Here is a 143,378-nt window from a genome sequence, read left to right as displayed (position 1 = left end):
TCTTTGTATCTTTGTGTAATGTCTAAATAAAGTACCTATTTAAAATTGTAGGGCAGGGATTAGCTCAGTGGTTCCAGTGCCTGCCTCGAAAGCGCAAGGTCCTGAGTTCAATCCCCGGTACCAAAAAAAAAATTATAGTCACTTTCCGCTGCATATCCTTCCCACTCCCTCAGGACTGCTTTGTTGTTTTCTCTTCCAGTTATCACTCATTAGCTATATACTATATGTTTGCTGTTATGCATGTGCTCATTGACTCCTCTTTCTGGGAGCAATATTTTTTTTTTCTTTTGGTACCGGGGATGGAACTTGGGTCCTTGTGCTTGTGAGGCAGGCGGCAGAACCACTGAGCTAAATCCCTGGCCCAATACATTTTTTTTTTTGACTGTTACACTTTTCACTACCCAGAGAAGTTCCTGGCACAAAACAGATGGTTAGTAAGTATTTATTGAGTGAATAAAATAAATGACATAAATGAGGGGAAAGAATCATGCAGTGGAAGTTGAAACCTGCACAGGCAAGGACTTGAGTAGTAAATATATGTTTTCTTGACACAAGCTTAAATATCACATGGTTTCTTGGAGATAAAGAATGAGAGTGAGAGAGGAAAATAGAAGACAGAAACAGGAAGTAGGGAGAAGTTCAAGTAATTCCCCAAACTATCTATTCCATTGTTTCAAAACTATTTTAATATATATGCTAATTTCTTTCATTTATACTCCTAGCTTCTCTTAGCTCATTGAAAAGAAATGTTTGTGCTGTAATCTGTTTGTTTCTTTTTTGTAAGAGAGTCTTTTTTGTCTATGACTTGTACTCTAAGTAATATTTTGCCCATTCTTTTGAGATTATGGTACACTATTGTTATTCTCTAATTATTTTATTATGAAATTTTGTTTTTTTAATAGAAGATGTGTGCTTTTTAAATATTTTCTTTATTAATACTATCTACTTGTATTACATTAAAATTAAAAATAAAATTATCAAACTTAAAAAAATTTTTTTAAGCTTTATTTAACAAGGAAAAGCTAAAGTGAACTAATGCCCAAATCATTCATTGAACATAATGAAATGCTCCTTAAAATCATATGTGGATTTGGGTATACACTGACATATAGTACTTTATGATCCCGTGTACAACTGTCTAACCAAGCTTTCTACCTTGGCTGGGCTTGAACTTGTAATCTTCCTGCCATAGCCTCCCAGAGTGCTGGCATTACATGTGTGTAACATCATGCCCAGTACAGTAAATGCTAATTTAAAAAATTTGTTTAATTGTATTCTTTTTGACAAAATTAATTTTTTTATTCATTAAGTTCATTGTTACATTGACAAAATTAATTCTTATGAGGTAAGGATCTTATTTTTGTCTCTTGTTCCTATTGTATAATAATGTCAAGTACATAATTATTTGGTTATTAAGTAATAAATCAGATTTCCAGTCTTACAAGTTTCGAATCTTTCACTTTCTTCCACAGCCAGGATAATTTTACCCTTGTATAGTGTCAGAAAAGGCCTAGGCTGTGGTTGAACCTAAATATTTTTGCTGTTTCAGGTGACATTTAGTGACGTGGCTATAAACTTCTCTCACGAAGAGTGGGGATGGCTAGATTCTGCTCAGAGGGATTTATACAAGGATGTGATGGTCCAGAATTACAAGAACCTAGCCTCTCTAGGTAAGGATATCTTCCCCTCCTCTGCAGTAGAAAAGATCTTTCTTTTGCACTCTGAATTGCTGGACAGTCTCCTAAGTAAATGGCTGAATTACTGTCCCATGTTCCCTAAAGCTCATCATCTCATTTCAGTGAACATCCTTCAACTCTTTCTGTGATCCCTTTTGTAATGGCCTCTCATCCTTGAGGACCACAGCTTAAACAAGTTCTGTGTTTTTTCTGTAAGCAGGTCTTTCCATAACTAAGCCACACGTGATCTCTTTACTGGAAAATGGAAAAGAACCCTGGATGGTGGAGAAAAAACTATCAAAAGGTATGCTTTGGGGTGAGTCATGTAATCAGGCAAGGTGCTTGTTGGGAGTGTGGAGGTATTTTAGGGATATTGTCTGCAGAGATCCCATATATAAATGAAACTGAGGGATCCTTAGTTTAGATTTACAAATTATTATTCCTCCATCCCAGATCATTATATGTCTCTTACTGATGTTATTTGATCAAAGGTGAAGGGTTATGCCATTGTTCTAATTCAAATTGTTTTATTTGAAACCAAAATTTTTTTCTTATATCCATTTAAGAAAATGGACTTACTGATGATTTTAAGGTAAGAAAAGTTATCAATTAAGTGAAAAATTACTATTTTCTTAAGTTTGAGTTTCATAGATCATATTAAGTGTTCAGAGGAATTAAGGCATGTATTAAAATATAAAATTTCTAGGAATGATATTTTCCAGTGTCCAGGAAATCGTCATTATTTCACACAGATACTACATAAACCCAGAAAGCCTAAATCTTTATAACCCCTAAGGAATAATATTTTGTTGTCATTGTAACTGTTCGATATAATAGTATAAATTCTGTATTTTAAGCATATTAATCTGGCAGCAAATTATGATTAATTGAAAGTGAAGGCTGTGATCATATAAAATGTGATCTTTCATACAAATATAGGCACAAAATGATGGCTTGGAATCCAGACTGCCTTTTACATTTTTTTCAGATTTTTCCCCATATACTGTTTATGTATATTTTATCCACTTCCCTTATCATACTGTATTCCTGCTTCTGGGAGCTGTCTGAATTCTCTGTTCCACCTGAGCATTGTTTAGAAATCATGGAAATATTTGAGTTGTCAACGCTTTGCTTGCTTTTTGAGATGGGGTCTCCCTGTGTTGCCTAGCCTGGCCTGGAGCTCATGATCCTTCCGCCTCATGTTCTTGAATTGCTTACAGATGAGATTACGGATGTGTGCCACCAGGCCTGGCAGAGCCATGTTTTCTAGGAGTTTTATTTCGTATTTAATTCTCCTATTTCCACCATAGAAGGTACTCTTCATGAACTATAGAAAAAGCAGTGGTTTGCTTTCTTGATATATTTCAGATTGGGAATCAAAATGGAAAAACAAGGAGTTATCAACAAATGATATTTATGATGAAGATTCATCCCAAGCTGTAATAATAGAAAAAAACTTTAAAAAAGGTTGTGAACTTTCAAATTTTAACAAGGACTCGCAATATATTGAGAAGATGGAGGGAAAACATGGACATCAGGTAGAACATTTCAGACCAGTGACCTTTACCTTTAGAGAAAGCCCAAGTGGGGAAAGTGTTTACACATATAGTACATTTAAAAGCATCTTCCATTTAAAGGCTGCTCTTTCTGAACCACAGATAATTTCTGCTGAAGAGAAACCACATAAACATGATATATTGAAGAAAAGTATACCCAAAAAGTCAGTTATAAAACATGAGAAAAGCAATGACAGAAATAAAGTTTTGAATTCTAGTGAAAGTGTGGCAGCTTTTAGCCAGAGCAAATCTCTTACCCTTCACCAGACTTGTAGTAGAGAGAGGATCTATACATGCAGTGAATGTGGGAAAGGCTTTGGCAAACAATCAATCCTTAATCGCCACTGGAGAATTCATACAGGAGAGAAACCCTATGAATGTCGTGAGTGTGGGAAAGCTTTTAGCCATGGTTCATCCCTCACTCGGCATCAGATAAGCCACAGTGGGGAGAAACCTTACAAATGTATTGAGTGTGGGAAGGCCTTCAGTCATGTCTCTTCACTTACTAATCATCAAAGCACTCACACTGGAGAGAAACCATATGAATGTATGAACTGCAGAAAGTCTTTCAGTCGTGTTTCACATCTCATTGAGCACCTGAGAATTCATACTCAAGAAAAACTTTATGAGTGTCAAATGTGTGCAAAGGCCTTCATTCATAGGTCATCTCTTATTCACCATCAGAAAATTCATACTGGAGAGAAACCTTATGAATGTAGCAAATGTGGGAAAGGTTTTTGCTGTAGTTCACACCTTACTCGACATCAAAGAATTCACACTATAGAGAAACAATATGAATGTGACAGATGTCTGAAAGTCTTTAGTAGTCTCTCATTTCTTACTCAACATCAGAGTATTCATACTGAAGAAAAACCCTTCGAATGTCAGAAATGTAGGAAATCCTTCAGCCAGCCTGAATCACTGAATATGCATTTGAGAAATCACATTAGATTGAAACCTTATGAATGCAGTATATGTGGAAAAGCCTTCAGTCACAGGTCATCCTTGCTTCAGCATCACAGAATTCATACTGGAGAGAAACCTTATGAATGTATTAAATGTGGGAAGACCTTCAGTTGTAGTTCAAACCTTACAGTACATCAGCGAATTCATACTGGAGAAAAGCCATATAAATGTAATGAATGTGGGAAAGCTTTTAGCAAAGGCTCAAATCTTACTGCCCATCAAAGAACACATATTGGAGAAAAACTCAATAGTGCAATGAACATGGAAAAATGTTTAGGCCTAATAAATCACTATACATGTCAGAAGTCATATGAGAGTAAAACTGTATAAAACAGTATTTGTTGTAATGAGCTTTAGCCACAGATAATTCAATATCAGAAAAAAATTTTTTGTCATCAGAAAATTTTTATTGAAAAGTATGGGAAGACCTTTAGTAATGATACAACCATTTTGTCTATAAGAGTTCCTACTGTAGAGAAACTATATGGTGACAGTGAATGTGGGAAAGCCTTTGTCAGTTTCAATTCCTTAATTGACACAAGTAAATCCACACTAGAAAAAAAAAAACTATACATATGAGAAAGACCATAGGAAATAGGAATTTCTTAAAAACTTGCGCAGTAGACAAGTTGTAGGAACATAGAAAATTAATAATGTGTGGGAAATCCTCCAGTTGAAGTACTCCCTCACACTGGAGAGAAATCTGACATAAGCAGAGTGTTCACTGGTGTTTATCTTGCTAGACGTCAGAGTTCTACAACAACATAAAGGATATAAGAATTATGTGTAAATCTTTGCAGTGGTACTATTTGTAAACAAAATTCTACAGGGAGCAGACAAATCTTACAGCAGTAGCTTGCAATTTGAGTCCTACATAGAAATTATTTTTAGCTAATGGTCATGTGAAGATACTTAGTAATCCACTGGATACAATACATGTTATAATGTTAAAAATGAAAGCTGCGAAAGAAGAATGTTATTAAATTTTTGGTTTCTAATAAAATTTTGTACATAAGGAGCTTTCACAGTGACTATTTCTTGCAAAAATTTTCACTACTTAAATAACTAATTTTAGCCATAATTTTAGCTGGTTAGTGGAAGATGACAACCTAGAGAAAAATGGCCTGTAGTAAGAATATCATTATTTTGGTGAGGATAATTTCCAGTCCACTTTGAGTCAGCTTGATTCACTACCTGAAGAATATTTGTTGAGCATCACTCATATGTATTATACAGTACTGTGGGTTAGGATATAATAATGCTGTTGCTTACTGAACTTAGTGATATTTCAGAGTCAACAGGAAAGCTTGTTAAACATTGATTGCTAAGCTCCAACCCCACAGTTTCTGTTTCAGTTGGTTAGAGGTGAAGGCAAGAATTTGCATTTTTCACAAATTCTCAGGTGACACTAAAGCTGTTTGTCCAGAAAGCACGTTTGATGACAGATTTATCCTTTTCTCATGGATGACAGCTGACAAAGGGTAAATAGCAAATAAATTTCAAACAACTTTTTCAAGTATTGTGAGATGATTAAGAGATTCAAGCAGACTGACCTGTCGGTGTGTGGATGAGCACTCAACACATGTAATGAGTATTGATTAATTAGGCAGCTATGTGCATCTATGTATGTGCACCTCTGTGTATGCACATGCATGTGCATGTGCTCGTGTGTGTGTGTGTGTGTGTGTGTGTGTTTTGGGTGGTATTCTGTGTAAAGCAGACTGGCAAGTTCTGTTACACTCACTGAGGCCGGACCTATGTCCCAGTATCTAGTTTCAAGTCCTGTGGCTTTGAAGTTTTACTTCTGGCAGAAGCATTGGTAACAGCAACAGTAATTTCTCCATCCCTGGGTCATATTTATGCAGGTTTACCTTGAAATCTATAATCCAAAAGTTGACTCCATTCCTTTTCCAGCTGGTTTACCAATTTTGAAGGCATTAACTTCCTGCAGTGTATGTCTTCTTGAAATACCTAAGGGAGTTTTTGTTTTCTGCCCTGAACTTTGACCAATAATTATGGTTTTGTAAGGAGAATGGCTTCGTGTATTCTAATTTCTAGATAAAAAATGGAATAGTCTCAGTGTCCCAGTGGCTTCCTAGTTGGTGACTAGAAAGATAGTACAGATTAATGTGATGGGTGCATGGACGCTGAAGAGGAAATGACAATTATATAGGGTGTTTCTCAGGGTTTGTTCTTTATGGCATTTGAGAGTTTATCTCTAAATGACAGGGTTCTACCTGACACAATTATATGTCAGTGGTATTCTTTAACTCAATTGAGGAACAGTAGTATCCACGTCTCAGTCATGTCTGGGGAATGCTTACCATAGGCACAGCTCTGGTTTTCACCAAGACAGGTTTGTAAAGAAGTTAGATGGCTATAAGCAACACTAACTTAGACCTCAACACTAATCAGTCCCAGACAGAGAGCTGCATTTCCCTCACAATTCCAGCAGGTCCTCGGTGCTGCTCACTGACTTCGCTTAGGGAACATGGCCATCCCTGAAGCAATTGTTACATGTGCAGTTTGAGTGCTGTGAATGCCAGGCTTGAGGCATATGTTTAAGAAATACTTGAAGAGTGAATATTGAATAAATGGACTGATGAATGGATATACTCCTTCCTTCACTGTTGGCCACAAAGTCCTTTTCGGACCTTTCTCCATATCTACTAGGAAATTGACCTCTACAGATCTGCTTAGTCCTTTTAAGGATACATGACCAGACATCAGAGGTATATTTGTAAATTTCAGTCAAGACAAGGAGACAAAGATGGATCCTTTTGGTCACATCTACAACGTGAAACGTCATAGATTATGAATCACCTTGAAGAGTCTGATGAAGTTACCTAGTTGAGAAAATTCAAAAGTTTCAACATTGTTCTTGTGGGTAATATGGAAAATGTGAGTATTCATAACTACCCTCCCATTTGTTGAGAAAATACTGACACTGCCTGGCTGCCATATTGACTAAACAGATCACATGCCACAGTTAGAAAAGTACCTTGTTTCTCTAGGAACCTTTAAGAAAAATTCCCCTTCTAGCACTAGTCCCCTTGAACCTTTTTCTGTATGTGGCTGGGTCCCTAATACAAAATACATTTGTGAGCCAGGCATGGTAGTGTACATCTGTAATCCCAGTACCTGGGAGGCTGAGGTACGGTGAGCCTAGGCTACAAAGGGAGTTCAAGGCCAGCCTGAATGACAGCAAGACTCTGTCTAAACAAAAAAACAAAAAACAAGAAAATTGTTGAGTTTTGAAACTCACAGATAGAGCTATATTCAGCCAACTTTCAAGGTAGCAGAGAGAATTCAGCCTGTAGTCCAGCCATAGAAGTGGGAAGATGATGTTAATTTCAATAAAAGAATTTAGGAGACTTGATGGAGGAGATTCCAGGTAAGGTATTCAGGGGGAAACATGGAGAACGGTGTGCTCTGTTGGTTGAGAAAATAGGCAAATGTGTGTTAACACTGATGAGGGGAGAAGCAGAACCTCAGTGCAGCCTACAATAAAGGTTAAGAGAGCCTGTCTAGCTAAAGTCAGGTTCAGTATTGTGATGTGAATGAGCCCATATGTTGGATAGGTCAAATAGTCAAAGCCCATGAGTTCCTTTTTTGAAAATATCTCCCAAGCCTAGACTCTCAGAGGTGACCAAAGACCAAGGAAATGGAAAGAGTAAAAGTACTCTTCAAATATGTAATAAGGGCTATTTACAAGGGCTAAATGTGGCTGCTCGCATAGAGTACTGTACAGAGATTTGAGTTCTGATGACTTGTTTCCCATCTTTATATGCTTAAGGATGTGAGCCCCTGATGGCTTTTGTGGACTTCAACTCTTGATTCCAAGCAGAACATCCATCCATATAGTTTGAAGTCAGGAATCGCACGCAGTAAAAGAGAACCTGAGACTAGGTGTACCAATACAACTCAAGGTAATAGAAATATATTAGACCTGTAGGATAAATTACTGGTTATAAACCTATGGGAAATTCTCTCCTTAGAGATACAAACAGGAATATTTTCCCACCACATGGCCTATAATAGCTGAGGATTCTTGCTTTCTTCTCAATAAGCCTTTTTAGGAGGAGTTCTATTCTTATTTGGAGATCAGAACTCTTGATGAGGGAAATAGCTCCAGCCAATATATAGGTTCTGCTGATTCAGCTGCGTCTTAAGGTTTTCATTTTAAAATTAATTTCCTATACTTACAAAGTCAAAAGGTACAACCTTAGCTTCTGATCGAAGTGGAGTATGATTTACTCCTTTGGTTCAAAAAGTATAAATCCACACATAAAGGGTGAAAAATGGTTCTCAAGACATTGCACACTAAGCAAGGGATATTGATTTCTGAGATAGGGAGAATAAAATAAGCCTTAGAGATGCTTCATTGTTCTTTTGGAGAAAGTTTCAGTGGATATGCAATCAAGATGGAATCTGGAAGTCCCCTTAAGGCATGAGGATACAATCACAAATACGGGGAAAGCCAAGGTATGTGTCATTCACAGGGCAGGATGCTGATGGGGCTATACATAGCATCTCAGAGATCTGTAAACAGCCCCCCTTCTATATTTATCAGTACCAATGAGTATGTGAGGAAGTTATTATAGAACAGGAAAAGGGACACCAGAAAGATAAGTGAAACTAGTGCACACCTGAATTCCCAGCACTCTGGAAGGCTGAAAGAGAGTTCTAAGTTCAAGATCACTGTCGGTAACTTAGCAAAATCCTGTCTCAAAACAACAGAAACTGGAGATGTAGATCAGTGTAAAGGCTTTGGGTTCAACCCTCTGAACCAAAAAACAAAGCAAAACAAAATACTTCCCAGATATCACAGTTGTCTCCAAATATATCTGTTCTACTAGTCAAAGCAGAGAAACATAATTCCTAGATATCAGTAACATTCTCCCAAGATTTTAACATAGCAGTATTAACCCTAGATGAAAATTCTCTAGTCTTCCCTAAATGCAGGCCCAAGGAGCTTAAATGCAAGTCTAAGAAGGATTAAACTTTCCTAGTCAATTAACTGTAGCTTGTAAAAAAGCTTAAGGAATATTTACAAGAGCTCAGTGTGGTGGCACATGCCTGTAATCCCAGCATTTGGGAGGCTGAGGCAAGAAGATCACCAGGAGTTGGAGGCCAGCCTGAACTATATAGCAAGACCCTGTCTCACAAAACCAGAATGAAAAAAATTTGTTTTTACAAGACCACAAAAATATTTCCAAGCTACAATGTCTGACATTCAATACAAAATAAGTAGGAATAAACAGAAGCAGGCAAAGTAAGAAGAAAAATCAGTCACTGGAAACAGGCTCAGAATGACAGACACTAAAAGTAGAAGGCATTCAAATGGAAAAATTATTCTTCCATATATCCAAGAAGCTAGAAGAAAGACCGAACATGTTAAGTAGACATACTAAAAACATAAAAGATCTAATCTGCGAGCTTTAAAAGCAATAAATTATGAGGGCCAGGGATGTACCTCGGTGGCACCATGCCTGCCTGATAAGTGCAAGGTCCTGAGTTTGATCCCCAGTACCAGGGGAAAAAAATAAATAAAAGCAATAAATTACAAATATACTGGATGTGACTAAGAGTAGAATAGACACTGCAGAGGAAAAGATTAGGAAATCGGAAGCTGTAGCAGTAGAAACTTAAAATGAAACTGGGTGGCCTTATAAAAATAAATGAGTTGTATCATTTCTGTAATTGTATAATGTATTTCTTTGTGGTTTTAAGTGCTAAAGACATTAAGTTAACAAACATAAGAAATGTATGCACTGTTTGAAATGTAAATTATTTTTAGAACACTTTCAGTGGGAGTTGCATTGCCCTTTTAGTGCCTTAATTTAAGAGAATTATTTTACTGCCACAGGTAAGTATAGAAATTGAAAAAAAAGTATGGCGGGGGGGTTTTCAAAAAATTATGTGTGTCAGTGGGTGTTTTCATTGATAATTGGTTTAATTTAAAATATTTAGAGGTTTGTTAGATTTTCATAAATTGAGTACAATCTTTTCAAAAAAACTACTTGTTACAATAAAGAGTGACTTTATAAAACTATCTGCAAAAATTACACAAGGTTGCACCAATATAAAAAGAAAAGTATGTCAATACATCCATTATGTTTTCCAGTTAACATAGGAATTACCAGATAAATACTGTTAAACTTTTGTTCAGTAAGAAGAGTTTATTTATATGGGCAGTATGATTTATTGTTTATTTTTTTAACCAAATACCTCCTCAGTAATTTATAATGGCTTTGCAGTAATGTGTAGCAAATAAGCACTGGAAAACTGTCTCTAGGATGATATGCATGTTTCAAGTGGTACTGAAAGCCGCACTGATGGATATGTAATAAACATATCTGTTATTAATATGCTAATGACTCTGCTCATTTAATGAGAAATAAAAATAATTTATGGATGGATACTTTAAAAAAAATGAGTTGTGAGACAACTTTAAAAGGACTAATACAGATATAATTGAAGGTCCTGAAAAAGAGGCAGGATGTCCATTTGAAGGAACAATGGTTAAAATGCAACATGCTGTATTGAGCCCATACTCTTAAGTGAAATAAATAGGACACATGTGTAAATACCAAATAATTTCTCTGGTGTGAGAAACTGAAAGTATAAATAAGGATTAAAAATGATTAAAATGAATAATTGATAATTTGAAATAGGAAGAAAAGGTCCAGAGGGATAGGGGAGAAGAAGGGGAAAGGAAAGAAGGGAAAGGAAAAATTATAAGAAAAGGAAAAAATGGAAACAAAGTCTTTGTAAACGGGGATGAGTGGAGGGGGGGGGTGAAGGGAGGACAGGGAATAGGGAAAAAATAAGAACCAAGATACATCATGTACAGGTACAAGTACCCAATGATAAATGTAAATGTATTGTATACCTAAAATGTACCAATAAAAGAATGTAAGGGGAAAAAATGCAGCATACTGGAAAACATAAACCCACAGATCAAAGAAATGTAGTGGATATTAACCACAAGAAAATTACACCAAGTATATCATAATAAAATGACTTAATCCAGTGATAAACAGAAAAATACAATCAGAGGTGGGGGGAAAGTGTGGAAAGACATTTTACATACAGGTTAAAAAAAAAAAAAAGCAAGGGTGACAGAAGAGGTCTTGTTGGCAAACAATGCAAGCCAGAAGATAGTAGAACAATATTTTTAAAGTGTTGCCGGGGATTTAGCTCAGTGGTGCCGCTGCCTGCCTTGCAAGCGCAAGGTCCAGAGTTCGATCCCCGGTACCAAAAAAAAAAAAATCTGCTTAGAGTGTTAAAAGAAAAAAATCAAACTGGAAAATATATTTCAAAAACAGGTGAAATAAAAACAATTTTGGGTGTACAAAGGCTGAAAAAAGTTCTGCATCAGCAGACCTTTATTGTGGAATATTATCAGAAGGAAAATGATACCTGAAATGCCAAATAAAAATCAAAAGAATGAAGGGCATCAGGCACAGTAACTACTTGGGTAAAATAAGGATTTTGTTTCCTCCTATTTTTTTGTGTGTACCAGGGATCCAACTCAGGCCCTTCCACTTGCAGGCCAGGTGGCGGCACCACTGATTGCGACTATTTAAATCTCTTTAAGGGCCAGGGATTTAGCTCAGTGGTTCCGCCGCCTGCCTCGCAAGCAAGCGCAAGGTCTGGAGTTCAATCCCCGGTACCAAAAAAAAAATCTCTTTAAAAGATTACCTCTGGGTATGGTGGCACATACGTGTAATCCCAGCACTTGGGAGGCTGAAACAGGAGGATTGTCACAAGTTTGAGACCAGCTGTGGCCTACATATTGAGTTCAAGGACAGGATGAACTGTATGTTGAGACTGTTTCAAAAAAACCAAAACAAACCTATTTAATCTATAACAACCATTTATACTAGGGTTTAAGATATGAAGAGGTAAAATTTCCAACATTAATGGTACCAAGAAAGGGAGGCAAAACCCCCCCCAAAATCCCCCCAAAACCAGTACACCCAGAAGTGTACTTTGTGAAGTTCTTATGCTTTATATGAAGTAATTTAATATAACAATAAACCATAGTAAGTTAAGGGTGTTCATCAAGGTTAGCAAACTATATAACCTGGGGAGCCAGACTTTGTTCTTCATCTGTTTTTACATTATAAATTATTATAAATTAAAATATAGATTAATGGCTATGTGTCTTTTATTGTAATAAATATAAAATTTTAATTTAAAAAAAGCATTTTTTGTTCTAAAACAATGTCGCTTCTACCCTCAAGAAGTGTAGGTCCTTGTGAGAATTACAAAGGCTTGAGTTACAAAATACTTACATAGGTGCACACATACATCTTTATATTTACAGTGAATTCTTATTCCTGGCAGTTACGATGTATGAGTTTGAAACAATGAATTAGTGACTACTGAGTCATTGTTGCTAGGGAAAATAAAGGGTTAGGCTCCTATAATGTATTCGTGCTTTCTGACTATACAGGCTAATATATTGTTTATAGTAATAACCTTTTGATCCAGGTAATCGCCCTTCTCTTCTGCTCCAGCTACTCATGATAACAGGGATTTATAGGCCCATACATTTTCCTTAGATGGCATCCTATCAAAAGGTAATAACTTTTAAGAGTTTCCTGTTTTTTGTGTGTTTTTGAAGGGTAGTGAGTGCATTTAACATTGGATATCTTATACTAAGATATATATCTAAGTTTGTTACAAAGATAATGTCATCGTGATTGTCATGCTAAAGTATTATTATGTGTGGCTCCTGATTCAAAGTTTTTTCTGTTAATATTCTACAGGAAATCAACTACTAGAACAACCATGATTGATAAAAATAATCCTCTAACTATATTTTAGTTTCCAAAATGTTTGCTATCCAGGTAAAATTATAATAGTTAAGCTCACTGCTCCTATGGCACTACTAATGTCACTGATCTTCTCTTCTGGGTGTTCAACAACTAAAGTTTGGTGAGCAAAACTAGAAAGGTAACTGGGCTAAAAGGACAGCCAATATTTTGGCCATAGCCCCTCAAGGTCAACAAAGAATCCAGGAAATGAGGGAACCTTTTCTACGGGATCCTACATATTTGGTAAGTCACCCAACCTCCTGAGCAGGGAGAATACTAGACACCAGAGGACAAATGTACCATGTGCCAAAGGAGGGTCACAAAAAGGGAAAAATGTCCCATGCTTTCACTGAAAGCGACATGGTCAAGTAAGGCCTTGACCCATCCTGACGGCTGACACTGACAGAGGAGCTGAGAGGCTCTATGCATGGTTCCAAAATAATGCCTGAAGAGACCTAATTGACCTTGATAGACAGCAAGAGGTTGATTTTATTTAATATAGGTCTCACTGAAACTTGGGTCTTAAACACCCAGTAGAAAAGCATAACTAAAGATACATATTATATAGCTAGACCTAAAAAGAGGCTGTAAAACCCCCTCCTCCATACAGGGGAATTGATTAATTGTCCCTGAAAAGGGAGTTCAAACACATCAGAGACTCCAACATCTCTTTAACACCACCTTGTTAAATCTGCCAGGAAACCTAAATGAATCTTGGATGTGCCTATCGCCCCGATTTCAGCCATATGTCCTGATTTCTGTACCCCTTCCCACCCATTAAAACCTGATTCCCCCCAAAATGTCACCACAATGCTAAGTCCTTTTACATCCCAACTGGAGTCCACCAATGACAATTAGACATGTACAAATTTGTCTAAGCTTAAACAAAACATATCCACCCCTTGTGCTCAAATTGTCAACATTCCTAAGTCTTCTATAACCTAAGGGGATATTCTTCATTTGATTCTCAAGCTTTCTGCTGCGTAAACAGAACCCCTTCCTCCCTATATTACATGGGATTCCTTAGCCCTCCCCTCACCATCTATACTAAAACCGAAATGTTACAACAGGTTTCTCCCCATCATCTTAACAAGTGTGCCCCTTCCTGTACTCCTTTTCCTAATGGGAGCTGGAGTTCTGGCAGGAATAGGCACAGGGGTTGCAGGAATTTCATCAACACACTTCTACTACTCCCTATCTCAGGAGCTAAATGAGGATATGGAAAAGGTGGCAGACTCCTTGGTGACCCTACAACCACAAATCAATTCACTGGCAGCCGTGGTGCTGCAAAAGAGGTATGCTCTGGACATAATCATAGCAGGAAGAGGGGGGACCTGTCTCTTGCTGGGAGAAGAATGCTGCTACTTTGTAAATCAGTCAGGCATAATAAGCGACAAGGCTAGAGAACTGAGGGAATACACAGAAAAGTGCAGACAAGCTCTAAAAACCCAACATCCTTTGTCAGGGTATTTTAACCAATGGCTTTCTTGGCTCCTACCTTTCTTAGGACCTCTCACTATTATCTGCACGATCGTGCTTTTCAGACCCTGCCTGTTTTCAAAATTTCTTGCAGAAACACATGTGGGCCTTTACCAACCAGTCAGTGAACTCACCATGGCTGGCTACCAGCCCCTCACTTCTGATGCTGGCTCCACCTAACGAGAGACCACACTTTGGCTATCTAAAGCCCTCATCCAACAGTGCCCCTTTGACAGCAGGAAGTTGCTACAGAAAAAGAGACCTTTACCCCTATTCCATTATAACAAGAGTCTGGTGTGATGAGTTCTCTACCAGACAAAATGGCCCCAACAGTCCTACATTCTAAAATGGCTCCCGTTCCTAAAATGGTTCCCGCTTATGGAAATGAACCACTTCGGAAAAGTGAAACCTACCTCCTCTGGAGAAGCAAAACGTAACTTGTTGCTCCACCCTGCTACCCACGTGATTCTCCCCTTTCAATCACCTGTCATCCCATTGCTCAACTCTCATGATACTCTCCCTGCTGCACTGCCCTATATTGTTCTGGAAATTGCAGAAAGAAATACACGGAGACACAGAATTCAGGAAAAATAATAAAAGTTTACTTGCAAGCAGGCAGGACTGCCAGAAACTGGTCTGGTCAGTGTCCATGTCCGGCTCTTTGTTAGTCTCCTCTTTTATACCTTTGTTAGTCATCTCATCCCCAGTGGTCTTTGTTAAGTAAATAAAATTCCAATTCCTGTTTAATGGTTAGACACAGGTGGTTTCTGTTACTGATTACAGTCCTAAACACGTGACAGTTAAAGAAGATATATCACAAGTTTGCCCAAGCATTGCAACCTTGTACTTCAGAGTTAAGATGTTATCTGTAGGAAGGCTACAGATAGAGTCATATATCCATCGCTTTAAACAACCAGAGCAATGGGCTAAGGCAAGTTTTATTTTTCTCAGAAGTAGTATATTTCTTTCACAAATACTTAGGATTTCCCAGTTTTCTTCCCTCCTTTTCAATGCTGCACAGCAAGGCACAGCTGGGGAAGAAGGGTGTAGGCCCAGCATAAAGTACTGTCACCCATGCTAATGGGCCTGGCCCCACCATCTCCATCAGCTGTCACTGAGCACAGTGGTGTCACCTACCGACCCTGGTAGCACACTGGAGTGTGACACACTATGGTTGACGCCCAGGACACTGCTTTCTCTCACTCTGTCTTCTGAAAGGCCTTGATGGGAGCGACTCTGTGAGAGCAGCAGGCTGCAGTGGGGGAGAAACGCTGGGCTGGTGTTTCTGGAAAGTGAAGAACGTGGGCAAATCCTGGCCCCTACACCCTTCAGCTCAGGGTGTTGGATGAGGCAACAGGACCCTGGGTCCCATTCACAGCTGCAGTCTACAGTTGGTGGCGTCAGGGCTGTGCTGGCCCCAGGAGGTGCTCACTGTCTTGGTGGATTTTATATCCAGAAGCAGTGCTGCCCCTCAGTGTCCCAACCTTGTCCTTATGCTGTGTCCAGCTTCTTGGCTGAGTAGAGGGGGAGCTGATGAGGTGACCCCTCAGATCCCTGCAGCTGAAACCACCTCGCCCTGCCAGTGCCTCAGACTGCAGTGCTGAACGCACGAGGCCCTGGTGGAGGGGGCTGTGTCCTCACATTTGCTGTCCCACAGAGGGAACCTATGGGCACCTGCCTGTCAGCACCTCGGCCAGGGTCCCACCTGCAGCCCACCAGGTACAGAGCCCCCGGGCACCCCAAAACATCTCCCATACTTCAGGCTCTCCTCCGGGATGTAACTCAGGGGAGGGGGGAGATAAATGAGCCCTGAGAGGGAAACCATTTCCCAGGACAACATTCCTTCACTGCCTCACTGCGATCCTGATTCTGCACAACTCAGAATGTTTTTTTTTCCCCTTCTCCAGCACACTTGCTGTGGGAGAAATTCCAGCTCTTCTCGGCCAGAGAGTAGAAGGATTCTTTCTCTCCAAGTCATGAGACTTCTTGTTCGGAATTCTGGGTTGTCTCATGGTAGCAAATTATTTTCAGTAACAACAGAAACTGTTTCTGAGAGTGTTTCCTGAGGCTGGGCAGTGCTCAGCATGCTGCCAGAGTCCTGTTGGGCTGAGCCGTGGCACCCTGCTCTAAGGGCACACGCAGCGCTGGAGCAGGCAGGACATGACCCGCACACCCAGCGACTTCTCCCTGGCCACCAGCTTTTGTTTACCCATGATTTTATCATCGCTTTTTAAGAGTTTTGCATTCAAATCATTTCCTCATAGTTTAGTGGCTGCTGAGGCGCAAACTAACTAAAGCACCTAAGGCTGGCACCCCTGGAGCACCCCCAACAACCCCAACTTGTCTTTGGTGGATCTTGAGAAAAGGGGCCAAACAGTCCAAAGAGGTCCTGGCTGGGTCGCTGCTCACAGGTTTTCTAATTTAGCTGTCAGCTTGATGGAGGCCCCAGCAAACCGAGCCAGCTGTTTGATGTGCACCCTTCTTCCCGATGACGGCGCCCACAGCCTGGGTCAGGATGAAGAGATTCATGATCTCCTGTTCTGGGTATGAGTGATGATGCAGGAATGGGCCAAACTGGTGGTGCAGGTACAGGCTAGCCAAGTATCTGGAGTGTGTAGCGAAGGGGTGGTAGAGGGCAGCCCCTCGGGGCCCTGCTGGTGGAGGGAGCATGGACAGTCCTGTTGAAAAGATGTCAAGTGCGCTGAGGTTCAACCCCAGTATCAGACTGGTTTGTTGATTAATGGGCAGCATGTCATTTTCAAAGGCCTCACACAGTTTCTTCATAATCTCTACCTCAGCACTGGCACAGGCTTCCACTGTGCCCTTCACTGTGATGGTTCGCTCAGGGTTGTATATACTCAAATCCTGCAAAGATGAGATTGTTATCTTGGTCCCCGTCTCATGTTCAATTTTCTTCAAATTTCTGCCTTCTTTGCCAATCAGTCTTCCAACCAAGCTATTGTGGGCTAAGATTTTCAGAGGAATCTCTTCAGCTAGTTTGGTCTCATCGGCCTCTTTGTCCATGATTTCAAGGATCATGCAGCAGGCTTCAGATGTCCCCTCTGGGGTGGCATGGATGGTGAAGCACAGGCTTCTCTGCAGCCCCAGAGCTCTCCTTCCTGTGGATGTCTATCTGGGACTGGGTCTGGTTAGTGATGTTCTTTATGGTCAAGCCCTCCTTTCCGATGATGCCACCAACAAACTGGGTGGGGACCAGGATCTGCAGCAGGGAATCAATCTGTCTAGCCTGAGAAGAGCTCCCAGGGGCGTGGCCTTGCTCCCGGGAAGAGTGGTCCCCACACTGGGCTCCCCGAGGGGGTGAAGGGGAGCTCACCTCTTCATTGGGGATGTAGGAAATCTTGAAGTAGTTCTCAAACTGATGCTCACTTAGCTTCTCCATGGCTATTTTTGCTTCTTCTCTTGTTGCATAAGTGACATGGATGATGATGGTTTCTGTGTCTGTGTTGACTCGTTCCACATTCTCCACTGTCCCATAGTGAGCCAAAAGTCCATCCAATACCTCCCACTGTAGGTGAGGAGGGATGCTTCAAATCTGAATTTTCCTGCTCCTTAGCTTTTTAGAGACTGAATAATCAACTTCCATGATTTTCCCATGCAATTCCATTTTACCAGAGAGGGTCTCGATGGTACGGATGGCCCAGTTCTGGTCGGGGTAGTTCACGAAGGTGTAGCCAGACTTAAGCAGGACCTGTCCTGCCAGGGGCAGCTTTCTGTCCCCGAAGAGCTGCCAGAGGTTGGCAGTGACAGCAGGGCTCAGGCCCCCAACATAGAGCTTGTTCATCATCTGCGCCTTCTCCGCCCCCTCCAAGCCCCTGCCGATCCTGTGCCTGCCCCACCCCTAAGGCAAGTTTTAAAGGGATGCACTATTTTGCTTCTACAACTACTTTAATAGTTAATCTACTAAGCTGTCTCAAACTTTTTCCCTCAAAATATAAACCTCATCCCCAGTTAGTCTCACCCTCTCTTGCCATCATTCGAGGCAGCCCGGCAGCTCCTTCCCCAGTAAAGCCCTGCCTGGGGTTTAAAAAAAAAAAAAGAAATTTCACCAATATGTGTTCACTCAAGTTGACTGAGAACACTGTTGTAAAAGGCCTCCCTATAGCTTTTATTTATTTATTGGTACTGGGGACTGAACTCAGGACCTTGTGCTTACAAGGCAGGCATCAGCAACACTGAGCTAAATCCTCGGCCCCCTTATTTATTTTGAGACAGGGTCTTGCTCTATAGTACAGGCTGACATTGAACTCACTATGTAGCCCAGGCTGGCCTCAAACCTGCAGTGATCCTCTTGCCTCAGGCCCCTGAGTACTGAGATTACAGGCGTGTACCACCACACCTGGCCAGCCTTCCTATAGCTTTTAAACTCTATGAATCTTTCGATGAAGAGTGAAGGATGAACTGTGCCTAAACGTCTTTCCACATTCACTGCATGCAAAGGGTTTCTCACCAGTGTGAGTTCTCATGTGCTGAGTTAAGGCAAAGTTGTCACAAAAGGCCTTTCCACATTCTTTGCACTCAAAGGGTTTTTCTCCAGTGTGGATTCTATAATGCCGAATGAAATTTCCAGGTTGTGTAAAGGCCTTTCCACATTCTTTGCAAACATAGGGTTTCTCTCCAGTGTGACTCCTCATGTGTCGAATGAAGGAAGAGCTATAGGAAAAGGATTTTGGACATTCTTTACACTTTAAGGGTTTTACTCCAGTGTGGCTCCTATTATGTCGGATAAAGGCAAAGTGCTGTGTAAAGGCCTTTCCACATTCATTGCATTCATAGGGCTTCTCACCAGTGTGACTCCTCATATGCCGAATTAAGGAAGAACTGTCACAAAAGGCCTTCCCACACTCTTTGCACTCAAAGGGTTTCTCTCCTTTATGAGTTCTCTTATGCCTGATGAAAGTAGAGCAATGAGCAAAGGCCCTTGCACATTCACTGCATTCATAAGGCTTTTCACCAGTGTGAATCCTCATGTGCTGAGTGAAGGAGGAGTTGCGACAAAAAGCTTTCCCACATTCTTTGCATATAAAGGGTTTTTCTCCTGTGTGAGTCATGTTATGGCGGATAAATGTAGAGCGGTGAGTAAAGGCCTTTCCACAATCAGTGCACTCATATAGTTTCTTTCCAGTGTGGATTCTCATGTGTTGGGCAATAGAAGAGCTGTAGTAAAAAGCTTTTCCACATTCTTTGCACAAAAATGGTTTTTCTGTACTGTGTATATGTTGGTGCTCTGTGAGGTGAGACCTGCGTTTGAAGGCCTTCTCACACTCATTACATTCATAGGGCTTCACGCCAGTATGAATCTGTTGATGCTGAGTAAGGGCCCAATTCTTGCCAAAGGCTTTTCCACATTCTTTGCATTTATAGGGCTTGTTCTTTGGATCAATCACATGGTCTTTTCCTGGCTTTTCAGAGCCATGGTCACGGATAGCATCTTGTGCAATGACTTGCTCCTGTAAAACTCTTAAACACAGATTATCACTTGTCTTCAAATCATCATGTTTATGGCTCTGCTTTCCAGAGCATGTCTCCTTAGAGAGGTCTGTTCCTGGCCTCAAGTTGCCTTCCTGCATTTCTAATAGCCTTTCCTCATGTGTGGCTTGCCCCAACCTGGAATCCCTTGAGGATCTCTGTATCAGTTGTTCTTGATAAGAGGATTCCTTGGAAAAGACTAGCTGAGAATCAGAAGGCTCTGTTGTATCAAGTTTTGCTTTCTCACCTAAAGAAAAGTCAACATAGAAAGCCATCTATTAGTGACATAAATAAAACAAATAAAATTACCACTTTAGTAGAAAAATAAAGATGAAAATATAGTGATCTTGATGCCTATTGTGTTTGAATTTTTTTTTTTTGAGACAGAGTATTGCTATTTAGTTCAGGCTGGCCTTGAACTCACTTTGTAGGCCCGTAAACTCACTTATGTAGGCCCAGCCTTGAACTCCCTATGTAGGCCTGTGAACTCACTATGTAGGCCTGGCTGGCCTCAAACTCATGGTGATCTTCCTGTCTCAGGGTCTTGAGTGCTGGGATTACAGGTGTGTACCACCATGCCCAGCTTGCGTTTGTGCATCTCTTAAAACCAATTTTGCATTTTTTTTTCTAATATGTGGGCTTTTGACATCTTTCAAAGGAAACCCAGGAGGAAAAGCTGGGGCAAGGGAGAGAGAACCTGGAATGAAGACTATTCCTAACTCCACTGTGTGTAATTAATATGGTCTAAGAGAAGAAGTTTCATGTCAAACAACACATATGATACACCTAACTTGGTCCAGATGGGAGTCAGAAAGAGATCTATGGAGGCTACTCAGGTGCTTATATGAGCTTATTTCTAAAGAAGAGTAAGAGTTACCAGAAAGAAGAATTAGGAGGGAAACTGTGGCAAATTAAAAAAGAAATTACAAAGGTTTAGAGTCTTAAGAGATGCTGAATACTCAGCAAAGTGAAGAGGGTGAAAGAACAGTGGAGATGAGGTATGCAGGCAATAGTAAAGGAAAAATAAACTGTCAAGATTCAGACTCTGCAGGCTGGGGATTTATCTCAGTGGTTTCGCTGCCTGCTGCACAAGCGGAAGGACCTGAGTTTAATCCCTGGTACCAAAAAAAAAAAAGATTCAGACTCTGCAACAGTGGAAGAGGGTGAGAAGCAAATGGACATATATACTGAGTTTGCTATATCTGGGTAAAGACCAAGTGAACAAGCCTAAAATAGATAACATGTAGATGAAGAAAACTAAAATTTAAAACATGAAGGATCTATATGAAGAAAAAGATTAATAATAAAGTTATAATTCTTCATAAATTCAATACACATCAGGTAAAATTCCAATAGAGTTTTTCATAGATATTGACAAGCTAGTTATAGATTTTATATAGAGACTGGGTATCTCTGAAGAAGAATAAAACAGGAAAACTTGCCATTTAAAGTATTACTATCTCCCGGTACCACACACACACAAAAAAAGTATTACTATCACAATGCTTCAGGGCTGTGTAGTCAGAGATATAAGATAAATTGTCAAGGGAAAAAGTGGAATAGAGAACTAGAGATGTACAATACAATTTATTAAATGTCTTACATAAGATATAAATGCAGTAATCATAAAAGAAAAACTAGTTATTTGACTAAACCAAGATTAATAAAAATTTAAAAAGAAAAAGGTGGCTATGTTAATACTAGATAGTCAAATGAAGACCAAAGAAAACAAGAGAAATAAAGACATTACACAGTGATAAAAAGATTCAGTAAGAGGGCCGGGGATTTAGCTCAGTGGTTTTGCTGCCTGGTGCACAAGTGCAAGGACCTGACTTCGATCCCCGGTACCAAAAAAAAAAAAAAAAAAAGATTCAGTAAGAACACAAAACTATCCTAAACTTGTATGTAACAAACACCAAAATCTCAAAATACATGAACCAAAAACTGAATTGGTAAGAGAAATAATAGGAAACAGGGAATAGATCTTTTCCCAATGGGAAGAGGACCAAGACATGGAGTCAGGAGGGATAGAAGAGAATGTAAATAGAATTAAGATGTGTTATATACATGTCCCCAGAATGAACATAATCATTATGCATTACAAATGTGTACTAATGGGCCGGGGATTTAGCTGAGTAGTTCTGTCGCTTGCCTTGCAAGCGCAAGGTCCTGAGTTTGATCCCCGGTACCAAAAAAAAAAAAATTCAGTCTACAAACGTGTACTAATAAAAATAAATATTTGAGGAGCTGGGTGTGGTGGTGCACACCTATAATCCTAGTACTTGGGAGGCCAAGGTAGAAGGATCACCATTAGCTTGAGGACAGCCTAGGATACAGAGTGAGTTCAAGGTCAGCCTGAACTACATAAGCAGGACCCTGTCTCAAAAAACAAAACAAAACAAACCTACTACTAAGAAATAAAAATTTGAAATATTGGGCCAGGGATTTAGCTCAGTGGTTCTGTTGCCTACCTCATGAGCACAAGGTCCCGAGTTTGATCCCTGGTACCAAAAAAAAAAAAAAAATTGAAGTATTTTAACACTCATGTTGGCCAAGTAGTGTATGAAGACGTGCTGAAATTCTTAGTAATGAGTTGTTATGGTTTAGATCTAGATGTCCCCCCAGAGACTCACATACTCATAGGTAGGGCTTTTGGAAAGTCACTGAATTATGTGAGTGCTATAACTGACTTGCTGTTAGGCAGGATCTGGTAGAGACAGGTCACTGGGGGTGTGACCTGGAAGGACACAGCTCCTTCCCCAGCTCCTTTTACTCTCTGCTTCCTGTTCATCATGAGGTAAACAGTTTTCCTCTACCCAAGCCATTCCACCATGTTGCAGACCATGCAAGGACTGAAACTTCTGAAACATGAACCAAAATGAACCCCTCTTCCTTTAAGTTGTGGGTATTGGGTATTTGTCCCAGCAATGAGGAAAATGATTAAGATAGAAGGGGAAAACAAATTAAGATCACAATGAGATACCATTTTATAATTTCTTGATTGAAAATACTTAAGAACCTGACAATATCAAGTACTGCAGGGAATGTGAATCCATGGAATTGTTCAGACAATGCAAATAAAGTGTAAATGGGTATATAGTATTCTTTATTCATGGTTTTGGTTTGTGTTTTTATTACCCAGTCAACCATAATCTAAAAATACTACTGTAAGATTTTGAGAAAATCCACGTTCACTTAACTTCTATTACAGTATATTATTATAATTGTTCTATTTTATTATTAATTTTTCTTAATTCCTTACTGTTCCTAATTTAGAATTAAATTTACCAAAGGTATGTATATATAGGAAAATAAACAGTATATATAAGATTTGATACTATCTAGTTTCAGGCACACACAGAGGATCTTGTAATGCCCTCACCCCAATAAAGCAGGACTATTTTGTTTTTGTTTTTGTGTTTTTGAGACAGCATCTTGGTATATAGTTCAGGATGGCCCTGAACTCACTATGTAGCCTGGGCTGGACTTGAACTCTTGGTGATCCTCCTAGTTTAGCCTTGTGAGTGCTGGGATTACAGATGTGCACCACTGCGCCTGGCAAGCAGCAGTACTGTAATCATTTTAAGAAACAACAGAGTATCACCTAACAAAGTTCTCCTATTGTTTATCTTAAAATTCAAAATCCAAGTCAGATGAACATTACTTAAACTCCTACACATGTGAATCAGGATACATTTTTTTTTTGGTACTGGGGATCGAACTTGGGACCTTGCACAGGGAGCCGGCAGAACCACTGAGCTAAATCCCCAGCCCAGGACATATTTTTATGTATGTTCATAACGGCTCTGTTTATAAGAACAAAAAAACTACATATAAACAAATAAATGTCCCTGAAAATGGATAAACATAAGTGGCTTACTCATGCAACTAACTACAGTACAAAAGAGTGAGTGATCTGTAACTACATGCACAATGAATCTTAGTAACATCCTTTTGAATAAAGAGTAAAAATCTTACAATATGCACTATCATATACTTTTTGTAATGTTCCAAAAAAACAATATATGTACCCTTTTTTTTTGGTACCAGGGCTCGAACTTGGGTCCTTGCGCTTGCACAGCAGGCAGCGAAACCACTGAGCTAAATCCCAGGCTATGTACCCATATAAGTACACTGAAAAAATCTTTTTAAAAATTTTTTGAGAATGTGGATCAGTTTTTCATGGTATTATATGAATGAAATGTACAAATCATACATTTATAGTTCACCTTTTTACTATAGTAAAATACATATAACATTTACCATTTTAAGATAAAATAATCTTCAAAAGTAATGGGTAGATAAATAAAGTGAACAAATCCCTTAAATGACTCAAATTACCAAAAAGGATACAAGAAACCACAGTAACTGAACTGCCTATATCCATCTCCCCTCACACAAGGTATCTTTCTACAGAACAAGAGATCATAAATTTGTAGTGGTACCACTCCACACACTTGATAGCTCTAGCTGTCCTTAGCATTTAGGATATAAGATTGAAAAAGGCAAACATGTCACCTAGAGATTGCAAGAAGGCAGGAGGGCAAGAATCCAAAAGGACTAGGGAGTGCTTCTGAGCCAGATTCACAAACAGAGGGTTGGGTGCATGAATGTATGGACAGGACAATCAATGACTGGATAGAGAAAAGAGTATAGCTCGAGAAAGGAACAACTTCTGAATCTGGAAGTAAGTCTGAGATGTCACTATTCATTATGCCTAATAATACATTAATACTACTAATAATAGGTAACTTTTGTTAAGCCATCCTGGATCAGGCAGTGTGGTAAGCAGTTTCCTGTTACCTAATTACATTCTCAAATAACCCAATGATACAGGAACTATTCTATCTTTTTCAAACAAAGGCTAAGTTTAATAGACTAAGTAAATGCTCACCATACCATGGGCACTTTTCCTTAGACAAAAAGCAAAACCACATTTCCAACCCTGTTATTGTATGTAGCTCAAAACTCTGTTCTTGTCAATGAAATGGAAAAGAAAGTGAATGGGTGCAAGTGAATATGAGTACTGCCCTTCTCTCCTATTTCTCTTGGCCAGGGAAACTGAAAACCACATACTGACCACAGAATGCACCTAGGTTCCTAAATAATACGTGGTGTAGGGCTCTCCTGCTGACCAGCAATAGAACTATGGTATGAATGAGAAAAAAAGTTTGCTGAGCCACTAAGAGGTTGGAATTTGCCTTTTAGAGGTCATATTAACTCAGCCCAACTGGTATACCAATGGCACAGTGAGGTCATACGACTTCCTCTTAAGCCCAGAAGCTATCTTTTACCCCTGATATACCACATTCTGCCCCAAGTAAAGATAAAGAGTATATGACGGGGGAGGGAACTCGGAAACGTAATTCAAAGGGATCTATGATCACTGAAGACCAAGGAAGGCCACAAAAAGAAACTGCTCACAGAATTTCAGATACAGTGATCCCATAGTGATCTGCAGGCTGCTATGACACCACATGCCAGACTCTCAGTCCCCTACCTGTACAGGTGTGTTGTAAGAGGCCTCTCTTCACCATCCATAGTCCCTGTCCATACTCCAGTGGATACATCAGCTCTGCTTTGGGAACAGGACACCCTGGTGTGAGGAATAAATGGTGTATTGGTATACTGGTAAAGACGAATAGTCTCAAATTTACAGGAGTGCATACCTTTACCACAAAGCCAGGAAACCTTAGAAAGAGACCCCACCACTGCTCTGGAAAGTATTCCTAATCAATCTATGCAGTAGGAGTCCATCTTCCTGTGCATCAGGACAACCTAGCAATGCTGAGTTTAAAAAAAATAATGGTGACCATGACTAAGCACTGGTAGTTTTGGGTTTTTTCTTTTTCGGGGGGGGGGGGTTGGTTTTTTAAGACAGGGTCTTACTACGTAGCTCAGACAGGCCTTGAACTATTAGCCCAGGGCGGCCTTAACGTGTGGCAATCTGTCTCAACCTCCTTAGCACAGAACTGGTAGTTTTTAAAGCCACTCAGGTATAGCTGGGTGTGGTGGTGCAGGCCTATAATCCCAGGACTTGTGAGGCTGAGCGAGGATGATTGCCAGGAGGTTGAGGCCAGCCTGAGCTGCACAGAAAGTTCAAGGCCAGGCTGACCCACACAGCAAGACCCTGGTGGAAAAAAAAAAAAGGCCAGAGATGGTTGAAAAACACTGAACCAAATAGACTGAGGAATGGCATCCACTAGCAGTCAGCTGTATGAAGTAAGCAGGTGACCTAAGCCCAGTACCCATTCTGCAGAAAAAGCCTTTATTTTACTTTATTTAAACCAAATGGGGGAGCTTTTTATTGCAGTTGTTCCTGTATCATCCTATGACTCCTACAAAGGTGCTGGCCTGATGACTAGGTGCAGGACAGAAAGAGACAGTTAGAGAACAGGGATGGCATCTATCAACCTGGGGGCCAACACCACCTCTGGGGTTTTCATTAGGTGAAATAATAAATTTTTTTTTAGGATGAAACCCGTAAAATTCCTTGTGACACCCAACAGGTCAATGTCTGCTTGAGCTGAGTTGGGGGGATGGAAGACTGCTAACTCCGGGCAGCCAGTCATCTTGAAGTCGAGATGTTTTGCCAACTCAAGTAGAGATGGCCTTATAGGGAAAACAAGGAAGCTCCCTAGGGCACAATCAGATAAAAGTAATTCAGCCTAATGGTCACTATGCCTTGCTAACCTAAAACAAACCAGAACACTATGCCTCAATAAATCTGGGAGTTTGAGTCAGTTCGGGGCTTCATTTTGGTGAAGTCCCTGGACCCTCCCCAAAGATGTCCTCTGTCTCTCATTTTTCATTCGTCTATCAGGGCTTGCTGGCTCAAACTCGGCAAAACCAGTGTGAGGTGGTCTTCTGTTATATTCACCCAAATATACTTTGCCAAATGTGAGGGCTAAACGACAAAAGACTCTGGAAAGAAGCCAATGACCGAGGCAACAGGACCCATAGAAACATCAACTGGAAAATCTTATCCACTGGGCTAGAATGCAACCAGTTGTCATGTAGCACATATTCATTGATGTCTGCTGTCTGCCTGGCACTGAGCTCAGTGATGGGGCAGTGGGAAAGGAAATGAGACTTTTCTTCATCTCTGTTAAGGAACTGAGCTCCCTATCTACTCAGGGACTCTGCTCGTGTTGGTACCTCCACCTAGAATGCTGTGTGCCATGCGTCTGCTTTCAACAACTCATCAAAGCTGCCATAAAATAGAACTGTATTTAACTTACTGATGATTGGATTCCTAGAAGACAGTGTGAGGATTTAGGCTGGTAGAGCCTTGTCAGAGGTAACCATTTGGATGTCTGTGAAAAAAGAGACTTTTGGCCTCTGTTCAATTCCTATTCGGACCAATTTCTAGGTAATATGGCTATTAAAAGTTTAAGTAGGAGAACATTTTGGACTTGTTCAATATAAGAAATACACTTGTAGCACTTGCTATATTCCAGATTGTATTCTAAGCACATGACAGATATCTGTTCACTCCTTTTATAGATACTACTACAAAGTTACTATAAAAATGATAAAATCAAATTAACGTGTGAATTCTCAGCAAGCTCATGCTGCCTGCTCAAGGCTGGGAGTTTGAGGCTGTTTCTTTTTACTGAGGGGGAAATTAGGCAACAGCTGGAGGAGTGTAAGACTTGGGACTAAGCCAAGATTTAAGAAACACAAAGTAGGAGGGACAAAGGGAAAAAGAACAGCTTTCTCAGATACCCATCTATGCCATTTGATAATGTGTCTGTATATCCCCTAAAATTATCTCCTGTACCAGCAGAGAAGCAAGGCACAGGCCTTAGGAAATAAGAGTCAACTATGCAGGTAGCAGGGACCAAAAAAGCCTTTTAGCTGAGGCCAAGTTGCTTAGAAAGATCCCAGTAGCAATGAGCAGAAACACTTTCTATGGCCTTCTAAATCATCTTCTTCTTGGAGAATCCCCATTAACTGGGCTGTGAAGACATCTGACTCAACCACCCTGGGCCAATCACCTCACACTGAGGCCAGCTTGTGCTAGACATCAGGTGAAAGTGCTGAGAGGGAGACCAAAGAGAGATCAGACCTAAATATCCCCGAGGCTGCAGGGAGCAGGGAAGGTGGCCTCCTGAGGCATCCTTAACCAGTTATGCCTGGCAGGAAATAAAAAGAGGCTTTAAGTTCCTCACTCTGGAAGAGAAATGAGGCCTTACCCAGTGAGACCAGGAGCTCACAAGTCTCCAGCATCACTTCCTGGTACAGAGTCCTCTGGGTCAGGTCCAGATGCCGCCATTCCTCCCCAGTGAATGTCACAGCCACATCTTCAAACGACACCAATGCCTGGAAAGTCAAACAGAGGTGGTAAGGGTGGCTGTGAAGCTAATAAATGAGATTACAGCCTATTTCTTGGTTACTGGCAAGAGTTCGGATAAACTCAAGGCCTGAAATACTGAGCACTTCCTCAGAACCTCGCTGATGCTAAGCTCAAGATGGAGACAGAGTGCTTCTGACAGACTAGAAAGTATGGCAAAAAGACTAGGATGCCACTGAAGAATGACACAAGACAATGATAATATCACGTGGACTGGGAGGAGTAAATAGTAAGTGCTCTGGGACTTTAGAAGAATGGGAAGAAAATACAGTGGACCCTTGACTTACAAACTCAATCAGTTCCTGAGGGCTGGTTGTAACTCAAATTGGTTGCAGGTCAATTCAGCTGAGATCTGGATGTTTACCTGGGTACGCACTATAGATAACAAGAGGCAGATGAATCCATTAACCTAAGTAACCCAAGTTGTTGTTGTTGTTGTTTTTTGGTACTGGGGATTGAACCTGGGTCCTTGCACTGAGCTAAATCCCCGGCCCAACCCAAGTTGTTTGTATGTCAGGCTGGTTGTAACTTGAGGGTCCACTGTAATAATTCAAATAATGATTACAGCAGCAGCAGCAGCTGAGCCTCACTAATCTGCTGTTTGCCTGTCCGAGGCCTTTGCATGCTCTATTAAAGCAACTAAGTCTGCAGGTCTCCTGAGGTGTACGTCCAGCTTCCTGAACATAGGTCATATGTGTGACCCTGGGGATGTCTCTCAACTTTTTTTGAGCTTCAGTTTCCATATTAATACAATAATAGTTGCTACTATTCCAGGTTCTTATGAGAATTACAGAGAAAACGTTCATACAAACACTGCATTGCCTGTTACATGTCACAGAAATAATTTTTTGCATGTTTGCAAATTTTATTAATTATCCCATAGCCTGTGAGGTAAATGCCATCACCATCTCTGTTTTACAATCAGCAAATTGAGGCTCAGAGTCAACTCATTAAGAGCCATATATTTAATGAGAAGTAGGATTTGAACTCAGGTCCCTCTGGTCTAGTGTGTGAGTGTAGCCCTTTCTTCTGTAATTCTCACATTTAAAAGCATTTCAGCCACTCCTGGAAATATTTCCATAGATATGGAAGAACAAAGCCCTTATCATGCATCTGACAGAAGAGGTACCTGAGGAGATGTCAACTGCCTGGGACTGGGCAGGGCTCAAACAAGCTCTCCCTGCCCTGAAGTTGTAGCTGGGCATGAAGACTCCCTGGAAGATTCCACCAGGAGCCATCATCCTATTAATTTTTCCTTTCTGAGCCACTGTCAGCACATTTCCCTAAAGTATTATTACTTAAGTACCAGGTAACACAAGTGACTGAGGACAATGCAAGCTATGGCTCTAAGAACATAAGCAACAGCCTTTAGTATGATGAGTGTCTTGGGTAAGGATGGTCTAGTAGGATGAGGATCTGCCAGACACACAATCTCACTTCCTGAGGCACACTTCAGCAGCTTAAGAGAGCTACGGCAACCCCCCAGGCCCTCTCATGCCTCCTTGAACAAAACTTGCCTGTGTCCATGCAACTCCCTCTGTCTGAAGTTTCCTCAAAGTCCCCCTCATTCCCCGGCCCACTTGCCAGAGAAAGTCCTGTACCTTGCCTTTACAAAGTTCACTTCATGTGTCACTGAAGGGTTCCCCAAAACACTGTGGGTAGGATTTTTCCCATTTGTTCTTACAGCGCCCTGGGAAAGTTCAATGTTGCACACATCCAAGGGGCAGCCTTGCAAAGATCTGAAGACAGTGTGACAGAGGAAAGAAAGCAGCAAGCTTGGCCAAGTTCAGGCCAGCATAGCCCAAGGACAGGGCAGTGAGAGAGAACAATGGGAGGGTGGCCTGGTAGCAGAAGACTTTGTAGCTGTGGTGGAAGGTTTCATCTAAGTATGATGAGAGGCCCAGGGGGTAAATGGTACAGTCCAGCCCTGTCCTAGGAGCTCTAGGGTTGGGGACAGAGTCTCAACAATATATGAGCAAGAGAAAAAATAAATGAGCAAGATAAAGCCAGATGATTCTAAAGGCTCTGAAAGCAACAAGAGAATGAGATGACTACAAAGATTAGGGGAGATTTTAGATGAGACAACCAGGGAAGACCCAGAAATAAGGCTGGAATGAAGTGAGAGAACAGGCCCAATAAGGAAAATGAATAAATAAGACAAGTCCTGAAAGTGATTAGGGCTACCATGAAAGTAAACAGGGTGGCATGCTGGAGAGTAACCTGGAGTCTATTGTGTGTTTACACTCCAAAAGACAAAACACTCCTGTGGCTGTACTTAATGAATATTTTAATTGATTCTGTTTGGAAATACAGGTAAATACATTAGACAGAAAAATGGATTCATTGCTGCTAAGTGGCAGGCCAAATTCACTTATAATAAACAGATGGAATTTGCAAAGATAAACCCAGTGCTTCTTGTCTTCCAGCCTGCCAGGAGACTTCCTATTCCTGATAGAGAGCAGCAATTCCAAAAACTGCTCCCAACTTACCTCTGCCCTGAAGATTTTCATCCCTTCTCCCAGCTTTCAGGTAGATAGAAGCCTGAGGCAGGGAGACCTGAGGGCCAGAGTCCCTCCCCAGAAAGGCATTCAAAGCAATGCTCTCTTGGTGGTGTTGAGCACTGCAAAACATATGTCACAAGCATACCCTCTCCAGTTTCCTCAATAGCAAATATTCCCATTTCAGATCCAAGGGGATGAAGGCCAAGTGCAGTAAAGCATGAAGCTCAAGGCTGGAGCAACAAATGGGAAATTCTCAAAAGTCATATTACAATGATACATGCCTACCCATGTTTATAGTAGCACAACTTGCAACAACTACTAAGTCAACAGATGAACAGATAAAGAAAATTACACAATGGTGTACTAGTCAGCCCAAAAGAAGGATAAATTTGAGTCATTTGTACGAAAATGGATGGATCTTGAGACCATAATACTAAGTAAAATAAGTCAGGTTAGATATCACATGGTTTCTCTAACATGAGAGATCAAAATATAAATTTATAGAGCAAAATAAAAGAAAGATGGTAGAGAAAGACTGCGGAGAAGGGAAGAGGATTTGGTTAAGGAGGGAAGAGAAAGAAGGAGGAGTAAAGATGATCAAGATGCTGGCGTGATGGCTGGCACATGCCTGTAATTCCAGCAGTGGGGAGGCTGAGACAGGAGGATCATAGCAAGTTCGAGGCCAGCCTGGGCTACACAGTGAGCTCAAGGCCAGTCTGATCTACACAGAGAGACCCTGTCTCAAAAGCAAAGCAAAATGATCAAGATGCGATATGTGTAGGTATCAAATCCTCAAAATGAAACTATTATTTACTGCAAATACGCGGGGGGGGCAGGCAGAAAATTCCTCTTAAAATCCCTCTGGATTGAAGATCCTGGGTTAGAAGTTATTATCCCTGCCCTTCTCCACTCCCTCATAGGATCTCCAGATCCCAGGGAATGGAAAGGGAAAGGGTCAGACTTCCAGGATCCCCTAGGACCAAGGGTGCTGAGCCAAGAGCTTTTGGGACGGCGGAGCCCTTCACTCACCAGCGCAGGCGCCGCCATGGGATGCAGTGGGAGGAGCAAGGCTGTGATGGGGGGCGACCAAAGCCGGTAAGGAGGCCTCAGCGAACCCCTAACTCCAGTCTTGGGCAGCGTAGACCCTCAAAGTTTCAGCTGCGTAAAATACACACAAGGCTCAAGGCGCCGCCTGCAGATGTGGGATAGAGGGCTGATACCGAGGCCCCCCCAAAGCGCTCAGCGGACAACTCTGTACGGGAGGGTGCGCAGGAGGGAGTCACGGTTCACACCATAGGTGCAAGTGGGTCCTGCTGTCCTCACTGTCCTTCTCTGCTTGGTCTCAAAAAACTTGAGAAGCAGCTCCCGACCCACACTTCACGCCACCACCAAATGACGTCAAGACCGGAAGCTAGGGCCATCCAGGAACTGCCCCTCGGTGTTCCGTCACTAGCTCAGTGCCTTCCTCCGACGACCAAAGCACTGCCTTCTGGGTAACGTAGTTTCTGACCAAAGTAAGAGCGGAACCTGGAGGGGATTTCTTGTTCTTGGGAAACAGTTTCCTAAGGTTCTGAGGAGGGGGTGTGGCTTCGCTTGCTCTTAAAGGAGACCGTACGGATTTTCGAGGCCCCTTGATCCGTGCTCATGACTCAGTCCTTGACAGCATCTCTGCCCCGGCCCTTAATCTTTCTGGGCCTTGAAATGTATAATAAAAATGAAGACAATTCTTTAATACAATATTAATTTTTTTCTTATTCAGTAGTTTTCAGGCCACATTAGCATTACTTGGGCTTTGCTTCAAATAAAAGATCTCAGATCCCATCTCAGATTTGCTATAGTGGGCATTCTGCATAAATCCTTCAGGGGATTTTGCTGCTCTAACACATTTGAGAATTCCCTTAAATTCTAGTGAATAAATAAAACAAAACTACCCTTTGGTGGGAGGTAACTAAAAAGTGCTTAATACTGGGGGCTGAAGCATAATAGGTAGGATCTATTGCTGTTATTATTATTTATATTCATATTATTGACAGCATCTTCACAACAATCTTACACTGCCATGAGGAAGTCTGAGATACTTCTTTACAGACTTATTGGTGATATTTGTCAAAACATAAAAACATTGACTCAACGAGGTGTCTCATGAGTAGTGTTCAGATTTTTTACATATTAATATATTTTTCACATTTGCTTCATGTGAGTTTTTTTCCTATCTCCACTTTGCCTTATCTTTCCCAGCACATTTATATGAGTTTCCTGTGTCTGTGTTGTGTAGGGTGTCTCAGTTCTTCGACCCCCCCCCCTCAGAAGATCTTTGAGGAGGTCCACAGAAAGGAACTCAAGAGTCAGCACAATTAGCAGGTTTGACAAGCAACCTTACTGGATAGTAAGCATGCTACACACTTAAGCAAGCCAGTTGCTTTTATGGGACAGTACTCTCCCCAAAAAGGAGAACAAGCAGCTCAGTGAAAGGCAGAATGTTACAAGGACCAGGTTGAATTCTCTCATTCTTTTAGAATTTAGGAAGTGTGGGTGTTTGTGTTACAGGGTTTTTTCCAATCATTTGTGAGACTCCAGCCTCCTACTTGGGGCAGAGTGTTGAACATATAAAATCTTAGCCCAAATGAATACGTATAGTGGTCTTTTGCATCCTACTCCCCTACAAGGGGGAGGGGAGGCTGAAACCACAAACAAACACAGGTATTTCTCATTTAGCATCATAGTTCCAATGCCACGGTCAGATCTTTAAATGAACTGGTCATTAAATGAGAAACTATATAGTATGTGCATTACAATATTCAGAACAAAGAATTGGTCAAAGGAAACTCTAATTGATCACTTTGCTTTTATTTGCATAATTCTTAGATGCAGCACTATAATGTATAACAACATAAAACTGACAGGTCCCCCAGGTTGGATCCCCTGCCCAAGTAGACCTGGTACCGGCATCCACAGGAGCATAGCAAGAGCAGGGAGCCAGCAGCCGCCCCACTTATCTACCAGAAAGCTGATTCTATGAAAACCAGGAGACTTGCTGTACCTGCCGCTGCCCTGCTGCTGTCACCACTGCCCTGTTTATCAGCCAGCTCCAGGCCCATCATCCATGGGACTCTAATATTTTTTACCCTCTGGACCAGTGCCCCCTCCCCTACCTAAACTGCCCCATATCAACCCCACACACCCTCCTCTCAGTACCAAAAAACAAAACAAAACAGTGAGTTACTAGTTCATATCAGGCTGCCCTTGAATTTGTTAGGATGAGTGAGTTAGAACAATAGAGATGTGCCACACTCTGCCGGATTTGAGCCCATTTATTATAGCCAGCAGCTGAGGGGGCCTAGTGCCTGGAAAGCTCCCTCGGCAGTGGGAAGTGGCTTGATTTCTCCTTTTAAATCACACTTTCAGCTGGGGAGGGCTCAGGGGAGAGCAAGCAGAACCATGCCAGGTTAGTGGGGGCACAGGAAGTTTCACACACACTCGGTGAGCTACAAAACATCCTGCAACTGCAGCAAGTTTACTGCCAGACAGGATGTGGGGGTTTGTTCAAGTGCAAGCTCTTTGTTCAAGCACAGGTACAAAATGGCATTGAGGCACAAGATAGAGTCAGGTTGGTTATCACAAATTCACTGCATACCCCAGGCTGGCTTCAAACTCATGGCAATCCTCCTGCTTCAGCCTCCTGAGAGCTGGGAAATACTGCACATAAATGAACACTGTAAGGTCCTGCATTCATGTGGTTTCGTTGTAAAAGAATAATGTTGAGAGAAGGAAAAATATTGTAGGTAAAATATAGACAGTACGATTCTGTTTACATAAAGATGATGGAAAGCAGATTAAGCATTTAGTTGTGCAGACATGAAATCATTATAAAATTATTTTAAAAATCAAGAGCAATTAACAAAAAATGTAGGACAGAAGCATGAGGGTGGACTGGAGGGATGCAGGATACAGAGGGTTAAGGAAGCTCTGTTCCTTAAACTATGTAATGGATTCATAAATATTCAGTTTTCTATTGTTTCTTAAATTGTTGATATACATGATTCACCATCTATCTTTTATATATGCTTTGGTATGGGTGGGATTTGTTCCCCAAGGTTCATATGCTGAAAGCTTGGACCTCTGTGTGTGGCAGTGTTGTATTAAAACCATCAAGAGGTAGGGGATTTGTGAAAGGTAGTGGGTCATGAGACTCGCACCCTTGGAAGGGATTAATGCAAGCCTGATGGGACTGGCTTAGTTCCAACAAGAATGGGTGGTTAAACTCGGCATGGTGGTGCACAACCTGTAATCCCAGTTCTCGGGAGGCTGAGGCAGGAGGATTGCTATGAGTTCAAGGCCAGTGTGGGCTCCATAGTGAGTTCAAGGCCAGCCTGAACTACATAGTGAGACCCTTTCTCCAGCTCAGTCTCCTGGTTGAAAGTGGGCGGAGCGAGCGGGACCAAGTTTCTCCACTATAAAGTTATTCTTTTTTGTTTGTTTTTGTTTTTTGAGATGGGGTCTGGGTAGTTCAGGGTGGCTTTGAACTCAGTGTGTAGCCCAGGCTTGTTTTGAACTCACAGCGATCCTCCTGCCTCAGCCTCCTGTGTGCTGGGATTACTGACATGTGCCGCCACACCTAGCTCCACTGTTATGTTATTTTTTAATCCTCATTATCCATACAGTACAAGGAAATCACTATTCAGAGCCTACACTTAAGGAATAGAAAGTTATACTCTCCCTCCTTTGGAGTAGAGTATCTCATTTATTTAGAATTCTGCACAGATTTATCTCTTCTTGTGCATTTATTAAATTATTTGATTATTTCCCCCCCTGGAACCAGGGATCGAACTCAGGACCTTGCGTTTGCGAGGCAGGCACAGTGCCCCTGAGCTAAATCCCCAGCCCTATTGATTATTTATTTATATGACTATGTACTCATATGATTTTATACTTTAGATTATAATGCAATACTGTGTATATATTAATATAGATATATAAATATGTCTAGATATATGTATACAAATACACATTTATTCTCAAATTTTTCTAGGTTTGGCTTTGGAAGCTCTTTCATTGGTTCCTTTGTCTCCTTGACAAAGCTCCATCATTGTGTGTGTGTGAGGAGGGATGTTTGTTTTTAGCACTTTTACTTTCTTGTATTACAAAATTGTCAGGTAAATGGGGGCAACCCCTTGAAAGAACACAGTCAGCTTGAATTTGGGGTTCCGAATGAGATCTCCTTAGAATAACTATGAAGGAGAGTCTGACTCAAGTTTATTGATTGGGGTTTTTATTGACAGGCTTAGGTGGGTGGGGGTCAGTGAAGTGAGACTAGCTGAGTGGCAATGGCTATATGCAACTGCTGACATAACAACAGCTAATTTTTTGTTGTGCTAGATGAACCATGTCCTAGCAATGCAAGCTGGGTGTCAACAGGATGTGGGGTACTGTTTTGGGGCTCAGGTGGCTGGGAACAGCCTCTCTGGGAACTTGGTTGGCTGGGCCAAACAGAGGTCAGATCTATTACTACTCAAGAAAATGAAAGACCTCTGCAGTGAAAATTACAGTATGCTGAAGAAGGAAATAAAAGAGGACATCACAAAATGGTAAGATATCCCCTGTTCCTGAATAGGTAGAACCTATATAGTCAAAATGGCCAAACTTTTAAAAATTGATATACAGATATAATTCAATCTCAATCAAATTACCAACAAGCTGGGCATGGCAGTGCATGCCTGTAATCTGAGCGCTTGAGAGGTTGAGGCAGGAGGATCACTGTAAATTTGAGGCCAGCCTGGGCTGCCTAATAGGTTCAAGGGCAGTCTGAACTATATAACAAGACCCTGTCTCAAAAAACAAAAACAACAAAACAACAAAATCAACATGGCAACAGCATTCTTCACAAAACCAGAGAAAATGATCCTAAAATTCATGTGGAACCAGGAAAGACCCAGAACAGCAAAACCAATCCTGGGTAACAAGAGCAAAGTGGTAGGCATCACAACCCCAGACTTGAAGTTATATTACAAAGCTACAATCAAATGCAAGGACCTGAGTTTGATCCCCAGTACCAAACAAAACAAAGCTACAGTGATAAAAGCCACATGATACTGGCACAAAAATAGACACAAGGATCAATGGAACAGAATAAAGGATGTGGAAACAACCCCAAACATATTCAACTATTTCATCTTTCACAAAGGGGCCAAAGACATACCTTGGAGGAAAGATAGATACTTTAGTAAATGGTGCTGGGAAAACGGGCTATCAACATGCAGAAGATTCAATCTAGACCCATATCTCTCACCCTGTACTAAACCAAAATCAAATGGATCAAAGACCTAAATGTAAAAACTGAAACACTTAGCCTGATGAAAGATAAAAATAGGCAAAACTCTTGAAGTCATAGGGATATGTAAGGACTTTCTGAACCCTGGTTGTACAGGAAATAGTATGGAGAATCAACAAATGAGATCATATCAAGTTAAAAAAAATCTGCACAACAAAAGAAACAATCAACAAATTGAAAAGAAAACCTATAGAATGGAAGAAATTTTGTCAGCTGCACCTCAGAGGACTAATGTCTAAATATACAAAATGTCAAAAAAGAGACTTCTGGGAAGATGGCAGAGTAGTGAACAGCAGAGAAACAGCCTCTCCAAGATTTGGTGTCCAGATCCTGGAATATAGCAATGTGAGGAAGAGAAGGAGGAGGGAAATGGGTCTCTGGGATTCAGCAAGATCTGAAGCAAGAATTGAGGCCCATGAGGAGAGTGAAGAGAGAGACCCCAACACCGAACAAGGAAGTGGCAAGTAGCACTTTCTCCCTGATCCCTGACTGTGTGGCAGGGGTAGCTCCAACCTGCAGATGCACGGAGACTACTGGCAACCCCAGAGACCTTCATGGAGAAATGTACCAGTGGAACAGAGCAGTGGATGCAGCTAACTACCATGGATGGTGAGTAATTTGGGTTCAGATGCATCCCAGGAGAGGGCCACTGGCTGGTAGCCATCTTGAAAAAGGGTCTACTGAGCTTGGCTCCATCTAGCAGCTCCCAGTGTCAGGTGAGGCAGAACCAAGTTCAAGTTGGCAGGAGGTTAAGGAGCTGAATTCAAGCTGGCAGGGAGCCAAATTCAAGCCAGCAGGAGAAGAGATAATGAGGACTACAACTCCATAAACTCCAACAGAATGAATCCATCAGACAAGGCAAGTAATTAAAAAAGGAACCAACAACAAGAAAATAACATGACAAGGATAATTTAATACATATCAGTTATAACCATTGATGTAAATACGTAAATGGTCTCAATTCACCAATCAAAAGAAACAGACTGGCAGAATGGATCAAGAAGCAAGATCCAACAATATGCTGCATACAAGAAACACATTTAGTTAAAAAAGAAATGCGTAGACTGAAAGTCAAAGGATGGAAAACAATACTCTACATAACAAGAACCCATAAAAAAGCAGGGGTGGCTATTCTATTTATAGACAAAGTGAATTTCAAGCCAAGACTGATTAAAAGAGACAAAGAAGGTCAGTACATCCTTGTAAAGGGAACAATCCAAGAAGGAGAGATAACAATCCTAAATATATATCCACTACCCTGGGGATTTAGCTCAGTGGTTCTGCCACTTGCCTTGCAAGCTCAAGGTCCCAAGTTTGATCCCCAGTTTAAAAAACAAACAAACATCATTTAATATATATGCACTAAATACCAGTGCACCCAACTATACAAAACAAGCATCAATGGACATGAAAAATCAAATAAGAATTAATGCAACTGTAATGGGGGACCTCAATACCCCATTGTCACAAATAGACAGATAATCTAGACAAAAAATCAACAAAGAAATATCAGAACTAAACCAAATTTTTGAACAAATAGACTTAGTAGATGTTTACAGAGTGTTCCGCCCCACAACATCAGAACATGTATTCTTCTCAGCTCCACACAGGACATTCTTCAAAATAGACTGACCACATACTAGCTCATAGAGCATGCTTAAGTGGAAAAGAAATGAAATTATCCCATGCATATTATCAGACCATAGTGCAATGAAACTAGAAATCAATGGCAAAAGACATCACAAAAACTTCATAAATACAAGGAAATTAAATAATACCCTCCTGAATAACCAATGGATTACAGAAGAAATTAGTTTCTACAATTAAGCAATAATGCCAATACAACATACCAGAACTTATGGGATGCAATGAAAGCAGTCCTAAAAGAGAAATTTATAGCAGTGAATTCCCGTATCATAAAAAAAGAGCAAGCTCAAATAAACAGCCTAATGTTGAATCTCAATCTTCTAGAAAAAGTAGAGCAAGTCAAGCCCAAATCTCATATGAAGGAGGAAATTATAAAGATCAGCACAGAAATTAATGCAATGGAAACAAAGAAAACAAGACAAATAATGAATTGCAGAGTTGGTTCTTTGAAAGATTTAATAAATTTGACAAACCCTTAGCCAACCTTATAAAAAAAAAAGCAAGAAAAGACTCAAATCCAAATCAACCTCACCGAGATTTAAAGTCCAGACACTGGATAACAACTTGGGGAAGAAAAGAAAGAGGGAGGTAGATTCCTGGGACCCAGGAAGGATCTGAAGGGAAAATTGGATCCCACAGAGAAGACTGAGAGACTGACCACAATGCAGAAAAAGGAGGTGGCAAACTGCACTTTCTCCCCTGCTCAGCTCCTGGTGAAAGACAGGAGGATCAAATCTACAGAGACACAGTGAGGGTGGGTAACTCTAGAGGCCTTCAGGGAGAGATATACCAGTGGAACAGAGCAGTGGATGCTGTGTCCTACAACAGCTGTTGAGTGACCCCAGTCCTAACAACTGTACTCTAGAGAGACTGCTTGGCTAGAAGCCAGTTTAGGGAGGAACCAGCTGAACCTAGGACATGGAACAGCTGTGAGTTGGCTTCATCTCAGGGCTCCCAGTGTTGAAATCCCACAGAGATTGGATGAGGGACAACCATGGGAGATGTCCAGGGTCAGGGAGCTGAGGGTAGGTCAGCAGGAGACACCCAGTGTTGTAGTCTGAACAACTCAGGCGCCAACCCAACAACAAGAGACCAGGATTGGCCTGAACTTCTGTGGAGTTGAAAGCACCAGAACCTACTGCAGGCTTGCTGGGATTAACCAGCATGGATATGGCTCTGTCTGCCTCCTTTGTCTACTAGTGACAGCAGAGATATGCCCAGAATTGGACACTACCACAAAAGTGTAGACCCCAGGCTTGAAATAACAGAGAAATCGCTTTTTCCTTTGCTTCTGACTTTTTCTTAATTTTTTTTTTGGCGGGGAGGGAATCGAACTCAGGTCCTTGAGCTTGCGCAGCAGGCTGCGAAACCACTGAGCTAAATCCCTGGCCTTTGATTTTTTTTTTTTTCATGAGTGTGAACATTGTTTTTAGTTTTTTTGTTGTTTTTTTATCTTGTTTTTATTTTTTCTTTCTTTCTTTCCTTCCTGTCTTCATCACCAGTTTCCAGAGACTTGGATAATCTTCCTTTGTCCTCCAGCCTTGCTTCTAATCTTTCTCTTTTTTTTATTTCTCTATTTTTTTCCTCTTATCCCTTTTAAATTTTTCCCCTGAGGGTAAAATCACTCTACTGAGTTAATATTTACTGTATATAATTTTCTGATTTAGATTTTGTTATATAGCTATAAATCTTATAGCTATGGTTAAAAGTGGCAAATAGTTACCACAGGGCTGGGGATTTAGCTCAGTGGTTCCACTAGCTGCCTCACAAGTGCAAGGTCCTGAGTTATTACTGATTGTACTACTATAGCTAAGGTGAAATAGCTGTTGTGAACAGTTGTTCTTCCTTGTGTGCCAATATGAGATGGTCTGGGGTTCATAAACAAGATCATGGTCCAGTACCAAAGAACTAGGTGCTAGGCCAAACAGGCAGCAATCTTGCATCCCTAACAAATTAAAGAGGCAGGATCTTGGGACAGACTAAAGTCTATTGGCCATCACACTTATGCAATGAAGTCTTCATAAAAACCCAGAAGAGCAAGGTTTGGAGAGCTTCCGGGTGGCTGAACACACAGAGGTCCCCAGAGGGTGCTACAGCTAGAGGGCATGAAAACTCCACACCACTCTCCCAGACTTTGCTCTGGGCATCACCTCCTCTGTATCCTTTGTAATATCCTTTATAATAAAGCAGTAAGTGTAAGTATGTGTTTTCCTGAGTTCTATGAGTCACTCAACCAAATAAACCCAGGGAGGAGGTTGGGAGAACCTTCAATCTGCTGAAGCACAGGTTAAACAACCCAGGGCTTCCAAGTGGCATCTACAGGGGCGGGGGTTGAGGACCAAGCCTTCCATCTGTGGGATCTGACACTATCTCCAAGAAGTGTCAGAACTGAACTGGATTAGAGGACACACAGCTGGTGTCTGCTGCAGAACTGTTTGCCAACTTTCTGGTTTGGGGGTCACAGAAGTCTTCTATGTTGATTATGGTTGGTGTGAGAACAGAAGAGAAAAAACAGTCAAACACATCTGTAAGGTGTCAAGTCAGGGTAGAAATTACAAGGCAGATCCTGAAAACTTTCTACAACCTTGAAACTTTAAGGCATCTCCCCACTGTGGATGTTCAGATATACAAGACTCAACTTCAGGCAGATGTGTTCCTCACAAATGCCCTCCTCCAGTGTCAGTATATTGAACAAGGAGACTGCACATGCCTTACATGTCTAAGACATCTCTTGTGTGAACTCTCTAGTGCTCAGTAAGGTAAGACCTTCAGTGGAAAGCTTTCCCACACTCATTACACTCATAAGGCTTTATTATACTGTGGACAGCTCTGAAGCCAAATGAGTTTAGATCTTTGGGTGAAAATTTTCCTAATTTAGTTCACTCAGAAAGCTTATCTGGGTGAGGGGGGAATGGAATAAAATAAAATTAATTTTTAAAAAGTCACTTCTTTAAATATCATTTTTTAAATTAGATATGGTAGCACTTGCCTGTAATCCTAGCATTGAGGGAGGCTGAGGCAGGAGAATTGCAAGTTTGAGTCTCGCCAGGGCGATTTAGTGAGAAACTTTCTCAAAATAAACATTTTTAAAAAGGGCTGGGGATGTAGCTCAGTGATAAAACACCCCTGGGTTTGATGGCCAGTATTGCCGTGTGTGTGTGTGTGTGTGTGTGTGTGTGTGATATTTTAAATTTTGATTTGTGGAGTATCTGAGGGTGATCAACCCCCGACTGCCTAGAAAAGAGGACAGTGAGGGCCAAAGAAAGACAACAGAGACTTGTGCAATTTCACAGTATATGAGGGGCTGGGAGGTCAGTGCCTTAGAGTGGGCGAAGACAAAGACTCTCCAGCTAACCATCATTTATTGGGTACACACAATAATTGGAGGGAGCATCAGGTGACCTAGGGAGTGGTAATCCCATGTTGATGTGGATCTTATGCTGATGAAGATCTTAGGTCACGAGGGTCTTCTGTTGAGGAGGGCTGTAAGGAGAGCATTCTTACAATAGTAGGCGGGTGTGTGGGACCGCATAACTCTGTAATCATAAAAGCTCCCCCAGCCCCAACATAGTAACTGATTGTGAGTTAATGGTTAAAATGTGCTTGTTAGTTCTGGGACACTAGATAAAATCTGTAACAAACATAGAGTTCCTAAGTAAATTACCCAACTCCTTGTTTGTCCGAAACCGATGTTCTGGACACAAGACACAGCTATCTATAAGACAATCTACAAACATCTTTTGACCATCAACATTTTTTTCTCTTTTCTGTAAGTTCTGCTTGCTAACTTCCCCTGCAACCCCCTATAAAACAGCCTCGGACTCTGAGCCAGTTGCCTCTCTAAGCTACTTTGCTTTGGAAGTGCCGTCTGGCCAGACTAATAAAGGTCTGTTTTACTTTTCAACTTGTCTGGTGTGTTCCTTCCCGGGTGTTCTTCGCTGCAGTCAGCTCCTCGGAGCATTTGGTAAGGCCCTCGGTCTTACAGGTGGAGTTAAATTGATAAGGAATGTCTCTCTCCCCAGGTGAAATCTCTCTTACTATTTGGCTCTCCAGGAACCAGGATGTCTAGCAGATGTGATCTTGCCCTTGAGTATCACAGCATCATGAGACCATTGAGGGCTCAGCTGTGACTGGAGGCAAATACGGAGTCATGTCTCGACATGCCATAGCCGGCAGGAAAACTAGCTCTAATCACAATTGAATTGGGAAATGATTTTCCCCCCAAATTACATAGAATTGTAAACAATAATAAGTCTCCTAACAGTGGAGACTTATTAAACAGATCAGCAAAGTTTACTTTTTTGCCAGATTATTCTTTGGTCTTCTGAATTCTCAGGGATAGAAGAGTATATATGTAAAAACAAAAACAAGATGAAAATGTCTGACATTTTACCCTTAGTGCCAAGAAAAAGCCTCAGATGTTGAAAACGTAACAATGGAAAAATTTTGGTATTTATCTGAATGTACCATATGTGTTTATACTCACATACGAGCATCTTTATGTGTCTATCAACTTACTGTAGTAAGGCACTTTAAAATTCAAAACTCATCTGGACATGGTGGCATACGCCTGTAATGCCAGCACTTGGGAGGCTGAGGCAGGAGAATTGCTGAGAGTTTGGGTTGCATAGTAAATTCAAGACCAACCTGAATTGCAGAGCGAGACCCTGGCTCAAAAAAACCACCAAAACCCGAAATAATAATATAATTCAAAATTCTTCTTAACAGTGTTATGGCTAAGTTTCTATAAAAGTCTATTCATATCTGTATTCATCTTACTATTTTGAAATGTTTTTATTGCTAATATAGCACATGTAATGTATTAGTCCACTTCCTTTTACTATAATAAAATACTTTAGGCTAGGTAACGTGTAAGGAATAAGTGTATTTAGCTTACAGTTCTGAAAGTTCAAGAGCATGACCCTGGCATCTCCTCAGTTCTTGGAGGGCAAATAGCATCACTGTGGTGTGATAGAGTGCGGAAAAGATCACACGGTGAGACAGCAAGAGAGAGAGCTGAGACACTTCAACTAGAATCATAATGACCCATTTTTTAATTAAAATTTTTATTAGTCCATGTTTGTAGTACATCATGGTTACATTCCTTGTGAGGAGTTGGTGCATGTACAGAACACATCTCTATTCTTTTTTTGGGTTTTTTCCAGTACCAGGGATTGAACTCAGGACTTTGCGCTTGCAAGGCAGGTGGTGGCACCACTGAGCTACATCCCCAAGACATAACCCAATTTTTTTTTTTTTTTTTTTTTTTGAGAAAGGGTCTCACTATGTAGTTCAGGCTGGCCTTGAACTCACTATGGAGCCCACACTGGCCTTGAACTCATAGCAATCCTCCTGCCTCAGCCTCCCGAGAACTGGGATTACAGGTTGTGCACCACCATGCCGAGTTTAACCACCCATTCTTGTTGGAACTAAGCCAGTCCCATCAGGCTTGCATTAATCCCTTCCAAGGGTGCGAGTCTCATGACCCACTACCTTTCACAAATCCCCTACCTCTTGATGGTTTTAATACAACACTGCCACACACAGAGGTCCAAGCTTTCAGCATATGAACCTTGGGGAACAAATCCCACCCATACCAAAGCATATATAAAAGATAGATGGTGAATCATGTATATCAACAATTTAAGAAACAATAGAAAACTGAATATTTATGAATCCATTACATAGTTTAAGGAACAGAGCTTCCTTAACCCTCTGTATCCTGCATCCCTCCAGTCCACCCTCATGCTTCTGTCCTACATTTTTTGTTAATTGCTCTTGATTTTTAAAATAATTTTATAATGATTTCATGTCTGCACAACTAAATGCTTAATCTGCTTTCCATCATCTTTATGTAAACAGAATCGTACTGTCTATATTTTACCTACAATATTTTTCCTTCTCTCAACATTATTCTTTTACAACGAAACCACATGAATGCAGGACCTTACAGTGTTCATTTATGTGCAGTATTTCCCAGCTCTCAGGAGGCTGAAGCAGGAGGATTGCCATGAGTTTGAAGCCAGCCTGGGGTATGCAGTGAATTTGTGATAACCAACCTGACTCTATCTTGTGCCTCAATGCCATTTTGTACCTGTGCTTGAACAAAGAGCTTGCGCTTGAACAAAGCACCCCAAACCCCCACATCCTGTTTGGTGGTAAACTTGCTGCAGTTGCAGGATGTTTTGTAGCTCACCGAGTGTGTGTGAAACTTCCTGTGCCCCCACTAACCTGGCGTGGTTCTGCTTGCTCTCCCCTGAGCCCTCCCCAGTAACTCACTGGTTTTTTTTTGTTTTTTTTTGTTTTTTTTGGTACCGGGGATTGAACTCGGGACCTTGTGCTTGCAAGGCAGGCAGCAGAACCACTGAGCTAAATCCCCAGCCCTCACTGGTTTAAATTGTGATCCCATGTCTGGGATTACTAATGAGGCTAGATATCTTTTTATGTTTATTAACTATCTGTGTTTCCCTTTCTGTGGAATGTCTAATAGTGCATTTTACCAATATTTCTATTGGGCTGTGTATCTTCCCCCAGCCCCAGTACTGGGATTGGAACTCAAGACCTTGCACTTGCCAGGCAGGTGTGGTGCCACTGAGCTAAATCCCCATCTTTCCTTATTAACTCATTAATGTTACAATAGTCATTTTTAGGTATATGTAATAAAAATATCTATGTTCTTCCTTACCTTGTATTTAAAGTTTTGGTGATGAGGATGGAACCCAAGGCCTTATGCATGCTAGGCAAGAACTCTAGCACTGAACTGTATCCCCAGACTGTATTTAACGTTTTAAAGGTTTTAAAGATTTAAAAGATCTGGGTATGGTAACTCACCCTTGTAATCCCAGCACTTGAGAGGCTGAGGCAAGAGGATTGCCATGAGTTTGAGGCCAGCCTGGGCAATACAATGAGCCATCTCGAAAAAGCAAAACAAACAAACAAAACAGGTTTAAAGGTTTATAGGTCACAGTTAAGTATTTCACACATCTATAATTTTTTTTTTTTTGTATCTGGGATCGAACTCGGGACCTTGTGCTTGCAAGGCAGGTGGTGGAACCACTGAGCTAAATCCCTGGCCCTATAATTTTTTTGTTGTTATTTTTCTGTGGCCCTTGAGAACTAAGTCGAAGACTTTCCCACTGAGCTGCATCCCTAGCCTTTTCTTTATTTTTATTTTGAGATAGGGTCTCACTAAGTCACTGAGTGCCCAGGTTGGGATCAAACTTTCAGTGCGCAGTCTCACTCCACTGATAATTGAATTTTACACATTTTTTTTTGGTACCAGGAATTGAACTCAGGACCTTGCACTTGCTAGGCAGGCATGGCAACACTGAGCTAAATCCCCTGCCCCTATAATTGAAGTTTTAATGTGATCTGAAATACGGATTTTTCATTTTTTCCTTAAAATAACCAATGATAGCCAGGCATGGTGGCATATGTCTGTAACCTCAGTACTCAGGAGGCTGAGGCAGGAGGATCACTACAAGTTTGAGGTCAACCTGGGCTACATAGTGAGACCCTGTCTCAAAAAAAGAAAGAAAGAAGAGAGAGAGAGAGAGAGAGAGAGAGAGAGAGAGAGAGAGAGAGAGAGAGAGAGAGAACAGGAAAGATAACTAATCATAAAGGCAGAATACTTTATCATTCTATCTTTTTTCAATTTATCTGTAATCCTCATTATCATACAACTTTTTTTGTGTGTGTGTATATGCACTACTGGACCTTGAACTCAAGGCCTTCACACTGAGCTGAATCATTAGTCATTTATCTTTTTATTTTGAGACAGAGTTTCAGGAAGTCAATAAATTGCCCAGGTTAGGCTGAAACTAGCAGTCCTCATGCCTTGGCTTCTCAAGTGCTGGGATTATAGGGTGCACCACCATACCTGGTTCATACATCCTATTTCCAGATATGTGTGTATTATTGCTCCCTCTTCTTGCAACTACCTTCCACTCAAATTTGTATTATGTGAGGTTGTAGGTCTAATAGCTGTTTTGGTTCTTCCTTTCTTTCTTTCTTAGGTTTTCTTTTCCTTTTTTTGGTACCGGGGATCGAACTCGGGACCTTGGGCTTGGGAGGCAGGTGCTGGAACCACTGAGCTAAACCCCCAGCTATTTTTAGGTTTTCTGAGACAGGGTCTCTCTATGCAGTTCATACTGGCCTTGAACTCACTGTGCAGCCCAGGCTGGCCTGGAACTCACGTTGCTCCTCCTGCCTCAGCTTCCCAAATGCTGGGATTATAGGTGTGCAGCACCACACCTAGCTCAAGCTTCATCTCTTAACCATAGAATGAGGTCCCCTCATTGACCTTCAGCTGTTCTGTAAAATGGAACTGGTAACACCTAAGTATGTAACCAGAAGGAAAAAAACTCCAATCATTTGAATTAAGAATTAATTGTTATTAATTATTACTAATTCTGCAGCAATTTTTATATTGCAAGAGTGTGGCCAAATGTAAAAGTTGGAGATAGATTTTTATTTTGGAACAATGCCTTGATGGACTTCTTGATTATTAAAGTCAAAGCTATTCTCTTAATCTCTATGTAATTTTCTGAAAATAAAAGAGAATAGAGTGCTGACTGTAACTAGCATAACAGAGAAAGAAGAATTTTGAGTTTCCACGCGCAATTATGGAGTGAAGGGTTGAAGGACACATGACCTAGATGGAGGAGGCCGATGTAAGGAGAGACTGGCCAGGTGTGGTGGTGCACACCTGTGATCCCAGCACTCAGGAGGCTGAGGCAGGAGAATCACTGTGAGTTCAAGCCCAGCCTGGGCTGCAAAGTAAGTTCAAGCCCAGGCTGAACTGCATAGAGAAACCATGTCTCAAAAAAACAAAAATAAAAAAAAAATAAAAGGACAAAGAGGAGCTGGCTAATGAAGAGTCTCCAAAATGAGGTACATTGTCAAGGTCAAGAGAGGGCTATGCATGGTGAGAAAATCAGGATGTGAAATTGCCAGCGGAGGTTTAGGGTAGTGATGTCTTCCATTTGATATTTAGTTGTTGCCTCTTACTCTAAAGTTTCAACAAAAGTCTACTGCTCATAATAGACTGGTAGTAATAGCTCCTTTGGAAAATGAATTCCAGCAGTGCCAATGATAAGGGGAACTGTGTCCCCAAGAGGATGTGGCATCCATTATAGCTGAGACCAATGCCCAGTAGTAAGAGTAACTGTCACAGTTAGCATTTATTGTATGCTCATACTTTTTTTTCCCCCTTGTACCAGGGATTGAACTCAGGACCTTGTGCTTACTTACTTACTTGCTTACTTACTTACCCGGTGCCAATGAGCTAAATCCCTGGCCCTTATTGTGTGCTAATATGTTTTATGTGGATTTGAAATTTTTCTTAAAGCAGAAAAAGGAAAGAAAAAGAAAAAAATTCTTAAAGGAACCCTAGAAAGAGATACAAATCCCTTTACAGAAAAAGATTCACTATGTACAATAAGCACATTAAAAGGGCTCAACAGTGTTAGCCATGAGGAAAAGAAAAATAAAAATAGTGAGATAGCACTATACACCCACTAAAATGGGTAAAGTTGAAAAGTGCCATTCCAAGTATCAGCAGGGATGTGGAGCACCTAGAATTATTCTACCTAACATAGACAGTAGATTTGAATCCAGCCAAGAAATGGTTGCATTAAAGGTAACTGGGCTAAACATGACATTTGAAAGGCAGAAATTCATTAACTAGATGGAAAAAACCAAGACCCAACTATATGCAATTAATATGAAGTTGAAAATAAAATGGTATAGTTATACCATGCAAACAGTAGGATTATTGAGTGAACAACCTTGTCCATGTATCTGAAAAAGAATGTGTGTTCGGTGCTTAAAGGAATGCTGCAGATTTGTAGGGATCTCCTTTCTCTGACCTGGAGAAGAGAGCTCATAGCCTCATGATTCATAGAAGACTCAGTAGAGAAATGCCTGACATGGATATCCTGACAGCTGGTACTCCCTGCCCTACATCTTCTGATAAATAGGCAGTGCATATGCTCATCACATGTGTGATAAGTTCCTTAAGGACTACAACAAATGTCAATATATGACACACATGATAAGGAAGAAACACAGTTGAGTGATTGATGTATAAATTGTGGAATCAGATGACCCGAGTTCAAATCCTGGTTCTGTCTCTACCACACGGGTGACCTGTGTAAGGCTATAAATGTTGAATGCTGTTTGTAATTTTTAAAATTTGCAAGAAGTGGTGAAGCAAACTTGTTGCCTAGAAGGGTTGTTGTGGGGTGCAGCATCTGGAGAGATCAAGGCACCAAGTTCCCACTTCAGAAGCCTTCATAGCTCAGCTGGAGAAGCTTGCGATTCTTCCCTGTCTAGCATGGCCACAAAGAAGGTGTGGTTAGGGGTCCCTGGAGCAGCCAGTGTCAGTACCTCTGAGCCAACATGTAGGAAGTAGAGGTCTAGGGCTAACCTGGTGTCTGCCTGAAAGAAAGAGGCTGGGGTAGATGGTACCCATTTTCCCCTTTGGTGTCTTTCTTCCCCTCTTTTCTCTGGCACACCCTTTGTCATGTGTTTTAATGATGTGTTACAAACATTCCACAGAAAAGTGCATGGTTTGACAAGGAGGAGCAGGAAACTAGGAGAGTTCTCTAATTTCTTACCGCATTTCCAGTGTATTAGTCAGCTTTCCCTTTGCTGAGATACAGTACTCGACACCTATAACTTAATTTGGCTCACAGTTCAGGGGATTCAGTCTATGGTTGTACAAGATGGTGTTGCACATGCTGGTGACTTGGGCAGTAAAAGAATTTACCAAGACCATTGTAAAAATAAAGAGTTTATTTAAATCAAAGTATACTCTCAGGAAGGACAATGGGCAAGAGGAAGGGAAGTCTGCACACAGGAGTAGCAAGGGTGTTGTTAGAGGGAAAAGCGTGGGCTGGAAGGAGGGAGTGTCTTGGGCCCACGGACATAAGGAGAAATGCTAGGGAGAGAGCACTGTGGGTTCTTTGTCTCCTTTGGGAATATCAGCACACACCACTCCCAAGATAAGGTATGACCAGGGATAGAGACCAACGTAACAGATGATTGTTACAGGAAGGAAAGCCAGTGGCTATTTTGCTGCAAATTTCTGAAAACAGTTCATTTTGAAGCAGAGTAAAGGACTCTGATGCAGGGCCTAATGCACACCAAAATGGTCTCTGTCTGATTACGGAGTACTCCAGAGTCCTCTGGCTCCAAGGCAGGAACACCATGGTAGAAGGGTGTGGCAGAGCCAGTCTGCTGAGTTCATGGTGTCTGGGAAGACGAACAAGTGGACAATGCCAGAGACCAGATACAGTACCCAGGGCAATGCTCCAGTATCCACACAGACACACCCAGAGATGTGCTTTGCTAATGCCCTGGGCCCCTCCCATGTCAATCAAATTGACATTTAAATTTAACCACCACAGGGTCCAGGATGTAGATTGGCGGTACCTGACGTTGTGTCTGATTGGAGCTCGGGTGAGGTAGAAGGGCAGGGTAGTTGGGGGAGCTGGGAGAAGGAGGCCATGAATCACTTATAAATGGCACCCAAGCAGACCCGAAGCCCAAGTTCCAGGAGGGCGAACGAGTACTGTGCTTTCATGGGCCTCTTCTTTGTGAAGCAAAGTGTATAAAGGTTGCCATAAAGGATAAACAAATAAAATACTTTGTACATTACACTGGCTGGAATAAAAATTTGGAAGAAAAGGTTCCAGAAAGCAGAGTTCTCAAATACGTGGATACCAAACTACAGAAACAGCGAGAACTTCAAAAGGCCAATCAGGAGTGATATGCAGAGGGAAAGATGAGAGGGGCTGTTCCAGGAAAGAGGACATCTGGTCTGCAACAGAAAAATGTTGAAGTGAAAACAAAAAAGAACAAACAAAAAAACCCTGGTGATGGAGATGGTGGCAGTACGAGTGAGACACCTCAGCCTCCTCGAAAGAAGAGGGCCCTGGTAGATCCTACTGTTGACAATGAAGAAACACTTATGAACAGAGTTGAAGTTAAAGTAAAGATCCCTGAAGAGCTAAAACCATGGCTTGTTGATGACTGGGACTTAATTCCCAGACAGAAACAGCTCTTTCACCTTCCTACCAAGAAGAATGTGGATTCCATTCAAGATCAGGAAAATTATAAGAAATCTCGAGGAAACAAGGATAATAAAGAGTATGCTGTTAATGAGGTTGTAGCAGGGATAAAAGAATACTTCAGTGTGGTGCTGGGCACTCTGCTCCTCTACAAATCTGAGAGACCACAGTATGCTGAGGTCCTTGCAGGTCACCCTGATGCACCCATGTCCCAGGTGTACGGAACACCACATCTACTGAGATTATTTGTATGAATTGAGCAATGTTGGCTTGTACACCTCTGGATGAGAAGAGCCTTGCTTTATTACTGAATTATCTTCATGATTTCCTCAAGTATCTGGTGAAGAGTTTGGCAACTTTGTTTAGTGCCAGTGATTATGAAGTGGCCCCTCCTGCACACCATCAGAAAGTGGTGTGAGATGCTCACACCCGTGTTTGGATCTCTGTCAACACATTTTTGTTCCTAGTCCTTCCCTTGTGCAAATGATTTACTTTGAAGATGTTGGTGTATAACAGAGCTGATGTTTGCTTTGTTTGTTATTAAACAGAGAAAACAAAAAGGGGTTACAGCTCCTTTTTTTCTTTTTTCTGTTCATTTCAAAGTTCCTGCTGGGCATGGTGGCACATGCCTGTATTCCCAGAAACTTGGGAGGCTGAGGCAGGAGGTTCATGAGTTTGAGGCCAGCCTGCGCTACACAATGAGTTCAAGGATGGACTGAACTAATAGGGAGACCCTATATCAAAAAACCAAAAATAGCCAGGGATTTAGCTCAGTGGTTCCAGCACCTGCTCGAAAGTACAAGGTCCCGAGTTGGATCCCTGGTACCAAAAAAAAACCAACCAAAAATAAACAAATAAAGAAAACAAAACCCAAAGTTGCTACCAGTGTATTCAATGACAGACAGCAGACAGACATGGCGTAGTGTTTTATTGCCTAGTTGACAAAGCTGCTTTTGAATGCTAGTGGTTCTATTCCTTTTATAATACGTGTTAATGCTCTATGACAAAATGCTCTGACTCCTAGTGCCAAAGCACCAATTCAGTGTGTATAACTGAGCACACTCATCCATCTGTGCTCTTTTTTTTAAAATAGTGCTTAAAGAGCCCATCCTTTGCAAGTCATCATGTATTTCCTCAGGCATTATATCTTTGCTCAAATTGTTGAAGAATGGTGAATTGCTTCATGGTTTTTGAATTTGTGTCTAATGCACGTTTTAACATGATAGATGCAATGCATTGTGTAGCTACAGTTTTCTGGAGAAGTCAATCTTTTAGAAATTATTTTTCAGGTCTTCAGTAAATTTTTTCTTTAAATTTCAAAAAATAAATAAATAAGCTTAATCACCACAGCTAGGATCAGACAATGTAAAACTGCCCCTTAGATAACTTTCTAGTAAGCTTTGCCTCCACCCAGGCCTGAGCCGGAGCCAGTCTTTGTCCTTGTCTTCTTTGTTCCTCCCACTCTCTGGGTTTCCCCTTCAGATGGGACTCCCCCTGCTATGCATGCACATCTCCTTGATCTTGTACCCAGAAAGTTCTACAGGAACTCATGGCTTTCCCCTCCTAGTTTACCTCACCCCTTGAAGGCCTTATGCAATGAGCCCAGCTCAATACTCATCTCAGGGAGTGTGTGTGGGAGGAGTCTTCCTCCCCTTGATGCCACCACAGGGACTCTCTGAAAGATGGCACTTCATACTTGCTCTTCAATAGGTAGCTTCTCAGGAAAAGAAGAGTTTTCTCTTCCAGAACTAATGACTTTCCTCCCCATGCTACCTGCGTCAGCAGTTGCATCTTGTTAGCCTGAGCCATCCAATAATTCCCCTCTCCCATCCTTGGCTGAGATGAAGGCACTAGGAGATCGCCGAAAAAGAACTGTACAGGGCCGGGGATTTAGCTCAGTGGTTCCGGCACCTGCCTCGAAAGCAAAAGGTCTCAAGTTTGATCCCTGGTACCAAAACAGAACAACACAAAACAAAAAAAGAACTGTACAGAAGAGGGTTTCACATAGTGATCAACGTGCTGTTTTGGAGTGGATCTGACAGATGGATTCCAAGCTCTTGTGTATGGCAAGCAAAGAATTGCAATGCATACACTTAATGGTGAGGAAAAGCAGCTATGTTTATTGAAGGTCACCAAACAGAGAAATGGTGCTGGGACGACAGAAAAGACACATTGCACACTGAACAGACAAATCAGGCTTTGGGGTTCAAGAGTGAAAGGGAAGAAAATAAGGGTAGCATGTGCTTTGGTCTGGGGTTACATAGAATGGCCCTAGGGTGCTGCCCGAGCTCAAGTGGGTGGAAGGAGTGATTCCCTCAGCCCCCAGTGTTCTCCCTGCATTAACAGGGCAGGACTATCAGAGAAAGAACCACCAAGCAGCCGGAGGGCCATCAGCATTCCGGCTCCTTGGCAGCTCGGTAGTTACAGTGTCTTTCCCAAGCCCCAACTCTGTCTGCTGCAGTCAGCTTTGGAGAAGGGCTAAGGAGAATATGTAGGGCAGCAGCTCACGTTGGAGGCAACAGATCTGAGGACCTGCCAGCCTGCAGCACCCCTGTTGCAATTACAAAGATCAAGTCTATGGAGTGGAAATCTGTCCTGGGAGCCTTTTCCTTACTGGCTATAGTGAGAGTGATATAGGACCTTCAAATGATATAGGGGAAATAATATAACATATAACTCCCAACCTGCTAGATGTGCAATACGCTGAGTTCATGTTCCCCCAAATCAAAGAATGAATTCTGAGCAACAGTGGAGCTTAAGAGTAGGAAATTTTGAGGCGGCGGCGGGGGCGGAGGAGGAGGAAGAGGGCGGAGGGTAGCGGGATGGGGGTCCCGCGGCGGCGGGCGCTGAAACTCCGGGTGGGCGTCCATGGCGCTGCTGCACTGACAGGGCCGGGAGTAGCCTGCCTTCTGCTCTCACCACCTCAGAAAAGCCGGTCCTTCCCCAGGGAGCCAGTTTCTCCCCAGGCCCCTGAGCCATGCCCAACGCGGCGGCCCCGGACAAGCCAGGTATAAGTTAATTATTTGAAAGCAACTGAAAAATGGATCCAGACATAATTCGAATGTACTCTTCATCCTCACCGCCACTAGATAATGGAGCAAGGATAATGATGACGGGGACGAATTTGGGGAATTTGGTGGATTTTCAGAAGTTAGCCCTTCTGGCATGGGGTTCGTCGACTTTCATACACCAGATTTTACCCGTCCCAAGGAAGAGTTTATATCTTCAAATCATTTTATCCCAATTCACGATTTCTCAGAAAATGTAGATAGCCTTACAAGCTTTAAGTCCATGAAAAATGGTAATGATAAGGACATCACTGCTGAACTTTCTACTCCTGTGAAAGGACAGTCTGATGTTTTACTTTCAACCACCAGCAAAGAAATAATTTCATCTAAAACTTTAGATACTTCCATTGATGGCATGGAAAGTCCAGATTTAAATAGAGTAGTAGAGCAGAAACAGAATGTTGGAACACCTGAAAGTTTTTCTCTAGGAGATTTTAGAACTGATACGAACATGGTTCATCAAAACAAACAGTTAGAGAACTGCAATGGTGAAAAGCCTCCTTGTCCGGAGGTTCTAACAAATGGGTTTACAGGGTTGGAAACTAAATCCACAGGGAACAGATGATCTGGACAGTGTAGCTGATTCAAAGATACAGAAACCTCTTAGCACTCTTAGCACTGAGTATAACTTAGACTCTGCGCCTAGTCCTGCTGAAGGATTTTCAGATTTTGCTACATTTTCCAAAAAGGAAAGGATACAACTAGAAGAAATAGGCTGTGCAGTTTTAAATGATAGAGATACATTATTCAGGAAAACAACAAAATTAACAGAGTCGATGAAGTGAATTCTATAAAAGAAGAATCTTTGGGTAGAAGCTTTGATGATAAAGGAGATACTGATGGAGAGGATACTTGTGTTTCAGAAATAGGCATAGTGTCTAGCAGAGGTTTTAGTGTTGAAAAAGAAGGCCTTCCAACACTGCAATCAAAGTCGTGGAGTTTGGTAGACTCAGCTGATGATTCAGAAGCCATTAGGAGAGAACAGTGTAGAACTAAGGAAGAACTTGATTTATTTTCTGCTAAATAAGCTGACCTATGCATGGATTCTATTAAAACTTCTGATGCTGATGAAATTGGTTCTTCCAAAGAAGAAAGAAAGTTTACTAACTCCCAAAGCCTAAGCACTGATCCCACAGAAGAAAATGTTTTGGGTGATTTTGTAAGTGTAAAAAATGCTGAAAGCAGTAATGACTTTGTAACTTGCAGTGATACCAATGAGGATGATTTTGGTGATGTTGGCACAGCCAGTGGCACCACTCCACCCCTCATTACTGGTACTCAAGATTCAATGAGATGTCACTTTTGAAGAGTCTTTAGAGCACTTTCCACATTTCAATGAACCAGGTGATGACTTTGGAGAATTTGGGGATACAAATGCTACTTCTTGCCAAGAGGAAATGGTATTTAGTGAGTCAGACCTAAAACATACTTCTGATAGTTTATAAGAGGAATGTCAGATGGCAAGAAAGTTGAGTGAAGCTGGCACTGAACCTGTTTCAAAACTGAAAAATAGGCAAGACAGTGAGTTTGGAGATTTTGATTCTGGGCCAAATATTCAAGATGACTGCAATGCTTTTCAAGACTCTAATGATTTTGTGGACTTCAGCTCAGCTGGTCCTAGACAAGTTGTAGATTGGAATGCTTTTGAGGATGAACAAAAAGATGGTTGTTCTTGGGCTGCTTTTGGAAACCAACAGGCTCCTGAAGCTCATCATCGAAAGGAAGTCTGGCAGTCACATAGGACAGATGAAAATATTGAGACTCCGGGAACCTCCAAGATGCACAGTGTCCCTTAAGCAACTTCCAGAGGAACCGTTGCTAGTGGTCATTTACAGGAATCAACCACTTCAGTTCAGAAAGCTTTACTAAACCGCCTGGAGCAAATTTTCGAAGGATGTTTTCCTTCCATATCTGTCCCTGATGCTGAAGAGGAAGTTACTTCCCGGAAGCACTTGCTGGAGACAAGCACCTTACCAATAAAAACAAGAGAGGCCTTAGCTGAAAGTGGAGAGCTGCTGGATGTGTGGACTGAACTACAGGATATCCATTATGCACATGGCTTGAGATACCAGTGGGGTGGCTCCTATAGCAACAAGAAGCTTTTGTGTACCTTAGGAATAGACACTCGAAACAGTCTCTTCACAGGGAATAAAAAGCAGCCTGTTATAGTGCCCATGTATGCAGCAGGATTGGGTATGTTAGAGCCCACCAAGGAACCATTGAAACCATTACCAGCTGCAGAAAAAATTGCTTCCATTGGTCAGACAACCACCATGACAGCAGAGATGAACACATGCACATCTGATCAATTCCAGGAGTCTCTACTACCTGTCCAGTTTGATTGGAGTAGCAGTGGCCTTACTAAGCCTTTAGGTGGTGTGGATCCAGAATTGTATGAGTTAACAATCTCTAAGCTGGAAATCTCCACCTCAAGCCTCAAAGTGACTGATGCATTTGCGAGACTCATGTCCACAGTACAGAAGATGAGCACATCTACCAGGAAAACAAAAAGAGAAGAACACTTGAGTGAAGAAGCTATCAAGGTGATCACCAGGCTTCCTGACTTGATGTTCATGCATGCCAAGGTATTGATGGTCCCAGCCACATTAACACCTTCCACAAGCTCCCACGGTCAAGCAGACCGATAACTGCTGAGAACTGGAGGGTTGCAATGCTTTGCCTCTCCTCCATCCCTTCTCTACCATCAAAAGCATATCTGCTCTTAATTTTTTAAAAAAATTCAAGTTCAGCTGATTTGTTGGTAAGCTGCACTAGAAAGGTATACATAGTAATGTGTATTTATTTACATACTGAATTCCTAAATTTATATTAAAAAATGTAAATAAGTGGGAGTGAACATTTTTGAAGATGTATTCTTTTTGTGTTGCTGGGGTGTATACATTTATGTCTTTGTGAAATACATTGGTGATGTTCTTCTTATAAAACTTTTGAAATAAAAAAAGAAACTTAAAAACTCAAATCTCTACTGTCTGTGAAATCCCCTTCAGTCTTTTCAGATTGCATTGAATGGCCTCTTAATTTTTCATATCCTATGTTTAATTACTTTTACTGTCATAAATAAGGTCCAGAGTCCCTGTTTGATTTTTTAAAAAATTTTGTGTGTGATGATTTGTTTCAGATCTGGCATTTATTAATATTTTGGGGCTCTTTTTTACTCTTTTCAATGTGGCATATAGCTATCTGACCTTTTGTAAGGTATCTCATTGATTACTCTTTTGTTATAGGGTATAGATCATTGTTGGAACTTGATTGGAGGGGTTTAAAGAGATTGTGTCTGTTTTTAACATCAATTTGATTTAAAGAAGGACCACATTCTATGAATGTCTTGCAATGAAATTGTTACTGACTTTTTGTTGTTGTCGTCCTGTCATACCACTAGTTTCTGAGGATTTTGCACAGTGTAAAATGACATAAACATAGATTGCTATGGTTTAGGCTGTATATACAGTAAAAACTATGGGTTTTAAATGTTTGGGGAAATTCCTATGGAAAAAAGAGAGACATGTAGAAGAACCTCTAACAAGGTTAATGTGCATGGCCAAGGTCTTTTGAGATTTCAGTGTGTAAATTTCCTTTTAGCTTACACAAAAACAAAATAATTTAAAAGAGTAGGAAATTTTACTGAGGGAGACATAGCTCCTAAGAGGGTTGCTGTGGACTCCACGTTAAAGAGGAAGTTTTATAGAGCCAAATCATGAAGTGGGTACAAAATTATAATCAACCAATAAGATTACAAGTATAGTTGCCTAGGTAATATTGATCCAATGGGAAGCAAGCTACCTAACAAGTTGACATCATTAACCTTGATTGATAATCTATAGTCTTAGTCTTGTCTTTAGTCTTAGCTTCGTAATTTTAGTCTTAGTCTTAATGGGTAGGAGAGGATGGTTGTCCCTAATGAGGAAATGATTTATTTATATGGGGAAATCTCAAAAGGATGATACCAATAATGTCAAGCTTCCATTTATCTCCTAGGGAAGCATGCAAATCTGGCCATTGTGACTTTAATCTTCTTCAAATGCACCTCCAGCCACAGTTTTGATGTGCTCATCTTCTGCACTGACTCCCTCAAGGGTCTAGCCCTGGCTGACTGCCTACAAAATTTCTTCTTTTTTTTTTGGTACCAGACATCAAACTCGGGTCCTTGTGCTTGTGAGGCAGGCGGCGGAACCACTGAGCTAAATCCCCAGCCCCTAAAATTTCTACCTGTTAGCTGTCTATAATAAGAGTACATAAGGCCCACTTAGCCAAGGTACATCGGTAACTATTAACAGAGGCAGCACTGCCAAGAAGGAACATGTATCGGCAGACATTCCTGTTCCTCTTAACATCAGATCTCCCAGCCTGCTAGAGAACTTCAGCTGGAGGGACCAGCTCCATACCTGTGTTGGAGATATGTCTGTTCCCATCTGTAGCCAGACTGCTGGGACACACCTGACCAGAGCACATCTGCAGCACTGAGGGTTCCCTCATGCTCAGAGCACTTGAGTTCTACTCATTCAGAGCACACATGTCACAAGGGAGGGGGCGGCACAGTAACTATGATGGAAAATCTTCTCTTCCTGTGTCTGGAAGCACTTGGGCCCACCTGGCCAATGAGCATGTGTCCTGAGATATTCCTGTTCCTGATTTCCGCCAGCCCTTCAGAGGAACACATCTGCTGCTGTCAGAGAGATTGACACCATGCTTGTGACTGGAGATGCCACAACAGTACAGTCAGAGCACTATGGGTCTTGTAGTCTGGTGCATAGGTTTGGTATGGTGGAAAAAGCACCATACACTGTATTTGGGGACACTTCTGCTCCTTTCATTGTTTAGAGCAGCTGGGGTGCTCATCCCAGAGCACATCTGTTGTAGCTAAGAGTACAATATCCTGCACTTTGCAGAAGACACCTCTATTCTCCCTTACCTGGGATGTAAGCCAGGTTATCTACTTCCGTTGACTGTTTTGTTTTGTTGAGAAAGGGTCTCACTATGTAGCTCAGGCTGACCTTGAGCTCACTGTGTAGCCCAAGGTGGCCTTGAACTCATGGCAATCCTTCCACCTCAGCCTCCTGAGTGCTGGGATTACAGGTGTGCACCATGATGCCAGCTCGAAATGTTTTAGTATTTAAGTCAATATGTGTTAAGAAGATTTTTTGAAAACTATTTTCTACATACCATTATTGTACAATTGAAAATTAGAGTTGGAAACATACCATTTACATATCCCATAGAATATTTAGGAATATATTAGTAAAAGCTGTGGATAACCTATACACAGAAAGCTATGTAAACTTTCTCTTTTTTTTTTTTTGGCCTTTTCTTCCATTTTATTTCATATTCCCACCACAGTAATGACTCCTTTAATTTAAACTAAAAATCAGAGAGGGCTCCTGAAAGGGTGGCAGTAAAGGAAAGGTGGTGTCAAAGAGCGAGGGGCAGGTGGGATAGGGAATCAGCGAATCCTCTTCACGGGGCTCTGGAAGTTGCTGGCGGCTTGGAGCTAGAGCTGGTAAGCCATTGGATGGATCTTGAAACCGTAGAGCCTGGGCACAAACTGGTTGGCAGGTCGCTTGGGCCGTACTCAGGATGCACCACGAAGAGCATGTGAGGGAAACCGGTGCCGAAATAGGCGCCATCCGTGTGATGGTGCCTTGAGGACTTGGGTGTCTACACATCCATGCACTTGGGGCAGTAGAGCTTCACCATGGCCTCACCTGGGATGTCCGAAAGGCCGATGGGAAGCATTGGCTGGTTCTCACAGTACACACGGGGGCAGTAGCCAAAGTCTCCCTGCTGGTACTTTTCCAGTATCTTGGCCATGCCACGGTTGGTGAGGATGTAGCAGGCATGGATCAATCCATAAAGCATCTCAGCTGCCCGCTCAATCAGGTCGCTCTGGTTGGGGTTGTCTACCAGCTCTTCATCAGGCTCCAGGTCCAAGATCATGTCTAGAGCTTGTCGATAGTGAGGCACCTGTTCATTGAGCCCAGTAAGATTAAATTTGTCTTGGATGTAGTCTTCATTCACTTCACAGAGAGAAGTGCCACAGAGCCCACAGAACCAGGAAATCCAGGACACCTCCTCTGAGCTACTCATCTTTACGTCGGCAGCGGAACGGGAACCGGGAACCGGGAGCTGGGTGGGGGAGGGGAGCTGCTGCTCGCGAGCAATGCTGTGGACCGCCGAAGCCTGTAAACTTTCCCTTAAAAGACCAGAAGACAAATATAAAAGCTTTTTTGGTCACTTCTGCCCTTTCACATACTCTTTTTTAAAAAATTTAACTCCCCCCCCCCGCCCCTTCACAAGTGTTACATCTCTGTAATTAATAACTGGCCTTAGAAACAAAGATAGGGGCCAAATTCAGCCCATAGGCCATGGTTTCTTGACCTGTTACAAAATATTACTGAGAGAAAATGTTAAAGGACTTATATTTAAGGAGATCTATGTCATCTTCCTGCACTGAAAAAAGTTAGTATTGATAAATTATAAATTGTGGTCAAGACTCTGAAGTAGTCTTTGTAATTATTATAAGAAATATTGATACTCTTAGTCAGATCAAGGGCCCATTGAGGCCAGTGGTCAACATTTGAGTCAAACCAAAAAAGAAACATCTTTCAGTAGGCAGCATAGGTATTCACTACAGATATACCACGGGCTAAGGACAATGAAAAATGATAATAATGATGTGCACATCTGTAGGATCAGATGCCCTGGCTAGCATTCTGGCAAGGCTACTACCACCAGTGTGTTCTGAGGAAAGCAAATGGTGTTGTGCTAAACTCATTAAAGTAAGCAAAAGAAAAATAAAACAAAACCTGTTTGGCAGGCAGGGCTCATGTGGGTGGAGTGCGACATCAAGGCAAGTCCCAGCTCATCATGCCCTAGCCATTAATCTCTCCAGGGTGGCCTCAGAAAGAGCACCTGAGTCTAGGACTTGGAGAGGTGCTTAGTGACAATCTCAGAGGAAGCAGGGGCCTGAGCACTGAGCTACCTGATGGTGGTGGTGGTGGTGCTCACGTTATCAGTGACAACCGCCTAAAGAGGCTTCAGCTTTTTGCTCTCCATGATACTCTTGTCCCATAAGTTGTCTCCTCTTTGCCTTAGGACTGGTATTTCTCCTGGCCTCTTTGGAGTGCATGAGTCACCCCTAGAGACAGCACAGCCGTCTGCCCTGTCCTCAAGCCTGTCTATCATTTCTGGTTCTCACAGAGAGTCTAGTCTCTATCTTGGAAGGGCCTGGTCTGCTCCTGTATTATGGCTCTGAGGCTCTGTCTAGGTAGCTATAGATTAAAAGTTCGGATAGACCAGCAAGATCCTGTCTCGACAGAAAAAGATTTTAAAAAGAGGCTGGGGATGTAGCTCAATGTGAAGGCCTGAGTTCAAGCCCTAGTACCACATATACCAAAAAAGAAAAAAAGGTATTGAAATATTGTATATATGATCTAGATCAAGGTTTCTCAAATTGGCAGTGTAGGCCCTTGTGGAAAAGAGTAAATAATGCTTATGTTTTATTATTAGTGTGATATTCATATACATTCCTGAAGTTATCTCAAGCTCAAAAAATTTAAACTAAACTAATCTTCTATCTACAAGATTATCAAGACCGTTCTCTTCAGATTTTCCATGGCTTCATTATGGAGATTACCACCTGTGCTGCAACTATTCCTTTGTACCAACAAATCCACTCTCCACTGTGCTCTGTGCTTCAAGTAGAACTCTAATTATTTGCAATATAATTACTTGCATAAGTTCAATAAAAATCTGTTATTACTGCAACAGGACATAATTGGAAACACTGATTATATTTAGGCTTTGACTGAAAGATCATTTTTGAGAATGATGTATAAAATCAGATTACAATGAGACAGTTGTAATGATTTAAGATTGACTTATGGAGATATGCTTACAAGGTTCTCTTGGAAAAACCAACCCAATAGTCTCTGTCTTACTGAGCTTCCGGTTACAGATGAGTGAAGGTCACTTCCTGTAAGGCCCAGGAAACAGGAAGAAATTCACCAGGTCTATAGATATTGAAGGTTAAATCTATTGACAAGTTCTTGATTATCTTCCCAGCCTCAAAAAGCTTTTAAAGTTTAATCTTGGATTCCTTATTAAATGTTCCAGTAAGGCAAATTTTAAAAGGCCTATATGTTCTGTACCATTCTTCTGAATTTATGTAAATAATGAGGCCAACTCTAAAAGAAATCAGACTTATATTTTGTAAATAAAAGTCCAATGGGTGGTGATTGTAGACTGACTTGTTTCAATAGGAAACTATAGTGCAACTTTTGGGTAATAAGATCACAGACTTGTTCATAGTCTTTGAGCTATTTTTATTTCTTGGTAAATTCTATTTTAAGTTATGCTTTGTAACACATTTTGTCAGTAACTAGTGCTCCGATTTTTTCCTACTCTACTAATTTGCCATCACTGAAAATTAAAATTCTTCCTTTCCAAAAGCCCTACAAGCTGAAGTTAGATGACTTGACATAAACTTCAGAGAAATCACAACAGATTGTGTACTGGCGACCTTTGTGCATGCTACTGTGTAGGCTACTCAGAAAATTTTATGGGAACATGCAATCCCATCAATAGATAGTCATGCTACAAATATCCAACCATTAACCTTTCTTGAAAAATTATTTTCATAGAAACCCCCTTCACTGCTTACCCGACTTTCACAACCGGCAAAATTTCCCTACTATCAAGTCTCAATAGATGGTTCAGCTGGTTCTTAAAGGGTGACTGACTGAGAAATAGATGGTTTAAAGGAAAGTAGAATGTCTCTTTTTCCCTCTGACAAGAGCAAGGATAGAAAAAGACTGTTCTTCACTAAATTTTAGTCAGGTACCTTTAAGTACTATAAGCTTGAGCCTTGGTGTTCCTCCTTATTGGGCCTCTGTTGCCTAGATGTAGATGTAGCAAGAATCTTGCTACATCAGTTTAGCCATAATTTTCCACTGCATATATCTGATCAACCTGCATTTATGAGTGATCAAGGTCCTCATCTCACACCATCCAGGTGATATCGGATCACCCTGGCCTGCTTTCAGCAAGAATCCTGTTGGGTCTGTTTGAATTGAGTGCCTCTCTGAAATGAACAGACAATTCTCAGATGAAGAAGTAGAAACATCAAATAAATATATGAAAAAATGTTCAACATCACTGGTCATTCGAGAAATACAAACTAAAACAACTCTGAGATTCCATCTCACCCCAGAAATGGCTGCTACCAAGAAATCAGCCAATAACAAATGCTAGGGGTGGGGTGGGGGAAAAGGAACTCTTCTCCACTGTTGGTGGAAGTGTAGACTGGTGCAACCACTGTGGAAATCAGTGTGGAGAGTCCTCAAAAACCTATAACTAGAGGTTCCATTTGACCCAGCCATTCCCCTTCTTCGTATCTTCTCAAAAGAATTGAAAGCATCTGGGCCAGGGATTTAGCTCAGTGGTTCCACCACTTGCTTCGCAAGCACAAGGACCTGAGTTCAGTAGTCCCTGGTACCATTAAAAAAAAAAAAAGAATTGAAAGCATCACACCACAGAGATATATGAACACCCATGTTTATAGCAGCACAGTTTGTAATAGTTAAATCTTGGAAGTAGCCCAAATACCCATCAACTGACGAATGGATAAAGATGTGTTTTTTTATACAATGGAATACTACTCTGCCATAAAGAGGGATGAGCTTCAGACATTTATAGCTAAATGGATGGACCTTGAGACCATACTCTCTTAAGTGAAATAAATCGGACACACATGTTTAAATACTTCACTGTTTCTCTGGTGTGAGAAACTGAAGTGGAAATAAGGACTAAAATGTATAATAGATATTGGGAAATGGGAAGAAAATGTTCAAATGGGAAGGGGAAAAAGGGAGGAGGAAGGAAGGAAGGGACAAGAAAAAAAGTGAAATTAGAAGGAAAACTGGAAACAAAGCTTTTGTACATAGGGAGGGGAGGGGCCTTGAGGGGAAGGGAAAATGGGAAAAAAGAGATGGGGTGTATCATGTACAGGTGCAAATTCTCTATGATGAGCGCTACCATTATGTATGCCTAAAATGTACCAATAAATATTTTGCTAAAAATAAATAAATAAATGGAATGCCTCTCTGATGATTCTTGATGTTTTCTCTTAGCGATTTTCTATCCACTGACCCTTGTCCTGCTCCTTTTCTATAAATCCAAACTAACACTTGTTGTGTTCAGATTTTTTTGGTTTGTTTTGGGACAAGGACTCGTTATGTAGTTCAGGCTGGCCTTGAACTCACTATGTAGCCCAGGCTGTCCTCAAACTTAGTCATCCTCTTGCCTCAGCCTTTTGAGTGCTGGGATTACAGGTGTGGGCCACCGTGACTGGTTCTGCTTTTACTATTTTAAGTATAGTCTGGTTCTGTTTTTTTTCTTTAAAATATGTAAGACCATCAAGTAAGAAATACTACTTAGATAAAACAGTGTTCCTTCTGGGTTGAACACAAACAATGGCTTCACATGTTGGAAAGTTTCTGTCAGAATTAGTGTCAAAGTGATATCTTGGTCCACAACCCAGACCCAACATCTATCCCATCGGCTTCAAATGTACTGAAGGTGACAAAACTAAATCATACATCTTCACCCTCCACATATTTGAAGAGAAACAGGAAAATATTAACTTCCAGTTAACAGGGGGTGCAAGTTTATTTCAGAATGGCATTAAAATATTGCATGCTTATTTGATTTTACAACTTGAACAGTACATGAAATAATGACTTCAAACATTTGGAGTGGGCTCAAATCTGAACACAAAGCCAGGGGTGGTGGCACACACCTGTAATTCCAGCACTCAGGAGGCTGAGGCAGCGTTGCAGAGAGTGATCCTTTGCAGACTACACTGCATGGAAATCTGAGTGTGTCTTTTTGTTTCTTTCCTTTCCTTTCTTTATTCTTTTTCTTCTTCCAAGCACTGGGGATTGAACTTGAACCCAGGGCATTTGTATCGAGCTACATCCATCTTCAGACCTTTATAATTTTGAGACAGGGTCTCGCTAAGTCACTCAATTGTTCAGTCTGGGCTCGAATTTAGCCTCCTGGAATGTGGGATTACAGGCTTGTGCCACCAAGCTCTGTAAGAGGCGTGAGATCAGCAGGCGTGGGGTACAGCCTGAAGTCCTAGTACTCTCCGACGGTGAGACAGGATTACAAATTCAAATTCAAACCCCACTCTGGGGAATTTAGCAAGACCCTGTCTTCAAGTAAAAAAAAAAAAGGGCTAGGATGTAGCTCACAGCGAAGGTCCTTCTTCAATGCACAGCACTGGGAAACAAAAAAGAGGTGTGTTCACTGTTTGGACTTTCGAGTCCGTCTTTCTCAAAGCCCTTCTGGATGTCTCCGCTTGTAGTTGGTAGTCCACAAAGCCAAGGCCTTTGTCCTTCGGGGACTACATTACCCAGAGGACTGTGCGCCACACGCCTGCGAAGTTCGACCAATGAAAGGGCGTTTCCGTGCGATCGACGTGCGTCAAGGCGGAACTTCCGGCGCACACCTGGTGACAGTCATCTTGGTCTTTCTGGTGTCTGTCAACTCCGAGCTCTTTTTCAGCGGTCAGTGGAGCGCGAGATAGTGATCAGGACGACCGGAGAGCCAGTGTTGTCCCCGCTGACAGAGGCGGTTCTGAGGATTACCGAGGGCGCTGCGGCGTGACAGCGGTTTTGATAGAGTCTGCCTCTCCTGGCTTTACCCCCACTTACAGGCTTTGATGGTGACGCTTGCCCGGAAGGACCCGGCTCAGGTTAGTATTGCGTCCCCTAAACCGATCTAATAGGTTTAGACTCCCACCCCCCCAATCCTAAAGACCCCGATGGTGCGCACGCGCTCATTTTTCTTTCAGTCAGGAGGTGGCGCGCTCCTGGTTGCGTTCCCCGTTTCTGTCACTCCGCGAGCTGGAGAGTGGAAGGGGCCGGCATGTGAAGAGGCTGGAGTTGGGATTGCGTGGAGCTTTAAGGAACTTGAGGCCTGTCTCCTGTTTTTAGGAAAGAGATTGCTAGGGGATGAGTCACACGTGGCTTGGCAGGCAGAGAGGGGGATGAGTCACGCGTGGTTTGGCAGCCTGAGTTGGGGGGGGAGGTGGGGTGCGGGGGGTGAGTCACACGTGGCTCGGCTCCCTGTGCGGTTAGGCCCACATTCTGAGGATGCTGTGAAGGGTTATCCTTGGGGGATATTAACCGAGAGATTCGCTGAGTTGAGATTTTAAAAGGTTTCCATAGATTTTAAGGTTTTTGCCAAGGACTGGGGAGAGGAGCGATAGAGTGAAAGTTAAGAGACCTTGAGGAGGCTACGGCTGCAGACTCCTGAATAATTGCTGTGGTGTAGGCCTGAGCCATAGTGTCACCGGCTGCTGCAGGTCCTTGCTTCATTGATAATGCAAGTTAATACTGAAGCAGGAATTTGCAAGGAGGGGAAAGATTTAATTGGACTGTAAGAAAAGTTAGGGACTTAATTAAGCTTGAGAAACTGACAAAGTTCTTTTATGCTGGCCCCATAATGAAAAGAGAAGATAGGCAAAGGCTTCAGTTTAAGAAACTTATAGTGGCACAGATTTGAAGAGGTGGCTTAAATTGGCCTATAGAAAAACCAAGACAGGTTTTTCTGGATTGGACTAGAGGCTGGTTGTTCATGATCTCAATGGCCCCTTCTGTGCCATGGCTCCGGGAGAAGTCCGTTTGCTTGAGGGGGCACTTAAATTTCCATTAGATGATGATTATGATTTTTTTTTTTTTTTTTTTTTGGTACTGGGGATCGAACTTGGGACCTTGCGCTTTCGAGGCAGGCATTGGAACCACTGAGCCAAATCCTGGCCCTAGATGATTATTTTTGCTTGGAACAGTCTCAATCTTGTGAGACTACTGGAAGCCATGGTGACACTCAATTTAGGGCAATCGATTTGGAAACTTGATGACTTGGAGACTTCTAGGCATGGTCCAATGTCCCTGTAAATCCCTTATCTTGAAATTCTGTCTTAAAAGGGGATGAAATTATGTAAATTGAGGAACAATCGACTTGTTTTTCCAACATTTAGACTGACGATTAACATTCCTATATACAGTGCTGGAAAGGGATTTGACCCAAAGTTTTAAGATAACAAAGGGTACAAAATAAAGGTCAAGCTTTGTTCTGCTTTATCGGATATCTCTGTAGGCCCAATCAAAGAGTCAGTGATTGGGGTTTGTTTTGTTTTGTTTTTTTACAAAAACGTTTGTCTTTTTAAGTCCCTGACTGCTTCTGAAGGAAATACAAACTGTGCTGTCACTGCACTGGGTCCAAGGAGGTCCCGCAAAGCAGAGATGGGGAACTTCAGCTCACCTCACCCATGGAACAGGTTGAAGGTTCGATAACTTCCCTCACAGAAAAAGAATTTCCAAGATGTGTCAGTGAGAGGTATAAAGGCAGAATTAAACAGGTACATACTCAGAATAGTGTGCGGGCCCTTGAGAGAGGCACACTATGTAGACTTAGGTATGTAGTCAAGTGGGTAATCTTGGATGTATATGCCTACCATCTGTCAGGTTACCCAACTGGCAGGCTGTGTTAGAATGCAAATCCCCTGTGGTTGAAGTTGAGATATGCCCATTTTCTGTGGGAGGAAGTGTAATATACAGGTGACAATCACAAGCCCAGGGTTAATGTGTTTTTAAGACCCTTAGAAAAAAAGTGTGTGGGGATTGAGTTTCCTGGAAAGGAAAAAGGCTTGAGTAACTTTTGTGTCCTGAAGCTGCAGTTCTTAACAGTTTTGTTTGTTTCTGAGACAGGGCCTAGCTGTGTGGTTCAGGTTGGCCTTGAATTCACTGTTTTGCCCAGGCAGGCCTCAAACTCGAGGCAATCCTCCTGCCTCAGCCTCCCAAGTGCTAGGATTACAGGCACGTGCCATAACACCTGACTTTAACAGTTTTAACATTACAATTTTCATTATCTCCTTTTTACCTTTTTTTCCCCTCAGTCCTGGGGATTGAACCCAGGGCTTTCACACTAAGCTGTATCCCCAGATCTTTTCTTGGTTTGAGACAAGAAGTCTCCCTGTATTACCAAGGCTGAAGTTGAATTTGGAATCCTCCTACCTCAGTCTCTCAGAATGCTAATATTAATTACAGGCATGCACCACCATGCCTGGTTTATACTGGCATTTTTATCAATATGGCAGACCTATACAAAAAGCCAGATGTTTACCCAAGGGATAAATATGTTCCTTGGCGGGGACACATGGAAATATACTAAGATAGGTTGAAGGACATATTTTTGAAAAAGTTAGTGGGATTGGGCATATGGACCTCTAATGGCTGTTGGTTAACATGTTAGAGGGGTGGCTGGAGACTACCAGTGACGGCTGGTGTTCTGTTTAAAGCTCCTTTTTATATTCAGTTTAGCTCTATTCTTATATTACTATTAATTATTTTACCTTTTGCACGTACTTTTTTGCTGGGTGTTTAGGACCAAGGCACAGTGAGACCTGTGTTAGTTGGGGATAGTAGCTTTATGTAGGAAGCTGTATCCAAGAGTATTTGTTAGAGTTCTTCTTTTGTGAATCTGGCTGTAAATACTGTGGGTTTTATTTTATATAGCTATACAGATATACACACATACACATGCTCAGGGTTTTTTTTTTTGGTACCGGGGATCAAACTCAGGACCTTGCTCTTGTGAGGCAGGCAGTGGAACCACTGAGCTAAATCCCCGGCCCAGGTTTTGTTTCTTGAAGCAAAATGTAGAACCCTTTATTAGGTGTACATAGGCTAATAGCACTGACAAAAGTCAAAGGATAGCTTTAGGTCTTCTACAAGTTTAGGAAATTGTTAATGACCACAGAGAGACTTACCCAGAAAACAAGTGTATCTCATTTATACAATTAAAAAAAATGTTTAGTCAGAGCCAGTAGATGTAGGTCAAGTTTTTTTGGTTTTTGTTGTTGTTGTTGTTTGGGGTTTTGTTTTGTTTTTGTTTTTGTGGTACTGGGGATTGAATCCAGGGCCTTTGCACTGAACTACATCTGCAGACATTTTTCTTATTTTTTATTTTGAGACCAGGTCTCACTAAGTTGCCCCAGCTGGGCTGGAACTTGTGATCTTCCTGCCTTGGCCTCCCACAGTGCGCTCCAGCGTGCCTGGCTATATGTAGAAATAAGTTTTAAATGGCAGGGCTGAATTGTATCAAATACAAAGCAGAGATGAAAAAGGTTTTGATCATTTTATATATGTTTAATGTTTAGATGTAATGTACGTTGTATAAAAGAGCGGTTATTAGTTGCTTTGTATTAAACTTTCATACATTTAAGTTTATATACTAAACTTTGACAAAACTTAGACTAGTAAATTTAGTATTCAGATGAATACAATTGACTTTATAACAAACTGACATTTAAATAAATTTAACTTCCTTAAAACTTTTAAAAAAGTAATTAAAAACCCAGTAGCAGAAAATACAGAAAATTATCTTGATAAAATATAAAAGCTTTGTTTTACAGTCCAGTTTTTATCAGTTTTTACCAAGAGCAGATTAATATTTTAAGAAAGTTTTGTCTGTATAAGAATTTTGAAAACTATAAACCTTTTAATTTTATTTATTTATGAGGTCTTGAAATATAGCCCAGGCTGGCCTCAAACTCGGTGATCCTCTTGCCTCAGCCTCCAAGTGCTGAGATTATAGGCTTGTACCACCATGATCTACTAACTTAATTATAGACAACTCAATCACATGTAACAGTTTTAAAAAATAATATTTGTTGGGGTAGGGTGCAATAAAACTGGGGCAAACCAGAAGGGTCCCCCATCATTGGAGAAAACTGAAGCAAATTGGTTCAAGCAGCTTGGTTTTCAGCCAGGGAGGGGGATAGTTTTATCTGGTACTCCCTTGGGAAATTTAAATTATAATTTTAAAATACAGAATTATATATTAGAATTTTAACTCTTAGTAACCTTAAATAATCTTAAACTTTTTAAAACACATTTAGTAGATTCAAACATTTTGTCTTTTTGTAAACTTTAAGCCAAGAATATTGAATTTATATTTAATAACTTAGTTGCTTTTATAAACATTTGTAAGGATTAATCTCCCCCCCTTTTGGTATCAGGGATCAAGATCAGGACCTCAAGCTTTCGAGGCAGGCAGCAGCACCACTGAGCTAAATCCCCGCCCCCCCATTTTATGTACTTATTTTAACAATTATTTGAGATTATTTATGAGAACCAAGATGTTAGAGACTAGCAGAGTTAATATTTTGAAGTTTTGCATATATTTTCAGCCAAAGAAAAACCTTAAAATTCTCGTACTTAAAATATAGAAAATAATGGACACTCTACCTTAAACATTTAACAAAGGCAAATACTATCCTGATTAGTTAGTAACCTAGGCAAAGTGTATGTAACTTTAGTGACGTTTTTACTTTTATTTTACCGACCAACTTAAATTAACTTGTTTGTTAAGTCATGTGAACAAAAGGTTTCTGGGCTACTTACGTGAATATGCACTTATTCACAAGTCAACTTAAACAGAACTTCTGGAGAGTAATTTGTAGATATATGTACCTGAAAGTAGCACACAGGAACATACACATTAACCTGAATCAGTGATGGCAAAGAGCTTTCAGTGATACAAACAGCCCGCCGTGGCACACAGTGGTTTGCCACCACTGACCTAAATCAGACAGCCCAGGCTGGTGGAAAATGAGCCCTTCTTGGGGAGGTTGGAGGTTGTGGCAACACACATCTGTCTCTAGAATACATCTCTGGAGCATGGCCTGGTGCGAATATTCATCTCCTCTTTCCCTACTGAGCTTGGAGCTGCTGCTTAGGTAGGAGGAGAGGAGATCCAGGTGCACTGGAGCCAAGGCCGTAGATGGTGACCCAGTGACCCAGGCATGAGCCACTTTCTCTCCTGATAGCATCTGCACACCTGAGGAACATCAGAGCACACCCTCCTCCCCCACCAGGCTGATCGCACGTTACCGTTGGGACCTCTGGAGAGGGGGCCTTTTTCTACAGGCCGGACCCAGGTTATGACTGTTTCACGTTTATTTGCAGGGATATTCCCTCCCTCTATGCTCCTCCCCTGGGGACTGTATCTATGCTTTCTATGAGGCAAAGGGAAGGAGAACAGATTTTTTTGAGTTCCAATTTACAGATTAAAGAAACAAGAGAACTTAACTTCTCTTTGACCCTCATTTTAAGTACTACCACTGCTCTGCTTGCTCCCCTTTTTCCCTACAAATTAACATTACAGATGAAAGCCTCTGAACAGAAGAGGAAGAAAGGAAGTGAGTTTTAGCGAAGAGAAGAAAAAAAGTTAAAAGCCAGTGGGCTTCTTCTATGTTTGAGTACAAAGGCTCTCCTAGGTCCCAAGGATAACATTAACTATTGCCAAATAGCCACTTGAATATGAACAGCCCAGAGGATTCCCCCAGCCACCCTAAAATGTGAAGCCATGGCATTAGGGAGTCCAAGCTTCTGCCCTTAGGATTTGAGAGTGAGAGGTGAGGGAAGGATAGAGAAGGAAGATTTAAAAGAGCAATTTAGAGGCTGTCCTTTGATCTAAAATGTTTAGGACCTGCTTGATTTGTGGAGATAGCTCCTCAGGTGTCATCCTGAAACCTCAGGACAAATTCTCTCATGCAGTGCTTTTAATGAGTATCAGGTCCAGGAATTTGTCCTCTGTCCCTGTGGTGATGTCTGTCAGTAGAAGAGAGCCAAAGTAAAAATTTTACTGGAAGAAACAGAGGCAAATAAGGTTTTATTTGAGAGTTTTGCAGTAGGAGAGGTACTAAGCTAAACACTGTTGAAACAAAGGTGGGAGGGTTTCTAATCACTGGGGTGGGCTAGCAGAAAAGTGCTGGAGTAGGTGGGATGGGGAGGTTGACCGGTGGGATCTGTGAACCACATCGAGTTATTCCTGAGTTTGTAGATGTTTTTCTCCCAGACTAACCCATAAGTGTTTGCTAATTGACATCCATTGAAGTTAGACTCCTATCCACCCAGAGACTGGGAGGTAGGGTTGCTGTCTTCCATGTTTGTGTTTGAAAGCAACGGTTCCCAGGTCACTGAGAAAAGTATTTAATGAGTTGTAAAACTAGCCAGAGGCTGGGAGAAAATTTAAATCCATTTCAAGACTTAGAATTTACAATTTAAGTTTCCTTCAGTAAATTCTCTAAGGAAAGCAGAGACTTAAAGAAAGCAGAGACCTAAGTTGAATGAAGCTTTTCAACAGTAAGAAATTAATATTCTACATGTATGCATATTGGCAGTTAACAAGAAATTGACAATATACTTAAAGAAATTAAAGTTACAGGAACATTTAGCATTTGTTTCATATCTTAATATGCCACTAAGCAGTACATTAACATACTAACCTAGTTTTAAAAGTCACGTTCTCTTAAATGCTTAACGGTAACTAAAATACTCAAAGACAAAAACTTCTAAATGTACACATACAGTAATGATTAATTACCATCTGAGAGAGCTCTGTTTTGTGGCTATTTTAATTTATATTGAAATCACACCTGTTAGGAAAAGAATCAGGGATTTGAGCTCACAGGACAGGTTTACTCAGAACAAACCCAAGGGACTACTCTGGCTCTAGAGACCAGACCAGTAACTGTCATACAGAGTATAAAGTCTTTATAGGGTCATGAGCATAAAAAAAGGGGGCTGTGGAAGGGAAAGGTCACAATGGGACTTCCACGGGGGAGAGTTCAGTACAGAGGAGCTGTGGCTATCTGGCCAGGACTGGTTTTTTACAAGGAGTTGTGTGTTATTTGTCAAGAGCAGGGCCAAACAGTAACTGGGAATTATGGGGTGTAGCTGTGCTTGCTGGACCTGATTGACCCATGACCATACATCTGCAGCAGGTGTAAAGGCATAGCAGGGGAAAGGAATTTAAAGTGGTCTCTTCTTAGACCAGGATGGTGGGCATTGTCCTTCAACACCAAATTGTATTTATAATGTACAGGTAAAATATAAAAAATAACAATAAGACAAACAACCTTGAACCTAACACCTACCATGAGAAAGAAGACTTTATCAGTATTGAAGCTTCATGTGGTCTTTCTTCCTTGCGTAAAAGTAATCATCCATTCTAAATTTTGTGTTTTTCTTGGTTTACTTTCTATTGTTTTTAATCATATGTGAATATAACTTATAATTACATAGTAATTATTTTTGTATATTTTAAACTTTACTCAATATTATCAGACTGTTTTGATTTTCTGAGATTTGTTCATATCATGAATGCAGTTATAGTTTAACAGGAAAAGACTAGTTGTATAGATAGAGATAGCAAGTACTTTGCACTTGATATGTACTAATGTGTTTGATCCCAACATTAGCCCTTAAGAAGTTGATTCTGAAAAGAAAAAAAGTTGAATCTGTTACATTCCCCAATTTACAGAAGACATTGAGGGATAGTGAGGTCGAGCCATCCACCATCAAACAGCTGATAAAAGGTGCCCTAATGAGTGAGGTCCATAAGTTAGCCACCTTGCTCCAGAGCAGGGATGAGGGTTGGATGAGCCCTCACGGCCTCACCATGGATGCCCATTGCCCACAGTCTTGTTCTTTTCACAGGTACCTATGGGTGCAGAAGTGCTTACTCACCATGCACAGGTGAGTAGAAGGTGTCTCAGACCCATGGCCTCTTTATCACCCAACCATATGGTCTCTGGAATTATGGTGTCCTGGAACTGTATACTGGCTACATCTCTGGCCATGAGGTCTAGGGTCTCTGAGGTTCCCTCAGACTCAGGGACTCAGATCTTGGCTGAGGGTTATATAGAGAGGTCATCATCTCTGGCAACCTCTATGCTGTGCAGATGGTATTATAAGCACAGGGGAACTGTGTAGATGAAACAGAGCTAGCAATGTTTAGGAACCAAAAGTCTCCATTATGTTTGCGAACAGAGCATAGAGATGCAGCCCAAAACAGCAGGTTGAGCAAATGTGTCTCTTTTCGTCTTTTTTTTTTTTCTGGTACCAGGAATCGAACTCAGGACCTTGCTCTTGCCAGGCAGGTGCAGTGCCGCTAAGCTAAATCCCTGGCTCCCTTGTGTCTCTTTTCTGAATATTAGGAGCCAAGGAACATTTTTATTTGTTTTGGTTTTGTAAGTCGGTCTCACTGTGTAGCCCAGGCTGACCTTGGACTCATGGTGATCCTCTTACCTCAGTCTCCTGAGTGCTGGGATTACAGATGTCTGCCAAAATGCCTGGCTGCCAAGGAACATTTGAAATAGAGGATGGAGGTAACCTGAATCACAAGTTAGCAGATTTCCCCTGGCTGCAAAGTGGAGTACAGACATCAGGGTCAATGGAGGAGGTTACTGCAGTAGTCTAGATGAGTATTGATTTTGTTTGATTGTTTTTTGGTTTTTTGTGTGTTTTTTTTGGTACTGGGAATTGAACTCAGGACCTCGAGCTTGCTAGGCAGGTGCTGTGCCTCTGAGCTACATCCCCAGCCCAGAGTATTGATTTTGGCTAAGTAGGAGTGGTGGGTGTGGAGGTAGAGAATCTTATGGCTTCTGGATTTATTTTTTCGACTATACTTTCTGATGTGGAAAAGATTCAGGGGAAGTTATGCAAGATTTTGGCTTTTCCTGCTAGAAGGAAAACATGACATTAACCAAGATGAAGGAGTCAGTTATGGGAGTGAATTTCAGAGAGAATATCAGGAGTTAGGTTTTTGAGAAGTTCCAGAGACTTTCAAGTAGAGGTACTGAGTGGATAGCTCAACAAATGGGTCTGGAGTTCAGGATGTTCAGATGCAGACATAACGAGGTATGTAAACCGGGGTAGGCTGTAAGTCACTAGGTATGTTTAGGAGGGGGACTCTTCAGGTGGTGGTGGCAAAGCCACTAATGGCCACTGTGTTAGCTTTTTGTCACAGTGACAAAATACCTGATAAAATGAACTTCACAGGAAGCTTGGAAGTTTTAATCCATGGCGGTTTGGCCTCATTGCTTCGGGCTGTGGTAAGGCCCAAATCCTGGTGGGGAGTGCATCCTAGAGCAAAACTGCTCACGTAACGGCAGCTGGGAAGTGAAGAGAGAGGAAGGGGCCAAGATCCTAACATATTTTTCAAGGGCATTGCCCTCAGTGACCCAATTTTCTTTACCTAGATACCATTTTTTTGGCGGGGTGAGGGGGTTTGAGACAAGGTCTTGCTATGTAGCTCAGGCTGGCCTCAAACTCACTGTGTAGCCCGGGCTGACCTTGAACTCAGGGCGATCCTCCTGCCTCAGCCTCCCCAGTGCTGGGATTATAGGCGGCCTCCACCACACCTGGCTAAGCACCATATTCTAAAGGATCCTTCATCTCCCAGTAGTGCCATCAGCTGGAGATCAAGCTTTCAGTACATTAGCCTTTGAGGATTCAAGCTGTAACAGCTGTGGAATGGTGGGGCAGGGCTGAAGGACTAGGCCCCTTTCTTGGGCTCTTACATGGAGTTGGTAAGCATTACAGTCAGCACTGAGGGAGAGCAGGAGGGTAGGAGGTGGGTCTGATAAGAGGCCAAGGCTTCCGAGGGGGAATGTCATGAGATGGTAGTGGAAACATGGCAGTTATGGAGATGAAGTAGGGCTGGGGATTTAGCTCAGTGGTTCTACTGTCTGCCTCGCAAGCGCAAGATCCCAAGTTTGATCCCCGGTACCAAAAAAAAAAGCAAATACAGTTATGGAGATGAAGTGACAGTGAGACCAGGACCTGTGCTTATTCTATTCTTGAAAGGTACACCAGGCTTTTATGGGACCTGTGTCGGAGCCTGGAGAGCTTTACTCATTCTCATGGATAACGTTTATAGTTAAATGGGAGATAGTCAGTGAATGGCAGGAGACAAGTGGAGCCAGGCATTGAATAGGACTTTGATGGAAAGAGGATGGTTGACATGGGTGAGCAATGGAAGAGAATTTAAGGTATCTGCTACCTGCTCATGGTTCTAAGAGACTGAGATTGAAGTAAGGACTAGGGCAAGGTAGAGAGGTCTTTGAAGCAGGGCTCCAGGCTTCCCTTGGGACTGTGAGCCATCAGAGGCCTGAGGTAGGATAGAGTCATAGTTGCCTGTCCCAAGCACTCTCTGGATGCCATGTACAGAGTGGAAAGTAGAAAGGTGAGAAGATACCTTTAGGGAGCAGTGGGGTTGGTAGTGGCAGTAGGAGATGAGAACTGTGAGGAAGGGATGGTGCACAGAATGATGTGCTCAGAATGACAACATGAGATTATGGTCTGAGGTACTTAGTTGGTCCTAGGAGCTCTAGGGAGAAAACTGAGCTTCCATTTGCTTGTACAGGGAGGCATGAATTCAGAACCCAGGAGAATTGACTGCAAAGAGAGGGGGTCGTGCCTTTGAGCCTTCCTGTGAGGCTCAAAGCTTCAATGGCATTTATCTCCCCACATGCCTTGATGGATATGGGTGACACAGTGATCAATAGAAGTATGAGGAGAGAGGGAGAGCAGCAGTGGCATCCAGCCTTGTTACCTCCTATGCAGTGAGCTGGGGAGAAGAGAAAGCAAGAGTTAGACTGATCTTTCTAAGGAAAGAGGCTACTCAGGGACACTGCTCTCCCTGTCATGTAGGGCAGTGTGACCTTTGGGGATGTGGCTGTGGACTTTTCCTGGGAAGAGTGGAAGCTTCTTGATGAGACACAGAGACTCCTGTACTTGGATGTGATGCTGGAGAACATTGCCCTTGTGGCCTCATTAGGTAAGTCCATCCCACTTTCCCCCATCTTGGCCTGGGCTCTTTCCTTCCTCTTTTCTTCCTGGGCTGATCTTTGCTTCTCACAGCCTCCTGTAGACACTGCTTCCTACTAGGTGCTGTGAGTACCATAGCTTGGCTAACTATTCTCTCCCTAGGCCATTCCATCACCTAGGGCTGGAAACCTTGCCAGAAAAGATAGGCGGGCAGGAGTCTTGCAGTGAGCCTGATGGATCCTACCTAGTATGGCCTCATCTGGAGAGAGTCACTGTCTAGAATCATACCTCTGTCTTCCATATTCTGTCCACATTTTTCCTACTAACATTTCCTGTTGCCTGATGCAAGGAATTGCAAGTACTGACCTGGTCACTAGTTTTCACACCATTAGTCTATTCCTATAAGATGTTCTTCTGTAGTTCTTTTTGTATTAATTTACCATGGTCTGTGGGGCGATGGGGCTACCATGCACTACTGTTATTTCCTCACCATGTCTTTCACTTAGGTCTTATATCTTCCCGAATTCATGTGGTTCAACTGGAGGTGGGGGAAAAGACCTGGGTGCCTGACACGGCTGACTTCACTCCAGCCATCTCGAGGGCGCCTAACTCTGGTAAGTCAGAAGTGCACGATGGCTGGATTCTAACGGTACCAGGTACCTCTCCAATGCCCATTACTGTTTTCATACCAAGGATGGGGCCATGACTTATTTCATCTTTTCAGTCCTATTCTTAACATTTTCCCCATTGTCATTCCTACAGTGACTTCTGACCCTGACTAGACACACCTTTCTGGCTTTGAGGTTGCATCCATCATTCTCCACCATTCCCTCTGCAGTGTTCTCCAGGACTAAGCTACATATAACGTGCTATGATATATGCACATTTCAGAACAGATGTGAGTGTGCAGCATCGCACCTCTGTGTCCTTCCTTTTCACCAGACCTCACAGTATGATCTTGCCATACTAGGTATAGCAGGCCCTTTGTCTTGCTGACTTCAGTTCCCATAACCTCTCAATAGTCCTGGGTATTCATTCCTGATTGTGTAAGACAAGTATTTGTGATAGGGTCAACCCTTTCATACACATTGCAGTCTCCATATATATCAGTACCATTTTTTACTTTCAGGTTGTTGGTTTCCAATGGAAGTTGAGGTGGCATCTTCTCAAGGAAAGTCACAAGTCAGGGCTCTCAATGCAGATACTGCCACCCAGAAAGTCTACCCTTGTGGAATGTGTGGCCCAGTGGTGAAGGACATTTTGTTTCTGGGTGAGCATCAGGAAATACACCCTGGGCAGAAGCTGCACACATGTGAGGCCTGTGGAAGGCAACTGTGGTTCTTTACAGATGTCCTTCAGCATGATGAAGATAAAGATGCTAGGAGGTGTGAAGAGACGGCTATGTTTGTTAACAGCTCTAGAGCACACACCCCAGTGAGCTCTTTCATGTGTGTAGATGATGAAGAGGATCTCCTGGGCAGCTCAAGCCATCTTCAGTACCAGGCCAGGAGTAATGAAGGAAATCCACACACAAGCACTAGCTACAGCACAGCCTTTCAAACTAAAGAAAGACTTTATGAGTGCAGTGAGTGTGGGAAATTCTTTGGCCACAAAATCGCACTTGTTTGGCACCAGAGAATCCACAGAGAAGAAATGACTGAGAGTGGGAACATCCTTAGACCAGACCCTGTCCTTATTGCACATCAGAGTGTTCACACTGGTGAGATGCCATGTGAGTATGATGAACATGGAAAGTTCTTTAGCCAAAGCTCCAGCCTCATCCTACACCAGTGGGTTCACTCTACTATAAAGCCTTATGAATGCAGTGAATGTGGAAAAGCCTTCAGATGCAAATCCAGGCTTGTTCAGCACCAGAGAATCCACACTGGAGAAAGGCCTTTTGAGTGTACCAAATGTGGGAAATTCTTTAGACAGAGTTCTGTCTTTATTGAACACCAGAGAGTTCACACTGAGACAAAACCTTATCAGTGCAATGAATGTGGGAAATTCTTTAGGAGTAAAGTAACACTGGTTCGACACCATAAACTCCACACAGGTGAAAAGCCTTATGAGTGCAGTGAATGTGGGAAATCATTTATTCAGAGCTCTTACCTTACTGCACATATGAGAGTCCACACTGGAGAAAAGCCTTATGCATGCAGTGAATGTGGGAAAGCCTTCAGAATAAAAAACAAACTTGTTCGGCACCAGAGGATCCACACTGGAGAAAAGCCTTATGAGTGCAGTGAGTGTGGGAAGTTCTTTAGAAGCAGAGTGATACTTGTTCGGCACCAGAGAATCCACACTGGAGAAAAGCCTTATGAGTGCAGCGAATGTGGGAAGTTCTTTAGAGAAAGCTCCAGCCTTATTTCACACCAGAGAGTTCACACTGGTGAAAAGCCGTATGAGTGCACTGAATGTGGGAAGTGTTTTAGCCATAGATCGAGCCTCAATTTACACCAGCGAGTTCACACTGGAGCTAAACCTTATGAATGCAGTGAATGTGGGAAAGCCTTCAGCCGGAAAGATGGGCTTGTTCAGCACCAGAGAATCCACAGTGAAGAAAGGCCTTATGAGTGCAGCATATGTGGGAAATTCTTCAAACAAAGCTCTGGACTCTTTGTACACCGGAGAATTCACAGAGGAACAAGGCCTTATCAGTGTAATGAATGTGGTAAAAACTACAGCAGGAGATCCCACCTTGTTCAGCACAAGAAATTTCACATTGGATAAAGGCCACCTGAATCTAACGAATTGTGAGAAAGCCTATAGCAGAAGTACTATCCTAGTTTGTCATAAAACACAACACTGGAGTAAGGCCTTACGCATGCAGCCTATGTGGGAAAGCCTACAGCAGCCAACACATACTTCTACACTGGAGAGAAGACTTGAGTGTTATGAATATGGCTAAAGCATTCATATACCAGCACCAGAATATTCGCATTATAGAGATTGTACAACAGATGTACAAGATTCTTTATATAAACCTCCAGATGTGTTCAATACCAGAGGGTTCACACTAATGCAAAATTTTATGAATTTAGCAACTCTAGTACATTCTTTACCCATAAAATCATACTTGTTGAGCACCAGAGAATGCATCCTGGGAAAAGACTTATGAGTACACTGAATGTGTGAAATTGTTTTGCTAAAGCTCTAGCCTTATTGTACTTCAGAGTTCACATCTGCTAGATTAGTGAATTGAATGTGAATAATTTTTTAGCCAAGGCTCCAACTTCACTTTACAAAGAGTTCACATCAGAGCAAGGCCTTATGACTACAAGAAATGTGGGAAAGCATCTAGCCTTAATCCATATTTCTTTAGAACTGGAGAATCCATACTGGAAAATGGACTTCTCAGTTCCACAAATGTGAAAAATTATTTAGCCCCAAGTTTGGCTTCATTGGAGAAGTAAATGCACAGGAGGAAAGCGCAGTCACTGAAAAAGGTTATAAATCAGTGACTTTTACTCATTTCCCACTGAAAAGGGCCTTAGGAGTATAGAAGATGTGCTTTCTGCTTATTCAACATAAGGATAGACATTGGAGAAACACCCTGAGAAACCATCATCCAAATGTTAAATCTTAAATCTGGACATCCACACTAAAGATTCCATATAGTTATGTGGGACATTCTCAGGATTGCATTGCATATTCTGACCCATCCAAGGCCCTGGTTACATCAATGCCAGTACCTTTGGCTGAAGGCTCCTCACCTCTGCCACTTGAGAAATATGAATCATATAACCCCAATATGCTCAGTGAGCACACACTTTGGTGGCCTTTTTCCTATTCCCTGGAGGCAAATCACAAGTTGTTTAAGCATAATTATAATTGAACCTGAACACTATATATAAATGACAGTTGGGGGTGACTAGCAAGCTCCAGGGGTTTACCCCACATAAAGGTGCTTCCACAAATAATCTAGTCCAGTCATCAAAGCTCTAAGAGATGAGAGTATGCAGATAAACTCAGGACCATTGGACTTATATATTACCTATGGCCATGGTGACTGGCAGAGCAAATAACCTAAAGGTTTTTCTGGATTCCCAAAGCTTGCTTGGGCTATTCACTTCAAGGCCACTGCTGCATTGGCAGGAAAATGGAGCCACAGAAGAAATACTATAGTCCAGAAATAAAAGACTTGTGTCTCATGTAGAAATATCCTTCATTGATAGTCTTCTTAAAGGATGAAGAGAATTATAGTGGAGTCAATATGTTTGCCCAATATGGTTTTTTGAGGAGTAGAAAATCCACATTTTTATATAGAACCTTTTTTGACTGTATATTGAGATATAATTGATATAAATTATAGACTTAAAAAATAAGTGTCTTAACATATGTAGAAATCCATGAAACCACCACAAGTATGATAACGTATCCCATCACTTGCAAAGTTACCTTGTATAATCATGCGGAATCCCTCTTTTCTTCCCTGGCTCCTCATCTCCATGACCAGTGATTTACTGTCAGTATAAACTAGTTTGGCCTTTCTAGGATTTTATATAAATAACATCATAAAATGTTTACTCCTTTTTTTCACTCATCACTTGGAGATTCATCCATGTTGCATGTATGAGTTTTTGTGTTCTCTATTACTATTTTTGGGGGTATGGATATGTCATAACATGATATTCTGTTCATCTGTTACTGGACCTTTGGATTGGTTCCAGTAAAGGCTTATAAAAAAGTTGTAATTAGCAATTTTGTACTAGTTAATACCTAGAAGTACAATGCCTGTTTTTCCCCCCCCCCGGTACCGGAGATCGAACTCAGGACCTTGCGCTTGCCAGGCAGGCACGGTGCCACTGATCTACATCCCTGGCCCCAACGCCTGTATTAAATGGAGGTAAATGTTTATCATTCTACAGACTGACCAACTTCCAAAGAGGTTGTACCGTGTTACATTTTTAGTAGCATTATCTGATTCCAATTCTGTACCCTCAACATTTGGTATGTATGTTAATTTTTAATTTTATGGCTGATGGTCATGTAAAGAATATTCTTTATAAAATATCAATTTCTAGTTGTTTACCAATGCAGAGAGGTATAATTACATCTTATATATTGATTTCCTATCCTGTAAACTAGTATTTGTTTTTGTTGTTGCTTTGTTTTGTTTGCAAATTCCATGGGATTTTCTCCACAGACCTTCATGTTGTCTGTAAAGAAAAAGCTTTTAAAAATATTTTTAGTAGCAAAAAAATTATTGGTACATTTTAGGCGTACGTAATGATAACACTCAGGGAATTTGCACCTGTACATGATACATCCCGCCTCTTTTTTCCCATTCTGCCTCCCCTCAAACCCCCTCCCCTCCCTATGTACAAAAGCTTTGTTTCCATTTTTTCTGTTTTCACTTTTTTCCTTGTCCCTTCCTTCCTCCCTCCTCCTTTTTTTCCCTTCCCATTTGAACATTTTCTTCCCATTTCCCAATATCTATTATACATTTTAGTCCTTATTTCCACTTTCATTTTCTCACACCAGAGAAATGATGTGGTATTTAGACACGTGTGTCCGATTTATTTCACTTAGGAGTATGGTCTCAAGGTCTATCCATTTAGCTATAAATGTCTGAAGCACATCCTTTATGGCAGAGTAGTACTCCATTGTATAAAAAAGCTACGTCTTTATCCATTCATCAGTTGATGGGCATGTGGGCTGTTTCAAGATTTAGCTATTACAAACTGTGCTGCTATAAACATGGGTGTGCATATATCTCTGTGGTATGATGCTTTCAGTTCTTTCGAGAAGATACCAGGAAGGGGAATACCTGGGTCAAATAGGACCTCTAGTTTTAGGTTTTTGAAGAATCTCCACACTGATTTCCACAGTGGTTGCACCAGTCTACACTCCCATCAACAGTGGAGAAGGGATCCTTTTCCCCCACGCCCCCTCTAGCATTTATTGGCTGATTTCTTGGTAGCAGCCATTTCTGGAGTGAGATGGAATCTCAGAGTTGTTTTAATTTGTATTTCTCGAATGACTAGTGATGTTGAACATTTTTTCATATATTTGCTGTTTTTACTTCAGCTGAGAAGTGTCTATTCATTTCAAATGCCCATGTTTGTATTGGGTCTTTAAAATTGGGGAGGGGGGGTCTGACTTTCTGAGTTGAAAAAGCTTTTTTAAAAACTAGGAATTATGAAATTTATTGCTATAGAATTATATCAAAATAAAAAAAGGGCTGAGGCTGTTGCTTAGTGCAGAAACCCTGTGTTCAATCCTCAGTACCTAAAAAGCAAAACTACGAAGTAAATATTGATGGCATCTGATTATAATCTCCTCTCAGAATATTTGTGTCTACCCCAACCCAAATTCTTGTATTAAAGCCCTGTTGCCCAATGTGATAGTATTTGGAGGTGAGGCCTTTGGGAGATATTGGCTAGGTGAGGCAGTGGTGGGATTAGTGTCCTTATAAGCAGGTGAGGAGACCAGAACCCTTCCTCTCTCTGCCATGTAAGGATTTATCAAGATAGTCATTTTGTAAGTCAGGTGGAGGAGCCTCCCCAAAAACCTAACCACATTGGCACCCTGATTTCAAACTGTTAGCTTTAGAACTAGGAGAAACAAATGTCTATGTTTTTACCCACCTACTCTCTGGTATTGTTATACAGTCTAAGATATAACCATTAGAGGGGAAGAGGATAAAAGATGTGTTATGCACATGTGCCAACTCCCTATGAGAAATATAATCATTATGTATTGCAAATATGTACCAATAAAAATAAAAATTTAGCCAGGCACGTGTGCATGCCTATAATCCCAGTACTCAAGAGGCTGAGTCAGGAGGGTCATGAGTTCAAGGCCAGCCTGAGCACATAGTTCAAAGCCAGCCTGAAGTACATAGTGAGGCCCTGCCTCAAAAACATAAAGAAATAAACACATAGACCCCTCCCAAAATAAATTTTTTTTTTACAAAAGATATAACCCATTAAATTAAGAATCAATGTGGCTGTTTCTGCCTTGGGCACTAATAAGACATGAGCATCCTTTATTTTTAACAAGTAGAACTAGAACAACATAAAATGGATGATAAATAGTGAATTTTTAAAAAATTTTAAAACTACAGTAAAAGATGTTGCCAAGAATGATAGGATAAGTGTGAAGTGGGGAAGGATTTTGAGGGTGTTTAATGGCAATGTGTCTTTATTGTAATAAAATTTTTAAAATTTAAGCATTCATCATATCTTTTGATCATACCTGTATGACAAGTACAACCCAGTTTTCATGGCAAGCAGGCAGTGCCAAGACTAAGATCTCAGAAGATATGCAAGGAGATAAGCACTATGACTATTCACTTACAGGGACTAAGGATACACTCAATCCAATGTGACTAGAATCTACGTGGCACAGTATGGGAGAAACGTGGCACAGTATGGGAGACACGCAAGGCAAAGATTTGGAGAAAGATTTTAAACCTTTTGAGTCCTGAGGTGTATAGACCTGAAACTGCCTGAGGGTTTGGGTAGAAAAACTACAAAGAAGTATACAAATACTCCTTGAGTTTACCCCAAACAGGATGTTTGTTTTTACCCTCCCACATAGAAATATGAGTAAATAAGAAAACAGTTCAGAATGCTATGACCTCAATAGTGAGACTAATAATCAGACCTAGACTAAAAACTTCTCTGGTCTCACACTGAAAGTTTAAAAGCAAGCCTTGAAAGGAAAAACTGCCAAGTAACATTACTGAATGCCACATCAAAGTCCAACACTGAAGGGCCCCAAACAAATGCAACATACAATATAAATTACACCATCTTATAATAATTGCTATGCATACAAAGATGCATGATTATAAAACACATTAGAAAAATTACATAACATTTACAAACGTAAAATTAGACGATTGTACTAAGATGTGTTATAATTACTGTATATAAATTTTTAGAAAACTGATTAAAAAGTCATAAAAATACACCTAAATGAAAGTTAAGAGATATACTTCAGACACCATGTGGATGAACAGCAGATTAAACTATGAAAGAAATTGTTAATGAATTTAAAGATGTAACTAGGTATTTTGCAAAATAAAATAGAAAAAATTCAGTGATTTGTAGAATATATTCATGTACTCAGGATATTAGGAGTAGTGTACAAAAGCAATTTAATACATACTGATAACATTTCTTGGTTGAAAAACTCTGAGATAAATGCTCAATGAGCTCGAGAATATCACATCATACTGTTCATAATAAAATTGCTAAAAACACATGGCAAAAATCTTAAAGCAGTGTGGAAAGTAGATGATACATATTTCTTCCAGAATACTTCCTCCAAGAAATAAGCCTGAAAAAAAGATTTTTTTGAAAGTAGTGAATGAAAAAAAAATCATAATTTTTTTACCTAGTATGACAATGTTTTAAGTAAATCCTGTTTCAGTCAACACAATTGCCAGAAGATCTAGAAATGTTAAAGAAAGTAGGCAGAAAAATTAGAAATTTTTACACAAAAGAGTGAAAGGAAATGGAAAGTATGTGAGTGAAAGGCTTCCCATTTGGAAACACACTTTATTACTAAAATCATAATGAATTGCAGATTTGATGTAAATTATAAGACAAAGAAGTGGAGAAATGGAAGTATACTGCTAGTTTTATGGTACAGGTAAAGTTTTATAAGCTAAAGGCATGTGTTTTACACCTAAAAACAGTTTCTGAATCTTGGCCCTAATGACGTTTGAACCAGATAATTCTTTGTAGTGGAGTGCTATCCTGTGCATCCTGTAATGCTTAGTGGCACTCCTAGCCTTGATCCCTAAGTACATGTAGTACCTGTCTCTCTTGTCCAGTTTTGGTAATAATGTTTCCATACATTGTCACCTGCCACTCCTGGTTGAGAACTATATGAGTTGAGTAAGCACTGTATATTTAAGAAGCCAATAGGTTTTTGTGTTTTTTTTGAGACAGAGTCTCACTGTGTAGTTCAGGCTGGACTTGAACTCACTAGCCCAGATCTTGCCTTGGCCTCCCAAATGTTGAGATTACAGGTGTGTGCCACCACACCCAGCAAGAAGCCAATAGATTTGATAATAGATTTTGTTTGTTTTTGAGAGGGGATTTTGCTTTGTAATTCAGGCTGGCCTTGAACTCACTGTGTAGCCTAGGCTGGTCTCGAATTTGAGATGTTCCTTCTCAGCCTCTGGGGTGCTGAGATTACAGGTGTGTGCCATGACACCTAACAATAAAGTTAAATGTTAGAAACTGTAAAAGTGAAAGAAAAGGAAAGAACAGCCCATAAATATATACAGTTGCTATATATAATATATATAGTAATAAAGACCAGATGGAACAAAAAAAGTGCAACTTGGTAGTTTCAAACCAAACCATATGATAACTGCACTTAATGTAAATGGTTTAAATAGTATAAAAGGCATTCTTTCATATTGGATAAAAATGTGAGATTGATGTACTGTCCTCTAGAAATATAAAAGTTAAAATATAAAATATAAAAATTAGGGCTGGGGATTTAGCTCAGTGGTTCTGAGGCCTGCCTCACAAGTGCAAGGTCCAGAGTTCAATCCCCAGTACCAAATATAAAAAGGATGGATAAAGATAACTTATATGGCCTGGGCAATCTTTCCCTTCTTGTTGGGCTCGTAGAACTCTACAGCAAGCAAAATTACCAAATCCAACCCCACATCTGGTGGCTGGAGCTCCAGAGAAAGGATTTACAAAACCTGTTTGTGTGCAACTACTTCCAAAAGGACTGGTATGGACTATAACACCAAGGACGTGGAAGGACCATTGCCCTCAGGCCATCTGGCCTTATCTTGTTCTCCTTGGGCCATATTTCTTGACCTGCTGAAGTTGGAGGACAGCCTAACTGGTGAGGATATGAAGAAAATAGATGACTAATTTCATTGTTGGTCAGAATGTAAAATAAACCCACTCTAGGAATAGAGTATGCTGTGTTTCTTATCTGAACTGCCTGTGTGTTTGTCATATGATCTGGCAACTGTGCTGTTTACTGTCTACCCCAGAGTGGATATGTATATTCATGCAAAAATTCTGCATATCAACTTTATTTAGAATATGGAACTTCATTCAGAAATGGAGAATGACCTCCTGCCTCAGCCTCCTGAGTGCTGGGACTACAGGCATGTGCCACCACACCTGGCCTACAGGTGAGGAATTGATAGAAGAATTGAACAGAAAATCAATGAAGATAGTGAATTCCTGAATAAAGCAATCAACCAACTCGAAATAATTGGCATTTACAGAATGCTGTATACAACAACAGCAGAATACACTTATTTTCCATTACTCAAAAGATTCTTAAGATTAACCATATTGGGCCATATAGCTCAATAGTGTCACTGCCTGCCTCGCAAGCGCAAGGTCCTAAGTTCGATCCCCAGTACCAAAAAAAAAAAAGTAACATATATCACAATAATGTAAGAGGTTAATAATAAGGGAAATAATGTATATGGAGAGAAGGTGAAGGGGTAGTTATGGAACTTATGTGCTTTCCACACATTTTTCTATAAACCAGTAACTACATTAAGAAGGGAAGTAAGTTTTAAAAAATCACAGGAAACCAGAAACTTTATAGCATTCATTCATAGGCCTCAGAAAAGACAAGGAGCTAATATTGAGAGACCATCTCTGAGATATATCTTTATCCTGGAGATATGGTCTCAGGGTAGAGCATAGACTGAGGGGAAGACCTGGGCTGCTGGACCTGTTCTACTGCCACAGATGGCAGACTGGGAGCATTTTACATTAAGCAGAAATAATTTTTCCCGAGTTATTTTTGTGTAAAAATAATTGTTCTGTAGTGACGGAAAAACATGCAACTTAAGAGTTACGTAGAAAAGGCCCAGTAACTACTGGATTTACCAGCACCTAAGAAATAAAGGTTGTTACCACTGACTTCCCTGTCTTGTTCTGCCAGGGTAAGAAGATTACAGATTCAGGGGACACATCAACCCTTATATAAAAATCATTTTTAAGTAAAAGAGACAGATTTTCATCTCAAAGCAAACTTCCTATTATCTACAAATAATATCTTTCTGCTGATAGGAAACTGACAAATGGCTAATAAATTGAAACTGGGCCACAAGCAATCATCAAGGTCTGGCAGAAGACAAGAGACCTGCTTTGCTCTAAATGGACACCTGGCAAGGTACTGGGATAGAGAAGAAGCAAAGTACCAGGAAAACTGTCTCCATTTACAGTCATAATCTTCCTATAGACTATCTGAAAACAAGGACATTATTCATCTGCTTGTCCAAGGGGAAAGGCAGGCCTGTTTGTGACTGTCCATGAGCCTCATTTCTTGTTCTATAAAATATCTCATCTCTGATGCCTTGTAAACACAGGATGAGACCACTCATCTCATCCATCTTTGAGGGTGCTAGAAGCTCAGGGTGGTGGCCTCATGTGCCTGAGTGTGAGCTGTGGAGTCTAGCTTCCCTAAATGTATGTGTATGTGAGATGACTGCTGAGTGGGGTATGGTGCGATGCCTGGCTAAATTCTGCCTATGGTGGGAGGCATCAGCAATATTTCTTATTTACACAGAAAAAAAGATATAGAGTTATAACTTTTGCTGTGAAACCAGTTTTAAATGAGGATAGCATGGTCGGAGGAGGACTAAGGCTGAGTGGCCATCGCTCTGCTCTGAATACTTTCTGAAAGTTTCCCTCACCTGTCCCCATAACTTGGTAATTTTTTGGCAAGCCTGCAAATCTAATCCACTCTATGATAGTGGACAAGCCCTACTGGTGCTGCTGCCATATATATCCCAGTAGCTCATTACTGCACCTGTGCCCTGAGGAAAGGACCTTGGGCTTCTGGTCTTTTGCGAGTGGCTCTCATCACAAGTGGCCTCAATATGATTGGCTTGGTCTATCATCACTGCCTGGTGACAGTCTTTCTTGAGCCTGTAAACCTCTGGCACTAACACCCTGAATAAGGCTTGTATGTAATAAAAGTCCCCTTCATCTTGCAGAATATTATCAGAGGGGGATCAGTCCTCTGACTACCTGGAAAGGGGGATGGCAAGGACTAAAGAAAGAAAGATAATAGAGACTTGCATAAGTTCATAGTACATGGGGGGCTGGGAGGTCAGTGCCTCAGAACGGGCAAAGACAAAGACACTTTGAGCTAGCCATTATTTATTGGGTACACACAATAATTGGAGCATCACGTGACTTAGGGGAGGTGATAATCCTATATTGATGAGGCTCTTTGGTCGCTGAGGATCTTATCTTGAGGGCGGTAAAGAGAGCATTCTTATAATAGGTGGGACTAGGTAGCAGGCTAATAAAGAATTTGTCCTTCCCCGAGGTGAAACCTTTCTCTCTTTTTAATTACTACTTGGTTCTTGAAGAACCAGGATGTTTTCAGCTGATGTACTCTTGCCCTTCAGCATCACAGTATCAGGGGACTACTGAGGCCTCAACTTGTGACCAGAAGCAAAATGGAGTTATGTTTCCACATGCCATAGCTGGCTCACAGACAAGGTGACATTGGGCCTCAGGCAGTTATAGTCATACTTTAATTATGACATGATTTCCCCAAAATTATGTAGAATGGCTCCCAACAGAATATAGGCTTGTGACTGAGGTCAGCATTCCTAGACAAAGTTTCTCTGACTGATCCCATTGTTGTCAGAGGAGAGGTTCTCCACACCCACATGGTCTCTGAACTTCATGTCCACATCTGTCCAAACAAGATAACCCACCTCCCTGAGAAAGTGCTGCTGGGAAAAATTACTGATCATCTCCATGCAGTGAAAACTCATCTCATACATCTCATGTGGTACATGGACATGTCCTGCCAGTGAGCATAGCTCTGGACCTTGAGGATGACTCCTGGCTTCCTTTTTCTGAGCAAGATTAGAGGAATATAGGTTGGTCAGTGAAGATGTAGTACTTCACCTGGCATCCCACCATGAAGTACTTCTCTGCTGTCTTCAGGAACAACTTCAAGTTGCTCGATGAATTGAGTAACGTTACCTGGATACTGTCTGTCTGCAGCAGCTCAGCCATGGTGCCATATTTGGCTAGTGCAGCCTGGATCTCATAGATGCTGTTAGCCACCATCTGCCCACAGAGTCCTGTCTTGAGGAAGATGCGGTAGAATGCATGGATCATAAGGCACTCACGCCCCTCCTGCTCCTCAAACCCTACCCCAGTGCAAGGGGCACCTTCACCTGTCCAGGCTGAAGGAATACTCCAAAGCTGTCAGGAAACTGGTAAATTCAGCTTTGGCTAGGTGATGGGCCGGGGATTTAGCTCCGTGGCACCGTACCTGCCTTGCAAGCTGCAAGGTCCTGAGTTCGATCTCTGGTACCGGGAAAAAAAAAAAAAAAGAGCTAGGTGGTAGCAGGACTCAGTCAATGCACAAATTCCCAGCCAGAAGACATGGCTCCTGAAACAGGCTGAGGAGACCACTGAACAGAGGAAGAACAGATTATGATGGAAGCAGGGTAGGGCAGGAGCCATCAGGGCCTACCCTACCTGATAACATGATTCTTTAAGCATTAAATTTCTGAAAAATACATAATGTCAAAGCAGTTGTCTTCAGATCATCCAGTTGTGACAGGCTGACAGGCAATCATTCAAGAAGCCTGATCTGGGCTCTATGGTGGAAAAACCAGAGGATCTTCACATTAAGGATTATTTTCCCTAATAAGCACTCAAAATTTATTCACTAGGCAGTAGGCCTTAGACTGTTTTGATTAGGCTGCTAAGCTTAATATGTACAATCTTATTGTCTCCTCAGAACAAGACTGGGTGTGGGTACTAAGTAATCCTTATTATACAGATGGAGAAACGGGCTGCAAGAGATGTGTGACTGGGCCACAACCATATGGCCAACTGGTAAGTGCTCAAGCCATTATCAGACCCTAAACATGGACCCTGTAGTCTGACCTACTGCCTCACTTGTGTAACCACTGGGGTTCTTTATGGGGGTAGTCGTGTTCTTTTCCAAGTCTGATTCCTTTTGAAATCTGCCTGAGGTTTCTATGTCAGCTGATCCTCAGACAGAACCCCAAGATTGAGAAGGAAATTTGAGTCCTTGTTGACCCAGAAATTATCATATTGCCTACAAATATACTTCCTCCCCTCTGTAGCTCTAAGCACTTCCAAGCACTGCCCTCCTGGGAAATGAAACCCGACAGAGCCTTTCCCAATATAAGACCAACAGCAGGTAAAAAAGGATTCTTACAGTGGATAGAGACACAGTTTTTCTAGCATTCTGAAACTTTAGAGTAGAGTGTGTTTTAAGGGAGTTTCATTTTGCTTTTGTGGTTGGATTGTGACATTTTCCCAGTTGTGCATAAGAATGTTAGCATAATCACTGCTGATCAATATGCTTTGTAGTAGCAAAATACCAAGGCTACTCTTAAGGTTTAAAAATGGATTGGGTGCCACCCCAAGGGCCTATTTTGATTGGTCTCCAGGATGGCAGTATTGGGAGATAGTTGAAACTTTAGGAAGTAGGATCTAGTAGGAGGTTCTTAGGTCATTAAGAATGTGTTCTTGGAAGATAGTTCTCTTGCAACCTCCTTAGTTCTAGTGAAAGGGTGTTGGAAAAGTAGCAAGTCTGGCTCCTCCTAGCTCTCTTTCCTGACCCAAAATGTAATCCTCTGGCTCCTGTATATGCTTCTGTAATTGCTTTCCGCTATGAGGTGATACAGCCAAGGAGTGGCCCTTGCCATAGAGCCTATAGTATATATGCCATTTGGAATTTTAACCTCCAAAACTGTGAAGTTAAATAAACATCTTTACTTCATAAGTAGCCTGTGTCAGGTATTTTGCTATAGTGATGAACAGCCGATTAATAAAACCCTGTCACGTTGCAAATGCCAGCAAACTGAAGAACTGCTTTTATGAGAAAATAACATCAGAAAAAAACATGCATTCAATGTGATTGTGGATATTTCTGTGTATACCTGTGCCTCTGGTGCCTGTCTGGGGACTCTGCTCATCCCAGGAAGTTGGGTGGGTGGGGGGCTCATTGCCTATCTATCATGACCCTTCTCTGAGAGTCTTGGAGAGGAAAGAACCCTATAGAACAAAAAGGTAGGATGAGGCAGACACCAGTGTACACGGTAGCTCTAGGAAGAAAGGAGACTCATTATAGCCTCTGACCCTTCGGACAGGTCACAACTCCTCAGCTCTGCTAGCCCAGTAGCCTGAGAATGTCCATGGTCTCCCATCTCTGGCATCACTTGGGCTCTGGCCTTCTTGATTCCACCTTCTCCAGCACACGTGCCCGTATCCTGTTCAGACCTTTACCACCAGCCATTCTCATTTTCTAAACACCTGTTCCTTTATCCTAGCACCTTGAACCCTTCACTAAACCCTCACTTTTCCTCCCTCTGTGGATTCTTGGGGCTTATTTTTGGCTCACCTGCGAGAAGACGGGCCGTTTCCAAAGATAACCCTCCTCCAGATAGTATTCCCAGAAACACAAAACCTGAAGGAGTTTGTTACCATTAGATCATCCCTACAGGAAGCACTAAAGCAAATCTTTCAAGACAAAAAGAAAGAACATTAGATAGTAATCATATGAAGAAACAATCTCTGGTAATGATAATTGCACAAGCCTAAAAGCCATTGTCACAATATTTTGGGACCTATAGTAATGAAGGAAGAAAAAGCTCATGCCTACTCTGTAATTTCTGAAAAAAATTTTTTTGGTACCAGGGATCAAACTCAGGACCTCACACTTGCCAGGCAGGTGCTATGCTGTTGAGCTACATCCCTGGCCCCATTCCTGAAAATATTAAATCTAGGTAGAACATACGATTTGGAAGCTGTTGGCATTCTGTTTTTCAAAAATCAGAGATATTTTTAAGGAAATACCTGGATGAGGCCTACTTGGAAAATTAACCAGCATGACTCTAAACTCCTAAAATGTCTAATTGCAAGAATTCCAATTTCATCCAGATTTGCTAACTAGAGTTCTGCTTGTCTCTACTACACTTAATTGCTGAAAATAAAATACTTTCTGAGGCATTTTACGTACCAGGAGAACTATATGAAGCCGGAGAAAGTAAACTATACAAGCATGTTTAGCTCCTTACATAGTATTTTATAAAGCATTTATGATTTTACCCTAGAACCTTTTGTCATAGTGAATTGAAAGACATCTCTAGCCTTGGTGACATTTACAATGTAGTATGTGAGAGAAATGAATAAACACAAAATTGTAATTGAAAGAAACAGCAGTAGAGATATTGGATCAGGGAAAAAAAATATAAAACTATGCCTGAAGAAGACAAACCTTGAATTGTGTCTTAAAGGAGGAAGAAGCAACAGGTGGAGAAAGGCTATTTGCAAAGTCAAAGAAAGCTGGGTATAAGGGCACACACCTGTAATCCAAGGACTTGGGGGGCTGAGTCAGGAGGATCACTGCGAATTCGAGGCCAGCCTGGGCTACAGAGTGAGTTCAAGTCTAGTCTAAGTGGCATACTGAGACCTTGTCTCAAAAAACCAAAAAAATAAAAAGGAAAAAGATAGTCAAAGTCAAAGAAGTACCAGGTGAAAATTCAAGGAACAAAGACAGCTGGTGGAAACCAAGATGTTAATCGTGTCAGAAACTGAAACCAAAGTGGGAAATGTGACTGTAGCATTTGGCAAGGACACTTTATGGACACATTTGGCAAGGACACTTTATTTACTTAGTAGATGTGGCATTTGTTCATTATCCTGAACGCAGGGGGAGTCACAAAAGGATTGTGCATTAGCCCATTTTGTGTTGCCATAACAAAATACCTGAGGCAGATTACTCCATAAAGAAAAGAGGTTTTTGTTTTGCTTTTTTTTTGGTACTGGGGATCAAACTCTGGTCCTTGCGCTTATGCAGCAGGCAGCAAAACCACTGAGCTAAATCCCCAGCCCCAAGAAAAGAGATTTTATCAGCTCACATCTGTAGAAATTCAAAAGCATAGTGCCAGCATCTGCTTGACCCTGGTGAATTCCTTCTAGTGGTTGGCATCACAATAGTGGGAAAGCATGCAGAAAAGATTACATTGTGAGACAGGAAGCAAGAGACTGGGGAGGGGCCTGGTTCACACCTGATTTAATAGCTCATTCTCTCTGGAACCAACACACTTGCCAGACCCAACCCGTTCCTAGAGACCAGTGTTTACCCATTCATGAGAGTAGAGCCCCCACTGACCTAATTATCTTCCAGTAGGCACACTCCTGAAAGTTGTATCACCTCCAGCTGTGTCACACTGGAGGACCAAGCTTCTCACATGTGAAACTTTGGGGGAGGTGCTCAAACCTTATCTGAACCACAGCAGATGTAAACAGCAACAACAACAACAACAAGTGATGTGAAATTTTCTGTGTTCACAGAAATGTGTTCTCTTCCTTATGTATATCAGTAAAAAGAAGATACAGAAGAAATTGAGCATAGTGAAGAATTCATATATAGATGAAAGATACCAAGAAGAATCAATCTGCTCTCCAGGTTACACATGATAAACAGGAGCAAAATGGTTACAGTAACCTTGAAGAATAATGGATTAATCTTGACAGAACAAAGGGTTACATATATTGTAAAAGTGGAAGAAATGTTAAACATTTTATTTTTGAAGAAAATGTCGTTTAGGTTTTAAAAATAATTGTATACCCGCTGCCTGCCTCACAAGCAGAAGGACCCGAGTTCGATCTCTGGTACCAAAAATAATAATAATAATAATAATAATTGTATACATTCATATAGAGTGAAATATTAATAGATCTACTAAGTAAGTTAAACACCACTCGACAACTTGGGGAAATTCTGCACAGCCTTTGGGTGTTTTTTGTTGTTGTTGTTGTTGTTTGTTTTTTGTTTTGAGACAGGGTCTTACTTTGTAGTGCAGGCTGGCCTTCAACTAACTATGTGGCCCAGGCTGGCCTCCAACTCATAGCGATCCTCCTGCCTCAACCTCCCAAGTGCTGAGATTACAGGCATGAGCCACCACAACCAGCTGGGTGTTTTTTTAGTACCTGTTGGTGGTACTTAATGAATAAACTGATTGTGGGTAGTTGGCATAGGTATATGGCACATCTTAATTCTTTTTACATCACCTTACATCACCTTGGGAGTTTTGTTTTTTTTTTGATCCAGGATTAGATTTCATTTGCACCCCACTTAGCTAAATTTTTCCTATGCACACACCAGGACTGGGAAAATACATCCACCTTACTTTACAGACAGCATATGGTCAACTTCCAAACATCCTGTCTAACCTCATTGCTCATATCTACTCACCAACTTTAAAAAAAATAAAATTGAAATTAAAAAACAGAGTACACAGAGAAATGAAAAGGATGAGACAGAAAAATGAAGAGACCTGGCTGAGGTGACTCTTGTGTTGAGTATCTTCACTTTCCCTCTGGATTTCGCTGTCACTGTATGGAAATTACCACAAAGGAACTTCCATAAGCTCAAGGAAAATTGTCTGAGAAATTTGATCGTGATAATGCCTTTGCTACAGTTAGTTCCTGCAAAAAAAAAAAGAAAAAGAATGCGATGGACATTAACTTTTACAGGTGAAGTAATAAAGTTTATTCATTACTGTACAGCTTTATTTTCTCTGTGCTGTGGTGATCCTCCGGCCTCAGCCTCCCAAATACTGGGATTACAGGTGTGCACCACCATGCCCGGCACACTGTGCTATTGTCCTATTTAGTAAGGAGAGATCTGTACATGAATGATTATCTATGCCATATTAATGACATAATCAATTGAGGGAGGATATGAAGTAGAGGGAAATTCAAATGTGAAATAATGGATCATGTTTAAGTATCATAGGGATATTCCTGGGTGTGAACACACATGATTTGAGAGGTACACAGGGTGGAAATAGCAGAACATAGAGAACCTTCCCCATAATTTCTCAGCCTCCTGAATTCACCTGCAGCTGCAGATTAAGACAATCTCATATACCTAAGTAGGTTGCTATCAAGTGCCTGCATCTCTTTGGAAAACACTAAAATCCATATAAATGTAAAAGAGGAAATTAAACAGCAACAACTAAAGGAAATACTCATCCTAAAACATAATCAGTTAAATAAAGAACCCAACTGATGCAGTAAAAGCAAAATAGAAACAGATACAACATGAATCAGAGAACAAAAAAGTAATCTGGAAATTCTCCAAATATTTGAAAAATAAACAGCACTTCTAAGCAATGCTAGGGTCAAAGTCATGATGTAAATTTGAAAATATTTTAATAGAAAATAAATTTTAAAACATGAAAATGTGTGGGATACAGCTAAGCAGAGTTCTGAGAAGTATTTAGAACGTTAAATATTTAAATGAGAAAAATGTATCGATGATCTAAGCTTCCACCTTAAGAAACTAGAAAATCAGCCAGGGATTTAGCTCAGTGGTTTCAACGCCTGCTGTGGGAGCACAAGGACCTAAGTTCGATCCCCGGTACCAAAAAAAAAAAGAAACTAGAAAATCAAAAGCAAATTAAACCCAACACGAGAAGAAGGGAAGATGCAATTTAAAGCTACACTGAGATTCAGTCACCCCAGAAGGAATGGCTACCATCAAAAAAATCTAATAAATGCTGGTGAGGATATGGGGAAAATGAATTCTACAACTATGGATATCAGTGTGGAGATTCCTCAAAAAACTAAAAATAGAAATTTCACTTGACCCAGCTATCTCCCTTCTAGGTATTTTCCCAAATCATTGTATTACAGGGATACATGCATATCCACGTTTATAGCAGCACAATTTATAATAGCTAGTTCTTGGAAACAGTGTATATGTCCATCAGCAGGCGAATGTGGTATTTATACACAATGGAGTACTACTCTGCCATAAAAAGATAAACTTGAGGCATTCATAGGTATATGCATGCAACTTGAGAACATAATGTTATGTGAAATAAGTCAGACACACCGACTCAAATACTTCATGGTTTCTCTTATATGAGAAACACAAAGAACAAAATAAAAGAGAGATAAACAGGAAATAGGGAGAAGTTAAAATATTTCCCCAAACTACAAATTCCCATCTGTTTCTTTCTTTTTGTAAGAATCGTTTGGGTTTATGTCTTGTACTCTAAGTAACTCCTTTGAAGATAATGATACACCATGTGACTAACTACTGTTATTCTCTTATTATTTGATTATGAAATTTAATTTTTTCATAAAGTAGAATGGAGGAAAAATACAGATAAGAGCAGAAATTGATTACATTGGAAATGTATGAATAATAGATGAAAATATAAATTAGAATGCTAAAAGGACAGCTGGAGGCACTCTCAGAAGGAATAGGAAAGAAGAAAGATGATACGCACCTATAATCCGAGTCCTCTGGGAGGCTGAGGCAGAAGGACTGAAAATTGGAGCCTCACCTGACCAACTCAGTGACTTGGCAAGACCCTGTCTCAGAACAAAAAATAAAATGGCGGGGATGTAGCTCTGTAGCCTTAGGTTCAATTCCAAGTACTAGGGGGAAAAACCTGACTAGGTGGCTTAAGCAATTGAAATTTATTTTCTCTCTGTTCTGGAGGCTGAAAGTCCAAGATTAAGTTGTTGACAGATTTGCTTTCTCCTACGGCCTCTTTCCTGAGGCTTGCTGATGGCTTCCTATACCCTTTGCTCAATGTGCACGTATTTCTGTGTGTGCTTTGGTCTCCTTTTCTTACAAGGACATCAGTCAGATTGCATTAGGACCAACCCTAACAGCCTCAATTTAACTCAATCCTCTTTAAAGACCTTATCTTCAAAACAGTCATTATCTAAGGTCTAGGAGTAATTTTAGGGGAGAATAATTCAATCCATAACAGTATGCACAAAAAGACGCAAGGAATCTATAATCATATTCTGAGACGTAATAAATGAATCAGCAAAATTGCAAGAAGTAAGATCAGCAGACAAAAATTAACAGCATTTCTATACACTAACAACAACACTGAAAAACAATTCCACTTGAAATCACGCCAACGATTTGAAATATTTAGAAATCTAAGATGAAGATGCTATATGCTAAAAATTACAAAATACTAATGTGGTATATCAGCAAAGATCTAAATACATGGATAGATATACTGCATTCCTGGATTGCAACTTGAACTTGGTAAAAAAAATATGCCAATTCCCCCTCAAACTGATGTATAATCTTAACATCATTCTTATCAATATCCCAGCAAGATCTTTGTAGATATAAATATGCTTATTCTAAAATATATATGGAAACTAAAAGACCCAGCTAAAACAATTTTGAAAAATGAAAAATGGAAGGGTTTTTTGTTTGGTTTTTTTTGGTACCGGGGATTGAACTTGGGACCCTGCCCTTGTGAGGCAGGTGGTGGCACCACTGAGCTAAATCCCCGGCACCAAATGGAAGTATTTTTAAAAAGTTGGTTTATTATCATTCAAGAATAGAGAGATTTTTCCTTTCAGGATGGGAATGTAGAGGTATATGTGTCAGCAAAGAGTATACCTAGATCATGGGATAAGAAATGGTGAGTTTAGAAAATATAGTTGTGAGGTAAAATGGCATAACCAGTTTACAACATGGTTTGGCAGTTTTCCAAAATGTTGAGCATTCACCTTCCCTTAAACAGAAGCTTTGGACTTCTAGATAACAGTCCATAAGAAATGAAAGCAAATCCCCATACAAGAGACCTGTACATTCATGATTATAATACCTTAATTGTAATAAGCAAAAATGGGGAAGAGAGAATATTTCAAGAAATAACGGCTAAGAACTATTCACAGTACATGAAAGACATAAACATTCAAGAACTCCAAGAAGTATGAACTTAAAGAGACTCACACTAACTCATATAATCAAACTTTTGAAAGGCAGACAGCTAATATTGAGAGCAGCAAAAGAGAAATAGTTCATTACACTCAAAGATAATCAGCAGATTTCTCATCTGACATCTTGCAGGCCAGAAGGCAGTGAGCTCATTTGTGCAGAACACTTACAGAAAAACACTGTCAACCAAGAATGCTTCATCCAGCAAAACCGTCATTCAAATATGAGGGAGAAATGAATGGATTCTCACCTGAAGGAGTTAATCATCGACAGACTTATTCTACAAGAGAGGCTAAAGGACATCCTTCAGGTTGAAAGGAAAGTTACCAGGCAAAACTCAAAGCCATGTGAAGAAATAAAGATCTCTGGTAAAGGTAAATTTATGTGAAATTTTAAAAGTGTGTATTACTGGGCCTGGGATTTAGCTCCGTGGTGCTGTGCCTGCCTTGCAAGCTCGAGGTCCTAAATTCAATCCCTGGAACTAGAGGAAAAAAGTATGTATTACTGTAATTTTGGCTTATAACTCCACTTTTTCTCTTTTACAAGATTTAAGAGACTACTGGCTTTTAACAAAATAATTTTTTTTTTTTTGTACTGGGGATCAAACTCGGGTCCTTGCGCTTGTGAGGCAGGTGGCGGAACCACTGAGCTAAATCCCCGGCCCAACAAAACAGTTATTAATCTATGTTTCTTGGACATAAAATATATAAAGAGGTAATTTTGTCACATCAGTAACTGAAAGTGTTAGGGATGGAATTGAGTAAAATCAGTTTTTCTATGTTATTAAAGTTAAAATAGTATAAATTAACCAGGCGTGGTGGTGCATGCCTATAATCCCATCACTCAGGAGCCAGAGGCAGGAAGATTTCAGTGCATTACAGGCCAGTCTGGACTATATAGTGAGTTCAAGACCAGCCTGAACTACTACATGGTGAGGTACTTTCTCAAAAAAAAAAAAAAAGGTATAAATTCAAATTAAAGGACTTCAAGATATTAAGAGTAATTTCCAGGGTAGACAGATAGTTGAAGAATAAAAAGAAACACTAAAGGAAATAAAAGAATTAAAGTGCTTCATATTTAAAAATCAAATACAAAAGAAGACAGTGGTGCAGAAAATAAGGGACAAAAAAAGCTGTAAGAAGCATCAAAAACAAGTAGCAGAATGACAGAAGTCTTTCTTTATCAGTAATTACAATAAATGTAAATGGATTAAGCTCTTCAACACAGAGATTGGCAGAATGGGCCAACAAAATCCCACTTGATCCAAGTACACGCTGTCTACAGAGACTCACTTTAGATCCAAAGACACAAATAGGCTGAAAGTGAAAAGATAGAAAGATACTTGGTGCAAACAGTAACCAAAAGAGAAGAAGGGGTGTATAATAAGTATCAAACAAAACAGACTTTAATAAAAAATAAAAGGTCTAGGTTAAAAATGGTATTATAAATTAAGAAAAAAATTCAACAGCATAAACATGTATCAATTATAAACATTTAGGCACTCTTATGGTTTGGATGAGGTTTATGTGTGTCCCTCAGAAGTTCATGAGCTAGAGGCTTGGTCACCAGTGTGGTGGAGCTGAGGTTGTGGAACCTTTAAGAACCAGGATCTACTGGAAGGTGATTAGGTATTGGAGGCCCAGACCTCAGAAGGGATTGATGCTCGTCTCATGGAGTGGACTAGTTTTTGCCAGAATGTGTTGTTATAAAGGAAGTTCAGCAGTCTCTACTCTCATTTCCTGTCTTGCCATGTGAGTGCTCCCTCTTCCATGTGATCCACCTAGATACCATGTGCCACGTTGTGATGCAGCCAGAAGGCCCTCAACCAGAGCCAACATGATACCAGAATCTTGCTCTAAAGTTCCCAGAACTGTGGATTAAATAAACTTCTTTAGAGAACACCTAGCCTCAGGTATTTTATTATAGCAACACGAAATGGACTGATACAAACCTAATTAAAGACTATTAAAATATTGAAGCAAGCCACGCACAGTGGTGCATGCCTGTAAACACAGCACTTAGGGGGGCCGAGGCACGACTGCAATTCAAGTCCTGTGTGGCAACTTAATAAGACCTTGTCTCAATTTTTAAAAAAATAAATAAAAGGCTAGGGATGTAACTAGTAGAATGCTCCCATACACAAATGGACAGAATTGAAGGAAGAAATAAAGTTTTCAAATAATAGTTGGAGATTTCAATACTCCCTCTCAACAAGAGATATAACAACCAGATGGAAGATCAATAAAGAAATAGTTGACTGGGCTAGGGATTTAGCTCAGTGGTTTCGCCGCCTGCTGCCTGCTACGCAAGCACAAGGACCCAAGTTCGATCCCCGGTACCAAAAAAAAAAAAAAAAAAGAGTTGACCAAACTGGCTGTGGTGGTGCACGCCTATAATCCCAGCACTTGGAAGGTTGAGGCAGGAAGACAGCCATGAGTTCGAGGCCAGCCTGGTCTACATAGTAAGCTCAAGGCCAGTCTGAATTACATAGCAAGACCGTGTCTCAAAAAAAAAAAAAAAAGTTAAATAATACAATAAACCAATGCATCTAAAAGAAATATACAGAACACTCTACCCAAGAACAACACAATATGTAATGTTTTCAAGTGTACCTGAAATATTCTCCAGGACAAACCATATGTTATGGCACAGAGACTCAAGAAATTTTAAAAGATAGATATAAAAAGTTATCTTCCTCAGTCACAAAAGTATGAAATTAGAAATCAAGAACAAAATGAAAGCTGGAAAATCCACAAATTTACAGAAATCAATGCATTTTTAAACATTCAATATATCAAAGAAGAAATCATAAAGGAAGTTATAAAATACTCAGAGATGAAAAAAAGTGAAAATATTGCATATCAAAACATACAGGAAACAGCAAAACCAACACTACTTGGAAATTTATAGCTATAAAGCTTAAATTAAAAAAGAAGATCTCAAATCAAAACTGTAGCATTAGCCAGGCATGGTGGCACATGCCTGTAATCCCAGCACTAGGGAGGGTGAGGCAGAAGGTTCGCTGAAAGTTTGAGGCCAGACTGGACTACATAGTGAGGTCAAGACCAGCCTGAATTAAATCAGGAGACCCTGTCTCAAAAAAAAAAGTAGTATTACAATTTAAGGAACCAGTAAAAGAAGAAGGACTAAACTCAAAGCTAGAAAATGGAAGGAAAGAATGGATTAGAGCACACATAACTAGAAAATAGAAAAACAAAAATAAAAATAAAAATGTGATGTTCAAAGAGATTTTTTAATTGATAAAATTTCAGCTACATTGATTAAGAAAAAGTGTCTAATTACTAAAACTAGAAATGAAAATGGAGACATTACTATTGATTCTACTCAAATAAAAAATTATAAGACAATATTATGAATGATTATATTCTAACAAGCTGGATAACCTAGAAGAAATGTGCTAATTTCTAGAAACAGAAAACCTACCAAGTCCAAATCACGGAGAAACACAAAATCTAAATAGGCCAAAAAGTAGTAGTAAAAAGAGTGAATCAAAACCCTATACATGCCTAAACAAAAGCCCTGAACCCGACATCTTCACTGGTGATTTCTACCAAATATTTAACGCCAATATTCTTTTTTTTTTTTTTTCCTTTGGTACCAGGGATCGAACTCAGGACCTTGCATTTGTGAGGCAGACATCGAAACGACTGAGCTAAGTCCCAGGCCTTGACCACCAATTATTCTTAAACTTTTCTAAAAAATTGAAAAAGAGGGAATACTTTCTAACTCATTCTCTGAAGTTAACACTTCCCTGATACCCAGCACCAGACAAGGACACTACAAGAAAACCATCCACCCAAATTCCTTATGGGCAATAATGAAAAAAATAGTAAACCAAATTCAGCAGCTTATTAAAAGGATTATACACCACGACCAAAGAGGATTCATTCCTGGGATGCAAAGATAGTTCAACCTATGGAAAGTTGATCAACATAGAATGAATGAGGAAAAAAACTGTACGATCATCTCATTTGGTATAGAAAAAGCATTTGATAAAATTCAACACCATTTCATCATTTAAAAAAATACTCAATTGGGACTAGAGGAAATTACCTCAGAATGATGAAAACCAATTATGAAAAACAGCTAAAATTATACTCAGTGGTGAAAGACTAAAAGCTTTTCAATCAGTAACAAAATAAGGGTTTTCTCTACTTTGATGTAGTTCTGGAGGTTTTAGCCAGAGCAACTGGGAAAGAAAAAGAAATAAAAAGCACCCAAATTGGGAAGGAAAATTGGTTCTGTTCACAGGTAACATTTTCTTACACGTATTAAAGTCTAAATGCTAAATACCCTAGAGAGGACAGGGGAGAGGGGAGGGGAGGGAGACAGAGACAGACTGCTATAACTAATAAACAAATTAATACATTTACCAAAGTAACAGGATACAAATTCAACACAGAAAAAGTGAGTTGTTGCCACCCACCAACAATAAACAACATTAAAAGAAAATTATGGTAACATTTCCATTTTTATAGCATCCAAAGGAATAAAATATTAGGAATTAATTTAGAAATAAAGTTGGGATTCTTTTCAGCCTTTAAAAGAGGAAATGCTGACACATGTAACAACACTGGTGATTCTTGAGGACTTATATACTGCATGAAACAAGCTACCACAAAAAGATGGATATTTATGAGTCCACTTATATGAGGTTCTTAGAGTAGTCAAATTCAAACAAACAGAAAATAGAATGGTGGCTTTCAGGGAGAAGGGTGGGGAAAGAATGTGGAGTTATTGTTTAATCAGCATATATTTTCAGTTTTACAAAATGAAAAGAGATTTGGAAATGAATGGTGGTGATAGTTGCAAACAATATGAACATATTTAATATGACTACACTGTACACTTGTAAATAGTTAACATTGTAAATTTTATATTATATTTTACCAGAAAATTTTTTTAATAACCATATACATAGCACAGAGTCTCAAGATAATTATGCTTTCACATATAAACATTCTCTCTTGTTAATAGCTAAAATAACTTAGAAAGTCAACATAATTATAAAAAAATTAAGCTGGATGAAGAAATTAGACCACAAGAGTATAAATACTATAGGATTATAACTGTATACAACTGTAGAAAAGGCAAACAAATCTATAATAAAAAATTAAATCAATGGTTTCCCTGGGATGTGATTAATGGATTCCTGAGAAGGCAAAGAGGAATTATAAATGGCCAGGAGGTGACTTTTGTAGTGATGGATATGTTCATTATCATGATTATGGTGTTGGTTCCCTGAGTGTATTACATATTTCAAAACTTATCAAATTATGTGTATCAAATATATACTGGAAATTATCACACATCAGTTATATTTGTATTTTATATTATATTTTTAACAAAGCATTAAAAGAAAATGTTGCATATAAACACCTGACCATTCACTCATTTCAGAAAACTCTATTTGGTAACACTTCATTAACCTCCTTATATTGACACTGTGTGTTTCTATACAAATTATGGGCCCACCTGGGCTAGCAATGCACATAAGGCCAGATCTGGGCTGAGAGTTGTTCTCTGCCATTCTATTGCCCCTTCTAAGGCATTCAATTAGGAGGTACACAGAAGGGCTATCCACCCTTTAGTTTAGTAGACCTTAGTAGTGTTCTCAATTCACTCCTCACAGTAATCAGAACACGGAAGATTAAAGACAGGCTTGTTATTAACACCCTTAATATCACATAAACCAGAGCAATGTACAGTGGGTAGTTGGGTGGGTCACAAGGAGGATGGATAAATCACAAACATTACATTAGACCAATTTAATTTCCCTGAAAAAGAAACATTCACAGTAAGGTGCCAGCAGACCCCCTATTTAGGTCATCATGGACAAAGATGGGTCATGTTGATAGCTAGACCAGCCATGAGGAGGACTGACATCGTCCCATGGTCTCAGGAACCCAAGATTCCCTTCAGAAACTGGAAAGAAAACAGAACTCTGCTTTCTCTTGGATGGTGGAGTAGCTGATTCACTTTGGACGCTGCAGAGTAGGCACAGTTGAGATGGCTTCTGTCCCAAACTCTAGCAGTGACAAAATAGATAAATACAGCTTAGCTCCTGAAAATGTCCACCATATCTAGCTATAATAGGGAATCTCCCCAACGTGACCACATGGATGAACGAGGTTCAGCATCTGGCTGACACACCTTCATAAAGCCCACTATCATAGCCTCTCTCTGCTGTGTGCAGCTGTGTTGAACAAGAAGGATGCACATTTCTTTCTCTAGTGTGAATTTTCTGATGCCGAATAAGGGTGGGCCTTTGGCTGAAGGCTTTGCCACATTCATTGCATTTATAAGGTCTATCTGGTTTGTGAACTTTCTGGTGCTGCCTCAGATTCGACCTTTGTCTGAAGGTTTTCCCACATTCACTACACTCATAAGGCCGTTCACCAGTATGAAGTCTCCGATGGTTGCTGAGGCTGGAGCTTTGATTAAAGAATTTGCCACATTCACTGCACTGATAAGGCCGTTCACCTGTGTGAAGTCTCCTATGACTATTGAGGCTGGAATTTTGGCTAAACAGCCTCCCACATTCAATGCACTCATAAGGCCGCTCACCAGTGTGAACTCTCTGATGTTTCATTAGGTCAGAGCTTCGGCTGAAGGCTTTCCCACATTCACCGCACCCAAAAGGCCGTTCACCAGTGTGAACTATATAGTGTTGAATGAGACTGGCAATCTGGCTAAAGAATTTCCCACATTCATTGCACTTATAAGGTTTTTCTCCAGTGTGAACTCTGCCATGCTTAATCAGACTGGAGTTGCAGTTAAAAGATTTCCCACATTCCCTGCATTCATGAGCACTTCTACCAGTGTGAACTCTTCTATGATGAATGAGTTTGGAACGCTGGCTAAAGAATTTCCCACATTCGCTGCACTCGTAGGGCTTTTCACCAGTGTGGACCCTCATATGTTGGATAAGGTTGGAGCTTCGGCTAAAGAATTTTCCACAGTAACCGCACATGTGGGGGCTTTCACCAGTGTGAACTCTCTGATGTTTCACGAGACTAGAGTGTTGGCTAAAGAATTTCCCGCACTCACAGCACTCATACGGTTTTCCTCGATTGTGAACTCTCTGGTGTTGCATGAGGCCAGAGGCATTGCTAAAGAATATCCCACACTTGCTACATTCATAGGGCCTCTCTCCAATGTGGACTCTCTGTTGATGAACAAGTGTGGATGTGGCACTGAAAGCATCTCTAGATGGACTGCTCTTGTTATGCCTTTGGGCAGAGGGAAAATCTAATGCACCTTCAGAATTCTTGTGTGCCTCCTCCACACTGGGAGTGATCTGACTCTGCACAAAGCCTGATGTGGCCACAAAGTCCTCCCTGCCCTCCCCACACATGGAAGGCTTCTGTGATGAGTGGTCTGAGCAGGTCTTTCCAGGAGAGGCCCTGCCCTCCTCCTTTCTGGCAGGCTTGTCTGCATTCTTCTGCACCTGCTGCTGGGGAAGGTTTCTGTTGAACTTGAACCCTGTCCTACTTGCCTCACACATGTAGGGCTTCTGCCTGGCACGTGTTGCTTGATGTTCAGCCAGGCATAAAATGTCTTTCAAGTGTGGGCCACATGTGTCATGGGGGTAGGTCTTCTGTGTGGACAGAGATGTCTTGGGATTCCCATCCTGGGATATTCCTTGTACAGAAACATTTTGCTCAGAAGGTAGCTCCTTGAGCTCTGTTCCACAGCAAAAATCTACAAGCAGAGAAATTCTGATCAAGTCATATAAACTTTGATAGAAGGAAATAGCCCCATTACATGTGCCTCTCTGACTCCAGAATAAGTCCTTAATAACCTTGGCAGGATGAGAGACCTCAGGTGAGAGCCAGGAATGGTTGGCTTTCTACACTACCATGCCTGGCCAGGCCACAAAACAAGAGAGGTCTGTACCACAGGATGGGGTACAATCTTGGGAAGAGGGTCAAGATCCCCAACTCACTTCTCTACAAAGAAGCCTAGGAGAGCATTGGCTTCTGGGAAACTATAAGGGCCACGAGGCAGGTAGGAATGGCCAAGCCCGGGAGAATCTGACTACAACTAATTGGATGATGTTTAAGGACATCAAGGAAACATGCTCTTCTCAGGATATATGATGTAGAGTCCAACAGTGCAGAATAATGCAGAGGTCACTGTGCAAAGACTGAGACACGGAGGCCGGAAAGGTGGGGCCAGCCAGAAGCCCACAGTCAGAGCAGAGATTCAAATGGGCAAGGTCTCAAGAATGGGGAAGGAAAGGTAAAGATGAAGAGTGGACATTAGCATTCAAACAAATAATGATAAATAGGAGAAAAGAAGCCGGTATGATTTGGACACAGTGATGATGTCACATCCGCCCCCAGCTCCCACTTACCAGAGCCAGGCCTGCCAAAAGCCCCTCTTGTCATGGCTGAAGTCATAGCCACTCTGTCAGGCACCCAGGGTTCTTTCCCCACCTCGAGTTGGGCAATGACATGGCACCTGAAAGAGGTGAGCCCTGAGGGAAAGATGGGCAGGTCATCTGCCAGCACATGCCCAGGGAAAGTAACCCAGAACAGACCACAGGAAAGAAAACTCAGTATTACACACTGTACATACAAGCAAGGTCTGACAAGCATATCCCAGTGATTGGCAGGCAGTGACCAAATCAGTCTCGAATTCTGCAGTCTTGCATAGGACATGTTAGCAAAGGAAGGAGCAGAAACTAAACCACAGAGATGTCAGAGACCTGGACAGTCACCCAGGTGAGGAGTGACAGATAGGATGAGCTCTATGGGGCTGACCTTAAAAGGCTCCTTCTGCTTGGTCCTTTCCTGCAAAGCTTTGACAAACAGGTGTGGGGTTGCTCAGGGAGAGGTGGAGGCACCGCTTGCAGGGCTACCTTGGAATCCAGTGGAACTCACAACATGCACATTATGAAGGGAGGGGAGGAAGCAGCATTGGCGGGGTTGGCATTGGAAGGGAAGAGCTCTCTAGTACAAAGGGGACAGGCAGAGAAGAGCTCAGGATGCTTGGACAAGTGTGAGGGCCTTACCCAGAGAGGCTATGAGTGCAAAGTTCTCCAGCATCACATCGCAGTACAGGAGTCTCTGTGCCTCGCTGAGCAGGCCCCACTCCTCCTGGGAGAAGTAAATGGTCACGTCTTCAAAGGTCACACAGCCATGCTGATGGGGACAGTTCATTCCGTGATCAGCCTCTCTCCTCAGGCCTCCCTCTCCATTCCCTACTTGCCCTCTGTCACCCTTCTTCCCAGCTCCAAGGAAACACCAGTCCTGGTAACATTAGTACTGGCTTTTTTCTCATGTCACACACGTTCACTTTTCAGCCTACAGTGAGACAGGCAGGAGGGCAGAGGGTCGCCATCTAAGCTCTGGGGCTGAAGTGTAGGGCCCAATCCCCTCTCTTCTGGCCCCTTCTCCTAAATTTGCAATGTCATGCTTCTTAGATACAATCCAATGAGGGCTTGGTTTTCATCCTCAGTTTCCTGTCCAGGCCCATTCCTATTTGCACCTCATTCTTTGTCCTGCACCTTCCTCACAGTTCCAGACCTTGCCCTGCACAGCCATGGTCACAGCTACCTTCTCCCCAACCTTGTCTACCTCTCAGCCAGGTTTGTGGACTCCTGGGTGTCACTTTGTTCACTGAACTTGGAGACAGTCTGGCCAATACAAGCCTGATACCATTCTGCCCTTGGCCTTTGATGGTGCCCACTGCAAGGATAACACTCTTCTTTGCTTTGCAGGCTTCTCCACTTGGCCTTCTTCCTGGCTTTAAACCACATCAAGCACACACAGATGCCAGATATCCTGGCACTCCTGTGTTGCACGCTCTCCCTTCATCATTCACGCTTATGCAAAAGCCAACCCCTCTGGTCCTCCTACTCCAGTGTGACAGTTTGGGTTTTGAATGTTCTCCAAAGGCTCACGTGTTGGAGGCCTGGATGTACTGGAGGTGACACAACCTTTAGGACACGTGGCTAACTGAGGGAAGTTAGGTCATGGTGGGCTTGCTCCTGAGAGGAATATTGAGATCCTGGCCCCTCTTTTCTTTCTCTTCCCACTCCTCTCTGTTTCCCAGAAAGTCTGAGCAAGCTCATTTGTCCCTAGCTAATTGCCTAGTCTGACTAAAAATCCCCAGGCTCCATCATGAGACACCACAAAAGCCTCAGGAGAACATAAATTGGAGAATGCACCACTCTAAGCCACATGGTAGCATTACCTCCATGACTCCCAAGCCTCAGCATCCATTTCCTAGTTACATCTGGCCACCTGCCACCTTCCTTTATACCCTGACACCCCCTATCCCATGACACTCTTTCTCATTCGTTTTTATGATGCTAAACAAGCCAAACATAGTACCCAAGCAAGATCCTATGGTCTGAGTCCTCCGGGCCCACGTTCTTTTTTCACAGTATGCTGCCACCATGGCCTGAACATTGACCCTCTAAAATCTGACATACACTCTTGCCCACACACTGATGCCACAATTTGGATGTTTTGTGGAAATAAAGACCAACCAACAAAGAAAAGCTAAGGCTATTTATCCATTGCTTACTGTAGCCAAGGAATGGGCCAATATCACTGATGGCTTCTCAGAGACTTAAAGGCAGCCACAGTAAGGGCAAAGCGTTATAACACAGAGAAGGTGTGCCCTGACTAGGAGATGGTACCTTGGAAAGCTGTCTGTTGGGGCCTTGAACTACAGGCAGGGCCTCATATGAGACTGGTCATGTAAACATCTTTAGCTTTCTGCAGTTGGTCCTAAATTAGACATAAGAACAAAAATTTCAGAAACTGTCTGTTATTAATCAAGCCCATTCAAAAAAAGAGGTCCACTGTGAAAGGAGTTTTGGTCTAACTTCCCAGCTTGTCACTAGAGATAGCAATCTTGTTTCCTGCCAGTCTAACTCACAATAAGCAGGCTTCCTGTGGGGCTGATTATAAAAGAGAGGGTGGTTTCCTGGGCAGGTCATAGGCCAGAGCTCTATTTTTACATATTGTCTGGCCATTGTCTGAGTTGTAGATTGTCTCTTATGACCTCAATTAACACCTTCCTAGAACAGGGTAACTGTGTTTAACCACTCTTCAAATCTACTCAGGGTCTCTGGAGACTCAACATGTCCCAAACCTAACTTCTGCTATTTCCACTGAAAATTCCTGCTGCAGCCACTTCCCTTTCTCTCTGCTGATGACTTGTTGATACTTCTTCCTAAGGAAGCAAAACACCATGGAGTGTGCCTCCTCTTCCTCACTCTCCACATCAGACAACCCGGTCAGCCTGATGTCTCTGAGACAGACCACACCTGCAGTTCCACCTGACCTGGCCACCAGGATCACTGATCCTGACCCAAGCAGTGGGTGCTCCTTGGCCTCCCTGCCTTCGCCCTCACCCCACACACTTTTGTTCCACTCTGCATCCACAGAGACACTAACAAGACTCGAGTCCTATCACCTTCCTCTGCTTTAAACCGTCCACGGCACCCAGTGACCTCAGAATAGCAGCCCAGCTCCTCAGCCTGTCATTCTAGGTCCTGACAGACAACAGTCACTCGAGTTTCTTGAACACTCCCAACTCCGCCCCACCTCAAGCATCTCTGTGCAAGTTCCTGTGCTCAAGAAATCCTTTCTCCCCTCACCCTTCAGAGCTCAGATATGGAAACTTCTCTGCAGAATGTCTGGCCTGCGATCAGGATCCAAGCCAGGAGTAACTCCTGCCAAGGACTCCTGAGTCAAAGCAGGGAGATGGCAGAGGTGAGAGAGGTAAGAACAGCGCCATCCGTTCTATGTTGGCACCAGGACCAACAGGGTGGTGCCACAGCAGAGGGCTGAAGCCACCCACTCACCTGCACCAGGTCCTGCTGCACTGACACAGCCATCAGGCCTTCTGGACCCAGCGGGGCCTTCTCTGCTGGTGACTGAGGTGGCTCCCGCGGGCTCAGCCCAACACGCACCCTGCCTTGTCCTCGGCTGAGGGTCGCGTTCCGGGCTTCAGCCCCTCAGTCAAATGCATACCCCTGGACACCTGAGACACCCCAATTCCAGGGCTCGAGGCTGCTGCAAAGGCACAGCGCAGGGTCCGAGCCGCACTGCCTCCGCCGGGCGGTCCCAGCCAGCCACAACCCTGGTCCCCACCCGCTAGGACACAGCCGGTCCGGGAACCTCCGCCCCCTGCCCTGAGAAGCTCCGCCCCCCGCGCTCCGCCACTGCCCGCGGGGACACAGCCGGGTCGCCGGGAACCTCCGCCCCTGACCTGCGAAACTCTGCCCCCAGCGCACCGCCACTGCCCGGGACCCCGCGTTTGCGTTCTGCTCGCAGGGGGTGCGGGGAGGGGGGGGTCGGTGGAAAGGAACTATAGGGACAGGGCGGGGCTTGCTTGGCTGCGCCTCCGCCCCGCAGCCCTAGCGCTAGACTCTTAAAGGGGCCCTTCCCAGGCTGCGGTGTAGCAGCAGACGAGCAAGGCCCGGAGATCGAACTCGGTCCTTGTTCCTGCGAGGCAGGCGGCAGAATCACTGAGCTAAATCCCCGGCTCTGCGTGCTAGCCATATGTGTTCTCATTCTGTACTTCTCAAACCAGTAACACCAGCATTGCTGGGAATTTGTTTAAAAATGAAAGTTGGAGGCAGCAGCCCAAACTTAGGGACTCGGAGGTTTTGGGAGGAAAAAGTTGGGACTCGGCCTTCCGGGCTCTCACAAGCCCTTGGGGGACTCCAGAGCTGCTCCAGCGGGAGAACGGGGACTCAGTCAATACAATGGGAATCCTCACTGCGCACCTAGTGGGGTAAAGGGCACCTAGCAGGCACGAAGTCCCTGCTCACCTTGTGCAAGCTGTTGCTGTCATCATCATCCCACTGCTGTGGGAGGGCAGGGGAAGCTGCCTCCCTGCAGGGTCATCTGGGACATTCGTCAGAGTGTGAAACCCAGGGGCCGGGGACAGGCTGTGCTTGTGAGGTGCAGCAAGTAGGCTCTTAAGGAAAGCACGCAGCTATACCATTTGGTGCCTTTTTTTCTTCTTTTCTTTCTTCTTCTTTTTGTATGTAACCTGCAGTTATTTTTTATTTTATTCTATTTTTTTAAAAATGAAAGCAGACAATTTATTTGAAGGTGGGGAAAGGGGAGAGAGAGCTCTACTCTGGACAAATAGGGAGCATTCGAAATGGAAATACTCCTGTTTTTTATTTTAAATATATTGAAGAATGAAATTATATTTATGCATCATGTACGATGTGTGGTTTTTTTTTTTGGTTTTTTTTTTTTGGTTTTTTTTTTTTGGTAGTGGGGATCGAACTCTGGACCTTGCACTTTCGAGGCAGGCAGCGGAACCACTGAGCTAAGTCCCCAGCCCCATGTGTGGTTTGAAATATGCATACCCATGGGCTGGGGATTTAGCTTAGTGGTTCTGGTGCCTGCCTTGTAAGCACAAGGTCCCGAGTTCAATGCCCAGTACCAAAAAAAAAAAAATTCTCTTGGGCTGGGGATTTAGCTCAGTGGTTTCACTGTCTGCTGCGCAAGCACAAGGACCCGAGCTTGATACCTGGTACCCCCCCCAAAAGAAATATGCACACCCTGTGGAACGGCTAAACCAAGCTGGCAGACATCACCTCACAGAAACAGGGCCATGTGGCTTCGTGCCATCTCTGCATTTTGCTGGATGCTGATGAAGACTGGCAGGAAAAGGGGCCCCTGCCATCCCATGGGCAAAGCGACCTCCTCATGGAGGTCTGAGAAAGGGCCCAATATTGCCTGGGCCTCACCTGGCATCTCCTCAGCCATCCTCATGTCCTGCTGGCTCCACCTCCTCACATGTCCCTGGATGTCGCCTTCTCACCACCTCCAGCAATACCAGCCTGAGCCATGTCACCATCAACACACTCCTGGACCGTGCAGTGCACCCTTCCTGTGTCCCCACATCAATCCTGGTGTTCTCTGCAAGTGTCCAGAGTGAAATTTCATCACATTCTGTCACTGTTTGGTTAAAAACCTCTTATTTTCTTGATAGAATTGAGATAAATCTCAACTGCCTGTTGTAGTGATCTAATCTGGCCCTGGCCTCCACTCAGTCCTCCCCCTTCCAGCCACCCTGGTGTTCACACAGATCCTGCAGCTGACTGAGTCCTTATCTGTGTCTCCATCCTGGCACACACTGTTCCCGGTGCTGGGTAAGTTTTCCCCTTGACACTGTCTGGTAATCCTGCATGCTGCAGTAGTCTGCATTATATCATCTCATTTACTATGTGCTCTGCCATCTCTGATGTACAGTTGAAGTTTGATTTTCCCACTTATCTTTGTCCATTTTGTGTTATTCAAAAAATACCCAAGGTTGGTTACTTTATAAAGAAAAGAAACTTATTTGCTGCAAAATGTGAGTGGCTGAAAATTTCAAGCAGCATGGAAGTGGCAGGGGCCCAACATGGCAAAGAGGCTGAAGGGGAAACGGTTGTATGATGAACACATGGCATGGCCTGACTTTCTTTGTTTTGGGTACCAGGGATCAAACTCGGGTCCTTGCGCTTGCGCAGCAGGTGGCGAAACCACTGAGCTAAATCCCTGGCCCCATGGTCTGACTTTCTAACAATCCACCCCCTCGAGAACTAGATAATTCATTCCTGTGAGAGCCAACCCACTCCACCACACTACCATTAATCACCTTCCACTATGTCCTACCTTTTAAAGGTCTACCGCCTCTCAGTACCATTACTGTGGAGAGAAAGTCTTCAGCACAAGAAGCTTTGCAGGACAAACCATCTCCATAGCTCTAGTTTTACACATAAGAACAGTGAGGTCCTGAAAAAAGGGGAATGGATAAAGTCATCCAGGTGGTAACAGTCATAATCCAGACGAGCTGGAATACCAAACTACCCCCAGAGTAGAAGCTCTTTCCCACAATGTCATTCTTCCTACCCCTCCAAACTCCTAGCTACCCTCCTATGCCCAAGTTTCCTTTCTCCTTTTCTTCATTTTGTTGATTTTCTCTTTGTTTTTCTATTCTCTACCTCTGCGTTAATCTTTATTATCTCCTTCCATCTGCTAGCTTTGGGTTTAGTTTGTTCTTTTCTTACTAGTTCCTTAGGTTGTAAAGTTAGATGTTTGATTTGAGACTTTTTTTTTTTTTGGTACCGGGGCTTGAACTTGGGTCCTTGGGCTTGCGCAACAGGCGGCGAAACCACTGAGCTAAATCCCCAGCCCCTATCTTTTTTTTTTTTTTCTTTTGGTACCAGGGATTGAACTCTGGACCCTGCGCTTCCGAGGCAGGAGCAGCACCACTGAGCCAAATCCCCGGCCCGATCTGAGACCTTTTTAAAAATGTAAGCTTTATAGTTAAAATTTCCCTCTTAGTGCTGCTTTAGCTATAACTGCGGGTTTCAGCGTGAATCTAGGTCCCTGAGTGAGAGGCGAACGGGTCGCTGGTGCCCACGGAGGGAAACAGGGTGCTGGTCCGGGCGGTGTTAGTTGGCGGCAGCCATGGCGGCCTGGGAACGGCCCCTTTAAGATCCGGGCTGGGGCGGTACGAAGGCACAAGTCCCTGCAGGCCGGCGGCTGTGCGGCTGTGCGCGTGCGGCGGGCCGGCCTTCGCTCGCGGAGAGGCCGTGTTTCTGGGCCTCCGGGCCGGGGCGGGGGCGGAGCTCCCAGCGCTGCTGCGGCCAGTGGTTCCCGGCAACCGGGCTGAGTCCCTGCGGCCGCTGGGGACCCGGGTTGGGGCTCCCGGGGGCCGCGCGGGAGGGGCGGTGCGGCTCGCACCAGCAGCCTTGAGCCCTGGAACTGGGGTGTCTGCAGGTGTCCAGGGGTGCGCTTTTGACTGAAGCCCAGAGCGCGACCCACAGCCAGGGACGGCAGGTTGGGTAGTGGGCTGAGTCCGCGGGAGCCACCTCGGTCGCCCGTTCTGAAGGCCCTGCTGGGTCCATAGGCCCCAATGGCTGCTTCAGCGCAGAGGGACCTGGTGCAGGTGAGTGGGTGGCTTCAACCCTCTGCCCTGGAGGTTTATCAGCAAGCTCAGAGCAGGTTATATTCTCCGAGCCATAGAGATCATAACCTTGTTTGGAATTTATCTGTAGCTAATGATTAAAGAAAGGAAACGTAGGGGGGAACTGTTATCTGTTCCTGGCTTCTCATGTACCTTTCTCAAGTACTTGCCATCAGCCTGCCTCCAGGCCTGCACATGTCTAACTTCCTGCTTCACATTCCCCTACTCCAGTTGGGACTCTCAAATCTTTTAGGGCAATGTTATTTTATCTATTTCCTGCTGAGAAAGGGCACTTGAGAGACTTGGGGCTTTCACTTTTGCTGAATTTCAGAACTAGGGAGTGAGTGGAGGGTCTTATGTGATTGAGTGGGATGGGGTGTAAAGGAGAGATGAAGTTAAGGAAACAGCTTAAAATACAACGCCTAGATATAAAGAGAAAATTTAAAATAGCAGTCATTTCCATTATGAGGATTGGGAAAGCCATGTCCACATCACTCTCCAAAACCCCCCCGGGCGGGGGTAGGGAACATATCAGGGGTGCCTTGGACTTAGTTTCTAAAGTCCACTGCACCCAGAAGTACAGGAATTGGGTAACAATCCACAAATCCAGCAGCCATTGCTTTCAACATTCTGGGCATACTGCTGAGCCGAAAGGAGAATGTAATTGTCTTCTTTAGTTGGCAGACTATGGACAGAAAAAACATCGAGAACGAATGATAAAATATTGTTGTCCTGGTCATATCTGATATGTCATAGTAAAATGACCAGAGTAAAAAAAGAAGGAAGATGGCAGCTGAACTTACTGTAACCAACTTTCTTTTTATAAGGCGTACTATAAACAGCAGCAGGTCGGCCCATACCTCCTCGAAGTATACAGGAATAGAAAGGTAATCACAGTAAGTTCATGATTAAGAGAGTAATACCCAAGGTGGACACAGCCTTCTGTTGGAATGTAGGATGGGATGGTGGGGCATTTACTTATCTGATGCTCATTTAAACAGATATTTAAGGGATTTGTCCTGTGGAGGTTCTTTCCTCCCTGGCTTGGCATGGGAATGATGAGTCCAGCATCAAATCCCTTGATGGCTATAGAAGAGAGAAAAGTACCCTTCCAGAGAGGAGTTAGCTATTGACAAAGGGGCTGCTGAGGCTCTTGGGATATCTGTGACAATACTTAAAATCCACGGCTCTTAGTTGCCTGTTGAAAAATTTTGAGTGTAGACACAAATTGGCCCAACATGAAGCCTCTGCATCAGGTAGGATGTTTGTATACAAGAAAGGCAGACCATGTAGTCCTTCAAGTGGGCTAAGGCCCAGTGCAGCAGTAAGGCCTATGAGAATTCTCAGTAGAGCTATAGGTAAGATTACCTTCCATGAGAGGTGAGTTTCTTGACATAGCTTTTTTTTTATGTAGTCTTAATGTTCGATTGGGTTGTTCTACCTTTTCTGAAGACTGAGGTCTCCAAGAGGAATGAAGGTAAAATTTAAATCCCAAGACTTTAGCCCCCAACTGTATCACCTAGGAAATGAAAGATGGGCTGTTATCCTTTTGGAGGGACTTGGAAAGTCTGAAACAAGGAATGATTTCTTGGAGAACTGCTTTGAACACTTCTGTAGCCTTTTCAGACCTAGTGGGAGAGGCTTCTATCAATCATATAAGTCAGTGAGAGCTACTAGATATCTTAACCCTTGGCCCAGAAGCAGTTAGGTAAAATCTATTTTCCAGTCCTCAGCTGGGCATTGTCCATATCTTTGTGTTGGAGCCACCCAGGGAGGGAATTGGGGAATGTTAAGGACTCATACAGCTAAGGTTGTGATATTTGAAGCCCTTTGCCTCTAAATATCTGTTTGCATGCTTGGTATAGTCAGTTTTGACTTAAATGGCAAGAATCATGTAATTCATTCATAATTTTCTATTGCACTGACTAGGAGAGATGAAGAAGATTTGCTAATTGAACCACCCAAGTGTAACCACAGGCCAGAGCCCAAGCGACCTCCTCTGGGATATAAGTAGGAAAAGGCAGATGCAGTCTTAATTTGGGCATTAGAGACAATATACCCTTAGGATTGTGGACTGGGAGAGAAGACTGAGACCTTGTTGGTTTGTGTCTGAGGAGCAGAACATTGAAACATTAGGAAAATGGGCCAGCAAAGAGGGGTCGGGCCCCACACTTCAGGCCCAGACCTTAGAGGGTGACACTCTCTCTTGCCTGTTGCTGCTTTGGGCTCACAAGGTGGTCATGTGAGGCATTAAAAAAAGAGACAAGATTAATGTAACCAGGGCCTGATGTCTCCTTGGAGCTGAGAGGAAAGGTGAAGGAGGAGGGTGAATAGAGAATAAAGGGAGGCCTGAGGAGAGAGGCTGATCAAGAAATGAACTGTCCCCATCATGGCAGGGCTGTGTGACCTTTGAAGACGTGACCATTTACTTCTCCCAGGAGGAGTGGGGCCTGCTCAGCGAGGCACAGAGACTCCTGTACTGCGATGTGATGCTGGAGAACTTTGCACTCATAGCCTCTCTGGGTAAGGCCCTCACACTTGTCCAAGCATCCTGAGCTCTTCTCTGCCTGTCCCCTTTGTACTAGAGAGCTCTTCCCTTCCAATGCCAACCCCGCCAATGCTGCTTCCTCCCCTCCCTTCATAATGTGCATGTTGTGAGTTCCACTGGATTCCAAGGTAGCCCTGCAAGCGGTGCCTCCACCTCTCCCTGAGCAACCCCACACCTGTTTGTCAAAGCTTTGCAGGAAAGGACCAAGCAGAAGGAGCCTTTTAAGGTCAGCCCCATAGAGCTCATCCTATCTGTCACTCCTCACCTGGGTGACTGTCCAGGTCTCTGACATCTCTGTGGTTTAGTTTCTGCTCCTTCCTTTGCTAACATGTCCTATGCAAGACTGCAGAATTCGAGACTGATTTGGTCACTGCCTGCCAATCACTGGGATATGCTTGTCAGACCTTGCTTGTATGTACAGTGTGTAATACTGAGTTTTCTTTCCTGTGGTCTGTTCTGGGTTACTTTCCCTGGGCATGTGCTGGCAGATGACCTGCCCATCTTTCCCTCAGGGCTCACCTCTTTCAGGTGCCATGTCATTGCCCAACTCGAGGTGGGGAAAGAACCCTGGGTGCCTGACAGAGTGGCTATGACTTCAGCCATGACAAGAGGGGCTTTTGGCAGGCCTGGCTCTGGTAAGTGGGAGCTGGGGGCGGATGTGACATCATCACTGTGTCCAAATCATACCGGCTTCTTTTCTCCTATTTATCATTATTTGTTTGAATGCTAATGTCCACTCTTCATCTTTACCTTTCCTTCCCCATTCTTGAGACCTTGCCCATTTGAATCTCTGCTCTGACTGTGGGCTTCTGGCTGGCCCCACCTTTCCGGCCTCCGTGTCTCAGTCTTTGCACAGTGACCTCTGCATTATTCTGCACTGTTGGACTCTACATCATATATCCTGAGAAGAGCATGTTTCCTTGATGTCCTTAAACATCATCCAATTAGTTGTAGTCAGATTCTCCCGGGCTTGGCCATTCCTACCTGCCTCGTGGCCCTTATAGTTTCCCAGAAGCCAATGCTCTCCTAGGCTTCTTTGTAGAGAAGTGAGTTGGGGATCTTGACCCTCTTCCCAAGATTGTACCCCATCCTGTGGTACAGACCTCTCTTGTTTTGTGGCCTGGCCAGGCATGGTAGTGTAGAAAGCCAACCATTCCTGGCTCTCACCTGAGGTCTCTCATCCTGCCAAGGTTATTAAGGACTTATTCTGGAGTCAGAGAGGCACATGTAATGGGGCTATTTCCTTCTATCAAAGTTTATATGACTTGATCAGAATTTCTCTGCTTGTAGATTTTTGCTGTGGAACAGAGCTCAAGGAGCTACCTTCTGAGCAAAATGTTTCTGTACAAGGAATATCCCAGGATGGGAATCCCAAGACATCTCTGTCCACACAGAAGACCTACCCCCATGACACATGTGGCCCACACTTGAAAGACATTTTATGCCTGGCTGAACATCAAGCAACACGTGCCAGGCAGAAGCCCTACATGTGTGAGGCAAGTAGGACAGGGTTCAAGTTCAACAGAAACCTTCCCCAGCAGCAGGTGCAGAAGAATGCAGACAAGCCTGCCAGAAAGGAGGAGGGCAGGGCCTCTCCTGGAAAGACCTGCTCAGACCACTCATCACAGAAGCCTTCCATGTGTGGGGAGGGCAGGGAGGACTTTGTGGCCACATCAGGCTTTGTGCAGAGTCAGGTCACTCCCAGTGTGGAGGAGGCACACAAGAATTCTGAAGGTGCATTAGATTATCCCACTGCTAGGGATGCTTTCAGTGCCACATCCACACTTGTTCATCAACAGACAGTCTACACTGGAGAGAGGCCCTATGAGTGCAGCAAATGTGCAGTAGTCTTTAGTGATGCCTCCAGCCTCAAGCAACACCAGGGAGTTCACAATCGAGGAAAACCTTATGAGTGCTGTGAGTGTGGGAAATTTTTTAGCCGACACTTCAGTCTTGTGGAACATCAGAGAATTCACACTGGTGAAAAGCCATATGAGTGCAGTGAATGTGGGAAATTCTTTAGCCAACACTCCAGCCTTTTTCAACATAAGAGGATTCACACTGGTAGACGTACTCATGAGTGCAGAGAATGTGGGAAATTCTTCATCTGCAACTCCAGCCTAATTAAGCATGGGAGAGTTCACACAGGAGAACGACCTTATAGGTGCAAGGAATGTGGGAAATCATTTAGGCAAATCTCCAATCTCACCCAACACCAGAGAGTTCACACTGGAGAACAGCCTTTTGAGTGTGATAAATGTGGGAAAGTCTTCAGCCGAAGCTCCAACCTCATAAACCATCAGAGAGTTCACACTGGTGAAAGGCCTTATAAGTGCACTGAATGTGGGAAGATGTTCAGCCAAATCTCCCATCTCAAGATCCATCAGAGACTTCACACAGGTGAACGGCCTTATCAGTGCAGTGAATGTGGAAAATACTTTAACCAAAGCTCTAGCCTCAAAGCCCATCAAAGGTTTCATACTGATGAACGACCATATGAGTGCAGTGAATGTGGGAAATCCTTCAAACAAAGCTCAAATCTGAGGCAGCACCAGATAGTTCATAAACCGGACAGGCCTTATAAGTGCAGTGAGTGTGGGAAAGCCTTCACCCAAAACTCCACCCTCAGTAACCATCGCAGGCTTCACACTGGTGAACGGCCTTATGAGTGCAGCGAATGTGGGAAAACCTTCAGACAAAGGTCGAATCTAAGTGAGCACCAGATAGTTCATAAACCAGACAGGCCTTATAAGTGCATTGAATGTGGCAAAGCCTTCAGCCAAAAGCGCACTCTCATTCAGCATCAAAAAATTCACACCAGAGAAAGGAATGTAGAGAATGTGCATCTGCCTTGTTGAACACAGCTGTATACAGCAGAGACAGTGAGAGACTGTGACAGTGGGCCTTATAAGGGAGTGTTAGCCAGACTCTGAACTTCATTCATCCATGTGATCACACGGGGGAAATTCCCTATGAAAGCTATGTATGGTGGATGCTTTCAGGACTGAAGTCATATTTGTCCATTTTGTCACTGCTAGAGTTTGCAACAGAAGCCGTCTCAGCTTGGCCCACTGGCTGGCCTCCATAGCATGTTTCAGCCATTTCACCATCTCAGGGAAAGCAGCCCTTTGCTCTCTTTCTAGTCCCTGAATGGAACCTGAGTTTCTGAGGCCATCAGAAGATGTCACTTCTTTCTCATGGCTGTTTTAGTTGTAGGTATGACCCATTCTTGGCCACGATGACCTAAATGGAGTTCTGCTGGCAGCTTACTGAGATGGTTTCCTTTTTCAGGATATTCAGTGGTTAAATGTGATGGATTTGTTCATCTTCTATACGACCTGACCCAAGTACCTAAAATACATTGGTCTAGTTCATATTATGCTGGGAGCCTTACTGATTAAAGCATATTTTATCTTACTGTGAGGAGTAGTTTGAACAGAGAACAGAGTTAAGGTCTGTTAATGAACAGTTAGCTCCAAATTGTGTGCTTCCAAATTGACTGCCTCAGAAGTGACAGTAGGATGGCAGAGAACAACTGTCAGCCCAGATTTGGCCTTATGTTAACTGTTCGCCAAGGCTTTCTAGGAAAGACTATATTGCTTTGTGGGCCTGTATTGCAGTCTTGAATGCTATGAATTTTCCTGTCCTGAATGGCATGAATTTTTCTCTTATCCTAAGGAGGTAGAAGTTGTGACCATCTCTAGAGCATCTGAGAGCAGTATCAATTGGGTCCCTTATCTCCTAGCATAGTGATGGCAAGTCTTTTAGAGACCAAGTGTCCAACCTGCAACCCAAAACCCATTTATTTATTGTAAAGTGCCAACATTGCAGTTAAACCTGAATGCTCAGCTGCTTGGGAAATGCTGGAGTGACTTGGCTTGGGTGCTGAAGGCTCTGTGTACCCACTATGGCACACATACCATAGGTTTGCCACAACTGCCCTAGCACTATTAAGCAGCTGTTCAACTGTTACCTGCCAAGGAGTCATATGCTGTGAAGTTCACTGTCTGTTATACATATGTGTCCATCTTTAAGACTTGCTAAGTCCAAGTGGATCTATAGTTTGTATAGAAACACAGTGTGACTATAGAGAGTGGGTGAGACTATTGCTTACCTGTGAGAATGGAACTATTCTAAAAATGTATCCTTTAATGTTCCTTTGAATGTCTCTGTGTAGAATTGAGGGCATTATGGCTTCTATCTAGATGTCCTCCCAAAGCCTCATACAGTCATAAATAGAAAGTTTTGAAGGTGGCTGGATTAGGGTGTGTGAATGTGGATTAAGGGTGTGATGCTGGGATTAAGGGTGTCCCACCCTGCTTGTGGGTGGCAGTGACCAATAGATTTATAGCCTGGATGAAGTATAAAGGCAGGCTTGCTGCTGCTGCTGCTGCTTACTGCTTTGCTGTCTCCAGCCTGCTTGCCAGGGACTATTTCTCCTCTGTGATGCCCTCTGCCATGCTACCCTGCCTTGGAGCCAGCCAACTATGGACTGAAACCTCTAAAAGCTGTGAGCTAAGGGCCGGGGATTTAGCTCTGTGGTTCCGCTGCCTGCCTTGCAAGGGCAAGGACCCAAGTTCGATCCCTGGTACCAAAAAAAAGAACTGTGAGCTGAAATAAACTTTTCCTCCTTTAACTATGGATGTTGGACAAGAAAAGACAGATTTTGTTACCAGAAGTGAGGTCGTTGTTGTGATACCACCTGACCATGTGATTCAAGAGCTTTTGGAACTGGTTTGCGGAAAGAGTTTGGAAAGGTCTGGAGATGTCAATTGAAGAAGCAGCCCTGGAATGCTTTAATCTGTACTTGATATGAGATTCTGGTCAGAGTTCAGAAGACCAGAATGCTGACAGAAAGGTAGCCAGTAAAGACCACGCTCAAGAGGTTTCAGTTAAGAACAAAGATTGTATTGGCTGTTGGACTCCAGACCATGTGTGTTACCCTTTGGCAGAATATTTGTCTGCATTTTGCTCATGTCCAGAGACTGAGATTAAAGGCAACGGACTAATTAAACTTTTTTTTTTTTTGAGACAAGGCCTTGCTCTATAGTTAAGGGTGGCCTTGAACACACTATGTAGCCCAGGGTGGCTTTGAGCTTGTAGCAGTCCTCCTGCCTTCGCCTCCCAAGTGCTGGCACTGCAGGTGTACACCACCATGCCTGGCACAGGACTAATTAATCTTGCAAAAGAAATTTCAAGACAGTCTAATGTTGAGGAAGTGACATGGGTACTTTTAGTGGCTTTTAGTCAGATATATGCTGAGAATCAAGAGCAAAGAGTCCAGCAGAATGATTTAAAATATTTTGAGTTTGCCTGGGAAGGAAGCTCCTTCCTTTTTGGAAGTTATGGACTCCAAAGATGGAGAAAAGAAGAAGTGGTTGCTGAGAAGGAACAGGACAATAGAAAAGATGACCTGAGAACATCACAAAAAGCTGTAGAACTCTAGCCTTTGGAGATCAAAAATTCGAAGGTGGAATACTTGCTTTGAGGGGAAAGCCTCAGAGCACCATGTGCCAGAATGGCAGAGGCCTAGGGAAATTTTTCCTCAGAATGTGGTTCCTTGTGCTCAGCAATCCAGGCACTAGACCTCTACAGCCAAGAGAGAAGGAAGCCTGGCTACTGCTCCAACTGGTGGCAGACTTTGGTGTCATCCACATGGTGCTGGTTTTAGGTGGATGTAGTATGCAAGAATTGTGAGGCCAGGAAGGCTTCCACCCAGATTTCAGAAGAAGGCCTGGAAGGCAAGGCAGTGTGCCCCTGAGAGGGGAGCATGTGAAGCTGTGAGTGTGAAGCCAAAGGTACACTAGAGACGCCAGTAGTTTGGAGAAGCCAGGAACATGGGTGCAGTGGAGACCCCAGAAGGTTGAAGCCAGGAACATGGATTGTCTGAGGAAAGCTCAAGGAGTGAACAAAGTCACCCCAAGGGAGAAGCCATGAGAGCTGCAACCACTGGTGGTGACCCTGGGGTGGAGCCATGGGTAGCATTTTGGAGTTCACATCTTGCCACAGATTGCCCTGGATGCTGGACATGGAACTATGGGACCTAATGTTTGCCCTGCTGGATTCTGGACTTGCTTTGGTCTCATTTCCTTCTATCCCCAACCCCATTTGTACCTTTTAGAATGGGAATGTTTGTCTTGCTCCATTGTATGTGAGAAGTGTTTGACTTTTCATTTAAATAGGGGCTCACAGCTAAGAGTTTGCCTTAAATCTCAGAGGAGACCTTGACCTTGAACTTTTCAGTAATGTTGAAAATGTTAGGACTTTGAGAACTCTTAGAGATGGACTAAATGCCTTTTGCATAAAGAGATGCACATGAATTTTTTGGCAGCTAGGGGTGGAATGTTATGGCTTGTATCTAGATGTTCCTCCCAAAGCTTCATGCAGTCATCAGTGGAGAGTATCAAAAGTAGCTGGGTTAGAGTGTGTGAATGTGGATTAAGAGTGTGATGCTGGGATTAAGAGTGCCCCACCGTGGGTTTGAGTGGCACCAATCAATAGGTTCACAGCCTGGATGAAATATAAAGGCAGGCTTGCTGCTGCTGCTGCTGTTGCTGTTTGCCGCTTTGCTGTCTTCTGCCTGTTTGCCATGGACTGTTTCTCCTCTGTGATGCCCCTCTGCCCTTCCTTGGAGCCAGCCAACTATGGACTGAAACCTCTACCAACTGTAAGCTGAAATAAACCTTTCCTCCTTTAATTTTGGGTGTTACATATTTTGTCTCAGCAGTGAGAAAAATAACCATGATAGGGATTTGTCAAAATTTTCAGGACTCTTTGACCACTTCTGTACAACTAAGGTTATTAGCGGAGTAAATAATCTAAAGGTTTTATGGATTACTACAGACTGTATGCACTATAGGTCTCAAGGCCATTACTGGCCTTTCTAAGGACAGAAAGTAGATTCTGTTTCCAGGGATGGAGCATTGTGACATAGCCAGCTCTTCTTTGCTGCTGAGCCACAAGGGGAGAGATGCTGGGATTGATAAAGGATTGTCAGCTTTTTTGGTTTTCTAAAATAAGTGAGAAGTATACTTTTATGGGTAACAGTTTCTTTTAATGTTTAGTTAAGATATAATTGTTATGAAATAATTATACATATTTATTCACAAAATTAAATAAGTTTTGAAATATATGTACACTTAGGGAACCAACACTATAATCATGATAATGAATACATCCACCATCTTTAAAGGTACTGTATGTCTCTTTATAATCCTTCCCTACCTTTAGGAAGCTATAACTGCTTCCCAGGGAAACTATTGATTTAACTGTTTTCACTATGGATTCATTTGCATTTTTTAGAATTTTATACAATTGTAATCAAAGTATTCATACTTTTTTGTCTGGTTTCTTTCATACAGCATAATTTTATTGTTATTCTACAGTTAGGTTAATTTTCTAAATTATTTTAAGTTTCAATAGGAGAAAGCATTTATATGTGAAAACATAATTATCTTGAGAATCTCCATGCTGTGTGTATATATAATTTATCCCTTTTACCTCTGAGCAGGAACCTATTAAATGAATGCACCACATTTTTTATGGTTTATTGAACTGTTTTTAAATTCCTGGTGAAATATACATAAAATTTACAATACCAACCATTTTTAATTGTTACAGTGGTATTAAGTATATTCACATTGTTGCAACCATTATTATCCTTCATCTCCAGAACTCTTCATTTTGCAAAACATAAACTATTAAACAACAACTCCACGTTATCCCTACCTGTGCCCCAGTCCATGGAAATCATCATTCTATTTTCTGCCTGTTTGAATTTGAGTACTCTTAAGTGCCTCGTGTAAGTAGAATTATAAGTATTTGTCTTTTTGTGGCTAGTTTGAATCCTCGGGGTTCCTCAGTGTTGTAGCATGTGTTATACTTTCCTCTTTTTTTTTAGACATGACAAAATATTTTATTCATCTTTATGCAAAATAATGTATGGAGTTTTGTCATAGTTGTGTAAAATATGGAGGATAGAGATTTTGAAGTCAATCCATCATGCAATACGAATGTGAATATACCAAGATTCTTAACAAGTCAGAGATCATGTTCTCATTTGTATAACGAACATTCCAACAGTCGCCTTATGACTGGTGTTATACTAAAAAGCCTAAAACAGTATTTTTTACATAGTAAGTGCTTAATAATTGTAAGCATCATTATTCTTTAAATTTCTCTTAGGAATGGAATTGTGCATAACTCAATTTATAAAAGTTAAAATTTTTTTTTCAAAGCTACAGGTCTAAATTGGTCAATTTGCCCAGGATGATGCATTTCTTTTTTGCTGAAAAAGTATTAAAAATTATAACTTACTTTTTCCTCTATTTATTTTAATTATGGCATTTGAGGACCAGACAGAAGGTTGCTATTTCAGGGACCATTTTTATCTTTGGAAGGGAAATAAAAGCATAGAGATTCTAATAGCTGTATAAAAATAAAGGTAAAATATGAATGTTCTGCTTCCTAAAACTAATTTACTTTTCTTTTAATGTGCCTGGAACTTTGCCAAGATTTAAATTGAACTTTTGAGTTTGATTTTATTTAAAGAATTTGATATTTGCCATTACAGCTTCATTTTTGGAAAGTTTAGGGACTATTCATCAAAATAATGCTTCTGGCACTGTGTATGCTTAGAAGATTTGAAGACCAATTCATTAGAAATGCCTCAAATCTCTCAGGGTATTCGTACTTTAATGCTACAGGGAAAGGTTGCTTGGCCAGCCTATGAAGAATATAAATCCGAGTTGAAAGATCCCCTCGGAATCCATTCATTTCTTCAGTTTCAGGTGCCTGGCTATGGTGAGAGGAATACCAGCCCAGAGACAAAAGGCTCAGGATGGACGGTCACATCCGGTGACCTCGCACTGTTCAAAGTTAAATTACCTGTGAAATAAGTAAAAGAGGTCTCCTCTTTCCTAGGGCACCGACATCATTAAATGACAAAATGCATTTCAGGGATTCCAAAATGCAGTAACATGAGAGCTATTCAGTACACAAATATTTGTTGACTACCTACTATTAGAGAGGCCCTGGGGGAAATGCACAATTCAGAGAGAATTTATGGCTTCATCCCACTGCACTATAGTATAGTATATAATGATCAAAGAGAGTCCAGACTTCCTCTAAAGATATGGGATGACACAGCAGTTGTACAGTCGTATTTGTTAAAAAAGGATGTGAAATTGTTTTCATGGCGCTAAAGTTGTGACTCTTAAAGATGGGGAAGGAGGAAGAGAGATGACAGGCAGCTACTGGGAATGAGCAGGGGAATTTGAAAGTGCGTTGCTCCTGGGCTGTGGCCACCAGCTCTTCCTACAAGGTTTCCTCTCCCTCTGTAGGCTCCTGGGTTGATGGCTCGCTGGCTTGTCTTTCATCTTAACCTGGGGTTTCCTCTGCCAGGAGACTTTTCTCATACTTTCCTCTTTTTAAAGCTCAAAAGGCTCTCAGCCCTGAAAATAAAGTGCATATATTAAAAAATAGAGTACCAGGGCTGGGGATTTAGCTCAGTGGTTCTGCCGCCTGCCTCGCAAGCGTGAGGACCCAAGTTCAATCCCCAGTACCAAAAAAAAAAAAAAAAAAAAGAATACCAGCTTAATTTCTAAATTAATTTCTAAGTATTTTATTAGTTTTGATGCTACTGTAAATGGAATTTTTTTTTTTGAGACAGGGTTCAGGCTGACCTTGGACTCACTATGTAGCCCAGCCTAGCCTTGAACTCATGACAGTCCTCCTGTCTCAGGTTCCCCAGTGCTGGATTACAAGCATCCACCATCACAGCCAGCTTGTAATTGGAATTTTAACCACAATTTTCTTCTCATATTATTCTCTTTCTTTCTTCTTTTCTTTTTTCCTTCCTCCTTCCCTCCCTCCCTCCCTCCCTTCCTTCTGTCCTTCCTTCCTTTCTCCCAGTTACTCTGGGTAGAACTTCCAATACTATGTCAAAGTGGAGAAAGGGGGCATCCTTGTTACTGATCAAAAAGCTTTTAGTCTTTCACCAGTGAATATAATTTTCAGCTGTGAGTTTTTCATAAGTGGCTTTTATTATGTTGAGATAATTTCCTCTATTCCTACTTTATTGATTGTTTTTTCAAACCATGAAGTGGTGTTGAATTTTGTCAAATAGTTTTTCTGTATCAAATGAGATGATTGTGTAGTTTTTTCTCATTCTGCATAAATTAATTTTCGTATGCTGAACTTCTGTGCGTTCCAGGAATGAATCCCACTTGGACATGATATATGATATATAATCCTTTTAATATGCTGCTGAGGGCCAGGGATTTAGCTCAGTGGTGCTGCACCTGCCTTGCAAGTGCAAGGTCCTGAGTTTGATCCCCAGTGCTGAAAAAAAAAAAAAAAAAAAGAAATGCTGCTGAATTTTGTTTGCTTTTTTTTTTTTTGGTACTAGGGATCGAACTTGGGTCCTTGCACTTGTGCAGCAGGCGGTGAAACCACTGAACTAAATCCCTGGCCCTGCTTTTTTTTTGTATCATTGCTCATAGGGATTTTGGTATATGATTTTCTTGTAATATCTTTGATGTCAGGTATCAGGGAAATGGCAGCATTATAGAATGGATTAGGAAGTACAGTGGTACCTCGTTCATGAACTTAATTCATTCCATGATTCTGGGGAAGGTGCCCCAGGTCGTGTTCATCACCCGATGCAGAGTTCAGGAATAGAGGCAAAATTTTGCTGAATGCTTCCGTTTGCGAACTGAGTTGTTCCCAAAAAGATGCGTTTGTGACCTGAGTTACTACTGTATTCCTTCTTTTTCAATTTTTTTGGGAAAAGTTTGAGAAGGATGGGCATCAGTTTTTTAAATGTTTGGTAGAATTCACCAGTGAAGACAACAGATTCAGGGCTTTTGTGGAGGGTACTGTAGATTTTTCATTCACTCTCTTTACTACTGTTTGACCTATTTAAATTTTGTTTCTTCATAATTCAGTCTTGGTAGATTTTCTGTTTCTGGAAATTTGTTCAATGTCATCTAGATTATCCAGTTTGTTAGTATTTAATCATTCATAGTATTCTCTTGTAATACTTTTTATTTTGATAGAATCAGTAATAATATGTCCACTTTCGTTTCTAATTTTAGTAATTTGAGTCTTCTCTTTTTCCCTACTCAGTCTAGCTGAAGTTTTGTCAGTTTGAAAAATCTTTTTGAATGTCCTCTCCTATCTTTTTTTTTTGGTACTGGGGATTGAACTCAGGACCTTGCGCTTGTGAGGCAGGCAGCAGTACCACTGAGCTAAAACCCTTGCATCCTCTGCTATCTTTATGTGTGTTTCCCATCCTACACAGTGAGCTCCCTCCCTGCTCAAGGCCAGGGCCCTTGACTCAGTCCCCCACATCTCCCAGCTTCCCACGGTGTGCCTAAGACATGGCCATGTGGATAAACAGAGGGGTCTCATTCGACTCATTCATTGTAACAGCAAGTGCACAGTAGGACCCTAGGACTGAATGCAGACCTGACAACAGGATGGGGGAGAACTGGGTGATGGGTGAAAGATCAAATGACAGATTCCCTTCATCCTCTGGACTACTTTTCACTACTGCTTTGGGACAAACATGAGCCCCGGACTCTGTATGGGTCATGTTGTGCAAAGAGCTCCCATGTCTGGAGATGACTCTCTGTTGAGAAACATGGTGCTCCAGGAGAGACGTTTCTAACTCTTCCAGACAGGGATAAACCACGGATACTGCACTAACCACGAATGGGAACACCATAGTCCCAGCAGAGTCCTGATGCTGAGATTATAGGTATGCACCACCACATCTGGCCTGTCCCATTTTGAATGGGTGTTCTAGGTGCAGTTGTATGCCTTTCCATAACAGACCAGTCATGTACCATCTCTAAAGCATATCCCCTATAAATACAGATGTTAACTCTTATTTGTAGCTAAAGTGCAGGCTCTTGTGACAGTTATAAGTTCCGCTGTCTGAGTTGATCTGGTGTCAACAGAGACTCATTCCGTGGGATTTAAGAAATCTATAATGGTGGATCTTCTTGCAATGTTCCTTTTGATAATGGTCCATCAAAGAGGGTGAAACCTGGGCTTATAAGGGGAACCTCTTGAAGGTCAGGGAAAAAAAGAGTGAAAAGTAAAGTTTAGGTGCCTACAAAGCAGTCATGAAATTTTCCTTTGGTTAGAAAGGGAAGAAGAGCACATTGGGTGAGATTTTAATCTGCAGTGGGAAGTAACATGAGAAGGAAAAAGTAAAACATTCAAGAGAGGTGAAGTGGGAGGTAAAAAAGATCTCAGATGTTTGAGGTGGATTTGGGCAGCACGGGGTACATAAATTTCAGGGTATGACCTAATGCAAGATCACTTTGAACCAGTTTTGCTTCAGCTACTCACTTACAGGAGGCTTCAGCTACAGGGTCTTGAATGAGACCAAAATGCCCAGTGGACCACTGGCTTCCAGGATGCTTCTGAGAGATGACAGCCTTCTCTCTCACAAATAGGGAATGGGGGAAGAGATTGTTTGGGGGGGCAGAGGAAAGGGAGGTGTGTAAATAAATACCACCGTGGAAAGTGAGTCTCACTGAAAGGGTTTCATCACAAGGAGGGTTAAGATCAGGTACCCTATACTATGCCAGTTGCATTTGTTTTTAAACCAAAAGTGGTGCAGAAAGTAGCTGCAGAAAGGACTTATCTGTTCTAGCTGACCTGCAGCCAGCCATAGATATTCTTTTGAGAAAGAAAGTTGCCTTCCCTGTACTAGGATGAGAAAATAACCCTGATCACCAGACACTGAGAATTGATGCCACAATGAATCTGTGCAAATAACTTATTAAAATAAAACCTCTTACTGGGCCCTTACATTCCTTCCCCTCCCTATGTCTCCTAGTGATTTCCCCAGCTTGCCATCCCTCACCCAGTTCCCTTTTTCTTGTCATTTCTTCACAAATTTATTATGTTCTTGTCTAAAAGTTTTCTCTGTTGGCCTTTTCTTTGGATCTTTGCTCCCTTCTGAGGGCCCCCATAGGCATCTAAATATTTATAACATTTTTGTATGTTTCTGTTACTCTGTGTTATGTCAGTTTGGTTCATAGAGTCAACTGAACAAAGAACAAAACTGAACAACTGAACAAAAGAACAAAGCTGGGTAAAGGGGCTCTTTAGCCTCCCCTACCGAAATTTTCTAAATTATTCCATATAAGGGGGATGCTACACCAGAAAAATTAGGAATCCACCTTTTATCCTCCTGTAATACCCAGTGAATTCTAGAAAGACCCAGGGTTGTCTTTTCATTTCAGACAGAAGATAATTAAGAACTATGGAGTTCTTTTTTTTAAGACAAGGACCAGCTGTGTAGTTCAGGGTGGCCTTGATCCTTGTGCCTCAACCTCCCTAGCACTGGGATTAGAAGCATGTGCCACCATGCCTGGCCAGAACTGTGAAGTTATAAGAACAAGGTTTTTCCCCTCAGGGGAGATGCCATGTCCTCAATAATTACTCTAAGGATGACAAAATTGTATTTTTCCCTCCTTGAAATAGTATGTTCCCTATTACTTAAAACTTCTAATAAATGTTTGGTGTTTGTGAGTTAGTAAACATAGTAGAACAAACAATACATGTTCAGCTTTCTGTTACAATAACCAACTACCTGAAAGAATCAACTTAAAAAGAGGAAAGGTTTATTTTTGGCTGACAGTTTTGCAGGTTTCAGTCCATGGTTGGTATTCCTCATTGCTGTTGGGCCTGTGGCAAGGCAGTACACAGGGCATAGAGTGGATGGTGGAGCAAGCTGCTCACTTCCTGGTAGGCAGGAAATCAAAGAAAGGAAGAATCCATTGACCAGTAGTCCCCTTCAAAGACACACTCTAAGTGACCTATGACCTCCCACTAGGGCCTACCTCTTAAAGATTCCACAACCTTCCAACAACACTACACAGGGGAGCAAGCCTTTAACATATCGGCCTTGGTGGGACATTCCCGATCCAGACAAAAACCAAAGGTCATCTACCCTTTGAAGAAGACCAAATTCTTGAGACTTGTACATGACTGGGCAAAGTAAATGAGAGCTTCTGAAAATGCCAGGAGCACAGCTGTCCAAGTATAGTGTTGATGGAAAAGCAAATCAGTGTTGAAATTAGGTAAAGAGGTTTGCTGGAAAAAGCAGAGCACAAGACCATGATTGTGAAATGAGTGCTGTTGGAAATATGCAAGCAAAAATAGCCCTGGGTTTGGGGAACAGAAACAGAACAATTTTGATGGGTTGATTGTGCTTATGGCTCACAGGCGTAGACCAGTTGTTAACCCTTTTCATTAGGTTCCCTTACAGGTAGAATAGGTGTATTTGGGGGTAGAGATGGAGATAAGAAGCCCCTGCAATCTGGAACTGTATTTAATGTCTTAAAGACTACTGGGTTAGTTGTGCGGCTGCTGCAGTGAGGTTTATATTCACCTTCAAAGTCTCTGCCTCCCAGATGTGTCCTGTGCCTGCCATTCCATTAGCCCAAAGTGAGTCAGGAAGGTGAGTGAGCATGCCCTGAATGTGGTGGTTGTCAAGGGCTTGGGGAATCATGGTGAGTTAAAACAATGGAGCTTTCAGAGGGCAAAGATGAGTGGGAATCCAGAATTTTAGGGTTAGGTCTTCAGGTGAGCGTGACAAGTTAACATTACAATTAGAAGTGAAATCTCTGCCCAATAGATGCAAAGCAGTTATGAAGCTTAACACCCCCCCCAAAAAAGTTGGGCATTGTGGGGTTTAAGAAATACAGAAATAAGGGGGCCGGGGATTTAGCTCAGTGGTTCTGCCGCTTGCCTTGCAAGCGCAAGGACCTGAGTTTGATTCCCCCTACCCCCCCAAAAAAAGAAATACAGAAATGGTTTCTATTATTTTAAATTTTTATTTATTATTATTAATACTAATATTAATTTTTTCTTTTTTTCTGGTACAAGGAACCGAACTCAGGACCTTGTGGTTGCCAGGCATGCGCGGCACCACTGAGCTAAATCCCCAGCCCTAGTACTGATTTTTTGAGACAAGGTCTCACTGTGTCCAGTCTGCCCTTGAACTTGCTACGTAGCCCCAGCTGGCCTCCAAATCACCATACGCCATGCCTCAGCTGCCCAAGTGCTGAGATTACTGATGGATGCCACCATAGCTGGGTCAGAAAGAAGATTTTAAAGGAAGAAATCATGTGGCAAATAATCTAACACCATAACAGAGATAGTTTGGGTACTTGAGGAATATGTTGGGGAATTTGGGTGTTGGTGGTAGAACAGGTGTCTCCTATGTTCAGCAGAAAAGAGGCAGGGTGCTCATTGATGGAGGTCATGATTTTGTCCAGTGAATTTAAAGGCATCTGGTAGCTGGGCATGGTGGCACACACCTGTAATCCCAGCACTCGGGAGGCTGAGGCAGGAGGATTGCCACCACTTTGAGGCCAGCCTGGGCTTCATAGTGAGTACAAGGCCAGCCTGAGCTACATAGTGAGACCCTGTCTTGAAAAAATCAAAACAAAATGAACAACAACAACAACAACAAAGGCATCTGAGGGAAAAAAGGAAAACATCCCTCAGAAGTGAATCACTGGCCTTCTTGTGATTGTCCTTTTATTTCCTTTAAAAGTGAACAGTTTTAGCCCAGTGTTCCCATGCCGTGAAGTATCTGCAACCACATCTCTAGTAAAGATTTTGGTGAAGTCCAAGCTAGAGCTTGGGCCATTGTCTTTAATTTGTCTTAATTTATCTTAGATTGAAGAGCCATGAGTTTGCATTGTATAGATACAGTTTGATCAGCCTGTGCATTCTCATGATTCAGAGCATGGATCTCAGAGAAAAGGGCATTTTGCCAATTAAGATGATATTTTTGAACAAGCCCTCTATTCCTCAGGAACGAATTAGCAAAATGAGTACTTAAAGGAGATACCATGTGGTCATCTAGAGTTGTACCTAGTTGCACACACTTCTGAATGTCTTCTAAGTGATGCCGACAGTTAGAACCCAATTCCTTCCTTTGATTTCTGAACTCTTGAATCTTTGACCAGTCCATTTTTGTTGAGAAGACTCTAAGGGGGAACCCAAGAGCTTTTCTCCAATTTCCTCAGCTCTGTGATAAGACTTGGATGTATTTTGATTTCATTGTAAACTTTTGGTGATGCTGACCCATTGGATCTCTCAAAACCATAAGGAAGCCTCTCCAGGATCCATGAGAAGTTGGATTATAATTGGTGAAAGTATGGGAAATCTGGAGAACAGGATCCTAAGGCTATTTTGCGTCGTGTAGAAAAGTCCTCTGCCCTCCCTGCCTTGTCCCCACCTTTGCATGGGTCAGGGAAGTCCTTTATTATGATGTAGAATTCATATTGACACCAAGGCTTTTGATTGACTTGTTTGACAGTCAAAGTCTTAATATCCCTTGTCTAGGGTCTGAGTTTTAGGGGAGTCAACTAGTCTATTTTGTCACAATACCTCTTGTCTTTTCTCTCCTCAAAATTTGTTCATTCACCCGGACCCTGATACCATACTTTTCCTGCTGACTTCCAAAGTCACCAGCTCACTTCCCTTCCATTCACCTTCCCTTGGCCCGTATTTCCAGTGGTATCTCACAGCCTTTTCCAAGTAAACAGTTTCCAGTCCTGCAATGCTTCCCATTGACCAGGACAAGAAGGGTAAGAAGGGATAGTGAGACAGAAAAGAGGGAAAGGGACGGGGAGACAGATACCGACTTTAAACCTTAGAAAATGACATGATACTCAGGGAGCACCCCTGCCCCAGCCCCATTATAGACAGCCCCACCAAGCCTGGGAAGCAATCTTTACCAGTTCTATATCATTTCTAGCCAGGGCTGAGCCCTGCAGAGCACCAATACTTAAAAATCAGGTCCACACATGTGGTGGGTCTCTGCAGACTTGAAGTTCATGTACAATTGCCTGAGTTCCTTGTACTCATCCAAAGATGCATTTCACTCATTCCCCCGCACCTCTCCATTCCCAGAGGCAGTGCCCAAGTACTGCAGATTCCACATTATCTACTACCTGTGGTGGTCCAGGCCTTGCTCACCTTCTGCTGGGATTCCTGAATCAGCCTCCTCCCTCCTTAGAGAATCCTCTATGCCTACTAGCAGTTAACCTCCTGGCTCTCTTTTCTCTTATTACAGCTTGCCAACTGTCCACTGCCTGAGATAAACAAGGCTGTGTCTCCCATCCCTGCTCTGTGTTGAGTTCCATAAGAGCAAAGACCTGGGGTGCTTATTCCTCTTTGCACCTGTTATGGCTCATGTCTAGATATCCCCCAAAGTCTCATGTGGCCATGGAGCTTTTTCAGAGGTGGCTAGATCTAGAGTGTGTGGTTGATTCATGGTGCAATGCTAGAAATAAGGGTGCTAGAGTTAAGGGCAGATGATTACTATATCAGTCCACTGATTGTTTTGGCACCCACCCTAGGCCCAGTAGCTTAGATAGAATATGAAAGGGGCAGAAAGAAGCTGCTAAGGTCATTTGGACTTGCTGCCTTCCACCTGCCCTAATTGCCATGGTTTCTTCTCTGCGGTGGCCCCCTGCTATGCCACCCTGTCTTGGAGCCAACCAACTATGGGCTGAAACCTCTATGAACTGTGAGCCAAATAATCCTTTCCTCCTTTAACTTTGGGTGTCAGGTATTTTGTCTCAACAACAAGAAAAGTAACCAAATGGTGAGGCAAGTAAACCTTTCCTCCTTTGACTTTGGATGCGGAGTATTTTGTCTCAGCAATGAGAAAAGTAACTAAGACAGAATTTGGTACCAGAGAAGTGGAGCTGTTGCCATGACTGTACCTGACCATATAGTTCAGGAGCTTTGGAACTGGCTTGTGGGAAGAGTTTGGAAAGGTTTGGAGATCCCAGCTGAAAGAGCAGCCTTGGAAAGCCTTAGGCTGTACTTGATGGGAGATTCTGGTTAGAGCTCAGAAGACCAGAAAGCTGATAGAAATGCTGCTGGTAAAGACCAGCAGGTAGGAAGAGGGACTGGCTGTTGGACTCCAGACGATGTGTGTTATGGCTTGGCAGAATGTCTGCATTTTGCTTGCATCCCAGAGACTGCCTGAGACTAAGATTAAGAGCAGCAGACTAATCAATCTTGTAGAAGAAATTGCAAAGCAGTTTAATGTTAAGGTGGTGGCATGGCTGCTGTTGGGGGCTTTTAGCCAGATTTATGTTGAGAATCAGGAGCTAAGAGCTGAGCAGAATTATTCAAAACCTTGTGAGTTTGGCCAGAAAGGAAGCTCCAGCAAAGTTTCAGCCTGTAAAGATGGAACAGAGGAGAAAATAGTCACTGAAAAGACTGGCAAGAAAAAACTGTAAAAGGGCGGGGGGCTAGGGATTTAGTTCAGTGTTGTTGCACCTGCCTGGTAAGTGCAAGGTCCTGAGTTTGATTTCTGGTGCAAAAAAAAAAAGAGAAAAAGCCAAATATTTCAGAAGAGAACAACTGAAAAGATGGCCTGAGGACCAGCAGGACTCCACTCTTTGCAGCCTCAAGTTGCAAAAGTGAAAAACGGTACTGAGAAGAAAGCCCCAGAGCATCATGTTCCAGAATGGTGGTGACCTAGGGAATTTGTTCCTCAGATTTGGGTTCAGAGGGCTCAGCAATCCAGGGACTCAACCTCTACAGCCAAGAGAGAAGGAAACCTGGTCACTGCTCTAGCTGAAAGCAGACTTTGGCATCATCCATGTGTTTTAGGTGCATGCAGAATGAAAGAGTTGTGGGGTTAGGAAGGCTTTCACCCATATTTCCGAAGAGGGCCTGGGAAACCAGGCAGCGTGCCCCTGAGAGGGCAGTGTGTGAAGCTGTGAATGTGAAGCAGAAGGTGCAGTGAGACCCCAGAAGTTTGGAGAAGCCAGGAGCATGGATCATCTGAGGAAAGCAAAGACAGAAGAAGAAGAAGGAGAAGGAAGAGGAAGAAAAAAGAGGAGGAAGAGGAGGAGGAGAAGGGGGAGGGGGAGCCATCCTTCTTCACTTCCCCTTTATACCGTCCAGGAAACAAGCCACACTAGGGTAGGTCTGCCACACCCTAGGATGCAGAATTGTGAGCCAGTTTAGTTGAGCTTCCCTCACTCAAGTTGACACAGTTAATCAACCATCACAGCACCTTACCACACAAGCAGGCAAACAGTGGGTGCTCAACACATCCTTATTGAGAGCGTGTGTGAATGAAATGGATGTTGGGAGGATGGACAAGAAATGCATGAATCAATGCATCAACCAGAGATGCAAAGGAAAGTGGCAGATGTGGAAGGAGGGCTGGAAAAGATGGGATGAAGCTTCCTCAAGCCCACTGTGGAGAGGTGGGCTTTGAGGAGACTTATTTCAGAGGAAGATGCAGCCCATGGAGGTGGGACAGTTCCTCCAGGCCCTGCCTCCACAGTGAGAAAGTCTGTCGCCTGTACCTGCTGGGCCTTCCCAGCCTCAGTGATCTCACAGGCTCCTTAACTGACAGACATGAGATCCAGTACCATTTCCTTCTGCTTCTTGCTGCCATTGAGAGCACTGGCCCCAGCCATCATGGCATTGGTGTCTTTCTCCAGTTGACTGTGAGGGAGGCAGTGGGTATTGGATGGAGCTTTGGTGCAGTTGGAAGGTCTGCTCCAGCAGTCCCTTTCCCAGAGCTTCAAGGCAGAGGACTGAGACCATGGGGCCTTTTGTCCTGAAGACAAGTCGACTTTTATCAGCTAAAGGACTGCAGGGAACAGGGAAAGGGGACATTACTAGAACCTCTGTAGTGAGTCCTGGTCTCCTGTGAGCCACGACAGCACAAGGCAAATTAATTAGACAGAAAATATAGAAAAATGAGACTTAGAGAAGAAGCTGAGATTTGGGCCTGATCAATGCTGCTCTGGGCAGCAAAGACGAAAGACCCCAAGCTTGCCACACCTTTATTTGGTACACTGGGAGTAACAAATGTAGCAGATGACTCAGAGGGCACAGACAGGCAACTCAGAGGGCAGCAGCGATGAAAATTCTAGAACAGTGCGGAACCATGCGGTTGAAGATTTTGTTCCTCCCAGGATGTCTCCAGCTGGTGTAATCTTGTCCTGGAGTATCACAGCATCACTGGACCATTGAGGTTTTAGCTTTGACTGGAGGTGGAAATGGATTTGTCTCAACATGCCATAGCTGGCCTTTAGGCAGGAGAACTAAGCCTAATCATAATTTTAATTGTGAAATTATTTTCCCCAAAAATTATTAGAACTGCTCCTGACAAAGGACAGCCTCCTAGTTCCTTTCTTTCAGTGGTGGGAGTTGGATATAGGAAGGGTGGAAATGAGGTCTAACCTTATCTTGTGCATCTGTTGTGTGCTTGAGCCTGTCCAGAAAATGGGTGCACAAAAATTTTATTCTTTACCAAGGAACAATGGTAACTTTATAGTAGGAAGCCCAGCAGACACCATAGTAACCAAGTGATCAAGGTCACCATCACCAGTAATGTCACCAATGCCGTGTCATTTCTCATGATGCATCCAGGAGGGGACATCCTCCTGAGTCATCTGAACCTTAATCTCATCAAAATGAAATATCAGACAAGCCCAAATGAAGGATCACAGTATAAATACTTGACCACTATTCTTCAAAATGTTACGGTCATGAAAAACAAGGAAAGTCTGAGGAACTGTCACAGGTTGCAACAAAGACAAGTGAAGGCAATGTACCCTCCTATGGTGGATCCTGGAATACAAGCTGACATTATCTGGTGGAATTCAAATAAAGTTTGGAATTTAGTTAATAGCATTGTCCTGATGTGAATTCTTTACTTTTTTTTTTTTTAGTACTGGGGATCAAACTCAGGACCTTGCTTTTGTGAGGCAGGTGCAGCGCCACTGAGCTAAATCCCCAGCCCTCTTTACTTTTGCTCGTTGTTTTGGGATCATGCAAGACTAGGGATGCAGCCTGAAAGGTACATGGGGAAAATCTCAGTACTATTTTTGTTCCTCTTCTGTAAATCTAAAACTATGTCGAAACAAAGGAGGAAAGAGAGAAACAGGAACAGAACATTTCAGGACAATGTGTTTGTGGTAGGGAGTAAGAGCAGGGTCACACAAAATGGGGGTGGTGGGATGAGGGGAAGTTTGGAGGAATCATTAAAAAATCTAGCTAGGAACCACTGAAGGTGATCAGTAAGAAGGCAACCTGGGGAAGCCACCTAGGAAGCCGATGGATTCTGGAGTTCTGAGAACTGGGCTGAAGACAGATTCAGGAGTCATTGGTTTCACTGGGAAAAACATGAGAGAGGGGAGAGAGATGAACAACGAAGGGTGGATGGAGAAAGGAGCCAGGGAAGTCAGACTGAGCCCTAAGAGATAATATTACCTGAGCACAGGGTAAATTTCATGTTTTAGAAAATAAGGATCTATAGTCATATTTGCTGGTCCATGATAAAGAATCCAAATGCTATAAATCAGTGCTTTTTTCACCAGAGAGCTGGGTGCTGGATGTTCCCCAGGACACCTCTGTGTGCTGTCATTCATTCATTTAACCTGCCCTGGTTTGTGCACATGTCAGTTGTGTCTGGTATTTTTTTACCATAATGGAAAAAACACATAGAAATTACACCTGTGTCATGCCTCACGTTTGTCAGTGTAACTATAGGAAAAATTTCTTTTTTTAGTGTCCTTTTTTATTAGCATATGTTATGATATATAATGGATATATTCATCATGGGGAATTGGTACATATACATATCTCATCTTAATCCTTTTTACTTTCTTTTCTCTTCCTCTCTCTCCCATCCCCCACCCCCAAATCTCCTTCCCATCCTCACAAAGTCTACCTCCCTGTTTTCTATAAATCTTTTATTTTACTCTTTAAATTATTAATACTTTGGGTTTCTTATGTGAGAGAAACCATGCTATATTTAACCCATGCCAGATTTATTTCACTTAGCATTATGATCTTAAGGTACACTTGTCTTTCTACAAATGACTCAAATTTATCCTTCTTTATGGCTGAATAGTGGTCCATTGTTTATGTATACCACATTTTCTTTATCCACCCATTGGTGAACATATTGGCCACTTCTAAGATTTAGCTGTTATGAGTTGTGTTGCCATAAATGTGAATACGGATATGTCACTATAATATGATGTCATTAACTCTTTCAGGAAGATATCTAGAAGAGTTATAGCTGGGTCAAATGAAATTTCTATATATATAATATGTATTTTTTTTTAAGAATCTCCACACTGATTTTTTTTTTAATAAGAAAAATTTCTAACCCCATTTTTCTTAGTTAAAATCTAGGTGCATTTCTAATGTTTATAATAAAGGATTCAAATAACAAACATTAAAATAAGTATTTCTATGTAGCTTTCTACGGAGGTAATGGCAATTTGTGTTTCTATTCACAACATACAATGTCTGTGATAACTTCCAAAAATGTTATCACTTTTTAGATCATAGCTGATCTGATAACATGAAGAAATATGCCTCATAGAAGTTTAAATTTGCCTTTCTCCTAACATGAGTGAATTTGAAGAGCTATTAGATTTTCTTTTTCTATGAACTATCTCTGTTCTTTGCCCATTTTATAACTGGATTGTTGTGTACTTTTTCTTACTGACTTTCTCACTGACTTAACTCTGTGATATGATTAACAAGGATTTCTATCATTCATGTTTTATTTTGTTTATGACTTTTTTAGCATGAATATTTTTTATTTTTCTGACATACCTAGAGATTCCACCTCAAAGCTGAGATTAATTTTTACAATATTCTTCCATATTAGCTTATACTGTTTCAGAATTTCTGTGCTTTATGTCTACCCATTGGATCATTCAGAATGGGTCCTAATTTGAGCTTGTCCTCCCGTTACACCACTTCCTGAGACAGTACCTGAAACCTAGTAGATACCCAATAAATATCTGTTAAATGTATGAAAAATTAGCACTCAGGCCTGCCAACACATTGTTTCCTGAAAACAATAGTCTGTTGCTCTAGCACTTTACTGTATTTCAGGGACGCCCAGACTACCTGGCTCTCATCTCCCCTGTTTCTCATAGGAAACCTTGCTCTGAACTGACTCGATGCATAGAGCAATGCACGCTGCAGTTTTTCAGACGGTGAGAAAATTACTGACCATTTCTCTTCACTTGAGGGCCTCTGGCTGGGAAGAGCACCCTGGCTCTGACAGCAGCTGTCTGCAGCCACACTGCTAGATGGTGGTCACTTAGATGTCTTAGCCATGCTGAGCCCTTTTCCTTATTATGGGGTGGTATCTAAGATATGCTTAGCTCCTGACTATAGAAAGCATCCTCTTCTAGGTTTGGCTGTGAAGACCATGGAAATGTCAAATGTCAAATTTTCCAGTGTCCTGGAAAATTTTCTAGTATTTGGGAGGTCTTTCTTTCTTGAGGTACAGTGTTTGGTTACAGAATATAAACTTAAAATGGAATGTGTGGGGACAAAAGGAAAGCCGTGATCTGAAGGCAACTTTTGTGGGGAAAACAACTTGCATTGTCATGTAATATAGGGAGGGGGGAGATGCAGGGAGACCAGGCAGAAATTCCTAGGTGGCCCCAACTTTGACTATTCTGTTTCAAAATGTTTCAACAAAAGTGAACACAGAAGTCCACATCTGCTCCTCCTGTCTCTGGCCTTCTCCAGACGATTCCCCAATGGGTTGTGCTGGGAAGCATCGATGGCCTAGGATAGTGATGGCGAACTTTTTAGAAATGAATGCCTAGACTGCAATAGGAAACCTACCTACTTATCAAAAAGTCCCAACACTGCAATTAAACCTGAGTACTGAGGTTTTAGTTTAGAAAAAGAAACTCATACATTAACATCTTTTATCTTAAAAGAAAAATAACACGAGTCTCATAGGTTTGCCACCACTAGCCTAAGGGACACTACTGCAGACTGCCAGGAAAAGAGAGGCAGGAGCCTGAGTGACAGAAAGTTCCTGACTTGGAGGAAATGTTCCTTCCTGCTACCAGAAGAGCCAGTACATCCTGAGGAAGCCACAGGTTTGCAGAACTCAAGCTCATCCTGCCCCAGAGGCAGAGTAAATGAAATTGTGCCATCCAGGGTTGGAGAGCGTAGCTGAAGCTTCACCTGATTCACAGGCTTCAGGGCTGAATATTTTACAGGGACGAGGAACAGGCTACATTGTTCCAAGAGGACTCAGCAAACCCAGGTTCAAACACCAGGAGGGAAGTCAGTAGGCACAGTGTAACTGACATACAAACGGGGTGTGTGTGTGTGTGTGTGTGTGCGCGCGCGCACGTGCACGCACATGTTAGGTTAAGCAGGCCTGGGGATTTGATAAATGACTCAAAGGCAGACAGAGCAGGGGTGAGTTTTTTATTATTATTATTACTGCTTAAGAAATCCACAGAAACTGGGAAACAACAAAGGGGTGTTGTTTTAAGCCCATCTGAAATGTGTGCTGGGATAATTTCCTTTGTCTGGAACTGCAGCATGGCTTAGCTGAGTCCTGTGCCTCAATCAGAGTGGCAGACAGCACTGATATCTCAGCTGGTGGCTCAGCTGGAAAGGACTCACTCCTGAATTCATTCAGTTTTTCATAAACTGTTGGGCTACAGGCAAGATTGAAGGCAATCAGAGTCTGCCAGCAAGACAGAAGTCACAATGTTTTTTTCACCTAATCATGGAATTGATGTGCTATTGCATTTGCCATATTCTTTTAATTAGTAGTCACACAATCAAGCCTCTAATCAAAGGAAAGAGATTAAAAAGGGCACCAATAACCAGAAGTAGGGATTCCCAGATGTCAGCTTAGACATCTGTGAGACAGGTAGGGTGGCACCTGGAAAAAACGCCTAAGGCTACACTGTTCTTGACAACTATGTAAGAGGACAAACTTTTAATTGAATTAAATGGCAAAGAAGAAAGTTGTTAAAATGCTAATTTTACTAAAATGTTCTAGGACTGATTTCCTACTAGTTTATAAGCTATAGGCCTTATTTCTTATGATACTCACTTCTAGTAATTAATGAAAAATAGGCAATTCACCTGTAATTTGTCAAAACCTGTGGTTCCTCACTTTCACCTTACTCCTGGTCATATTTAGTGTTTTGTCCTCTGGAGAGATCTGAGATTGCTTCGGTGACCTATTGCTGAATAACAAGTCACCTCAGAGCTGAGTGCCTTAAAGCAACATTGTTCTGCTCACAAATCTACAATTTGGACAGGGAGCAGCTGAGCTGAATGGAGGGTGGTGGTTGGAGTCTTCTAAAGGCTGCTGCTCACTCACATGTCTGGGAATTGATGGTGGCTCTCAGCTGGTGCTGTGGACAGGATAGCAACAGGTCACCTGTTGCGTCTTGTGAGGATAGCTTTTTATCTAGGGTCTGTAAAAAACCCTATATCAATAAAAGAATTAGAGATAGAAATTTAGAAGGAGAAACAAAATCACTTTATTAGAAAGGGAAGAGAAATGGAGAAGCAAAATCATTTTATTGGGAAAAGGAGAGAAAACAAGTAGATAGTGACCTTATTGGAGTAAGGTAGGGACCCCAGAGCTGGCACTCGGGGTGGAGGGGGGTCTTTGTTTTAAGCATCTTTTATTACATGGCAAGAAAGGAACTATCCCCCTTGAGAGTTGTTATAACTCGATTGGCTTCTGGGCTCTGAGACCCCTGATTGGCCATTGCCCCTTCCATTGCCTATGTGTATATTCTTTTTTTTTTTTTGGTACCAGGGTGGAACTCAGGACCTTGCACTTGTCAGGCAGGCGCTGTGCCCCAAGCTAAATCCCTGGCCCATATACATTCTTTTTTTTTTTGGTACCAGGGATCAAACTCAGGTCCTTGCGCTTGCTCAGCAGGCGGTGAAACCACTGAAACCACTGAGCTAAATCCCCGGCCCCCATATACATTCTTGTATAAGTACTTCTTTGGTCTCTTTGCGTTGTCCAGGTGCTTATCTTGGAGATTTACAGCAGAGTTAAATTCAAGGCCAAGTTAGTAAAAAGGATACATGTACATTTTAGTACATTAATACAGTGAGAATAATAAAACATATGTACTTATATATACGAGTGTGTGAATGTTTAGATGTTAGTGTATATTTTATAAAAACTCTGCATGTTAGTTTTTATGATGTAGTCCTCCCCCTCCCCACTTTGTTTCTCTTGTGCTTAATTGAAGATGTAGGGAGGAGGGAGTTGTGTCTTGGCCTGAAATGAGCCAGGACAGTCTTATCAACTCTCCCTGTTTTTCTTAGCTACTCTCTCTCTCTAGCAGAGGTTTAACTCTTTATTTGCCAGAAATCTCCAACTTTCCCTACAGCCTCTCTATGTTGCTGCTTGGGCTTCCTCACAGAATGGTGCCTGGTTTCCAAGTATCCTGAGAGACAACAAGAGGCAGAGGTATACCTCTTTCATGACCTAGCCTTGAAAATTACTTAGTGTCACTCCCATCATAGTCTCAGGTTTGCTAAATTTAGCAGGAGGAAACATAGATTCCATGTCTTAATAGAAGAGTGTCTGGGTCCTGTTGTCAGGAGTGTGTGTGT

General features: G+C 42.0%; 5 protein-coding genes and 5 pseudogenes across 14 annotated transcripts in view; 5 read left to right on the top strand and 5 right to left on the bottom strand.

Annotated features, from left to right (window-relative positions):
• LOC101717478 (uncharacterized) overlaps positions 1-5,217 on the top strand; it is a 7,167-nt gene extending 1,950 nt beyond the window's left edge. For 3 of the 6 annotated variants that reach the window (XM_087191172.1, XM_087191174.1, XM_087191173.1), the window contains exons 3-5: positions 1,550-1,670; positions 1,897-1,980; positions 3,045-5,217. In XM_087191172.1, coding sequence (XP_087047298.1) covers positions 1,550-1,670; positions 1,897-1,980; positions 3,045-4,528 — 1,689 coding nt within the window. In that variant the 3' untranslated portion in view covers positions 4,529-5,217. Of the gene's footprint in view, positions 1-1,549; positions 1,671-1,893; positions 1,981-3,044 lie in introns of all 6 variants that reach the window. The other 3 variants (XM_013077470.3, XM_013077471.3, XM_004858887.3) reach the window with 1 other exon arrangement.
• Positions 5,218-15,085: 9,868 nt separating this feature from the next.
• Positions 15,086-18,310, bottom strand: LOC101717136 (insulin-like growth factor 2 mRNA-binding protein 2 pseudogene; annotated as a pseudogene). Its single transcript, XR_015443092.1, has one exon. The product of XR_015443092.1 is annotated as an insulin-like growth factor 2 mRNA-binding protein 2 pseudogene (transcript).
• Znf599 (zinc finger protein 599) lies at positions 15,086-32,282 on the bottom strand. The gene is made up of 4 exons (XM_004858880.4): positions 31,879-32,282; positions 28,191-28,317; positions 25,493-25,588; positions 15,086-20,239 (listed from the first exon to the last, which is right to left on the bottom strand). Exons 1-4 carry the CDS (start codon positions 31,894-31,896, stop codon positions 18,885-18,887), a joined length of 1,596 nt encoding a protein of 531 aa, XP_004858937.3. The 5' UTR covers positions 31,897-32,282; the 3' UTR covers positions 15,086-18,884.
• Positions 32,283-50,533: 18,251 nt separating this feature from the next.
• On the top strand, positions 50,534-51,316 carry LOC101717137 (mortality factor 4-like protein 1 pseudogene; annotated as a pseudogene).
• A 2,622-nt stretch (positions 51,317-53,938) lies between these two features.
• On the top strand, positions 53,939-56,614 carry LOC101716431 (aftiphilin pseudogene; annotated as a pseudogene).
• Positions 56,615-59,251: 2,637 nt separating this feature from the next.
• On the bottom strand, positions 59,252-60,152 carry LOC101715150 (casein kinase II subunit beta-like; annotated as a pseudogene).
• A 5,323-nt stretch (positions 60,153-65,475) lies between these two features.
• LOC101715510 (uncharacterized) lies at positions 65,476-86,569 on the top strand. 2 transcript variants are annotated; one of them, XM_087191169.1, is made up of 5 exons: positions 65,476-65,739; positions 73,553-73,591; positions 76,550-76,676; positions 77,173-77,280; positions 77,796-86,569. In XM_087191169.1, the coding sequence occupies exons 1-5, from the start codon at positions 65,707-65,709 to the stop codon at positions 79,397-79,399; spliced, it is 1,911 nt and encodes a 636-aa protein (XP_087047295.1). In that variant the 5' UTR covers positions 65,476-65,706; the 3' UTR covers positions 79,400-86,569. The 2 variants fall into 2 exon arrangements, with proteins under 2 accessions (XP_087047295.1, XP_087047296.1); XM_087191170.1 differs by lacking the exon at positions 73,553-73,591.
• Positions 84,224-104,254, bottom strand: LOC106010599 (histo-blood group ABO system transferase-like; annotated as a pseudogene). Its single transcript, XR_015443093.1, has 3 exons — positions 89,442-104,254; positions 89,222-89,409; positions 84,224-88,624 (listed from the first exon to the last, which is right to left on the bottom strand). The product of XR_015443093.1 is annotated as a histo-blood group ABO system transferase-like (transcript).
• Positions 104,255-104,462: 208 nt separating this feature from the next.
• Positions 104,463-110,724, bottom strand: LOC106007538 (uncharacterized). 2 transcript variants are annotated; one of them, XM_004858885.4, is made up of 4 exons: positions 110,256-110,724; positions 107,448-107,577; positions 106,788-106,910; positions 104,463-106,132 (listed from the first exon to the last, which is right to left on the bottom strand). In XM_004858885.4, exons 1-4 carry the CDS (start codon positions 110,286-110,288, stop codon positions 104,562-104,564), a joined length of 1,857 nt encoding a protein of 618 aa, XP_004858942.2. In that variant the 5' UTR covers positions 110,289-110,724; the 3' UTR covers positions 104,463-104,561. The 2 variants fall into 2 exon arrangements, with proteins under 2 accessions (XP_004858942.2, XP_087047297.1); XM_087191171.1 differs by having other exon boundaries at positions 106,788-107,532; positions 110,256-110,623.
• Positions 110,725-113,965: 3,241 nt separating this feature from the next.
• On the top strand, positions 113,966-123,615 carry LOC101712545 (uncharacterized). Its single transcript, XM_013077526.3, has 5 exons — positions 113,966-114,352; positions 115,198-115,257; positions 116,767-116,893; positions 117,431-117,553; positions 118,209-123,615. The coding sequence occupies exons 1-5, from the start codon at positions 114,320-114,322 to the stop codon at positions 119,774-119,776; spliced, it is 1,911 nt and encodes a 636-aa protein (XP_012932980.2). The 5' UTR covers positions 113,966-114,319; the 3' UTR covers positions 119,777-123,615.
• Positions 123,616-143,378: the final 19,763 nt, after the last annotated feature.

This window comes from Heterocephalus glaber, unplaced genomic scaffold (genome assembly GCF_053883595.1).
Source record: "Heterocephalus glaber isolate CG9 unplaced genomic scaffold, H.glaber_assembly_v1.0 deba00001561, whole genome shotgun sequence".
Lineage (NCBI taxonomy): Eukaryota > Metazoa > Chordata > Mammalia > Rodentia > Bathyergidae > Heterocephalus > Heterocephalus glaber.
The sequence above is the reverse complement of the archived record's forward strand: the minus strand, read 5'-3'. Positions and strand labels throughout refer to the sequence as shown.

What these genes read in the sequence shown, in the direction of transcription:
- Znf599 (XM_004858880.4), bottom strand. An exon ending in TGAGCTCCTGGTCTCACTGG is followed by an intron (nt 25,589 to 28,190) that starts GTAAGGCCTCAT and finishes TCCTCACACCAG; the next exon opens with GGTGTCCTGTTCCCAAAGCA. An exon ending in CTTACAACACACCTGTACAG is followed by an intron (nt 20,240 to 25,492) that starts GTAGGGGACTGA and finishes ACTTTTCTTTAG; the next exon opens with GTGAGAAAGCAAAACTTGAT.
- LOC101715510 (XM_087191169.1), top strand. Translation starts at nt 65,707, where the DNA reads ATGGTGACGCTTGCCCGGAAGGACCCGGCTCAG. An exon ending in CCCGGAAGGACCCGGCTCAG is followed by an intron (nt 65,740 to 73,552) that starts GTTAGTATTGCG and finishes TTCTTTTCACAG; the next exon opens with GTACCTATGGGTGCAGAAGT. An exon ending in TGCTTACTCACCATGCACAG is followed by an intron (nt 73,592 to 76,549) that starts GTGAGTAGAAGG and finishes CCTGTCATGTAG; the next exon opens with GGCAGTGTGACCTTTGGGGA.
- LOC106007538 (XM_087191171.1), bottom strand. Translation starts at nt 107,094, where the DNA reads ATGTCCTATGCAAGACTGCAGAATTCGAGACTGATTTGGTCACTGCCT. An exon ending in TTTTGGCAGGCCTGGCTCTG is followed by an intron (nt 106,133 to 106,787) that starts GTAAGTGGGAGC and finishes CTCTGCTTGTAG; the next exon opens with ATTTTTGCTGTGGAACAGAG.
- LOC101712545 (XM_013077526.3), top strand. Translation starts at nt 114,320, where the DNA reads ATGGCTGCTTCAGCGCAGAGGGACCTGGTGCAG. An exon ending in TGCACTCATAGCCTCTCTGG is followed by an intron (nt 116,894 to 117,430) that starts GTAAGGCCCTCA and finishes TCTTTCCCTCAG; the next exon opens with GGCTCACCTCTTTCAGGTGC. An exon ending in TTTTGGCAGGCCTGGCTCTG is followed by an intron (nt 117,554 to 118,208) that starts GTAAGTGGGAGC and finishes CTCTGCTTGTAG; the next exon opens with ATTTTTGCTGTGGAACAGAG.